Source organism: Carya illinoinensis, chromosome 7 (genome assembly GCF_018687715.1).
Source record: "Carya illinoinensis cultivar Pawnee chromosome 7, C.illinoinensisPawnee_v1, whole genome shotgun sequence".
In the NCBI taxonomy this organism is placed as follows: domain Eukaryota; kingdom Viridiplantae; phylum Streptophyta; class Magnoliopsida; order Fagales; family Juglandaceae; genus Carya; species Carya illinoinensis.
In genome coordinates, this window is record NC_056758.1 from 3751049 (window position 1) to 3893245 (window position 142197).

Here is a 142197-nt window from a genome sequence, read left to right on the forward strand (position 1 = left end):
ATTTGTTAATAATAGTAATATAGTTTGAGTTAAGTATTTATTAGATTTTGAAAAAGTAGAGAGAAAAAATTAAATAAAAAATATTATAAAGTTAAAATATTATTTTTATTTTAAAATTTAAAAAAGTTAAATTATTTTTGTTTAAAAATTTAAAAAAATTGTAATAATTAATTTTAAAATATTTATTTTTTAATGATATCTAGGAATGAAATGAGACGAGATAAAAATTATTTTCAAACATTCCCACGCGATAGTCCTCATTAATAACAGCACAATAACATTTCCCCGTTTGTTATTGACCATGATTAATTATTAACTGGTATAACTGTCTTTCATAGCATCTTATCACAGACCATTTATAACATATCTAATTTTAATTAAATGAATTAAAGTGTAGAGTCAGCAGACTTGCACTGATACTATGTTAAATCACACAAATACAAAGCTTAAGCTGATAGAGAGGAATATTTAATTATTTAACACTCCCCCATGTTTAATAATAACAATTGTCTAGAGAGATGACCACCAGATTTTCAAGGCTGAAGTTCTCATAAGTAATATAATAATTACAAATAATATTTCATTGAATTTGCTCTCCAGACTCCAAGTAGTTGAATATTGAAAACTTTCTTGAGTTATTGCGTTGAAATTATCTCTTGTTAGTTTCTTTTTTCCCTTAACTGCACTTTCTGTTTTGTATTTTTTTTTTTTTTCAAAGTTCAAGCTGTCCAGAGAAATTATTAATAGCTAGGTGTTGTAGCCCTGCAGGATGCACAAGTTTTGTAGTGCCCTTCGTTCCAAAAAGAAAAACGAGGAGGAGATATGAGCATGTGCTACCTGATAAGGATGAAAAAAAGAAGAATGCTACACATCATCCTACACCACACACTTTATATATTAAAATATTATTTTTTATTTTTTTATTTTTTATTTCATTTTATTCTTATTAAACTAATTGAATTATTTAATTTATCATCCACACACTACATATTTATTATAGAAAAAATAAAAAAAAAATTAAAATAAATATGATGTGTGAAGTGTGAGGATGACAAGAATAATTTTTCTGAAAAAAAATGCCTATCATGAGTGCTTGTGAGAAGTATTGGCCAGTTTTGAAGAAAGAAGCCAGATAAGGGGAAGGATTGGGTTTGTTGATGGACTTGGGCCAAGTCATTTCAGGCGTTAAAGATGTAAAGGATGTTAAGGGAAAGTTTGTTGGGCTATTGGGTAGCAAAGGAGATGGATTGAGCCAAGGCCCAGTAAACATTTCAGAACAATGGATGAAAGAGTCTCCTAACGGGCAATGTTCTTCGAAGGGCCCAGGTAGTATGGATGCCCAGGCCAAGGCTTTGGCAGCTCCTTTGATTGGTCAGAGTTCACACTTCACAGAGTGGGTCACCGATGGCGGCGTGGGGGTTCCGGCATCCAGTTTGTCAGCAAAATCTCGCCAAATTTCTCCTTCGAAAATCCCGATAATGGCGAATGGCTCGCCCAGCTCAAATGAGGCTCTAAGGGTTGGGTCTCTTGCACATAAAGGGTCGATAGTGGCAATAGTTTTTTGCGAGGGTATCCCGGCGACGACTCGAATTCCGGTGAAGGTAGTGAAGTCAATCTCCTTTGTTTCTAAGGCTTCTAAGGAGGATTCTCTTCAAGTTAATCCTCAAGAGGGTTCGATTCAGTTCCTAGCTTCTCTTAATTTTTGTCCTAAGGGTGCAATGGAGATGGGAGAGGGTAAGGAAGTGGAGGAAGTCGAAGGTAATGAGCAGGCCTTTTGAGTCTGTTGGGATCAATGACATTGGTGATTCTTGTACACCGCTATATTCTTCAGAGATGCTCATGGTTCTTGGTGGCAGGAATAGTTATGAGAACTATGTTTTTGAGGAGTTGGTTGAGACTGACAAGGAATTGGTTCTTAAACCGTTGTGTTCTATTCCTCCTGGAATAGAATGGGATTATAAAATTTCTGATTGGGGGATAAGGAAGGTGGATGATTTAAAGGAGTGTATAGGAATTATGTGATGGTTATGAGGAGCAATTCTGTGCTCTTCTTATAGATATCAAGGCCGAACAACCTGGTTTGGCTAAATCAGCTTCTAAAAAGGTGAGGGAAGTGAAGCGCTTCTCTTGTTCGATCGATTATAATGCAAGGGGAGGTAGTGCCTTTCGAGACAAAGGTAAGGAAAGGGCTTCCAACAGTTATTAATGAATCCAAAGATATTATCATGGAATGTACGGAGTCTTAGAGTTGTCATTATGTGGGATGGGTGGATTTAGTAGTGGAAGAGGCATCAGGTGGAATCGTTGTTCTGTAGGATAGAAGAGTTGTGGAGTTGATAGATCATTATGTGGGAGATTTTATGGTGGCGTGTCATTTTAAGAATATAGATGATGGTGTGGAATGGGCATTGCTGGTGTATATGGCCCAAACCAGTAACTAGGTAAGTCACAAAATCCTTATCCGAGAGGAGATTCCCAGTCGCAGCTAGTGTATCAACTAGTGATCTAACTTTTCCAAAATATTCAGAGATGGATTGTTCTCCACGATAAAGATTAACGAGCTGAAACTGAATTTGAAACTCTTTGGCTTGAGAGTGAGAGGTAAACATGGAGTTGAGGGAAAGCCATAGATCTCAAGCAGTTGCAGCATAAAGAACATGCCCACTAATGGATTCAGACAGAGAAGAAAAAAGAATACTAACGACAAGTTGATTTGTGCGTGTCCAAGAGAGAAAAGTAGGGTTTGGTTTGATGACAGTGTCAGAGGTGGTAGGGAGAAATTGAGAGGGAGCGGGAAGAGTTCCATCGACATAGCAATAGAGATCCCATCCTTTAAGGTATGCCGAAATATGAACTTTCCATAGTAATCTGTTGTTAACTTGGCAGTAACAACATGAGAAAAAGAGGAAATAACAGAAGAATTGGAAGGGGAGGGTACGAGCGAAGCCATGGATCAAGAGGACTACTAGTCTACCAGCTCTGATACCATGTCAGAGAGGCATTGTTGTAAAATCTGAATCGTATTTCTCATTGAGTGATTGTATCCTTTTATACACTTTACAAAGGAATATTTCTATTACAGCTTAACCAATAAGAGAATAGTAATAAAAATAATTCAAAGTCTAGAATATTGACGATTCTAAAGAGTCATGAGTAATAGAATTGTCTAGGCTAATGCAAATTATTTTACTATTATTAATAAATCATCTCATCTTATTATTCAAAACCAGCTTAACTCACATTTAAGTCAATAAATACATGTGAATGTGTGTGGTGTACCTTTGTTTGCTTTTTCTGTACCAAGCACGAAAGTTTGAGGATAACTATAGGCTAGTGGCTGCCTAAGAAAACCCCGATTGGATCCGCCCTATATATATACATAGCAAAATCTAGTTACAAGTATAACTGTATATTAATTTGTGCACCAATTTAATATGATTGATTAAAAAGTATATTTTATTAAAAATAATGTTAATTTAAATTTTGAGTATGAAGGAATTAGTATTTGTACGCAGATTAATATGTGACTTTACTTGTATGTAGCAAAATTCTATATACATATAGACAATACTGGGGTGCACATTTGTATGCACACCAGTGCATAAATGAAATTTTTTTCTTTTACTTTTTCTTTTAAACATTTCATGGCATTCTTAATTATTAAGAAAAAATAAAATATAAGTACAAATTTATTAATAATCACTTTTTTAACTATTAAGAAAAAATTAAAAAAATAAAATAAAATATATGAATGGACACATTTGATAAACATATTTTAAAGTCATACTATTCATTTTCCTTATATAAAAAGAGTAATGCTAAAGCTCCCGAATTTGGGAGCTTTGTTTTTTATCCAATGCATTCTTTTAAAAAAAATTTTAACTTAATGATTAAGTAATTTTTTTTAAGTGATGGTGTGAATTTTTTTTTTTAAAAAATATTTAAGAATATTAAAAAAATGAATGGAAAAAAAATTAAAAAAAAAATTGCATTCGGTGAGAATTTTTCAAGATCTTTATTTGGTACCTGTAGCATCACCCATATAAAAATATGTCTCATTGTCTTCTTACAATCTTGCGACTGATGATCATGTTTGAGTTACTTAGCCCAAACCTTTCTTGCAGCCTTTTGAGAGTTTGCAATATATATGTAGCTGTCAAAATCCGAAAAGGAACAATCTATGAAAAGAATTGTTATAACTATAAAAATATTTTATAAAAATAAATTTATAAATTAATGTAATTTTATATGATATATTAAATCTATTTTATAATAAAAATAATTTTACAATCTAATATATTATATCAAGTCATGCCTATAAATTTACTTTTGTCGGATTTCTTTGTTACTAAAACATTTCTCATTTGTGAAATATCTATACTTATATATAAAGTACGAATCCGTTTAGATCAGTGTTTTCGTCGAATGCTTGTTTTCCCATTTTAGCCTTGCTATTTCTACATTTTTGCCGAGTTGCCATTTTTGTCATCTCATTATTTGCTTAAGAAAAATTAGAGAGAAAGAAAGAGACAGAAACACGAGATGAGAGGGTTTGGGAGGCTAACGGTGGTGGCTGGCATGGAGGGCTTGGGAGGGGTACCCGGAAAAATGTTCTATAAGTTCTAAAACATATAGAACTTGATCAGAAGTTAGTATTATTAAAAGCTACAAGACTGGTTGAAAAATGTTCTACGATTTTTAGACTTTAAACTGTTTACATGGATTTTGAAAATGTTTAATTAGAGAGAATAGAAATTGACTTAACAGGACACTCACTTCTTGGGTTCTAGGGACTGTTTAGGAAACCACTGGATCGTGGGGTACCCAGAACCCCATATTTAGCGCATAGGTTCTTGTTTGCATCACAGTCCACCTACACCAGAAACCGCCGTGAGATGAAGTCAAATAACGTCAATTTATCACCATTAGGCATAAAAGTAGCAATATATCACTAAATAAGGCTTTTAGATCAATTTGAGACCCAGAATATAAATCATTAAACGCTCAATCAGAAAGTCGGCAATCATACGTTCAGAAACACTGCAATGTTAGAAACAAAAAAGCATAGAAGATTCAAGGAGCTCACCTTCCCAATCGAAACAGATTTTGCTTTCTTGAAACTTGTGCCAAGCTTCTCATGCTCCGGAGCAAGCTTTTTACAGTGTCCACACCTGCCATGGGAGACAAAATAGTTAACATTTTACAACTGAGATCCCTAAAAAGTTTTCACAAAACAGCATCACAACAATAAAATTTGGTCAGGAATTTCAAACATAGCAGAGCCCATTGAAGAACTTCTAAAGGAAATAATGCATATAACCCAGCAAGGACTGAAGCAAGCAAAATCAAAGGATGCCCAAACATCAAATTCCCTTTGACTACCAAAGTACCGCACTTCATCATTCAGTTTAATAAATTCAAGACATGAATACGTGACGAATGGTTGATCTAAGCAATTTGTGACCTGATTACCTTTCTTATACCAAAAACACAACCAACTTCATAACGAGCACAAGAAAATATTAACAGGTACGGATATATCGTTGATAAAATTAAGTTGATGTATGATTTGATCAGTTGCCTGCAGACGTATTGACAAGCAAGTAATAGGCAAGCTTAATTCCAAAACGGACCAATCAAACACAAAAGAGTGGTTGCGTTATATAGCAAAATCATGGTATCAACTATTTGAATTTTAAGATTAGTGTAAAACAAAGTCATGATTCATAAGAATTCCTCTACGTACGCCAATAGGTTTGAATGGAAAAATATAGTTACAAGCACAACTGTGTACTAATCTGTGTACCAATGTGATTTGATTGGTCAAAAATTAGATTTTATTGAAAACAGTGTTAATTTAAATTTTAAGTATGAATAAATCAATATTAATACACAAATTAGTGCACAACTGTGCTTGTATGTAGTCCAACTCGATTTGAATATACAAACAGCAATTCATCTATAGCAATATGGAGCTCCAAACCCACGTGTCTCCAATCACAGACCGTACATTATCAAGGTACAAGCTCATTAGATGCTGAGCTGATCGTACCACGCCAATGGCTGAAACGGACTTAAAAATAATAATAATAATAATAATAATAATAATATAATGCGTCACCAGCGCTATATGACTCTTGCTTGGTTCCCGAGAAAACTAAAACGAAAAAACAAAAAAAAAAATTAGAAACCGCAACTCCTAATCTAATATTTAATTTCTCAGTCGAGTGCAATTCATGATCAGAGAAAGCTTTATCGCTGTTTTGCTACGCTGCTTTCTAAGCAAGTACCTAAACAAAGAATCAGACAAGAAAAGCAAGAAGTGATTCATTAATTGTACCAGGGAGCGTGGAACTGGATGAGAGCGTCGCCATCTTGTCCAACCTCGTTGTGGAAACTTCGTCGTTGAGCACGACGACACGGTAAGCGAAAAGCGACGAGGCAAAGAAAATCGAAGCCAGGGTCAGAAAAGCAAACGAACTCCTTGAGCTCAACATTTTCGGTACTTACCGACTTTGATAATATCTGATTTTTAGAGCTAGCTTGTGACGAAAACGGAAACTGTTTAAGAGGAAGGCGAAGATGTGTATATATAGCTCTTTCTGTCGGTTTGTCGCAGCCGTGACTCCGGCGTCCTCGGGGGTTGTAAGCGGTGCCATGCCACCATCAAGACCATGTGAAATACATGGGATGTCATGAGCCAAAAGCCAAAAGCCAAAGTATTGCTTGATAATCGTGCTCGGAGATGGCAGCAAGCAGCCGACGCTGCCTCGATTCGAAGGTAGAACGGGGGACTGCGCTGTTACTGCATGTACGATTTGACAATGGTCTTGCTATTTGTATTTTGTCAAGTCTTAAGATTCAATAATTCTAGACGCCGCTTTTTGTTTTTTTTTTTTTTTTTTTTTGTATGGAAAACACTAGCTTGCCGCCCATGTTGTACCGCTTGACGGCTGTTCAAAATTTTTATTTTTTTAATGATTAAATAAATAAATTTTAGTGTATTAATATATTTTTTTAATTTTTTAAAAATATTTAAATATCATTAAAAATATAAAAAGGAAAAATAAAATTTTTAAAATAAAATTTCGGCTTGGGCGGCAAAGCAAGGCTCTTTTTTTTTTTTATTCTTCATTTATTAATTAATGGACATTATAATTTTAACCTGAAACAAACATTATAAGCTAATGATAATATTAAGAACTTCTTAGATACTGTTTGGCCATTTGAATTTTTTATCTCAAATATAAAATTTTCATTTTATCATTATAACTTTTCTAAATCTCTATACAAAATATAATAAACAATTCAATTTTTTCTTAATCTTTTCAAATTTCAAAATAATAATAATATTAAAATATAATATTTTAATATTTAATTTTAAAACTAAAAATTATCATCTAAAAATTTCCAGTGATCAAACAGAACCAACTTAATACATAATTGTGACTGATATGGTTTAATCTATGCTGCAAATTTTTAAAAACTACCGTTTAAGAGACAGCACAACTTTATTTAAAATAGAGTTAACAAACTCTATATTCTCTCTAAAACAGAATAGATGACATATTTTATAAATAAAAGTCCAAAAAATATACTCTTTGAATTTTTACAAAAATCCAAAAGATAATGTATTTTTTTTTGTCCTAGAACAGAAGGCAAATCAGAAATTAGACTTCTACGATTTGGTTATGGCAAGGGTGTTGTTCGTCGGAGAGAGAGGCAAACAAGTAAATTAAGCTTTATAACATTTATTAAATATTAAATATTAATTCAAAATTTAATTTTAAAATTTATAAAAATCGAATAATTCATTATATATATATTATCTTCCAATTTAAACAACAAAATTCGATTATACAACTCTCGTTTCAAAGTTTTATTTTCAAAAATATAAAATTTAAAATTTAAAATAATTTATAACATATGTTATTTAATACTTTTAAGCTTAATTTAAAATTCTTTTAATTTAAAACATGATTAAGTAAAATTTATTTAAAAAAAAGTTGTGCAGCAGAGAATTAATTACGACATCATTTTTTGAATTATCAGCTGACAACAATTATCATTTTATATTTGGAACTCTTTTATAATTATTTTTTATTTATTTTAAATTAATTAAAATATTATACAATTTTATTAAAAGATATTTTTTAATTTTACATAAATAAGATTTATTTAAATAAAATTTTAACATAGATATGCACTAGTTTATGAGTCATGATACCGTTATAATTTATTTACTACTATTTTACTACTCAATTAGTGGCGGAATTAGGAATTTTTTTGAGAGGGCCAGATTTTCTAATATGCAATATATTAAAATTTAAAAATCATAAATATATATATATATATAATTAGATTTTGATAATTTATAATATACACAGAAAAATAAAATTTTAAAAATAAAACATCTTAATATATGTTTAAGGTTTTTGACGATAATGTTTTATTAAATAATATTCATCTATTATTATTTTTATAATAAAATATTTAAAATTTATTTATTTTGTATAAATTATCAACTGATTTTTTAGAATATTATATTTCATTCTAATATATATGTAAGCTAGTTTATTAAGTTATATAAACTCTAGATATTTTCATGTCACATTAAGTATATAATATTATAATAGAAACATTAAATAAGATTTTTCTTGCTCAATAAAGTGTAGAAGATAAAACCTCTTAACTATTTTCTATATAAATCACCATTTACTAATCTTAAATAATTTTTTTTGTATTTTTACTTTAAATTTCAAATTAAAAAGCCTAATATTATATAATAAAAAATTTTGAAATCCATATTAATAAGTTTATTATTTCAGCCTAAACTTAATTTTACTTTTATTTTGATAAGACCACACTTTTGAAAATAATAATATATAGAAATTATATAAAATTTTGATACTATAGGAAAAAAATTAAAAAGACGTTTCAAAATTTATTAAAATTATATAGAATAGATAAAGATTATAAATTTTTTTGGGAGACTATTTTCTATATTTATAAAATTATGAATAAAAAATAAGGTATATTTTGATTTTTTAAAAAATATTGCTCTTTGAATTAGATTAAAAATATCAAAATATAACGTTCTTGCATAATTTAAAATAAAACAAATTGAATCAACCATCATAATCATATAATTTAATTAAAAATAAATGTGATTTTATAAAAATATCCATTATTTTGCTCATTGAGTTTAAAAACACTATAAAAAAAAAAGATTCGCCTTTTCGTAACACTTTAAGTGTGAATTATATATTGCAAATTATAAGGAGTATATCAAATTTATAATATTTTATAATATTATGTTAAAATAAGGAATATTTTTCTAAATTTGAATAAGGAATATTTTTATAAAATTAAATTTATTTTTAATTAAATTACATAATTAAGTTGATTGATTCAATTTATTTTCGTCTAAATTATATAAAAATCATGTTTTAAAGTTTTTAATACAAATTCGAAGACGAAAATGAAAAAGGTAAAACAGTAGTAAATAGGTTCAACGCCAGGAAATAAAAAGAGGGTTTAACGTTACGTTTATTATTTTTTCGCATTGTTTATACCTTCCCCACTTTCCTTCTACTTCGAGGTTCTAGAGCTCAGAATCAGAATTAGGGTTCTGCCCTGAATCAGAATTGTGCTAATCTGTGAATTACGTCAAGAATCTTCCTTCTATTTCAATGGCTCACACCAGTGATAATGTAAGTTTTAAGTCTCTTACCATTACTTTCTCAACCCTAAAAATTTCATCACATTTTTTCTTTTTATGTTGCTGACAGAATATTAGAACTTAGTAAAAATCCGAATCATACTTTTTATTTTCACGTTGTATTGTTTTCTCTGTGGCTGTTTTGGTGTTGACAATACTTTTTATGTTGCTGACAGAATAATTGCTTGTGTAGGTTGTTGGGGTTGATAACACCTTCAGAAGAAAATTTGATCGGGACGAATATTTGGAACGAGCTAGGGAACGTGAAAAACAGGTTTTTCTAAATCAAAGTTTCCAATTCTCCTCTTTTTGGTTAAGGTTGTTCTTCTTTTCTGATTAACGCCCCTTGGTTGATTCTGCTTATCTTGTGTCGTATGTAGGAGGCGGATTCGCGGGTTAAATCTAAATGTGAGTAATGTAATCCGAAAATCTTTTTTCTTTTTGTATTTGTTTCTTATTTGGTGGATTTATGTACATCTATGTTAACGTTAGAGAAATGGGTTGGCTGGTTTTGTTACAGCGAGAGGCCCTCCAGTGCAGAGGAAGCCCTTGAAACATAGGGATTATGAAGTGGACCTTGACTCTCGCTTGGGAAAAACTCAGGTGTGTCGCTGTTTTTATATCTTGGACCCTGCTACAGCTACCTAGGATCTCACCGAGAAGGCTCTTTTCTTCTTCTTCTTCTTCTTCTTCTTCTTTTTTTCTTTTTCTATTTTTTTTTCAAACGTTTTTTTAAACCCCTTAAACAATTTTTAAAAAATAAAATAAAAATCACAAATTCATTAAAAAACATTTCCTTAACCCATTAAGTAAAAGAAAAAAAAAAAAAATCGGTGAGATCCTCGGTGGTGCAAGCATTATTATTATATCTTTTCTAGATATGTATTGTCTTTCTGCCAGTACGTCTTTGGTTGTAAGTTGTACTTTTTGGTAGACCATTTCTTATACGAGCAGCTCAATATGATATTTATTACATTTTTCCACTTATTTACTGGAGTACTATCGATTCGATAAGCAATTGTTAAAGGGAGTTGTCCACTAGGTTCCTGGTTATGTATGCCATATAATCCATGGAACATGATAAACTTGTGGCTTTTTCTAGAGAAAAGAAAAAGACACAATAAATGGCAAGAGTATTACAATGAAACTAGTTATCATATCTTACAGAATTGGTTTTTAGAATTCATTAATTAAACTTGTGGCTTTTTCCAGAGAAAAGAAAAGAAAAGAAAAAACACAATAGATGGCAAGAGTATTACAATGAAACTGGTTATCGTATCATACAGAATAGGTTTTTAGACTTTGTTAATTAATTCTTGAGTGTTTGATTGGTGGGAATTTCAAAGGTCGTGGTTAATCTGTATAATGCTGGTAGATGTGCCACTTTTGAGAACCCAGAATAATTTTTAATAAGGTAATTGTGCAACTTGATGCAATTTTACGTGATAATTGATCATAACTTGCTGGATTTCTTATTTTTTATACCTATTGAGGTGTTGACTATTTGGTCTGCTCCAGTTTTGTAACATGCCCGTGATCTGTCAAGCCAGATTTCTCAAGAATGATTAAGATTTGGGATTGACACTGCTGGTACTTGCTGATTGGGACAATATTATAATATGCTAGGTGTCTCCTATGCTGCTTTTTACGCTGTTTTTACGAGGATAATGATAGGACTTATCCCTCTTGGAAGGGGATTCAGTCGGTGGAGTGACATCACCCTACCGATATAGAGGTGTCAAAACTTTGAAGCAAGCATGCTTTTAACAGTTGGCTATCTTGAAATCAGGGCTTCCAATGTTACTTTGGAGTAGAATATCAAATGTCTTTATGGTTAAAGAAACACATATTAACATCCTATATGAGAACTCTTCAGATACTAGAGGGATAAACATGTGGGCCTTAATCATGTTGACATGCAAGATATAATGGGCTTGGATATATACATATATATATAATGGCCTTAACCAATTCTTTATGGACTTTGGATTTTTATAAGAGGAGTGCTAGGTTCACAGAGAGATCTCACAAAATTATAGTTCACAAAGTGATGTGGCTAGATGTGATATGTTAGATCTTTTTTATAGTAAAAGCACTTTACATTTTGACATACGACAACAATCCACACTAGTTGCGAACTCTATTGTTGTGAGATATTTTTGCGAACTAAATATTTCTCTTTCTATAAATCTGCCAAGGCCATTAACCCTTTTCTTGGAGATTTACCATAAAAATTTGGATCCTGAGCTTGGCACATTCTAGATTTTGAATTTGTTCTATACAAATTTTCATGGGTTTATACCATCATAACCCTAATTGTTTGGGGGCATGTTTTGCTTCTTGCTTGCATTTATTTTTATTTGTTTCCCGCCTGATAAGTTTCCTGGCACAATAGCATGCCTTTCTGTTTCCCTTTAGTTTCAAAAGGATGAAACATCTTTCAGCATTTTATGTTTGAGTATTTTATGCACGGATCTTTGATTGGCAAAATTATTGACCTTATTATATCATTTTTATTTTTGCAGGTTGTTACTCCAGTGGCACCCTTAAGTCAGCAGGTATGTAACTACGTTTTTGTTTTCTTATAAGTAAAATAATAGCCAGTATGCAACCATGTTCTCATGTGTCCCTTGTCACCATATGGCTATTGCTGATATCTACCTTTTGAATGTACAATTTTATTTTTGTATGGCCTCCTGGCCAAAATTATAATTTTTTTTTAGTTTTGGGTGCTATTTCGATACTTGTTCAATGTTTGTTAGGATGAGTGTGGTGTAACAGGCTGTGGTTTTCAAGACAAATCTCTAGCAAGGGCCTGTTTAATTTTATTTTTTAAGTGATTCAATCTTAAAATTTGGTTAGATTATCAAATTAGTATTTGGTTGAACTAAGGATAAGACTAAAAATTTTAAACTAACAAATTGAATTCGACACAATTAAACAGGACAATCTGATTATGATGTAATGGATTATTCAATAAATGAAAATCAAGTTGAAGAATCCAAACCAAGGGGCCTAAATCTTGTCACTACTCGCCAATCCTGGTTGAGCTAGGTGAGTGCCATGATAATTATAAAAACCAAGATCGATCAAGCTGATCTAGGCCCTGTATCCCTGAGACCTTTATTTTAAGCAGTAAGCTCACTCACTTGGCTGTGTTGACTGTAAACGTCTATATCTATGCATCAAAAACTCACCTCCATTAGGATACTAGATTTGCTTTGCCGAAGGGAATACTTGAACTCATGAAGGTACAATCTGTTGTCTGTATCACTAGATCCAAACTATCGAAATGATACTCATATGTATCCCATTTGTCATCCTGGGTTTTCCTGTGGTACTTTTCAACAAGTGCTTGGTTGAGGAAGATGATATTGCTCATGGGGATTTCCGAAATGTCTTAAACCTTGTGGTTAATGTACATCTCATATGACTTAATTTTAATTACATTACTAAGAATGGAACACACTAACTATATTAAGCTCTTTAAGAGACTGGGATTTCAGGTGTGAGGACTGTCCATGGGAAGATTTAACTTCATAGTGATGATGGATTTGATGGGTGGTTCCCTTTTGGAACTGAACTTCATTGGCATAGTTTCTTTTTTTTTGTTGGGGGGGGTGGGGGGGGTGCGCAGTAAGAATTTTTTTTTAAAAAAGGCATAGCCCAACCACATAGGTTGTTTTTCTTTTATATATTGGTCTGAAGTAAGAAGAATAGTGGTATTATGAAGTGAGCCGAGTTGAGTTTGTAACTGAAACTCGTCATTTTTCAAAATTTTTGTTTATGCTGTCCTTTTGTGATTAAATCTGTTCTTTTGCAGGCCGGATACTACTGTTCTGTTTGTGAGTGTGTGGTAAAGGATTCTGCAAATTACTTGGATCATATAAATGGAAAAAAACGTATGTGGTTATCTATAGTTGATTTTGTTTCATCAATTAGTTTTGGCAACTATATTTTCCAATTTCTTCCATTTTCCTAATGGTTCGTTTGCTTTTTTTTCATAGATCAAAGAGCATTGGGTATGTCTATGCGGGTCGAACGGGCATCTGTCGAACAGGTACATTTTAGAAAGTACTTTGAAGTTTAATGAATGCACCAATAATTAAACATTGGTGAGAAATGATGCAACCTTTGTAAGACTTGCTCTCGAGCATAATTTTTTTACATGCAATAATGTACAGAGTAAATCACGCGGAATACAAGATAGAGGAGATTGTGTACATGGGTTTTTTAATAAAGATTCCATATCAAAAAACAAAAAAGAAAAAAAAAGAAAATAGAGGAGATTGCCACAATTCTTTTAAAGATAAAACTATTTGTCTGACCTAGGCATGTCATTCATCACAAGTACATATTTGTCTAGCAACAATGTATATGATGAGCTGCAAATTCTATGGTCTCAGGTCAAAGAGCGGTTTGAACTTCTTAAGAAACGGAGTGCTCCTGGCAGCTTCACAGAGCAAGGTAAAGAATTTTATGGCATAAACAGAAAATGCATATATTTTCTATAGACGTTTATCTAATTGGTGATGGAAAATTGATGTCTGCCTCTGTCACAGATCTTGATGAGCGGATCTTAAAGCAGCAGCAAGAAGAGGAGGAACGGAAGCGCCAACGTCGAGAAAAGAAGAAAGAAAAGAAGGTGTGCTCTATCACCATAGGTTGCTTATTGCTTATATTTGTGAACCATAAGTTTAGAGGGAAAAAAGAACGTGTTGTTTTTGCCAGTTGCTAGATTAGCATTTGTTGTGCCAAAGCTATGCAATTAACAGCATATTATCTTTTGAATGTGTGAGCATATCATGTTTCCCATAATATTTCCTGATAATTTTTGGTCTGAATGTGGGTTCAGAAAGAGAAGGCGGCAGAGGAGGAAGTTGACATGGATCCTGATGTTGCCGCTATGATGGGATTTGGGGGTTTCAGTTCATCCAAGAAGTGATAATGTTTAATCGTGGGAGTGTTGCTTTGAAGGAACAGCTTACTTTAGGTACCTTGACATTATAGATACAGTAATTAATAATGATCTTGTGATGTTCTATATTTATAGTGAAAATCAAAGTTTGCCGAAGCTCAACATTTACGACAGATTTCCCAGGTGATATCATCCATGTTCATTCTTTGTACATTTAAATCCTTGCGATACTTTATAAGATTCAAGGCTACTTTGTACCTTTCTCCTGACTCTGTTGTGGCGAAAGAAAGTCTACATTAGTTGGAGGAAGGCAATTAATTGCTAGACATATAAACCTTTTGCTTTTTGTGTAACAAGCTAAATAAGAAATCCAACGATTCTAATCTCACAACCCGAGTCAGAAGATGATGAAAATATGGCTACAGAGGAAAATATGTTCTTGTTCTCCCTCTCTTGGAAGCTGCCAATGTAATCACGAATTTCTAGTTTTCTTTATATTGATTTTAAAATTTTAGAGTTTTTATTGTTTTTTGACACTTAATTGAAACAAATATAGACAAATCCGATGACAGAACTGATAAAAACTAGAAACCAAGGGCGCAAAAAAGATGGATAATGTAAAAAATGAGGAGTAAGTGCTCAACGCCAAGAATATACGGCTCGTCGTTTACGAGACCACACCTCCCGCTACCGACCTACCATAAGGTCCACGACACTTCAAATTTCTGTTTTTCTGACCGTAACCCGTTTCTCTCGCACAATCGCTATTACTGGCAGTATCACATTGCCGTAGCTGGAACCATGAGCAAAGCCTACCGCGAGGCAGAACGGCGAGTCCTCCGCCTTCTCCACGGCCACAGAACCCGAACCCAGCTTCCCCAAATTCACGCCCACTTCCTCCGCCATGGTCTTGACCAATCCAATCAAGTCCTCGCCCACTTCGTCTCCGTTTGCGGGTCCCTTGACAAAATGGCTTATGCAAATCGCATCTTTCTCCAAACGTACAACCCAAATATTTTCCTCTTCAATTCCATGATCAAAGGCTATTCACTTTGTGGACCCTTTGAACAGTCTCTCCATCTGTTTTCTCTTTTGAAAAGTCGCAGCATTCGGCCTGATGAATACACGTTTGCGCCATTGCTTAAGTCGTGTTCTGGTCTTTGTGGTTTCAAAATTGGGAAATGTGTTCATGCAGATATTATTAGAGTCGGGTTTGAGTGTTTTAGTTCTATTCGAATTGGGATTATAGAGTTTTACGTGACTTGTGAGAGAATGGATGATGCTACGAAGGTGTTCGACGTAATGTCTTACGGGGATGTAGTGGTTTGGAATTTGATGATTCGGGGTTTCTGCAAGATGGGTAACACTGATATGGGGCTACATTTGTTTAGGCTGATGACTGAACGGAGCATTGTTTCTTGGAATTCAATGATTTCTTTCTTAGCACAGAGTGGACGAGATAATGAGGCTTTGGAACTTTTTGGTGAGATGTGGCAGCAGGGTCTTGAACCAGATGAGGCGACTGTGGTCATTGTTTTGCCTGTTTGTGCACGTTTGGGGGCTGTTGACGTTGGTCAATGGATACACTCTTACTCAGGTTCTAGAGGGCTTCTGCAAGATGTTATTTCTGTGGGAAATTCGCTTGTAGATTTTTATTGTAAATGTGGAAATTTAGAAATTGCATGGAATATTTTTAATGAAATGCCGGTAAAAAATGTCGTTTCATGGAATGCGATGATCTCGGGTCTGGCATTTAATGGGAAGGGTGAGACTGGGGTCAACTTGTTTGAGGAAATGATCAAGGAAGGTATGAGCCCTAATGGTGCAACGTTTGTAGGTGCTTTAGCTTGTTGTGCCCATACAGGCTTGGTGGAAAGAGGACGAGAGTTGTTTGCTTCTATGACAGCAAATCACCAAATCCATCCGAAACTTGAGCATTATGGGTGTATGGTTGATCTTCTTGGGCGTAGTGGGTGTGTGGGGGAGGCTCATGGCTTGATTAGAAGCATGGCAATGAAGCCAAACGCTGCTTTATGGGGTGCATTGCTCAGTGCTTGCCGTACTCATGGTGATTCAGAGCTTGCAGAACTCTCAGTAAAAGAGCTGATCAATCTTGAACCATGGAATTCTGGTAATTATGTGCTCTTGTCAAATATATATGCGGAAGAAGGGAGGTGGGATGAGGTCGAGAAGGTCCGGGTTTTAATGAAGGAAAATTGCGTCAAGAAAGCACCAGGGCAGAGTGTGATTAAATAGTTATGAAATGTCACTTTGTCCTTATTCTTGGATGGTAAGGTAATTGTACATGGTCGATGCTTAGGGAATGACTTTCAGCAAAGGCAAAGGAGGCTGAATGATTTGGGTATCTCCCTAGATCCCGGTCATATATATGAAGAGGATTATGAGACCACATGAAAATGGGAGCAGGAGGCAGAAAGGAAGCTAACCTGCGGATGGGGTAAGAAAACTTACAACTAGGTTTCTTATGGAGAGAGTATACCCTGAGAAATACATTTAGTGAAACGCGGTTAGAGTTCGAGATATCCTGCTAAGTACATATCTAAGCATCATAGTGTCCTTTCGGGGGAAATCTCTCTCTTTTTCTCCATCACAAATATAAAGAAAGAAAAAACTTGGTTACATTCTTCTAAATGAAGTACATCAAGACAGCCATCGGACATCGTATGTTATCATTTTCTCCAATGATACTTCAAACTGTCATATGAGATGGAAAAACAGCAAACAATAATAAGCATGAAAGTGTGGAAGCTGATCGAGTTTGGCAATCGGTGTGCATTGCTTGTTACTCCTTCAATATACTGTCCCACATTGAAATTCCCTATACAAACAGAAACTTTTGTTATTAATCGAATACTTGTTCGTCTTAAGCATGCCATTATATTCACGTAACATACCTAGCATATTGAGATTGAATTTTGTAAAGACAAGTCCACAGATGATGGAGATCATTACCAGAAAAAAAAATAAAAAATAAAAAATAAAAAAAAAATAAAGAAAGGGAAACAAAACTAAAAAGATATATGAAAGAGAGCAGTAGAAATATGCTACCTCTTTGGCTGGTGTAGCTGCAGCCAGCGTCTAGTGCATATCTCACTGAAGGTATGGTCGCCTTATTGTGGAACATGAAGTTTGAAAAGAGTTTATCAATGCAATTGAGAACTTCTTGTGTTTCGGCTAGGCAAGGTCCATTACAGAATAAGTCAGCAGCCACAGGAGGTACATCAATGTTCCCACTCGGGTTCAATCTATATGCCTCATTACATCCAATATAGATCTGTGCCACATACAAACTACAAAAATAAAAGAAGTGACACTACAAAATAGAAACATGAACTTCACTAAATAACGATATTACAGGGTTTTTAAATGAAATGCTCTGCTATAACAAGCTTGCTAGCTACAAGCCTACAAGGAATTAGGTTACACTAGAAAGGTTAAAGATGAACATAAGGTTCTCACTCACAAGCTTATTATTGAAACACAATAGGGCATTTGCTACCTCTTGCCCAGGGTTGTCCTGTGCATATCCTGTTCACAATTACATCCAACATCAATGAGGATATGAAAAAGGTATGATGAATAAGAAGAAGTTGTGAATGTCACAGGACTATGACCTGAGGAGCAGCAAAATATGGCAATGCAAATTAGACTGAGGATGAAGCATTTCTGCTTTGGAAAGACTGAGAATGCCATTGTGAGAGCTGCGAGGAAGATGAAGTGGGTATAAAGGGAAATATTTGAGCTGGATCGGCAATACAGTGTGCTATTTATTGTAAGACATGATTTAAGTCTTTAATATAGAAATATAAATTGCTGTGATAAAAGGCTAAAAGATTTGGCCACCTTTACTTGGGAAATATTTGAAGAAAGAAAATGAAGAGAGGTTAGCTGGTGATTGTTGGAGATAAATGGACTGAAAGGAAGAGTTGAAGTAGGTGTTTTGGCCACCAACTTGTACTTAGTCTTTTCAAAAAATGGAGCGTTGGAACTGAGAACTGATATCTTTTTGTCATCTTTTCAGTGGATTGAGTTCACATATCCATCAGAGTTCAACAAAATCCCTCTGCCTAAAAGTTGACACAAGTTGAAAAGCTTGTGGGGATGTAAGCACTTACCTTTTCAAGAGAAGGAAAGGTAGAAAAAGGACATGTTCTCTTTGCAACCACCAGGAAATCTGCAGCTGTGGAGAAATGAATTAAAAAGACTAGAAAATAAGAGAATTTAATGGAGATGCGGGATATCGATCCCCGTGCGCTAAGCGAGCGCTCTACCATCTGAGCTACATCCCCTTGTGGATAGAAGCGAAGTTTTCTAGATATTAATAGTAATTAAATTTGATCGATTTTTCCCACAGATAAAAAAGAACAGCGTGGTATTATTACAATAAACTTTAATGGGTGGGTACTGAGATGTAGTCCGAATATCCAATGAATAAGGCAAAGGTTTTTATTTTTTTATATTCTTAAATATTTTTTAAAAAATAAAAAAACTCACAGCATTACTAAAAAATACTCACTTAATTACTAAGTTTAAAAAAAATAAAAATAAAAACCTTCGGGACACACATTCGGAACCAAAGCATTTCCCTTAATGAGTTAAGTATAAAATAATAATGAGTTTTACTGCATACTGTCATTTTTATATACTTTTTGTATATTTTATTAATTGATTGGTCAAATTAATTATTTTATATTAAAAAAAAATGACACAACCAATCATATTAGTAAAATGCATAAAAATAACTACACATAATTTTTGAATAATAATTCAGTCTGATTATTTTACAACCTGCGAAATTATATTATGTTTTCTTTTTAATTTTTTACTTTTGCCTTCTTGAATTGAATTTCAAATATTTTTCAAAGAACCGTAAAAAAATATATGATTGAGCTAAGCCAAGTATTGAGTGTTCAAGCTTTATTTATTTAATTTTCGTTTGAACACTACTTAAAATTAATGACTAACAATAGTTGTAGAGCATTAGCTTAACAAAGCCGAACTCAAATTTCATTTTTATTCCAATATGAATCGAACTTAATTTTTTTTTAATTATTGAAATAATATATATTTTTATAAATTTGCAATGATAATGATTAACTAGTCTCTTACTTATGTCGAGATTATGCCATTTAATGACAACTCTTGTATATATATTGATTATTGAAACATATATGATTTTTTCCTTTTTTATCTTTAAGACAATTATTAATGTCATACGGCAGAATTTTGATCACCTACAAACCCTTTTTTTTTTTTTTTTTAAATTAAGCTTTTATAAAAATTTATATTCTTCGTAAAGTTAGAAAAAATACTGTAAAATTATATTCACAAGGATTCAAACATGTATCACATTAAAAACATAATTTCATTGTAAAGTTAGAAATTATATTATAAAATTAAAAATAAATATACATGAAATTATTCAATCTTATGTGAGTTAAAATGAATTTACAAGAGTGTGAGATATACAGACTTAATTCATTATTAAGTTAACCAAATCCAAATCGAGTTTGTCTAAAAGTTTGAGTTGTTCATGAACCGCTTGGTTTAGCAGATAAAAAATAGGATGCAGGGTAAATTCGTGGAAGCATATTATATGTTTCTTCCCAACAATCCTGGAAAAGAACTTCAAAAGCTAACCACTCCATTAATTCAAGGCAATCAGGAAACAAGTATCCATGGATCCCTTTCCTCTTCCGTCTCCTCGAACCATTTATCTACTGGCCTTTCTGATGGGTAATTTATAGCCAGGAAATAGCTAGCATGATTGTAATTAATGCATAACCGAGGTTGAGTAGAATTTGGAACTCATTCCTGAATTAGATAACAGAAAAATGGGGTTTCTTCGTCTCTAAAATGCCCTGCTCCCCCACTATCAGAGCACAAATCATCAATTACTTTTCATGTTGGGAGCTATCTTTGTGGATTCACCATAAACAAAGAAACACAAAAGGAAACATGTGGAATATCTCCAACAGTAATTTTTTAACTGACAAGAAGTCCAGCTCCATTTTATAGGAAACAACATATAGAAATAAGATGACAAATCTTCACTTGTAAGGACTACTACTTAATGTACTGGGAAAGCCATTTGAAACCATCTCCGTAACCCATTTTCCTAACAATACTACACATGAAAACCTCAAGAGGGCGGACATTCGAGTCTGCCAGGCTAACCTTACCCTTACCTGTGGTGAAGTTGGTTAGGCCCAGGTGGAAACGCAATTCCTCCTCTGAGGCAGCATATGGTATATCAATCTTATTGCCAAGGATAAGGAATGGAACATTTGCCAAGGCCTCATCAGAGAGGAGAGCATCCAGCTCTTTTTTCGACTCGGCAAATCTCTCCTTGTCATAAGCATCCACTAAGTAGACAACTGCATCCACCTTCGGAACAAAGATGAAATGTATTTAGCAAAAGAGCATTCACTTAACAATGAAGATAGATACAAGAATCCTGCAGCATGGTGGAACAACCTACAATTAGAGCATAACCTGAAACATATTCCCCTTGTTAGGCAATGAAACAGAAACTTGCCAACTTGCCAATCTAGAATCTCAGGATATTTATTTGTGTTTTGATATGTAACAATGAATCTCAAGATATTTATTTATTTCACTATCTGCCTAGTAATTTAGCTTTCCCACCTGGCAGGATCAGTGCTTCCTTACATATCCCGAATGCAGAGCATTTTAATCCTCAACAATTAGAGTCCTGTCTCTGTTGTTAAAAACAACTAACAATAACCAAGGGCTAGGTAAGAAAGAATAGTAACATGCAAGAAGGACTGAGTGCATGCCTCTTGCATCAAATTATAAAAATTTCGAAAATTCATGAGTATTCTTTTTTCCCTATTATTTGACTTCATCAAATTTGGTAAAATGGCAAAGACAATGAATAATGCACCGTGAGATACTATTAGCACACATCTTAAAGACAGAAGGTGCTATAAGCGAAAACTGCAGTCAATACATGCCTCCCATGAATCAGATAAACATTGCATAGGTTTGTATATTTGACCTATCAAATATATTGCAAATTTGATAAAATTGCACTGAGAATGAATTGTGTATGGTGAGATACCACTAACACACATTTTCTAGACCAAAAGGTGCTATCAGTGAAACTACAGCACTCAATTTATGCCTCCCATGAATCAGCTAAACATGGAAAAGGTCTCCCTGGGATTACAAAAGCAGAAGTATCATACGATGTAATAGCACAAGCCCATAAACAACAGAAGAGACCACAAGTGTTCAATTGGGATAGCAAAATAGAAGATCATATGGGATGATTATTGTGTACCTATGAAAATATAGAGAGAGATGAAGAGAAAAAACAGTGAATATGGGTGGATACATACGGTGATACAAGAACAAAATCCTCGTCTGATGAGTTTTTTAAAAAATGGGTTAAAAATGCTACCACGGGAGTAACTTTCCATGGTAAACAAAAATCAAGGAGAGTCTAAATCTGGCCACTAGAAACAAATAGTCACAACTGTCAATAGTTCAAATCATGTTTCCTATTGTTCAACCTTGAATCATAAAATTGACTCTATCGGAAAAAAATTAGTGAAAATTTCAACTATTCTTGAGGGTAAAAACAAAATGTCAAGCATAATCACTAACATTACATTACATGTATCATTAACTGAGCATATCTAAAAAAAAGAATGTATCATTAACTGAACATACTTATCAAGGATAATTGATATACTGAGCAATTTACCTTGGCATAGTAATCTTTCCAAACTCTACGAGCTATCTGGTGTCCTCCCAAATCAAAAGCCTTGAATTTGATTTTCCCAATACTCAATTCCTCTGACGTCGGATACTGTGTTGGCTGGTGTTGAACTAATCTCTGCAATATTTCATTACCAATACCCAGAAAAAATAATATCAAGTGGAAGTAATTTCGCTCAGAATTACTATGATTGAAAAAGAAATGCACTCTCAGCCTAGGTTTCATGTCGTTTTGACCTCCAAAAGTAAAAGTCTCAAATAAACTACTACTAGTAACTGTCTTGAGAAAGTCATCGAGGCAACAAGCAAAACTCCCTCTCTCCATTTATAAGAAAATTTTCCAATTCGCCATCTATTCCAGGCAACAAATAGAACTTTCAATGAAAAAAAAAAAAAAAAGACTTACAACATTTACAAACCAAAAAAAAAAAAAAAGTACAGGGCTTAGCTCAAATCAGCCTCAAGGCAAGTGGAGCACCTAGTACTTATCACATACTTGCAGAAGCTCGCTTATAAACTAATATCCAAATCAATTTCTTTTCATATCCCACATTTCTCATCAACCAAACCACCATTGAATTATAAGAAAATAACACAAAGAAAAACTCAATTTCAAAGCACAATACTCAAAATTTCCAACACCCGCTAAAACCAAATAAACCCAAGTCAAATCCTTTTCTTTTTCGTCATCCTGAAATTTTCTCCAATTTCATTTCATTTACTACATTCAGTTTTTTAAGAAGTCCAATTTTTAATCAAAGACCCAAAATAAACTCTTAATAAAGAATCACAACACCATCAACTGAGATATAAAGAAACAAAACCAAGACTTCTCTAACGTTTCCTCGACAACCAGACAGAACAATTTGAACAAATTAAAAATGAAGTTTCAAAACAATTAGAGAAATACTTATAAGAATCTTCTTTCGTTTTCTTTTTCTTTTTTTTTTTTTTTTTTGGGGGGGGTGGGGGGTGGAGTTGAAGAAAAAGTACCTCATCTTTGAGCATATGAAGCAACGTCGTTTTGCCGGCATTATCAAGACCCAAGAACAAGATCTTGGCCTCCTTTTGCCACAGCCCCAGCGACGCTAGAACTCCGTAGAACCAATCGAACAAAAACATGGCTTTACGAAGATGATACTCCGAACCCACCCAATATTTACCTCGACTGCCACCGGATCGAAACCACAGAGAGAGAGAGAGAGAGAGAGAGAGAGGAGTGGCTCTGTGTGGGAATGAATATAATGCTATGTTTATTTGGGATTGTTGGGAGTTGTGGTGGTCACTGGTGACTGGCTGGGCCAGTTTGAGTTGGATGGTAGGTGGGGGAGCATGTGTTGCTGTGGGGGGACCGGGTTACCGGGTAGATGTTGCTGGGACCGTTCTAGTGGGTTGGGTACAGACCACGAGGTCCACGATGCTCTGGATTTTTTGTTTTTTATTATTATTTATATATATATTTTTTGTAAATGCTAAATTATAAATTTATATGGCACATCTTAATCATGCTCTTCGTTTAATTTATTAATTTTAATTTATGAATTTATTTAAAATGAGTTAACTCATTTATTTATGAATTCATTAAAAATCTGATATATTAAATAATGTGATTAGAGTAATAAATTTAAGACAAAGAAAAAAAATTACTTTTTACTTTCAAGGCATACTATTTTTCTTCTTAATTTTATAGTGTAAAAGTATAATTTTAACTTCTAATAACCCTTTTACTATCCTGTTAAGCCTATAAACAAGTTTAGTCACTTATCACAAAGGTGGTAATCCAATTGGTATGAACTGATATTTTATGAGTTTAAGGTTAGGAGTTTGAATCTAGACATAAGTTGAAATTACTTGTATTAGTAAAACTTGATTTTTGGATTAGATGATTGGTTTTAGATTAATTGGATACTTTATGGATGCTATAGTGAAGGACTCACTCTTGAGGGAGTAGTTGGCTCAAATCGAATATTCCGTATTAAGAATGGGCTCTTATGATTATGTCTAATGAAGATTGCTACACTGGTCGCCTCCACCTCTATTTTTTATTTATTTATTATTTTTTTTTATAAGTTTGGTCACTTGTCTCATGGTTATTAGATAACAATGAAACCAATTTTAGTTTCAAAGAGATTATCCCATGAAACCAAATTCATCAATATTTATATTTATTTTTTAAAAATAATAAAAAATGATTTAAAAATGATAAAAGTGTCACATTTAGTGAGATAAAATTTAGAAATGAATATAGTTTATAGTTTATACCATCATTACATGCTCTTAACGGTTGCAAATCCCAAAAAACATACCATCAAATGAGAACAAACTTGAAGCTCATGACACTAATGTAAAGTGAATTTGTCCTTTTTTATTTATAAAAAATGGTTAAAGAAATGAAAAATTGGTTTAAGAATTGAGGTATTTCTAGGAATTTTATCTTCCAATTCAAACAATAATATTAGTAATAAATTTTAAAAATCAGGTTAATAAAATACAAGGAGTAATTATATATATATATATAAATTTCGAGCATAACAAATAGAAAAAAATGCATCTAAGAAATAAATGAAAAAAACAACCAATCAACGATTGTACTTTTTAAAAGAAAAAATACTAAATATACTTAAAAATATATTTCTTCACTTATCAATTATTGATGGATTAAAAATTATAAAATTTTAAATTAAAAATAAAAACTAACAAACTAAATCTTATAAATAAAATTGTAATTAAAAGTGTAATACATGCATTACTCTTAAAAAAAAAAAAAGAGAGATATTTATTAAGTGGAAATGAGATGAGTTTCTCTTAAAACGACAACACGTGTCCATGCCCATTACCATGTCCGACGTCGGTCCCGAAGTGTGTCGGTTACTGTACGATTTGTTTCCGCCTCCATCCATATATATAATATTCTTGGGGAACCCTAGAATTCCAGAACCCTAATAATCGAAGAATCGAAGAGCTGCCGACAGAGATAAGAGCGAAATGGCGAAATCAAAGAACCACACGGCCCACAACCAATCCTACAAGGCCCACAAGAATGGCATCAAGAAACCCAGAAAGCAGAGGCACACGTCCACCAAAGGGGTAACTCTCGGTTGTCTCATCTCTTGTGACTTATCCATTGTTTGGTTGCTTAAAAACCAAAGGGAAAGACGAGAAACGAGAAAACGGAATTCTGAACTCTGTTTTTTTTTTAAGGAAAAATTCTAAACATAAATTCACATATCACATTTTTTTTTAAAATTTTTTTTATCAAATATTTGATATATGGATAATAAGTAGTAGAAGTTTAAAAAGAATAAACCTAAACAAAAATTTTGAAATAAATTTAAAATAAAAAAATGAAAAAAGTATGGTGTGTGGTGTGTAGCTTATGTCATGTGTAGCAAAGTCTATTATTTTAATATTCGTCCCCTGAATCAACTAAAGTCTCAAAATTTATTTGTGTATAACACAGGAGCTGAAGTTTGATCTGATCTTCCTTGAAATGTCATGTTTCACTATGTGTCTGTCTTTTGTTGACTTGGGCACTCAGGTTTAAAAAAGATGCAAAAGAAGGAACCCCAACTCAATCAGACACATGCCATGTAGTTGAATTGGCCTCGTTTTATGGGAATTTTTTATTTTTACTTTTTGGGATGATGTATATGAAAATTAAACATTTAGTTGAATTCTACTTTTTATTGTATCAGATGCATCTAGCATATGGCTTTATTTTTTTTGCGAGAAGTTAATTAATGGCTTGTGAAGATTTATTGAGTTTTTATTTTTTTCTTGTAGATGGATCCGAAGTTTTTGAGAAACCAGAGGTATGCAAGAAAGCACAACAAGAAGAATGGTGGTTCTGCAACCGAGGAAGAGTAAATCAATGAGGGTTGGGATTCTTTAAAGTTTGGATATTGTTGAAATGGTTTTCAGATTTTAATGTTTTGGAAGTTTTTTTCGACCTTTTCAGTTAATATTGACTGTGGGTAAGTTTCTGTGTGCAAGACTAGCAATACGTCTTGTTGGAGGATTGATCCCCAGCGTGTTATTTACTTGAATTAGCAGCATTACCCTTAACAATTTTGATAGATTATATTATGTTGAAGTATTACGCATTTAAATTATAATCAGTTTCTTATGCTTCTGTTAGAATCTTGGGAGAATTAACATTGATGATTTCAGTTCATGTGAATAAATAACATTGATGATAACTTCTGAACGAGATATTGGTCTTACTTTTTCTGTTACTGGATTGAAGTAATATAAGGAAGCTAAGCAAGATCGTTTTACAATCTAAGAGTGGTGGAAAAGCCTGCAAACAAATATATGTTTTCTTCCTATCTTCTGTTTATACTTTTGCCAATTTAAGTAAGAAGCTTGCTGAACTGTGTAGGTAATTGAATTGTTTTGAATCACTTCGATCTAAAGTTTGTGTCCATGTCTCTTGTTATGGATGTGTTCCACCACCACTCACGTACAATCACCTACAACTAAAGAGTAGAGTGGCTTGGGAGTTCGTGAGAATGCCTCCGATACCTAAATCAATATTTACAACGGAAAACTCTCTTCAATACCAATGAATCAATTAGCTTCCACATACTTGGGTTTTCTGTATATGTAAAGCTTGTGAGATGTCTGTTATTATGTGATAGCGGACTTATCTACTATTCAAAATTTAAGTCCTAGGATGAAGGGCTTTTCCTGTATTCAAATGATAGCTATCCTCATCCGATGGGTGCTCAAGTGGTTAGCCTCTCGGTGGTTAGGATGGATTGGGCCCTAGAGATGGGCCAAGTTCCCATAGGACTGTGGGCTAGGCGCCCAATCAATGACCCAGATCCACACTGGTCAACTCCCATAAGCCTCGTAATGGTATCGAGATGGAGAGGGCTCGATACCTTTACGAGCCCTCTCCATCTTTGATCCTGTTTTCATACAACCATCACAGCCCTAGTTGGATAATATCCTTGTGTTTATATTAACTTTGCTTGCATTAAATCATCAAACAATCCCTAGGGGTTAATTTAAGTGGTGAAGGCCATGGTGTTAGAGAGGTATCTCACTATAGGTCTAAGGTTCAAATATTTGGATGCAAACGACATTTAGGGACTACACCCATTGATGAAAGCCTATGATTTATCTGATCAGTATCATGTGGAATCGTTACATAGATCTTGGGTTTAAGTGGGTAAAAGTGAAAAATTAATTTAGTAGATAACTGGCACTCAAGTTCTCATCTTCTTGTTCAGTAACATGGATACCAGGTACAGTGAACTGGATGGGGGCATCAGCTGCTTTTAGACAGGCAGTTGCATAGAAAATATATTTTTCAACAGTCTTCAATGGTTGTGTAGATATCCAATGTTTGTGATATCCAATATACAAACATCAGAAATCCAAAATAAAAGGAAGGAAAATGTTAAATATATTTAAGAAAAATTTACTTTTTCAAATATAAGTTATCGATAAATTGATTCACATATTAGTTATCGATAGCCTGAAAAAATTATGAAGTTTGAAATTCAAAATTTAAATTTAGAAAAAAAAAAAAAAACCAACGGAATCAGTTGCACTTAAAATAATTGTAAATACATATACCACTATCTATATATGTATATATGTATGGAGAAACAATAAAGTTTGTCATTCCGTTGAGACTCATGATCCGAAATAACAGAAAAATAATTCCTTTCAACTTTAGCCGTATATAAACTCTTTTTTTATCTTTTATTTTTATTTTTTTATTTTTATCTCCATCTAAAAGATGCTTTTGTTGTTCAATTTGGTGGCCACAGGAGCCTATGACCACTCTAGTTTCAAAATCTAGATTCCGTTCTTTTTGGAGTGTTCTTCCCTTATCATGTAGACTGTTATGCTTGTTCTACAACCCTTGATCTGATCATTTTGTCTGTCCCTGTCTTCTGGTGAACTTAAGGTTTTAAATATCAGATAATGTTTGAGCTTTATCTTCTTCTTTGGCGCAATATTCACAAGAATCCATCCACAGAAACTAGAAGATAGGGTTGTGGGTCTTGTCAATTTAACTGGAATACTAAGAAATGGTTTTTGTGAACCGTGTTCTGTTCTCCCAGAATCATGAATGCCAGCTAATATATTTAGGTCCCGTTTGTATGCGAAAACTATTTTATTTCGTAGCATCATTATAATTTTTTTTTTAATTTTTATATAAAATATAATAAAAATTTTAATTTTTTTAAATTTTAAAAAATAATAATAATATTTTATTTAACTTTTAACTTTTATCTCAACTCGTTAACTGTCTAAACTGTACGTTAATATGTCACATAAACACTTGAAATAGAGTCAGTTTAACTAACTAATAATTATTGTTACAATTGATCACATTAATTTAGGCATTTAAAATATCACTGAATTAATAGAAAAGATTGTGAATGTCATCCTGTATTGTTTGAATAGAAAATGTTATTTATAAATTAAGGTTTTGAGCAATGTTACATATAGTCGTAAAATGTATAAATGTCACGCAACGCTTTTTTGATTAAAAAGTTAATTTTTTTTCTATATAACTCTCGTATTAATTTACTTTTTTCAAAAAGACTGCACAACATTTATATAACCAAAACTATAAATATCATTTCTCTTATAATTTTACCCACATAACTAACATATCAATTTATTGAAATGGTGAAATTTTTAAAATTTTAAATTTAAATTAAAAAATAAAAAATTGATCAAACGTGGCTACTACTGAATACCTATAATGTGCACACGTGTACCATTACTCTTGTTTGAATTGAACAATTTGTTGTGATTTTCTTTATTGATTTCGAGAACTTTTTGTAATTGTTAAAAGGCATACCTTTAAATTTTGTGTTTAACAAAGAGTACTTTACCCCCCAAAAAAAACAAAAATCTTCATGTTAATCAATTTTTTTTTTCCCTCCATAATATATATTTTTTGAAGAGAAATACCATCATTAATTTATTTATCAAGAAAAACTTACCTCTATGACCGAATACATATGAGAATATTTTCATATCAACTATTTATAATTCCACCAGTATACTACTAGATTGGTCTAGATTTCCCTGATGATGATACTTTTTATAGATAAATATTTATAAGATAACACTCTGCTTAAATAGAGATTTAACTTCACCCTTCATTAAAATGAATGACTCAATCTCTACGGATAGACTGTGCAAGAGACAAAACTTATTTTTTATTTTTACTATACATTACTAAGCATAAGAATGTGAAAAAATAGATTACAGTTTAAATCAATTTTAATAAACTTTGATAGCGCGTGAGGGAAGAAACAAAGGGAACAAACTTGTCTCGTCTCCATAAATTGAATGATTAGTTTGTTTGTGGAAGATGATGCAATCATGCATCATCTATATAATAAATTATAAAAAGCCTTCGGATAATATCGGAGACAAAGGAAATAATAAATTCTCTTGATAGGTAAAGAGGCAATGATCCCAGACATTTCTTCAATTATTTTATTAAAAAATAAGGGAAACTGGCAAAGGCCCACAGTCTTTGAATAAAAAAGCCCAAACCCACGAACCGCCAACAGTTTTTAACAGACACTATAAATAAGCATAGCATGACGACACAACTCTCACTCAGAAACATCAACGACAAACTGATATATCAGTCTTTTTAGCAGTTGAAAATGGCGGACGTGGCAGCAAAGGAGCGGAGGATACTGGTGGCCGTCGATGAGGGAGAGCAGAGCATGCACGCACTCTCCTGGTGCCTCAGCAACGTCATCTCCGAGAATTCCAAAGATTCCGTTCTCCTCCTCTACGTCAAACCGCCCCCCGCCGTTTACACCACCCTCGACGGCACCGGTATTTATCTCATCTCTTCTCTTCTCTACTCTTCTCTTCTTAGGCTCAAAATCTTGAATGGCATTTTCTGTAATTGTTGGTTGTGTTTCAGGGTATTTGTTTTCGTCCGATATAATGGCGGCCATGGATAGGTACGGTTATGACGTGGCACAATCCGTTCTTGAGAAGGCCAAGCGGATGTGCAAAGACCTTCACGATGTATGTCATCATAATTATATAAATATATATTTATTTATTATTTCGTTTGTTTTTTTTATTTTCTTGATAAATCTATTTAAAACGTATTATTTATTCCAAATTTATAGTCTTTATTTGAGAAATTGAAGAATGATGTACATGATAGGTTAAGGTGGAGAGTATAGTAGAGCATGGTGATCCGAGAGATGTAATTTGCCAGATGACACAGAGATTGGGTGTTGATGTGTTGGTGATGGGTAGCCGTGGTTATGGCCTGATTAAGAGGTGAGTCCCCCCACACCCATTCTAAATTCTTATACTAAATTCTAAAAATGCAGGAATTTTGGGGTTTGGTTGTGGCAGGGCTTTTCTTGGAAGCGTGAGCAATCACTGTGTACAGAATGTGAAGTGCCCTGTTTTGATCGTGAAGAAGCCCAAATCTACCGTTGCAAACAACTGATGCATTTTTATTTTATTTTATTTTTCTGTGGCTAAGCTCTTGTACAAAAGTTTTCTTGCAGGCCCTTGTAATTTTTATTTTTATTTCTATTTTTGTTGTGGTTCCAGTTTAATGATTTGCCTTTGTTTATTTTTAATCGTGTACGGTTTTTTTTGGGGGGTGGGGGGGGGGGGGGTTTTGAATTATTTCTATATATAATATTAATTAAGTGGGGAATTTTGAAAAGTGAGTGAAAAGCTTAAGAAGAAGAAGCAGGAAGGGTAAAAAAAAAAAAATCCTTAATCCAAAGAATGAATGATCAGAGATTCAGATCAAGTTGAATATTTGTATTTTTTTTTTGTATTTTAATTTTTAAACAAAGGAAGTTACATAAAATTTGAAATTCAAATAAAAAACTAGAATATTTTAATTATATAGATTATAAAATAGTTTTATAAATCAAATTATTCTGAGTCGAAAAGAGATTGTTATGTTCATGTACCAGAAAATGGATCTGAAAGTTGTGGAAAAGCAGGAAATCAAGGCATAAAAAGTGTAATCTTTACCCATTTTAATTAATTATATTATTTTCCTTTTGCAATTGGGGGTAGACGCAACAGAATCAGCAGCATTCCAGCAACGTATGCGAGAGGGACTCTGTTTAAAGAAACCACTTGAATTAGCTTAAATCGGAACGTGATTGTTTGTTTACTAGGAAACTTCAAGAAAAAAATAAAAATACATGTATGTATGTATGTATAGACTTGAGCCTTTCTTAACATTAAACAAATAAATAAACAACCGATATTCCAGGTTAAAAGAACAAAAAACAAAACCAACGCACGAGGTTTCCGGCTCTTTCCTCATAGTACTAGGAATGGATTATATTTGACCCTCTGCATTAATCATTTTGGATCCTGCTTGGAGAGAATATCACGAGATCTAATTATCTTTCTCAACCTCCATATCTCCATCTTCCTAAACTGTGAACTTCACTCATTTCCACAGTTTCTTGATTGATTGGTGCTCAGCTAGCTGCTATTTTTCGAGTAAGTGATCTTCTCAATACTGTCGCCCGCCGCCAGTGATACATGCATTTGCCCTGTTTCTCAGGGATCATTCTTTCTTGATCATGAACGTCATTTCGATTTCTCCTATAATCATTCTACACACATGAAGTCATGACTTGTTGTCTTTTTGTTCCTAGTTTTTCACGATGGTGACACTGATCATCATGACCATGACTTTCTGTGATTCTCTTGATCATTATTCTTTTCCTACTTATTCTAAGGTTTCATTTCATTCATGTTGATATCGAGTAATATGCATGTGATTACATATTGGAAGACATGCATACATACATACGTACATATCTATGCATGGGTATTGTAATGCATGTGATATGATCGGTACCATATCATCATACAAATATTTGATATTCACAATTTTGGTTGCGCAATTCAATCTTCTTTTTATAAATAAAATTTGTTTAAATATTTTAATTTTAATAATTTTTACTTAATGATGTAAACGGAGTTTTAGGCATAAATACTAGATATTGCCCTCGTTTTCAATTATGTCATGTAGAGGGTGACATTACCAATGAAGTATTTAGACATGATTGTAACACATGTATTTAGACACGTTTGTTTTAGGCTACTACTCCAAATTTCAAGAGTAGCATAATCATTGAATAAATCGAAGTAACTATATTTTTCATTTGTACTTGAACATGCTTGCTGGGATACCAAAATTCAGTTAATTTGGACACATTTTGGTTTGGATTACTTGGGAGGTTGTTCCATGGTAGCATGATCCTTGAACAAATCGAAGTTATTCAACAGCTCATTGGTCTATGAAAACATTGTTGAGTACTTTAGTTCAAAATTAGTAGCAATGTCATTGTGTTTGATGGCAATTAACCAAAAACAGACAGAATATGCTATTCTCTTTGTAGCCGTGCCATCATCTAATAATACTTTTATTTTAAATGAAATGCAGATTCTAAAGCACCGAGGTTGATCAACCATGAGAGTCATGAAATACTACCCCATGAAAGCGGTCTGCTTGAGAGTAATTTCTTGGCCAATATGCTTGCTTGTGATTCTAGTAATTCCGGCCTTCACAAGTTTGCAAACCACATCTTTTGGAGTTCTTGAAGTGCATTGACTTTTTCTGGTTTTTGCTCAAGAAAGGGAATTAAGTATATTTTGTTGTACAATGTTCATATTTTTGTTTTTGTTTTAACTTGCACATTTTAATTACTAACGACTTTGCAGGGACTTTCTAGTTTCATGATCTGCGTTTGCTGACCAAACAAACTGAAGAAAGTGTTACCTGGGAATCACGTAAAATACAAGAAAGTTCTTCTCTAGAAGTTGAAATGACAGCAAAACTGATACCTCCGCTAAATTCATCAGCTATGAACTTGGAGAGTGCTTTAAGTTTGTCTCTGAATGAAACTGAACTATCATTTGCTACCATCAAAGAAAAGCTCGGTGCAAAAGTTAGTGTGTTTCTGTATTAATCCAGTGGTGAAACAGAAATTTACCAGCTTCATAGTAAGTTTTTGCTCAATTTTGTTAACCTTGCTTGTGTTCTTCAGGTTGCACCAGCATTGTTTTTAGCAGTTTCAACTATTCCCCATTTAGCACAGGCTACTTATATTGGAATAGATGGCTTGATGTTCTCATTTTACAGAGGGGAGACTGAAATGATTGCAGCGTATAGCAACATTTCATATTCTTCAATCTGCTATTGTCAGCAAGTGGACCGGGGCAGCGGGAATCTATATGGGGAGCCTATTTTTAGAAAATCTATTGCTGCTAGGAATGAAACTTGGTTTCTAAAGGCTTTAAATAGCTCAAGTGGCTATTCATGGTTTGGAAAAGCATGGAACAAAGCTCAAGATGGGTTATTTCTTAGTGCTGTGGCGATGGATGGCAGAGGTGTGATTTCCCTTGGCTTGCGAGCAAAGGCGGTTGCTGATCATTTTGCAGCTTTAGAATTCCATGGTGCTGATTTTCAGTTGGCTACACATGATGGGGAAGTGATTATACCCACGAGGCTTCCAAACACGCCGATAACTGCAAGCAATAACACAAAGCTGAAGCCAAATGGTGACCCTTGTATAGATCTTGTTGGTAACTTGTCGTGTTCTATGTTTCATGATGGAGGGTCAAAAAATTTTAATGGGATAGTTTCAGGAGTGACATACAAGTTTAATTGCTCTACCCTTGAGATTGTTGGGGTTCAAATGGTATTATTTTTGTTGCTTTCTTGCTACAATAGTACAGATTAATGTGAATTTTAAAATGAACTAAGGATATTATTAAATTCCAGTATCAGAAATTCGTTTTTATTTAATCAGGATATCCAAATCAAATGTCTTCGAGACATGAAATTCCTTGTTAATTTATATCTGATAATATTATTTGGCAACTTCTCTCAGGTATACGTACTAGCTTATCCCCCAGACAAATTAGTCAGCCTTGTCCGACATTACTGCAAGCTGTCGAATATACTTCTTTTGCTTCTGTTTATTCTGATGGTTACCTCGCTTTCTGTCTTCATATTCTCATTAGTCACAGCTGCAAAAAGAGAGATGTTCTTATATGCTGCTCTCGTTAAACAAATGGATGCAACTCAACAAGCAGAACGGAAGGGTATGAACAAAAGCCATGCCTTTGCTACTGCGAGTCATGATATAAGGGCTTCTTTGGCAGCTATCATTTGTTCGATAGAAATTTGTAATCAAGATTCCAATCCTAACTCAGTTGTAGCAGTAAACTTAGCACAGATGAGTACTCGTGCACAAGAGCTCATAGGTAAGGTGTTGTGCACGTTCTATTTCTTTTATCACACCTCCTTGAAACCAATTTGTGTAGATGATTCTGCCAACTGAGAAGTGCTATATTTCAGAACATGCTTCATTAGTACATATTCTGTTTAAATTTGGAGCCTTAGTGATGCATATAGCCTTTATATCATTTCAGATTGTCAAATGCTTGTGTATAAGGATGATTAAATTGTCTCTCAACTTAAAATATAAGCATGAGGAAGAAAATGTCTTTCTCAACAATTTACTAGCAAGTTAGCAATTCAAAACCATTTGGATTTTCTATCAGAACTAGTTATTCGTTATTTAGCCACAGAAGTGGAACTATTCGGGAAGGATAAATTGATGTTTGATTTACATAGATGGTTCAGGCTTATTGAATTCAGTTCTGGATACAAGTAAGATTGAAGCTGGAAAAATGCAACTTGAAGAAGAAGAATTCAACTTGGCTCATCTCCTCGAGGATGTAACGGATATGTTCTATCCTATGGCTATAAAGATAGGTGTTGAGATTGTGCTCGATCCTTGTGATGGCTCATGTTAATTGATGGGGCCGCCCACGTGGGCAGACCCACCTTTTTCCTGTTTCACCTAACGCATGGCTTTAAGCCATGCGTTAAATGACTTGCATGCGTTGCATGCAGAGGCTGGCCTTTGAGGCCAGCCATGTAGGGGGCTATAAAAAGCCCCCCCCCCCCCCCCCCCCCCCCCCCTCTGGTGATTCAAGCATCGATCAGAAGAAGAAAAAACTCTCTCTCTCTTTTATTCTCTCTTAAGGTAGTATTTAGGCTGTGAATTGTTAAAGCGTTACTCTGATTTTATACTACGTAGTACGCTTTACCACCAAGTCAAAACTCTTGTCAATCTGGAGAAACTTGTGGAGCAACTTTACAAGCTGGCCTTGAGGTACTTTCCGCTGTGCATTCTAACAATTGGTATCAGAGCCATTTAATTATTGCTTCCAGTTTCTTTGATGTAAACTGTGACTTTTTTTTTTTGCGCATATGTGATGCTGCAGTATTTTTTTTAATAATAATATATATATATATATAAATGGCCGAAGCCGCTGCAGTGGTGCAGCGCTCACCACCCACACACGGTGGTGCAGCGCGCACCACCTGAGCCTGGTAGTGCAGCGCGCACCGTAGGGTTCTGTGCGGCATCACTACAAACGGTGCTGTGTGCACCACGGTGCAGCAAACACCGGTGGGAGCCCACGGTGCACGGAGCATCGTGGGGGCACCACGACGGTGCTACAAGCACCGCCTCGGTGCTGCGCGCACCTGAGGGGTGCTGCCAGCACCAGAACCGCGACGGCTCGGTGCTGCGCTCACCAGAGCAGCGCCGGCTTGGTGCTGCACGCACCAGAGCAGCGCTGGCTCGGTGCTGCCAGCACCACCTGCGAGCACCGTGCGCACACCACGGTGCCGCGCGCACCAGCAGGTGCCCACGGTGCTCCGTGCACCGTGGGGGCACCATGCAGCACCACCTCGGTGCTGGGCGCACCAGAGGGGTGCTGCCAGCACCGGCTCGGTGCTGCGTGCACCGTGAGGTGCTGCGCCAGAGAAGCATCGGCTCGGTGCAGCGCGCACCACCTAGGTGCTGCGGCAGCACCCAGCTTCCTCTGGAAGCGATTTCCGGCGATCAAGGGCGCTGGTGATGTCCAAAAGCAGTAGCTGAAATTTTTTTTTCGGAGTTACTGTTCACGTGAACAGTAACTCGCGGAAGGTAGAAGATGACTTGAGTCATCTATCCTCTAATGGGCCGGGCTGGGCTTGGGCCCTTTGGGCCATTTTGTTTTGGGTTTAAGCAGAAAAAAAAAAAAAAAGAAGGGGCTGTTTTTTTTTAAGCCCAGTTTTGTTTTTTTTTAAACCCGAAAAAAAAAAGTAAAAAAAAATAAATAAATAAATAATTTTTTTTTTTTTTTTTGGCATGATTCAATATATGTTTAGATATATTGTTATATTACATGTGATCTTTTATTTAATTATGAGATTAAATGTGATAACATGTGAATATTTGTTTTCATGCTATTTTTTTTCCATAATGTTATATTACATGTGATCTTTTATTTAATTTTGAGATTAAATGTGATAACATGTATGTGTGTATTGAACATGTGGAAATATGATTATTTTATCATCTATGAAAGTTAGACTTGAATGTTTAGACATTAATCTTTATTTCTTTCAGTGATAAAATAGAAAATCCCATTAAGTAGTCTTAGTTAGAATTGTCACTGTAAATGCACTGAATAGCCAAAAGACCATGGTGACCCCAGTAAGAACTGTAAATGCACTGATGGAACAAGAAAAATGGACTGTAATGGTCTTATATGAACCATCTTTGTAGACTGGCCCAACAGATTGCCATGGTCTGGGTAGCTGTCCTTGTAGACTGGTCCAAAAGGTTACCGCAGGTTTTAGTAAGTTATGTCTTTACATGTGACTAGGTCTAGATGACTACTTAAGATAGTGGGAGTATGGTTGAGATTTATGATGATAAATTCTCCCATATTCAGTTTTTTAAAATTTGCGCAGGAATTGAGCTAGAAATCTAATAATTGGATATTGTGGCGCAAGAGATGATTCTGAAGCCTAGCGATTTTTCGATCTTGCGACATGTCTAAATTATTCTTTTTCTAACTTGAAAGGACGCGGCAGATTTCTTTGGTGTGTGAATAATATCCCGTCTTTGCGTATTGTAGTGAAATGGCATCCAAGAGTATTGTTGCGGACTTAAACAAAGGGGAGAAATTAGATGGGGAAAACTATGACATATGGCATCGCAAGATCCAATATGTCTTAGATGAGCAAGAGGTCTTGGAGGTCTTATCTCACACTCTTACTAAGCCCGGGGAAGGGAACTCGGAACAACACAAGATAGATTAACAAGCCTATACCCAATGGGCTAAGAAAAATCGGTGCGCGCACATAATTATGTTAAGCAGCATGCACAATGATCTAATGTGTGAGTTCGAGGTCTATGACACTGCCCAAAGCATGTGGGATGCTTTGAAGTTGAAGTTTGGTGGAACTTCAGCCATTAGGTTGCATGGATTAACCATGAGGTTTGACTCCTATAAGATGCGCTCTGACCACACGATGAAGCAGCATCTTAGGGCTATGTCAACTATGATCCGCGAACTTAGGTCGGCAGGAAACAACCTGACAGATGAACAGCAAGTACAGGCAGTGATAAGATCACTACCGAATTCTTGGGAGAATATTAGCCAGAACTTGACGCATAACGAGAATATCAAAGACTTTGATGATGTCTCGCGTCACTTGGAATTGGAGGCTGAGCGCTTAGATGCTGCTAAGCCCAATCATACGGCCTATGTGGCTAATGCTGGTTCGCGCAAAGCATCAAGGCCTAAGCGCAATAAGTCCAAAAATGGAGTAGTTGCTGGACATATTAAAAAAGTGTCAGGAACTTCTCAGCGCACCAAGAGGGGCAAGCGCGGGAAAAACAAGTCAAAATTAGAGTGCTACAACTGCGGAAAGATTGGCCACTTCGCTCGTGACTGCACTGAGCCGAAGAAGGTACACTCTGACTTTTCTCGCATTGTTTTTGTAACAAGCCATGTGAAGGTTGCTGACTCCTATCCTTTGTGGACTGTTGATTCAGGAGCGGCCGAGCACATAGCGCGAGATAGAGTCGGATTTGTGGAGTATCACCGGATTCCAATTGGGAGCCGTGATATCAAGGTGGGGAATGGAACTAGCGTGGAGGTACTGGGACTTGGTACCTACAAGCTAGACTTGCGGGGTGGCCGCACTCTTTTCCTCCATAATGTGCTATACGCTCCCGAGATCTGACGAAACTTGCTTTCAGTTGTTACTCTATTAAAACTTGGTTTTCGGATTGTTTTTGAAAACAATTATGTTTCCTTACATTTGGGCCATGTGTTTTATGGCAAATCTTTTCTTCAAGACGGTTTTATGATATTGGATTTGGTTTATTCTAATATAAATGAATCCATTGCTTTTCTTTCTTCATCAATTGATAATTTGGATTCATACACATGGCATGCTAGGCTTGGCCATATAGGGCAAGATAGAATGACTCGATTAGCTAGAGAAGGCCTGATAGGCAATCTCGCTAAAGTCATCTTGCCCACGTGTGAACATTGTCTAATGGGAAAAGCTAAGAGAAAACCGTTTGAAAAAGCCACGAGGGCATCTTTTCCACTGCAATTAGTCCACTCAGACATCTGTGGTCCAATGAGTGTGAGGGCAAGACACGGAGGTGTCTATTTCATCACCTTTATAGATGATTTTTCACGTTACGGTCATGTCTACTTAATCTCCCATAAGTCTGAAGCATTGGAATGTTTTAGGCAATATCTAAGAATGGTCGAGAATCAGTTAGATAAGAGTTTAAAGACTCTAAGAACTGACCGAGGACGAGAATATCTCTCTGAGCAATTTAAAAGGCTCTGTGATGAAAAAGGAATCAAAAGACAGTTAACGATGCCGAGTATGCCACAGCAAAATGGCGTGGCGGAAAGGAGAAATCGAACACTGCTTGAGATGGTTAGGTCAATGATGGCGCAAGCAAACCTACCAATTTCTTTTTGGGGGGATGCACTTTTGACTGCTGCCTACATTCTTAACCGAGTGCCCTCCAAATCAGTAACTTCCACACCATATGAACTATGGACCGGCGAGAAACCCAATTTGAGTAACTTGCGGCCATGGGGTTCAACGGGTTTTGTTCATGATCTTTCTCATAAGTATGGGAAATTAGGCCCTAGAGGGAAGAAGTGTATCTTTATAAGGTACTCGGAACACTCTAAAGGGTATGTGTTAATAGGTGAACAAACTGATGGAAGTGTAACTGAGATTGAATCACGAGATGTGGACTTCATTGAAAATGAATTTCCAAGTAGAGGTGAGGTTGATAGGAGTTTGGAACTTCATGAGATTGTGGAACAAGAGGAAAGTGCTCCAAGGAATTTAGTTGAGAATGAGGAAGAAATTCTTCGAGCTCCTACAAATGATAAAAGAAACTTAAATCCGAGTGGGAGCACACCGCTTGTCAATCAATCACAACAACCTCAGCCGCGTAGAAGCACACGTGAAAGTATTCCCCGTCGTCGTTTTGAGATTGAAGGGGAAGCTTTTATGGTAGCTCCGCATGATGATGATGAGCCTAGGACAATTCATGAGGCTCTCTCATCTTCTACTAAAGATGAGTGGATGAAAGCTCTTAATGATGAAATTGAGTCTATGAAGACAAACCAGGTCTGGGATCTGGTTGATCTACCGAGAGGGCGTAAGACTATTGGGAACAAATGGGTTCTAAAAGTCAAACGCAAGTCGGATGGATCAATAGATAAGTACAAAACTCGCTTAGTGGCGAAAGGATATACCCAGCAAGAGGGTATAGACTATGAGGAAACTTTTTCACCAGTGATGAGGTTTGCTTCAATTCGCCTGATTCTAGCTATAGTAGCAAACATGGATTTGAAACTCTACCAAATGGATATTAAGACAGCATTTCTCAATGGAAAACTAGATGAGAAGATCTATATGGATCAACCAACAGGTTTTGTGGTCAAAGGTCAAGAGCGCAAAGTGTGCAAGCTCAAACGATCAATATATGGCCTAAAACAATCATCTAGGCAATGGTACCTCAGATTCCATCGAGTCGTTCTTTCAAATGGGTTTACGATGATCACAGAGGACCATTGTGTCTATGTCAAAAGGTCCAAGAAGAGTTTCATTATGTTGTCATTATATGTTGACGACATATTACTAGCTGGAAATGATAAAGGGTTGATAGTCGCCACAAAAGAGTGGTTATCCTTCAATTTTGAGATGAAGGATATGGGTAAAGCAGAATACATTCTGGGAGTTAAGATCTATAGAGATCGCTCAAAGAGACTTTTGTGTTTATCCCAACAGACTTACATAAAGAAAGTCCTCGAGCGTTTCCTAATGAATGAATGTAAACCCATTGACACCCCTGTTGCAAAAAGCGAGAACTTATCTAAAGAGTTATGTCCTAAGACTCAAATAGAAAAGGAAAAGATGGCCCGTGTCCCTTATGCTAATGCTGTGGGTAGTCTGATGTACGCAATGATGTGTACTCGACCTAACATATGCTATGCAATTGGCTTAGTGAGTAGATTCCAATCTAACCCCGGACTGACTCACTGGAAAGCAGTCAAAAGGATTATGCGATATCTCAAGGGAACTGCAGACTATGTGCTGTGCTATCAAGGTTTAGATTTGCAGTTAAAAGGTTACAGCGATGCCGACTGGGGCAGTGACCTAGATGAGCGCAAATCAACCACTGGGTATGTCTTTCTGCTCAATAATGGCGCCATTACATGGAGCAGCAAGAAACAACCTTGTATAGCTTTATCCACCATGGAGGCAGAATACATAACTTGTTCTGCAGCAGTTCAAGAAGCTGTTTGGTTATGGAGATTCCTCAAACATTTAGACATTGGCACAGATTATTCGGATCCGGTGACAATATTCTGTGATAGCACGGCTGCTCTCGCATATGCTAAGGACTCTAAGTACCATGGAAGAACCAAACACATAGATATCATATATCACTACATCAGAGACATGGTAGCGCAAAAGGAAGTGGTTCTGAAACATCTCTCTACGAGTCGCATGGTTGCTGATCCCTTAACGAAGCCCATAGCAAGAGATGTCTTTGAGGCTCATGTTAGGGATCTAGGACTGCGTAGATTGTAAATGTTTTTTGTGTTTCAAATGCCATTGAGATGTAACCTTTCCTTTGGGATATTAATACAATATGATTCAGTAATTGTCTTTATCGTATTGTCTTTCTAATTCACACATAAGATATGTCAACAGGCTTAGATCGGCTCACTCACACGAGCGATCGCCTCTAGCGCTTGAGAAGCGAGTAGAGATGAGACATTGTGTTCTAAGATACTTGTCCAAATGGATAAGTTAGTTGACACAAAGATATGTCGTTTTAGTGGGAGCTAAAATAAGGTCCAATGAGAGGACTATGCATGGGTTACCCCACAACCTATGTAGCCTGTGGTTAGCCAGATGTGAGATCCTCTTTGACGCCTTGGAGGCGGGCAAATGGAGGAACTCAGGTTAGACGCTTGAGAAGCGACTAGACTAAGATCTGTACGATGTTGATATAGACATATGCTCTTTGAGAAAGAGAAATCCACCGTAGCATGTGTTTCATACTACATGTGCTTATGCGATCAAATGAGTAAGTGAGTAAATGGTTCCCCTCTTTCTCACTGTGTGAGTCTCATTTTTTTTTTGTGTCCTTTACTTTTGACTATGTCACAAGATGGAGGTTATGATGTCTGCTACTTTGGCATGTTGTCTATGGCCATGATCAATACGGTCTAAAGAGGCATTGCTGGGAAAGTGGTTTGACCAAAGTTGAATTATATGAGTGCAAAGGGAAGATTCTTTGATATCGCATCTTCAATAGTGTTTGCTGACGTCAACTATGACGCTACATATTGGTAGCGACTAAGGTTGTGAACATATTGAAATGATTTAGAGATAGTCGAGCATTGTTCAGAGTTTTTCTAAAACTCAAGAGGGTTTCGAAAATGCTTGAACTGATGCGATCAAATGAGTCTAGGACATAACCAAACATTTTAGGGATGTTGCTATGCTAGTCTTCTCTGGGAGAGATTTAGTGTATGTACTCCCACATTTCTATAGATATGCTTGGTGGTCGCACGGCCTATTTACTTGTATGAATAAGATTGAGAACATTAGAGAGATGCTGACCTGGGGTTATGCCCACTGTGTGCGAGTGGGAGATGTTAATTGATGGGGCCGCCCACGTGGGCAGACCCACCTTTTTCCTGTTTCACCTAACTAAAGCCATGCGTTAAATGACTTGCATGCAGAGGCTGGCCTTTGAGGCCAGCCATGTAGGGGGCTATAAAAAGCCCCCCCCTCTGGTGATTCAAGCATCGATCAGAAGAAGAAAAAACTCTCTCTCTCTTTTATTCTCTCTTAAGGTAGTATTTAGGCTGTGAATTGTTAAAGCGTTACTCTGGTTTTATACTACGTAGTACACTTTACCACCAAGTTAAAACTCTTGTCAATCTGGAGAAACTTGTGGAGCAACTTTACAAGCTGGGCTTGAGGTACTTTCCGCTGTGCATTCTAATAGCTCAATTGCTAAATTATGTCTTGTTAGGGGTGACCGAAGAAAGCTTAAACAGATCCTATGTAACTTACTGAGTAATGCGGTAAAGTTCACATCAGAAGGTCACATCACAGTTCGTGCCATGGCCGAGGAAACAAGTTTCGAAAATGCCATAATTGCTTCTAATCGTAATTTTTTGGTGGAGTGTTTATGCCGTTTGTGTTTCAAGAACAAGACAGGTTTACAGGATTTGGATGTCCTTCATACATCTCGGCAAGATCCCCATCTCACAGAATTTGTAATTGAGGTGGATGATACAGGCCTGGGAATTCCAAAAGACATGCAAAAGATTGTGTTTGAATACTATAATCAGGTTGCAGAAACCTCTTGTGGTCAAGAAGGAACTGGTTTGGGACTTGGTATTGTTCAATCTTTGGTAAGTACAATATGCAGTCAACGCACTGAGACTTTGTTTCCTATTGAGAGTTAATGTTGAATTGAGTTGCTGTTCTCCAGCCTTTGGTAGATGATCAAGATCGTTTTCATTCTATACCCTCTTTCCTTTTGAAAGAGAGAGCTTATTTGTGTAATTGTGAATTATATTGGAGCTTTAAGCGCGCGCGCGCACACACTTCTTTTTGTGCCTTTAACCAAATCATTTTGTGTTTGTACCTCAGGTGCGTCTAATGGGTGGAGATATAAGAATTGTTGATAAAGAGACTGGTGAAAGAGGTACTTGCTTCAACCTCAATATCAAACTTCCAACATGTGAACCAGAATCAACAGACATTGAAAAACAACTCCCTAGAATGCACAATGAACGCCCTTCAAATAGCTTTCAATCTCTTGCATTAATTCGAACCCCTTCACCTAAACAAGAAGAGTCTCATGTAGTACTTCTCATAGCAGCCGATCAACGGAGGAAAGTTTTGATGAACTATATTGAAAGCCTAAACATAAAGAGTGTCATGTGTAAAGCATGGGAAGAATCTACTCCCACATCTGGAGAAAATAAAGCAGAAGTTGGAGATTTCCTATTTCAGTATTTCCGAGAAAACCCAGATGGGTTCACTTGACCACCCGAGAATATCTGCATCATTCAATTCTGATTCGGGGCCAAGTGATTGGCCTCTCTACATCAAGGATGGAAATGATCAAGTTCCCCTGCCCTACAAAGAGACCAATTCCAAAAGGTTCACCAGGCATCATACTATTAGTGATCGATTCCAGTGCTGGTCCTTTCTCTGAACTATGTTCAGCTGTGGTTAACTTCAGGAAAGACATTCATAATTCACGGTGCAAGGTTGTCTGGTTGGACCATCCAGCAGTGAGTTATGATGCTCATTCAGGAGAGCCTCCATGCGATCTCATTGTATATAAGCCTTTTCATGGGTCACGCTTATTCCAAGTGCTAGGACTAATACCAGAACTGAAAAAAGGAAACTTACCAAAGTTAATAGACCACAATTCTTTGAACGAATTCAACAGCGAAGGTAAAGGTATGGAGTTGGGGATGCTTTTATCTCAACAAAGCTCAATCGAGCAGAAAAAAATGCACAAACATGATGAGAGAAGCAGTGGTAAACCTTTGAATGGGAAGTAAGTTCTGGTTGTTGATGATGATAGTGTACTACGCATGGTGAGTACAATTACTCTTTGTAAACTTGGAGCAAACGTTGAGGCCTGTGAGAATGAAAAAGAGGGACTTGATCAAATCTGCAAGGGCTTGAGTGATGGGAGAGAAGGACACGCCAATCTTCTCCCTTATGACTATATTCTCATGGATTGCCAGGTATCTTTACAATGCCAATCTCCTTTTCATTTTCACTTGGAAATAGAAATCAACTTCTTTATTCAGTTATGCTTATGGAGAATTTCTGAATACCAAGCTATAAAAACCTTGGATTTGTAGTGATCTTAAACAAGATAAATTTCTTCCCAAGGCTCACAAGTATTATATGCATCTGCAGTGACTGCTCTATAGTATTTCAAACTCAACCAAACAAGATTCATCTCTAATCACTCATATTATTTCTTTTTGGTGGTAATTTCAATGAGTATGTATTGTTATCATTTCAGATGCCGGTAATTGATGGAATCGAAGCAACTCGACTGATACGAAAAGAGGAGCTCAAATATGGCATCCATATGCCAATTATTGCATTGACTGCCCATGTGGAGTCAGAGGAAGTGAGAAAGCTGTTAGATGCAGGAATGGATTTCCATGTACCTAAGCCATTACAAGAGGAAAATTTTACAAGAGGAAAATTTGTTGGAAGCAATCCAATCTATTGACAAAAAAGGCTAAACATGGCAACAATTCTCAACATATTTTCAACCGGGGGGGGGGGGGGTGGGGTGGGGTGGGGGAAAGCGCCAGGCTTCCATGGAGGATTACACTGGCTTTTACACACCAGATATGCTCTGAGGCTTTAAGATAGATGTTTTTGGGTTCATTTTATATATGAAAAGAATCCCTTAAGAACATTATAAATAGGAAAAAATTTAGGTTGAAAAAATGCTAAATGTTCATAAGAAAAACTTACAAAAATCTTCTCCACATGTCAATTATTTCAGAATCATGAAATTTGAATTTTAAAAGAAAACTAACAAAATGAGTCTTATAAGTAAATGTGCAAGTAAAATTGTAAGTATATGTAGCACTACTCATTCAGGTTTTTTATACACTTAGATGAAAATGTCATTCAAGATTCTGGCATGCAAGATACAAGCTTGCGTGATCCTAGTACTATTATTAATGCAGAAGGCATTCCCACAACAATTAACAAGGAAATAGCTTAGCTAGCAAAATGTATTTTAGGAAAACCCAGCCGTGAATATATTCATGTCCTCCAAAATTGTTGCTTTGTTTAGGTGATAAGAGTTTGTACATACCCTCCAAAAAGGACTATACTCAGTTTGTCTTTCACTATGAGAAAATATATTTATAATTGTGAATTATGCAACCGCAGTGTTAATTATTTAAAAAATAAATAAATAAAACATGAAATCTAAATTAAAAAAAAAAAAATTTTTTAATAATCGACATTCATTTCCGTATTTTACAATTGTATATAGAATTTCTCTCAAACAAAGTCATTTAACAATGGAACTCTTTAATAATTAAACGCAGATTATTTAGTGATCTATAAAATTATCTTAATTTTTAAAACAAAAAGTTTGTTTATATATCCCAGGCTTGCATTAAATAACCATACTATCATGTCAATAAAGAGGATTTTAAAAGTAGTGGGAAGAAAAATGCACCATGAATGATTTTCGCCACATTCTAGGTGCCGAAATTTGCCGTAATCATGAGCACAGAGTTTCGACCCTCGTGGGCCCCTGGCAAAGTTTCACAAGGCTGCTTGCTTGATTCGTCTGAACAATAATAAATTAAACGCAAAAAAATTGAAAAAATAAATACACCAGTAAAACGAGCGCCAAAAATCCAGGACATTTTTTTGCCTTCGAATGCAGCCTCAAATGTCCAAACTACATCGAAATTGTGATGATACAAAATAGAGAATATCATCCTCTTCGGTGGAATGCCTCAAATAGTTAGAAAAGACATTAATTAAAGCAATTAATTAAGCCACTCAGTTTTTTGCATTATACTTTCGACCGTTCCTAATAAAAACCCCTACTACACAAATTAAAAATTAAAAAAAAAAAAGGAAAAAAATCTTGGACCACCTCATGCCCAGGCTTATCTCTAGAATCACAAAGTTTTCTCCCTTACAGTTCATCCTGCAAGCATTGTAGAGCAGAAGGTAAGACAAAAAGATCAATAAAAATTAAATAATACAGTCCAATTAAGTGGGGAAATAAAATCCTACATGTTTCTCCTCTTCCTCGGCTTCAGCACTGTCTGTACTTTCGTCGAGTTTGGCTTCGGCATCAGAATCTTCTCCTGCATCATCATCCTCATCCTCTGCCTGCAAAACGGGTTACCAAAATATAAGGGACCACAGTAAACATTGTAAAATCTTAATTTCCATAAATAAGTTTTTAGGCTTACATCAGAATCAATATGGTCATCCTTTTCTTCCTGGTGAAAGAATCAAATTTGACAGTTAGAAGCAAAGAGACGAGTACCGATATCTCAATAAAAGCAATTTGGAGAACTACTATTCAGCTTCCAGAACTGCCACAAATAAATACATCTTTATTTTGCAAGCTTTCTTATAAATACCTCTTCCTCTGTCTTTTTCTCTGCCTCATCAAATGCCGCTTTCTCAGCCTGCAAAATTGATTGATTAATCAGATATCACTGTATCAGCTCCCAGCTAGTAAGAAATTAAAACTCCCTAATAAAAGACAAAATTGCATTGATTCAAAGATACGAGAAAAGGTGCTACTTACATCCTTGTGCTTGCCCCATGTTTCTTCTGCCAGCTGCTTGGCATATTCCGGATCATCAGTAATCAAAACATTGTCAAACAAGGTTCCGGATTTCACCTGAAAAATTACACATCGTGATTATCAGAATTCAAGTTGCATAGAAGCATAAAGTACCCCACAATAGTTGAAGCATACTAACCTGCCACAGTTCAATGCCGACATACTTCAAACTAGGGTAGACATAGATATATGGATCATCCTTGAACTCTGTTTAATATCAAAACTACCAAGTGTTACTGAATACCATAAACAACTCAACCAACTCCAATCATAACTAATGTAGCGTCACCACACATCATACAACGAATTGTTAATGTTATAGTTTACACTAATGTACGATTTTCGATAAATGCATTGTGCTAATGTATGTGACAAGCAACAAACCTGGGTTGTCGATCATTGGTGCCTTCCACTTTCCCTGGTAGTTGGGGTTCTTAATTTTCTGCAAGAAGGTGGAGAAACGTTATGAAAAGTGGAAATTGTAAATCGCAGTATGCTCCTAACTTGTACTCGTTAATATACAAACCTTTGGGTTCCATGGGCCCTTGTATTCAGGGTTTGCAATAGTTGGGGGTGTCCATTCACCATCCTCTTCATCATCCCAGTCTTCAGGCTGAGACCACAAACCAACTAATCAGTAACTAAACCATTATTCTTTGCCAAGGAAAACACAGTCACGGCGTCATCAGAGAGGTGTAATATTTTCAAGCCCAGGAAGTTCAGCAACTACCTTTTTGGCATCAGAGTCAGGAATTTCTTTTGGGATGTCATCATAGCCCTAAATACACAACAAAAGAGTCAGATTCCCAGTACTTTAAATATGTATATATATTACACAGAGAGAGAGAGAGAGAGAGAGAGAGAGAGAGAGAGAGCAAAGTTACAAAAGGGTTATAAGAATTGAGGATCCACCCAAGGTGGGCGACTGGAAGTTTAAATAACCAAAAGTAACATTAAAACACCTCATTTATTTATTAAAAAAAAAAAAAAAAAGAATTCAGGAGCCACTACCTCTGGCTTCTTGTCCTCAGGATCAGGAATGTACTCTTTGTCATCCCAGTCTTCTGGCTGTCCAATATTAATAAAGTTGAGACATCAGTATCTGAAACCAAATAAGATAAGCTAAAATAAAACTCATAAGGCTGTGAATGGATAAGTAATTACTTTCTTGGCCTCAGGATCCTTGATTTTCTTTGGAGGAAGGATACTCCAGTCGCTGTAGAGACTCCCAGATTGCTTTTCCACATTGTCAATTAGAATGCTGTAGGTGGCATCTGGCTTGAGTATAAAAGTATAAACATGACTGAGTTGGTCAGTCTCACACGGGACATCCTTCTTGATCAAGTGATTTGTTTCCTTATAGTGGAGGATAGCATGGACTTTCTTGGTGCTGTAGCCACAGATATCTGGCCCAAACATGATACTGCATTGTTCGACACAAGATCAGCAATTTTCAACAAGAAATAAATTCAATGCAAATTGAAAATTTTCAAGTGTAGGGAACATGGTATTGACCTGTAAGGAGTATCCCCACCGAATTTCTTCTGATCAATTTCACCACTAAGCAATTTCATGTAACCACCACCGCAGTCAAGCTTCTGTTCATGCTTCACAGAAAATTGGAAGACTAGGGTCGTATCCTTGTTGCTGAATTCAGGGAACTCAGCAGAAATAGCATAAAACCGGTAGTCTTCGCTAGTCTGGATACCTGTTGGGAAGTCAAGAGTCAACATTAAAAGAAGCTTCAGACTCTTCAGAAATCTGAGAAGGCAGCATTATATTGAAAATGATGAAATCAACTTATACATATACGCAGATTATACAGTTTGGAAGGGTACCTTTGTCATTAGGGTCTCCATGCCATTTACCCGCGGTGAAGTTCCATTCCCCAGCCACATTTTCATCTTTCTTCCAATCAGATTTAACCCACCGACTTTCCCATCCATCTTTAGTTATAGCCCAATGATAAATGCACAAAAACCCAAGGAAATCATCAGCAAACTAATATCCGGTGCTATTGGGGGGGGGGGGGGGGGGGGTAAGAGCAAGCCACGTACAGCAATAAACCATCCATAAGAAAACTGGCTTATTTACATTAGTCATCCTAATAGAGAACATCGGGCATGGTTTCCAAGAAATGAAAAATATGCCAAAAAGTTGCACGTGGACCATCCATGGGCCCCACACGTGCATGAATGGGCATGTTATACACGCACACAATATGTCCTCATTCGACGGTTCTTTTTTTCTTTTTTAGGCTGGTTCAACGGGAGTTATTGCCTCTAATGTCATAAAATGAGAAAAACAAGATTCAACGGTTCAATTACTCTCTCTCTCTCTTTTTTTTTTCTTTTTTTTTTCCCGCTTATCAATAAAGAACTATTACTTATAAAAGAAATACTATTCTTTTCTATCCTCTACCTAACTTTGGGATTTCTCGAGATGCAATTCGATTATAAAGAACGGCTGCAAATCCATCACCATAAAAAAGGATACACCTAGAGGAAATTTGACCAATATTAAATGCTAAACTTTATGCCTTTCTTATTCATTCACAAGCACAAGCACTGCTGCACAAGCCCACATATTTCCAAAATCAAAATACATTACTGCACAAGCTACACACCCACAAGCAATAGACTTCAGTAGGTATCCATTACAAATATACATGACCTAAGAATTTAGAACCACCTGTATCTTGGTTTCAGTCTTTACGGAAAAAACCCCAAGCGGAATCCTAACACATTTGCAATCCCGTTTCATTTCATCGTAACTAATTATTTTTCACCTGCACCAGGTCACCACCCATATAATTTTTTTTTTAACGGTTCAGTACTCATACTGTCATACATCGAAATAATTGCAAACTGCAATATCAGAGAAGCTCAGCACACAAAATGATACAATTTTAAAACAATATTAGTTAAATCCAGTCCCACACGTTTAACATGATCTTGATCGTGAACGAAACTATGATTTGCTATTTCCACGATGAAAAAAACGCGAAACAAACATGAAATGTTAAGTTCTTCGCAGATCTAATCAAAATATGTACAAATTTCCAAAACTAACAGATCGAACCGCAAACTCACACAAAACTCGGATCCTTCGAGGATCGTACGGCATTCTACATCAATTTAAGCATAAAGAACCTCAGAAAACCCATAGGTTAAAATGCGAGCCAATTGCAACACTATAAACCGCGATCCAAAGCGCACACTCACGCACTAACACACACATATAGAGAGAGAGAGAGAGAGAGAGACCGTTGAAGCGTTCTTCGAAGTAAACTTTTGCGGAGGCGATCGCGAGGAGAGAGAGAAGGAGAAGAGAGAGAATGTTAGGGTTACGAGCCCTAAATGCCATGGCTATGAGATGGAAAGAAAGAGACTGCGAGAGAGACGAACTACAGATCGAGAAAGAAGGCAGCCTCCTTCCGGGTACTATATAGTGGCTGTAATCTGTCTTGGTTTTGACGGTGAGGTTAAAAATGGTAATTGCTCAGATTATTAAAAGTATTATTGACGTGGACGAATAGTGGATCGGGGCGTAACTTCAAGTATCATTTCTATGACGTGGCATATTGTGATTGATTCGTTTCAGCTTCGGCTGTTCTAATTGGACGTGACGCGTGGGGAGAGCTGTTTTGGTTCAAAAGTTTACGGAACTGCCCTTACGATTTAGGTTATATTTAGGTAGGGAGGAGATCTCCCACACTATGTAAATAAAAAGATATTAAATTAAAATAGTAATATAAAATAATATAAAGTAAATAAAAAATAATAATAAAATAATAATCAATAGTAATGTGAAAATATTTTATCACCCAAACCAATACTTACAGTTCTTTGAATTTAAAAAGTATTTCATCTTATTTTATTATTATAATTTTTGAAATTTTTATATAAAATATAATAAATAATTTAATTTTTTAAAATTTTAAAATAATAATATTATTAAAAATAATATTTTTATAATATTTTATTTAACTCTTAATTTTTATCTAAAATTATCTAATTTCATCATTAAATCTAGCAAAATTCTAGAACTAATGAATTGGTTCCGAATCGACGATACTTTTTTAAAAAAAAAAAATTATTTTAGAAAATGTAATAGTTAAAAGAAGTGTTTATTAGGGAAAGATGTTTAAAAACAATTAAAAAAAAAATTACTCTCATCGGTATAGCGACCTTTTATCGGTATAGGATCTTTAGGAAAAAGAATAATGAAACGTGGCAAGTGGATACTGGTTATAGGACTGAAAGATGGGCATATAGTTTTGCTAATTGCAAGTAATTTTTGTGTACCAATTCGTATATTAATAATTTTTTATTTAAAAAAAATTTTGAGAGAAAAAGAAAATCTTTTATTTATAAAAATTATTTTCATCTTTAATTTACATTATTTTGTTAAATATATACTTTATATATTAATATCAGTGTGCAAATTGGTGCACTAAACTTATATGCAAGAAACATTTTCCTACTGTAATATAAGAATTGGACACCAGAATCAGGATAGTTGGTTGGAATTGTGCAGCATACGCGTACATGAGCCATGAGTGTTACTAAACTGAGAAAGTTTGATTTTTTTTTTATAAAAAAAAAAAGTCTCGGAAAAATCCACAGAAAATATTTTTGAACATAGAGATATTTTATTTTCAAAATTGACGAATAAAACACATCATTTACCTTAAAATTTTAAATGATAAGATTTGATTTTTAAATTTTATTTTTTAAATTAAATTTTATTATATAAACATGTGTTTTCTACACACAAATCTGAAAATAAGATTTTTATTTTTTATAAATATTTTGTGAAATAGTAGAATCTATTAAAAATTATTTTTATTTAAATATGAAAAAATAACTAATATGGGGGTAAGGGGCATGGACAGAGAGTTGAGAATGATAGAAAACGAAAGCCCGAATGTATGACTTTTTAATGGAGAAAACGACAAATCACTTCACATGTCTCCAACTGTTGATCGCTGCATACAACGGAATCAGTGTCGTTGAATTTGTTGGGTTGGTTGCAATGAAGTGCGCTGAAAGGGTGAGAAATTAGTAACTCAGCAGCGTCCATGGAAGAGAAAAAGGGATCATTGGCCAATAGCTAATTGGTAAAATTCTAAAAGAAAATGTTGGAGAAATTGTTTGGGCCTCTCTGCAATTCTTTATGAGCTAGTCGAAGAATGGGAACTCTCCACCCGTGGTCATTTCTCGCCAAGCACCAATGTCTAGGTCGCTGATTTACCAAGCTCAAGAAGCAGCGCATCTTTAATATTGGCTCGTGAACTTCACACGTCACTTATTTCTGGTGCGATAAAATGCACCCTCTGACAGGATCGTCGACTGTAGATCTTCTCTCCCCGCCCTTTGCGCGCGCACACACCAAGCACCTGTCCAGGTCGTTGATTTACTAGCTCAAGAAGCAGCGCACCTTTACGATGGGCTCGTGAACTCCATACGCCGTATATTTTAGGTGCGATAATATGTGCCCTCTAGCAAGATCGTCAATCATAGATCTGCAAGATTTGCTACCTCACCCTTTGCATTGGCTGGTGCGTGATGTGCACATACTTTTAAAATTATTAAAAATTACTTTACCAAACAACCTAATTTTATTGTTGAAGTAATTTTAAGACTATTTAAATAATTTTTAAAAATTCTAACATAGTCTAAAATAGGCCTTATATGGATCAATTTAAATATGACATGCGTCAGAATTAAATTTTTAAGACGACCCATATAAATAACATATGATATGATATAATCTACAAAACCTGTTTAATAATTAACTTTTATTGGATTAATATGGACACAACATGTTTAATTCGTTCATATAAATGGATTGATCTGATCCCTGTATTTATTTTTTAATTAAATTAATATAATTTCATATATAATATAATTATAATAGGATCCATGATAAAATGTTTTATAATCAATATCCAAACTAATAATATGTATATAAAAAATTAATATTCTCATAAAATAAAATTACGTGTTAATAAAAAAAGTTTAATAATTTGACATATTAAATAGCCATATACTAGTGTTAATATTATATCCCAATAACAATAAAGGCACATAAAATAAATATTTACAGAATGTGAAAATATGATTTACTCGTATTATAACTGTTGATTAGATTTTGCAGGTTGATTTATAATTGACTTGCTTATTAATCGTATCTTATCATGTCCAACCAGTTTGACCCAAATATGTTTATATTAAATTCAAATTTTTTTATTTCGTATCGTGTTTATATTAAACTCACATCTCATATCAAATATTATCATTTACCACCTTCTAAGTGCACATTTCTTTTTTTTCCCCTGCTCCTTTATATTTTTCCTTTTTTATTTCTATTAGTATTGTATTATGGCTATTTGTCACTTGTCAGGGATCTCCCCCACCTTTGCTAGTTATTAATATAAAGAGAAGATTAAGTGACTATTTGGATAATGAATTGAGATGAAAATTAAAAATTAAATAAAATATTGTTAAAATATTATTATTATTTTAAAATTTAAAAAAGTTAAATTGTGTATTATATTTTATATAAGAACTTGAAAAAATTGTAAGAATGGGATGAGATGAAACATTTATTGTATCTAAACCGGGCCTAAATGGAGTGCATGTTTTAGTGATCGAGAGGTAATAATTTAGTCATCTCATTCTTCCTGTCATTGTCCTATCTTAATTTCCATTTAAACAAGAAGGCAGCATGAAAAAGAAATTAAAAGGTTGTAAGAGAAGACTAGATGCATGGAGCTGCAAGAGCTCAATCAAACCAGATATTGCAGCAGAATTCAATATTATATATATGTAGAAAAGATTACAAGGCTAAATATAAAATAGGACGGCTATTTAATTGGGGCTTTTCCTATTTATTACGATGTTGATGACAATATGTCACAATAATTTATATGTAGCTTTGTATTGTATTGGGGGAATTCATCATAATAATTACAATAATTTATAGAATGTTGCTTGCACTCAGACCAAAGGATAAGATAAACTTAGGAGGCTATCCAAAATCATTCAAGTGGGGCGGTGCTCAATTTTATTTTAATTTCTTTTTGGATGTTTAGATTGGAAGCTACTCCTAATCTCTTTAAAAAAGATAGGCAATTGGAGATGACCCTTTTACACGTTTGCCATTGTTTTTGGTGCACGCTTCTTTAAACAAAAATTATATTATCAATTCAGTGTGTAAAATATATATAATAAAGTATTTATGTGACATGATTTGATATGAAAGATATTTAAAATTTGATTAATGATTTAAGTGATGTATATGATGTGTTCTTTACATTGACTTGCAAATATAATAACTCTTCTGTAAATTATCGACATGGATAATGGCTAAAATCTAACGATTATGATCATTTTATAGGCAAAATAGAATATTTATTGTATAAATAATAAATTGGAGAGTGCGTGATTAAATATTGATTATTTAAATATCATACGCAAAATAGTAATGTGAAGTTTGGATAGTGAGTTGAGTTGAGATGTGATTTGAAAATTGAATAAAATATTGTTAGAATATAATTTTTTAAATATTATTTTTGTTTTGAGATTTGAAAAAGTTGAATTGTTTAGTATATTTTGTTTGAAAGTTTCGGAAAGTTGTAATGATTAGATGAGTTGAGTTGATATCAACTTTGAATCCAAACAACCTCTACTCATGCTGAAGTGAGTATGACAGACGTGCATTTTAGGACAATAACAGCTTTAGAAAGCTAAACAAAGTTTAGTACAAAGATGCACAAAATCCAGTAAACTTCTGATCAAAGTAAAGCCACATATATAGCTTGTTCTCTTTAGATCTTGCAGTTTCAGATTAGATGAGATCAGCTCCAACTCCATCCACTTAAATTTACTGTTCCACAAGTTAAGACATGTACCAGAGTAAAACTGATCATATGGCAGCTCCAATATTTTTCAAAACAGTTTGAAAATCAAGCCCCCATGAGTTGCAAAGAATGGAGCAAACACCAAGGACTCGACAGCCATGAGCTTGATGAGGATGTTGAGTGATGGACCAGATGTGTCCTTGAGAGGATCTCCGATTGTGTCGCCTATGACAGCCGCCTTGTGAGCGTCTGAACCCTTAGGACCTAGTGATTTAGCATGTTCATTCACACCAGCCTGCCACTACCAACATCAGAGTTCCTCCCAAAATTTGAGTGCAAAATGTAATCTTATCATGATAGCATGGTAGAGCAGAGAGAAATATCAGAACAAAAGTTGAAAGAGGAAAGAACATACCTCTATGTATTTCTTTGCATTATCCCATGCACCACCTGTGTTGGAAGCTGAGATGGCAACCTACAAAGAAAAACACGGTAGAATATTCGTCAAATACAAGCATTCATCAGTCAATTGTGGCTATGGATTCTGATTCTTAGGCAGTGGTTTACTGTTTGCTTGGTAATGATTGTATAAAGATGCATTAATAAATGCCTGAAAGCAATTCTTTTTGCATAAGGGTAGTGATAAGGAAGGTGGACTAAGACAAACAAATTCCAATATAGTAGGAGAATCTGATTTTATAGCTTACCTGTACACCAGAAACAAGTGAACCGGCAAGAACCCCAGCAAGAGTCTCCACTCCAAAGATGGTGCCGGCAATAAGTGGTGTGAGCATGACTAAAGCACCAGGTGGGATCATTTCCCTTAGTGAAGCATCGGTAGAGATCTTGACACAGGTTGCATAGTCTGGTTTTGCCAGTCCTTCCATAAGGCCAGGAATAGAATTGAATTGCCGGCGAACCTCTTCAACCATTTTGAGAGCTGCACTTCCAACACTCTTCATTGTCATGGCTGAAAACCAGTATGGAAGCATGGCTCCCACAATCAACCCAATGAAGACCTTTGGAGTCAACACATCAACGGTCTTGATACCTGCCCTGCTCACATAGGCACCAAACAAAGCTAGGGAAACAAGAGCAGCCGATCCAATAGCAAAACCCTGATACAGAAAGGCATACCATGTAAAAATTCTCATAGAGCTTAAGATATGAAAATGGAGTCAGGTCCTATGGAAATCCCAAGAGTTGAAGTTATGAGATAACACTCTGTAAGCAAGAGCATACGGACATATAAGATCATGATCATCAATTAAAAGCGGTGGAAATATAACATATATTAGTTTCTTGTCATCCCTTTTTGTTTAAAAGTGGTACCAGCATGTGTACTTTTTTTCTTTAGAAGGACAGCAACGACTCCAAAATGAGTTCAATAACTAAACATGTATACCAACATCTTAAGCATTGTGCTAATGCTGTACTTATAACATGCTACTCCTACTTAATCAGAAAGTACAGAACCTGGAAAGAAAATACCTTGCCAATAGCAGCAGTAGTATTTCCGGCAGCATCTAAAGCATCTGTTCTTTCCCGTATCTTATGGCTCATACCAGCCATTTCTGCAATTCCCCCAGCATTGTCACTTATGGGGCCATAAGCATCTATTGCTAGACCAGTGGCAATGGTGCTGAGCATTCCTAAAGCAGCCACAGAAATTCCATACATAGCAGCAAAGCTAAAGCTCACATAAATGGCAATGGCAATGGAAAATATGGGAATGATGACAGATTTGTATCCCAGTGCCAAACCAAAAATCACATTTGTAGCAGCACCCGTCCTGCAAGAATCTGCCACATCCTGCACCGGACTGCAATATTTGGACATGGTAATAAGCATCACATTTGTAAGTTGTTGGTACGATACAATCAAATATAATCAGAGGCATTCATGTTTTGTGCAACACACCCAAGGAAAGTGCATAGTGGTAAAATCCCTCAGATTGGACGAGGTCATTTAAACTCATTAGATGGTTAGTGATCTCTTTTACAGTTTTAAATAGAAGGAACGGATCACAAAGTGATGTAGGGATCACAGAGTTACCAACTTGTCATAAAATTATTTTCTAATAGAAAGCTTCCTTAGAAACTTAAACAGTTTTGACATTTCATTTTGATTCCTTGCCACTATGGGTGAACCTACAGCCAATTACAGATTCTATGGACTGTGATGATAATTTCATTATGTCTAAAGAAAATTGGGAATATTTGACTCAAAATTTTTGATATATTTTATGGATCCAAATCTGAAATGGTCATGCAATATAAAAGTTGGAATGCCACGTTTCTGCAGCAGAGGCCGGAAAAAGATCCAATTATCACTACATGGATAGGTATTAATGTTAATATTATAAGCAGCTCTGCAGCAGTGCAGAAGACCAGAAGAAACTAAGCACTAAATTTTAAATCTGAAAAAGATCACTCACCTGTAAGCATTGCTGGTATAATATTCTGTAGTGTACCCAATAGCAAGTCCAGCCCACAAGCCAATGGCAACACAGAAGAAAATGTGCCTGAATCAATTTAATTTAATAAATCAGTCAAAACCTCTTGAGAAACAAACCGATTATGCCAAAGGACAGAAGAAGGGGGGAGGCCTACCAATTCTTTACAGCCTTCTCAGCCCCAAAATCATAAAGAGTAAATTCTGATGGCAAAGCAAAGAAGTTGACCACGGCAATACCAGCAGTCATCAAGACAGTTGATATAAGAAGTTGTCTCTTCAAGGATGGTTCAATCTCACTCACATTCTTGATCTCAAAAAGATCAGTTGCAAAAACTGTTGTTGCTAAGCAAACAACAATCCCCATTGAGCTTATAATTAGAGGATAAGACATTGCGGTGTAGTCAAGAGAGACACCAAAAGATGATATTGATGCAACAAAGAGTGCTGCACAGGATGACTCAGCATAAGACCCGAACAGGTCAGAACCCATTCCAGCAATGTCTCCTACATTATCACCCACGTTGTCCGCAATAACCTAGAAGAAGTAACATAAGATATATTTAAACCAACCAATATGTACTGTACTGAGTTTGATGTACAGGTAAGGAATCTGGACCTACATGCCTCTGGAATCATGCATGTAACAATCACATAATATGGATTCAGAAATAAGTGAAGACACATAGAGATGTGGAGGCTTGGCCATAATCAGTAAAACAAAAAGAAGATAAAAAAGGAAATTACAGCTGGGTTTCTAGGATCATCTTCGGGGATATTCTTCTCAACTTTTCCTACAAGGTCAGCACCAACATCAGCAGCTTTTGTATATATACCTCCTCCAACTCTTCCAAAAAGTGCCATTGAAGAACCTCCAAGTCCATAACCTGTAATAGATTCATAAAGCCCTTCCCAGTCATCTTCATAATACTGCTTGAATAGATTGATGGTGACCCACAGCACCAAAAGGCCATTGGCAGCAAGAAGGAACCCCATTACAGCACCAGAGCGAAAAGCTGTAATGAAAGCCTTACCAACACCTTTCCTTGCCTCTAGAGTGGTTCTAGCATTGGCATAGGTAGCAATCTTCATCCCAAGAAAACCAGAAAGAACTGAGGTAAGAGCCCCAAGCAAGAATGCAACAGTGGTAAAGAAGGCATTGGCCAAAGCTGGTTTACAATAATTCCCTGTATTGTAAGTGCAAGGTTCACTTTCGGTGCTGAAGCCCTTGACTGAACCCAGGAAGAGGAAAATGATGACACCAAATACTCCCATGAAGATACCAAGATATCTATACTCAGTAAACAGAAACGAGGTGGCCCCTGGAAACAAGACAGATCAAAATGATGTTAAATAGTATGTAGATAAGGTGACAAGCATCATCCTGTCCACCAAAATTCAGAACTCTTACAATGACTAAAAATTGAAGATCAGTACCGGATTCTACCTGCATCGATTATACTGGCATGTTACTGGAGTGGATTAACAGAAAAAGCGTCCAAACTCCAGAGTATAGTATTATGTTTGAGAGAAGATTACAATAGCGAATCAACATATCTCATATATATCAGAAAATTACAGAACTTCTACGAGTGCTTTTCTCTTTTTAGGTTTACTCAAACAAGGTTCCCATTTGCATCAAGCTCCATGCATGACTCTCGGATACATCTAGAGGTGTTCCTAATTGTGCCTACTCGAGTATTTATGACCCAGAAAATTTCAAAACTTGGTGTAGAACAAAGACACTGGACCATTATCATCAACATAAAAATGAAGACAAATTAGGAAATTTCCTCCCGAAAGGAATGTATATGTACCGTTTTTTAAGAATTTTTTGGGAGCCATCTCGTATATATCAACCAAATGAAAGTGTACGTAATTGCCCTATGTCTGACCTGCTCCTATGGTACCTAATATTATGGTATTTGAGCTAATTTTATAGTTTCACTTCGGGGAAAAAAAATTTTTTAACTTCGAGTTTCTTGTTTGAATTTCAAGTTTCCTATAAATTTCTTTCATTTTACGTAAAATTGTAAACAAAATTGTAGAAAAGACAACCTATGAGATTCACGACATCAGATAGTAATGCTGAATAAAATGATATGGAAGGACCAACTATATATTCAGTTAGCCCGTAAAAGCACCGACAAATATTAGAAGACCATGGGACTGCTTCCGAAGTAGACCCCATGCCATCTAGCAGTTCTTAATAAAGAAGATAAAAAACATGATTAACCCAAACTTGTCCGTCTTCTATCTGTTAAATCTACAGGTCAAAAACATCAAACGACGGATTTCATTCCCGGATCAAGATCCTCTCAAATTCTTCCGAATTAAATGTTTAAATGAAGAGGAATTCTACATACAGTCGTGGAATTGCAAATGTTGTGCAATCGCTTTGAAAAAGAGTGAGTCCACGTTTAAAAAGTTAGTTTTTTTTTCATGTGGGTTCCATATTAATTCATTTTTTTTAAAATGACTGTACGTCGCTTGCACAACCACGACTGTAAATATCATTTCTCTTAAATGAATAATATTTAATATTGTAAGGCCAACTTCACTTGTCTATCTCAGTGAATCTGCCTACTGGTTGCAGACTAATAGAAAAAAAGCAATTTAGAAGTTAATATGTCAATTACATAGGTCAAGAATAAATTAAATAAAAAAAAAGAGTGCAAATAATTAAATCATGAGATCGGCTAAAAGCTCGAAGGAGTTATAACAAACAAGAGGAGATAGGATAAAGATCTTGGTGCTTTAAACATAGGAGTAGAATAAACAACTTTTAAGGATTTAAAAAACAGGAGTTTACAGATACAACTACGTACGAACCTTTCTCTTTATTTTTTTCCTCAGTACTATAACATGATGAAACTCATCATCATCCTCAATTAAATAACAAAATGACCACCCAGAAAAAAGCATTCGATATCTTTGGCCAATTGAATACAGCAAAAAGAATAACAAGCACCAAAAACAAAACACATTGCCTCAACCTTCAAGCTGAGCTAAACCATAACATGAACCAATCATGTGTGTGTGTGTGTGTGTGTGTGTGTGTGAGAGAGAGAGAGAGAGAGAGAGAGAGAGAGAGAGAGAGAGAGAGAGAGCTCACCGACAGAAATGGCATTCTGAATTTCAGCACACTTGATGGAAGCCTCGAGACCGTCTACACCCTCCTCAAACTCTGCTTCATCAATAAGGCTGCCCTTATATTCATGATCATAATCATCAGAATCACCAGACACCCTGACCTTGGAGACCAAGAACCACTGAAGCAAAGCAAACCCAATCCCAATGAAAGCAGCCGCAGGTATCACAACCTGCGTAACTTCCTCACACATCACACCCATAGCCCAAAAACCAACAGCACTACTTGCTAATGTCTGAATACTTTTCTTGACCAATGTAGCAAAAACCAGTGCTGGTTCTTGAAGTACTACAGCCTCTCTCTGACTCTGATCTGAGAGATCCAAACCTATTGATCCAGAAAGTACATTATCCGTCTAGCTACAATTATCCCAGCGGCCTGTTTTTTTTTTTTTTTTTTTGTCCTGACCATATCCGAGTGGCCTCGCATGGCGAATGAATGAACAGTATGACTTTGAATGACTGTTGGGTGTAGCAAACTGGTTGTTTTGATTAACGGGTAGGAGTTCAGTCTCTCAGTGCAGTCTTTATCCAGTGAGATTATTTAATTTATTTGTCTGATCTGACGGATCGGTACTAATTAAGCAATCTTCCATGATAAAAGAGATACATACATACATATATATATATATTTGTATATATATATATATCAACAAACTGCTGCATGTCTTCTATGATTTATTTGATGCATAAAAAAGAAGTCCAATGAATTACAAAACCAGCTACGTACGTCAAAGTCCGATCGATCGCTTTCTTTGTAAAATGATGAAGATAGGCTGCTGCATGCATGCCACGACGGCATGCATTCTTTGCCATTGACAGGATCGACCTACCTAACAATTTCCCGGGCCGGGAGTAGTTGATCAACTACTACCATACCTAACAGTTAATTAATAAGAAAACTCATGAACACTACACTGAATTACAAGTCTAGTTGACTGATATGTCTTATCCCACCGGGCTATATATATTAGTATTAATAATTTAATATATCCTAAAAAAACTAATTATAATTTAAATTCATTATAATGATTTATATATAGCCTAGTTTTGCCTAATAAAGAATCCATATTGACAACGGCTGGCCTACTTTTTCTCGCCCCGGTCCAGTTTTTCTGATGTGGTTTCCATATGGTTTTCGGTCCGGGCAAAACCACATTATCTACTCGGCCCTACCCCGCTTGGGTGAGCCGTCCCCCCACCATTGGGCCCAGAATTTATTTCTACCATTTTTTTAATAGTTTTTGAGCCTATTTTTGGTACAAAATCTGCTTTTTCACTTCAAAGTTACATATATATATATATATATATTAATATAAAATTTGAAAGTCTAAAATATCTAAAATTAAATGTTATCTCTAAATATAAGAAAACCTAAAAAATTTGCTAACTAATAATTCTAACATATTATAAAGTAGTATAAACTATCATACATGAATATAAAACTATTATAAATTTATTATAAATTAATCTAAAAATATTATAAATGTTCAAATAGTTTGAATGAATAACAATGTTACAACAATTGACATACATTGAAAAAAGGTAATAAAGGTAACAACATAATTGTTATCATAAGTATAACCTACAAAAAATTAATTAACAAACTAATGGTGTATTGAAGTTAAACTATCAATGTCTGCCTGATGTAGATTGAGATTCGGTTTGGTTTGGCCTATCAAATTTTTCATCTCAAACTTAAAATTTTCATCTCATTATTATAACTTTTCCAAATCTCTATAAAAAATATAATAAATAATTTAAAATTTTCTTAACTTTTTTAAATTTCAAAACAATAATAATATTAAAATATAATATTTTAATATTTTATCTTAAAAATCAAAATTCTCATCTTACTACAAAACCATACTGAAGGCTCTTTTTTTGAAGCTATCCCTACAATAATTGAATTTAAAATTAGAATTTTCAAAGAAATATAACATAATTTATTATAAGCAAAAACAAACAATGATTTAAGAGCCATTACCAATTCTAGGAATCAGTGTAGGGGTGGGTATAGGGGTAGATGTAGGGGTTGGTGCAAGAGTTGGTGTAGGAGTTAGGGTAGGTCTAGGGGAGATAGCACTAAAACTAGTGCTCAAAGTTGATGCACAATCACCATTATCCATGACTTTGACAACAGTCAAGTACATGATTTTTAAAATCACATAAAAATTAAAAATCTTACAAAATTTACGCGATCAAATTTAAAGTTTCAAATTTAGTTTAGATTGAGATCTCAATACAGATTGGAGTTTTGATTTTTGAAACCCTATAATAGATTAGATTAGGGTTTTGAATTGAACCTTTGACCAATCTAAAATCCTAACATAAATTGAGGTTTCAAATTGAAACCATAAACTAATTTAGGGAAATTCTTCCTCACAATCAAACACTAAGATCTAACCTAATCATAGAATCCAACTCCACAACATCCAATAACACAATCCAATTCTCCATTGAAGACAATCCAATCCTCCATTGAAAATATAAGACAATTTGGATTTCAGAATTTCAAAAAACTTAGGGCTTTGAGACACTTACAACGTGAGTTGGAGAGAAAATAAATTTAGCGACAATAATGGTGTGACTGAGTGAGAGAGTTGAGAGATTGAGAGTTTGAGAGTGAAAGAGGCTTGAGAGAGAGGTAGAGGTGCAGGGAGGGGATGATTAAATCTATAATAAAATGATGCCTAAGTTTATTATAAAACTTAATTTTTTTAATATATATATGGGTTGGGCGATGCCCTATTCAGCACCATTCCCCCGCCTTATAGAATGGGTAGTTGCTCACCCGTTCACTTGGGGTCAAGTACTCGGCCTACTAAAAGCGACGAGTGAGACGAAGGCAAAGATTGTTGAGCTTAACACTCAGTTGGAGGTGAACAACCCAATGCCTACGCCAACCGAGGCATTGACTTTGCTTAATGAAAAATGGATTCTTGCATAAGTTCTCTATTTTGTTTCCTGACAATATGTTAGGATACACAAAAAATTAGAATCAAAATTCCTAATTTTATTCACTTAACCTCATGTTTGTATGAGTTGGTCTTTTGAATAAACTAGTGAAGTCTCTTGATGAAATTATCCACAATATTACAGCTGCTTGCCTATAATCTTCTTGCAGTTGGAGTTTCACGTGTGATGAAATCTCACGTCCACTAATAAATTATAATAAGAAATAAGTTCATTATACACAATCATTTTTGCATATTTATTACACACTTTATTGATGTGATTGAATACTGCATATAGAGATTTTAATAAGAAATTTTAATTTTAAATTTGTAACTTTTTTATCTAATCGTTACCTAATTATTACAACTTTCTCAAATATCCAAATCAAACATAAAAATAATTTAATTTTTTCAAATCTCAAAATAAAAATTACATTAAATATTTTAACTTTATAATATTTATATTAAAACTTTTATCTTTTATTAATTAAAATTCAATAAAACATCTTAACTAAAATTACTTCATTACTATTCATATATTTCTTATCTTACCTTATCTTACTTATCTCGACATCTAAACGAAGAGTGTTCATCAAGCTAATTTCTCTTTGGCAGGCCACTAATTATGTTGCCTAGTTCAAATGCAGCCCAAAAGTTTTGACATTTTAAATTGATAGCGAGAGCCCGAACCGTCAAACCCGTACTTACTCGACTTGAACCTCAGGTATCTACTCTAATAGACATGAACCTCAGGCGTCTCAAACATTTCCTGTTTATACTTCATCCCATCTTTACGAGTCTGTATGGCGCTCCTGCAAGCAATATTCACCGATATTGAATAAACCACAAAAGATGGACTTGTTATATTTTCTGTAGGCTTCACCAATATATATCAGCCCTGACCTACCTCGGGTTTCCAATGAATCTGTCAAAGTAGTCCCTGATTACTTGCAGAATGCAGATGAATCAGTGCCCTTTTTCACTTTACAGAATATTGAGTGAGAAAATCTTTGTTCATCTAAGACAAAGCAAAACTATCATACAATTGTCCCAAACACTTCTTGTCAGCTGATCCATATGCCAATTATACAATATCTAACCATAACATACGATTGTCCAAGTAGACAGATATTTAACAACAGAAAAAGAAGCTCAGCAAATACATTTGACAAAAATGTGCACAAAAGTGGCAGAGTAACAAACTCTGCATTTCCTAGGTAATTGGTAACTGAGACTTCATGCCCCAAAATGTCGGAAAGAAGAGAAAATTATATTGATATAGGAAACTGATCAGATGGTTTTCTCATGAATTAAACTTTCAAATCAGAAAAGAGAGCTCATGATGTCGATAATCTCAGCATAACCTCTTTATGCATATGAATTCCTAAGACACTTGCCACAACCTCTTCAAAAGTCGCTTTGGGAAAAGTGATGCCCAAATGACGAGGTTTCGAATCTTTTTTGTGACGGCTGACAGAGGGGAGTGATGGCAAGGCAAACACAGCAATTGCAACAGACGGGATTCCACTTGAAGTCCTCAACTTTTGCTTTTAGCAATGGACCTTTTAGGTATAACACAGTCTGGCGATAGAAAGGGGGAGACGCTAACCCCATAAGCATTAACTGGCTATACATGACACCAACCAGAAAGCATTAGCATCATATCCACCTAAAAAGCTTCCATTTGCAACTCAGAAAACCAAAATGTCTAATATAATATTTTCTCACCTGAATGTTGTGAGAATCTTCCTAAGCCGTAGAAGGCCATGCCAAAGACATCAACTTCATTTTAATATTATTGCTGCAATGCCTGGCTGGGCCATAGAGGTAGAGGTGCTTGAAACATGATAGGAATACCAGTAACAGGGTGCTCAAATGATAAGCTCTCCGCATGAAGTTCATGGCCATCATAAGTTCTCCCTTTCCACTCATAGACACCTTCATATTTCACGTCCCCTCTGATGGAAATTCCAAGATATTGACAATGTAAGCGAATTTGATGTGTTCTTCCACTTCGAGGATAAGCTCTTACCAATATCTCATCCTTCTTTATATCGCTGTCTATTACAGCTCTCTCTTCAACCACAATAGTGTTTTCTTCATCTTTCCTAAATTCAGATGGCTCTTTGAAGCTCCCTTGTCCATTTATTGATAATACTTCAAATGATGTTTCCATGTCTCTGACTACTGATCCACCCGGTAGCATCCGACCAACATCTGATGCAGCATAAACACGCCAGGCCCCAAACTTTGACCTGCCATGACCTGATTTAATGGTTATTTTTTCCCATTTTGGAGCTGGACCAACACAGTGAGCAATGTATGTTTTGGTAACCTTGTGATTAGTGAATGCCTGGACAAGCTTAGAAGCTACTTTGTGGGACTTTGTTATCAGCATAACCCCAGTGGTGTCACGATCAAGTCGGTTAGCAAGATGAAGCTCTGGAGACTTGATGATCTTGGTCCCTGACATTGAAACATTTTAATTTGGTTCCATATTCAAGAAATGGCTGACTTAAGCTATCAGAAAGCAATATTAATCTTCCATCTTTATTATAGAATTTTCAGAATTTGCACATCCAATCAACTTTATGGCTTGCAGCTTACAGAATATCATAGATATTAAATGGCATGCCTAGCGACTTGAAACGTCTAATATTCAGAATGGTCCCATTTACAGTAAGCTCTGTACAGGTTAGATTGCCTCGTGACTTGAAACATCAAATATTCCTAATAATCTCATTTACGACATTGGTATAAGTTCTATTAATTGAAACCCTATGTGAATGAAGAGATCTCTAGATAACCCATACAGCTTTCCCAAAAAGCACACATGAAAGAGTTCATTTTTTGTCCGGCTAATTCACAATTGGCCATTTATGGGATTTACTTCAAATCAATCTCCAACTTTTTTTTTGCAGAAGGACTCAAGTCATTTCCAAATATATTAAGGAAGCTCATTTTATCCAGAAGCAAACTCGAAATGCAGCCTAGCATTTAGAAGAAACTGTCCAAGTCAATCGAATTCTATCAAGCATCCAGTTACTCTGTAATGTCAACTTCTTGTATTTGATAATGGGCAATGGCCTTACATAGACAGACAAAAAGATAGTGGTTTTGTTTCTCAACAATCAGATACACTTCGATAAAAGAATTTTCAGTGTGGAAAATTAAAAAGCCACACCTACGGTTCATCAATCGGTAGACTTCGCTTGAATTTAGTGAACCTCTAAAACCAAACGTCAATTTTCTGGAATGTGTACTTTATAGAAATCAATCAAGAAATAAAAGAAGTTTCAAAACCAGCCACAAAGGAGGGGGGAAAAAAAAGAGAAAAGAGGGAGAAGAGAATCTGAGCAGACCTTCACTGAGTCGTCCATCAGACTCGGCCGCGTCACAGAGAAGTTGAGGGACGGAGGCCAACACGCTCTCACAGTAGACCCCCTGGGGCTTGTTCACTGCAATGAGCCATTCGTCCTCATACACCACATGGGTTCTAGAGAGAGCAAAGAGACTGGACTTAGAGGAGGCAGACTCGGCTCTGTTGAGCTCTACGCTCTTGGAGATGGGAGGCAGTGGGGGAGAGAGTGGCACGGGGTAATTTTGTGGGGTTTGGAGGGTGTTTTCAGAAGTGGGTTTTGTTGGGCCGGGTTGGTTAGACATGGCGGGGGAGGCGGTTGTCAGGCAGCTGAGAGGGAAGAGGGGCTTGGGGAACCTCGAGAGGAAGTTCGTGGTGGGTAAGGGTTGAAGACAGGAAGGGAGTGGCATTTGGAAATTTTACTTCTTCGAAGTGTTAATTGTAGTGGCGACTTTTCGGAGTTCTTAAAGCGAAGCGACGATTTGTTTTTTAATTCTGTTTCCGAGGACTCAAATAGTCAAATATATGGAAAACTAAACACGTCGTCGTTTCATGGGCAGTCTAAACCCTGAGGCTGAGAGCCCTAAACCTCTTCATACCTCCAACATAAACCCTAATACTTCAATCCATCAAAATATAAAAAAGAGAAATTCAATTGTGTTCCCCAATTGGTCTTCCTAATCCAAAAAAAAGAGAAAAAAAATGTCGTTTCTTGCTTGCAGAAAATCATTTGGAATATACATAAATTCCATCTATAATCGTAGAACTTCCTTCCTATTCTCGTCTGGGTCTCCTATTTCACACACAACCACAGAAACCCCATCTGGGCCTATCCGATTCTCGCATTCAGTATCAGAAAACCATATGTCACCATCTAGGTCTCCCATTAACAGGCATGGGTCTCACCAAATTCCCCTCCCTTCAACACCTTCGGTGTCTGAGAAGCCTATTTCAACTTCCGGATCTCCCATTTTCCGGCGCGAATTTTCTGGGTTTTGTTCTCGTGCAATTCCAAGCAGCAAAAACCCTTGTCAATTTCACCAAAATCCATCGATTTTGACGCCATTTCAATATTTTTGTACTGAAGCTGCTGTGCAGCACTCAACTGCTGACGGGCTCACAGTGGAGGGAATTGTAACTAGTAATTGGCCAATTCTCGATGAGACTGAGAGTGATTGGAAAAGTCATGCTGCTGCCATTGCTCAATCCATTCATCTAATCAAGAAGCGGTTGAAGGTATGATAAACTTAAGCTGATGGCAATTATTGAATCTAATCCTTAATTTATATTTTAACAGTCCACTCATTCTCAACATGTAAGTTTGTAATCGAGATGGGGTAAAGTATCAGGTTCAAACACACTACTCTTGTACCATTTAAAATCACTATCTATCTCAAAACTTAAGTGGACTACCGGAAATGAATTCAATCATTTCATCTATATTCTAACGATGTTAGAAGTTCAATAATTCTTGGGTTCGCTATATTGAGGTCTGCCACACTCTTGAATTGTTATTTGAGTGATTTTTCTTTTAGTTTGAAATAGTCTTTCTGATCGTAAGAGGTTTTTCAAGAACGACTTTGATGTACCTTTTGACTGTGTTTCATTTTCAGAAAAAAATTCTTAATTGACTTCTGTTATTCGTCCAAAGCAAACTATAAGAAAATTTTAAGCTTAATTTTGTATATACATTGAGATTCTCACTAGGTAATTTGTACTTGTTCTGGACTGTTTTTCAGTTGATTCTAGACTGTGATGTATAATTTTGCTTTACTTCTCTGATTATAAGAGTTGAAACAAGTTTTGATATTGGATTTGTATGACCTATTTCATGGCAACGTGATTTCTTTTCCTATGTATGGTGGCAGTGGAAAAAATTGGTGGTCAGGTTGGATTTGTTATCAATGCAGCTGAATAAGCCAGATATTTGGGATGATCCTGTGCATGCAGGGAAGATAAGTCGCGAACATGGTTCACTCATGGGTAAAATGAAAGCGGTGAGGGCATTTGAGCGAGAATTGCTAGAGCATATTGATATGATTAACCTTGCTCGTGAAGAGAATGATCCAGAGATGGAATCGGTGGGCACTTCCTTTATCTAGGCATGTGTGTTCATTCTATTTTATGATTTTGAACTATTTTGCAAAACTTGATCCTTTCTTTCTGATGGTTTTACATAAGTATATGGTAAGTATAGAGTAGTTTATTTATTTATTTTTATTTTATGGAAGTAAAAGTTAAACGTTATTAATAGAAATAGGCGTAGCCGCCATCCACATGGAGTATACACAGTATAATGCCTAAATACCACTAACACTGGTGAGAACCTGATTCAGTGCACAATGTGAATAATTTCGTGGAAATCGGCCTTGTTTTAGTTGTCTTGAAGAGTAACTAAGATTGATAGGTGTGGGGGTGTGTGTGTGTCTATGGACAAGACAATAAGATTATCATAAATTTAGCTTTCTTGGAGCAAACTAAATGGCCATTGTCAGGTTTTTGGATGTTGAATCCTGTGTGTACTTGGGCTTTGCCTTCTCTTATGAATTTTTTATTCGTAATCAAGAAGTTTTATTCATTAAAAGTGGGCAAAGCTCACTAGACAGGGAGTATACATGAGAAGTACCTAACTAGAGTTTACAATTGAAAGTAGAAAATCATGGACATTTATCCCATTACAAACATTGGTCCCTACCCATAAGAACAATGATTTAAAAAAGAAAAATTTAATCTCCTCCATTGTTCTCTCGCAATCTTTGAAGCTTCTATCATTTCTTTCCACCAAATACACTAACACATACATATAGGAACCATTCTCCAGATTGTTGCCACTTGCAAATTACCTTGGAGGCCTCTCCCGCTTGCTAGGAAATCCACCAGTCAAAGAGGCATGACCGATGATAGTCCAATTCCCGCAAAGAAAGCATTCCACATGGTCCTTGTCACCTTGCAATGTAAAAGTAGATAATCTACAGATTCACCATTCTTCTTACACATGCAACACCAGTCCAACACCATTACCTGATGTTTCCTTAAATTTTCTGTGGTGAGAATCTTGTCCAATGATGTTGTTTAGATGAAGAATGCTGCTTTTGAAGGAGCTTTCGTTTGTCATATACTCTTACATGGGAACATGGTCTTTCCATGGCTCGTTAGAACTTGGTAAAATAATCTGACAGTGAATCTACCTTTCTTGGAGGGGCTCTAGTTCATCTTATCTATGATACTCTCGGTCATGCTTACGGAATACAGTGTCGCATAGAACTTTGAGATAGCCTCCAACTCCCAATCTTGGGCTGCCCTAGTGAAATCTACATTCCATTAAGGGGAGCCACTAGAAAAAATCAAGAGATCAGCTATCACTACATCCTTTGCTTGCGTGAGCTCAAATTGGCAGGGAAGGTGTCTTGGAGACTTCGTTGACCACACCATTTGTTATACCAAATTCTAACACGAGAGCCGTTGCCCATCACAATATGTTCATGTCTTATGAAGATGTCCCAATGTCTCCTAATGTCTTGCCTTCTTTTATGAATAAAACTTATTGATTACCTATTAAAAAAAAAAATGTTTTTTGGATGTTGAATCCTATTGTTAATGTTCAACCTTTTCTTTTAAAGCACAATGTACGCTTGGAGATTTTTTCTTATAATCTAGATACTAACTTTATACGTGTTGCTTGCCTTCTCTTTGCAGGAATCATTGAAAGCTTTGCTTAGGATGAGGAGGAATTCAAAAGAGAAAGAGCTTCAAGCTATGTTATCTGGGGAGCAGGATTCCTGCTCTTGTTACATAGAGGTTTTTTATTTAGTGTAACAATAGCCTTTTAAGTTCATTTCATGTTTCTGTACCAAATTTCCATGTGTCTTCAAGTCCCCTATCTGAATCTTGATATCATGAGATTTCACCTCAGTTTATATCTATATATTTTTTTCTTCTCCTTGTTTACTGGTAACAATACTGTGCTTGTATGTCCACCACATAGGTTCAAGCTGGAGCTGGTGGTACCGAGAGCATGGATTGGGCAGCAATGGTCATGCAGATGTATAAAATGTGGGCTCAGCGACGTGGATATAAAGTCACCGTGGTGGATGAAATGTCTGGTGAGATTGCCGGAATCAAGGTTCATCTACTTACCAGTTTTTTCTCACCCTTATTTTCAATTATATTTATTTTTCATTATGTATTACTTACCCTATAAAGAAGGAAATCAGTACAAAACTATTCGAAGCAACCTAACTGCTCTATTATTCAACAGTTGATAATGCTGCCGTATGCTTGTTTGTGAATTTAAATGTCTGTCAAGCCTGTTTGGTGGTCTGCTTGTTAGTCTTTGCTAGGAGCTATTGTTTAAACTCAAGTATTATTCTGATTTTAAATTTATCTGCACTTTCAGCGAGCAACAATCAAGGTGGATGGTGAATATGCTTTTGGATATGCCAAAGCAGAAGTAGGAGTGCACAGGTTGGTACGAATCTCACCCTTTGACAGTAATAAGCGTCGACATACTTCATTTGCTGCTGTTGCTGTAATTCCAATCTCGGGTGATGGATCTACCCATGTACAAATTAGTGACTCTGATCTCCGTATTGAGCGATTTCGTGCTGGGGGAGCTGGTGGCCAGCATGTTAATACGACTGAGAGTGCTGTGAGGATAGTTCACATTCCTACAGGAATTTCTGCCACTTGTCAAAATGAAAGGTAAGAAATTTTCCTGTGAAGAAGGGTTTTTTTTAAAGGGAAAAAAAAAAAAACTATACCTTCCTGCTTTAGTTTTTTGTTGGGTGGATTTCGAAGTCTCAATTCCAAAAGATACAATTTTGTTCTGAACACAGATCACAACATCAAAACAAGGCTTCAGCAATGGCCGTGCTTCAGTCTCGAGTGGACCAGCTTGAGATGGCTCGCCAGGCTCAGATGAATGCGCAACATACACAATCACTCACTGACATTACTTGGGGCAGCCAGATACGTAGTTATGTGCTTCATGTATGCAATAAGACTTTCTTTCATTAACTACCTATCAAAAAAAGAAAAAAGAAAAAAAGACTTTCTTTCATTAACTAGTTTGGTACCATTGACCATGTAAGCATCACTTAACTTCCATTAAGATTTGCAATGCAGCCTTACCGCATGGTTAAAGATCTCCGAACCAGCTATGAAGTTTCGGATCCTGATTCTGTCCTTGAAGGAGATCTGGATGGATTCATCCTGAGCTATTTATCAGCTTCCTTGGATAAAGATGAAGATGGTCGGTGAATTTAGTTGCTGGATTTCTTTGGCATCGTGCATATTGTCAGCAGAGCTAAGTCCGTGCATGCTTGGGCATCCGATAATTAGAGGCCAGATCTTGACTAGCAAGACAATCAGCTACAACGACATCCGGGAGGTTCAGGCGTGGGATTTTGATTGTCGTGGAGAAAGAATACAATTGATTCTCTGTAATATCTAAAGGATTTTCTTCAACAGATATGCCTGTCTTCACATACAAATATGACATGATGTAAGATTATACATTGTTGTTAAAGCAGGCCTTGTCATAGAGTGCATACATATTGATAAAATTTGAAGGTGAGATGATGAGCAGAATCAGCATTGGATAATGATTCTCCATTTTTTTTTTTTTAATTACTGATAATTCTCCATTTGGGATGTTTTTTTTGAATGAAAGATTAATGGCACTAAATTTTGGCAATGGGAACCGATATGGATATAGTCGGATTAAAATGTCTTCATTTAGTTATCTATTTATTTAATAGTAATGTTGTGAATCGACATCAAATCATTTGAATAATTGAAAAATTATTTATTATCTATTATTTATTATTTAATTATTTGATGTCAAGATAATAATGTTTAACAAGAGGGAAAACAAAATATTTTGTTATTTGAAAATATTTATTGATAAATTATTTTATTTTAAATTAATCTTACGCTTTAAGCTTCAGAAACTGATATTATTTGTGGATAAAAATTTTCTACCACATAATTTGGGCGAAAGATAAGAAGTAAAAAAGAAATACGACGTCGTATAACTTACAAGTAACCACTAGTCCGTTTAAAAACTAGGAAGTAGATATTGAACGGACCGTCTATTGACTCTATTCATCTCCGTTTACTCTTATCTCTTTAATCAGCTTGTCGACTGGCTCCCCAAGGGAGGAGTGGATCAGCTCAGCTCCATCGAACACCCATCAGGCATCACTCGTGATCGATTACGTTGATTCCGAAGTCGTCGATTACGTTGATTCCGAAGTCGTCACGCTGATCTCGAATGTTGATTGTTGGCCAAGCACAGTGATGTCTTTGCAAAGGTGAGAAAGCAATATAAGGGGAGGAAATAATCTACCGGTGACACAATAATGTCTTCGACCCCGCTTTTCACCACCCCACGGCCGCCGCCGCCACTACCACTGTCCACCTCTACTACTCACCAATCCCCAACAGTAGACAGACTCACTTTCCTTATCGACAAGTCTAAATCCATCAACCACCTTCTCCAAGTCCACGCCGTCCTCCTCCGCCATGGCCTCCACCATCACCCCGTCTTGAATTTCAAGCTCCAGCGTGCTTACTCCTCTATTGGTCGCCTCGACTATTCTCTAGCCCTTTTCGAACGTACCCGTAACCGGAATGTGTTCTTCTGGACCTCCATTGTTCATGGCCACGCACAACGCGGTCTGCACGACCAAGCACTCTTCTACTACGCACAAATGCTGATTCATGATGTCGAACCCAATTGCTTCACCTTCTCTTCGCTCTTGAAATCCTGCCCTATCGAACCTGGAAAGGCTCTTCATTCCCAAACGATCAGACTTGGGTTTGATTCGGATTCGTATGTTAGGACCGGCCTTGTTGACGTTTATGCTAGAGGGGGGGATCTGGTGTCCGCGCAACAGCTGTTTGATACTATGCCTGAGAAGAGTTTGGTTTCTTTGACGGCTATGATTACATGTTATGCAAAGCATGGGGAGCTTGACAAGGCCCGACTATTGTTCGAAGACATGGAGGACAGGGATGTGGTTTGTTGGAATGCGATCATTGATGGGTATGCTCAGAATGGGATGCCAAATGAGGCTTTGTTATTGTTTAGACAGATGTTGGCAGCGAGAGTTAAGCCTAACGAAGTGACTGTACTGGCTTCACTCTCTGCTTGTGGGCAGCTCGGAGCTTTGGAGTCTGGTAGATGGCTTCATTCTTATATTGAGAATAATAGGATTGACATCAATGTTCGTGTGGGTACCGCGTTGGTTGATATGTATAGCAAGTGTGGTAGTTTGGAAGATGGGCGTTTAGTTTTTGATAGGATCAAAGACAAGGATGTCGTGGCTTGGAACTCAATGATTGTGGGGTATGCAATGCATGGATTTAGCCGAGATGCTTTGCGGTTGTTTCGTGAAATGTGTGCAGTTGGACACCACCCTTCTGATATAACTTTCATCGCCTTGTTGAGCGCTTGTAGCCATGCAGGTTTGATCAGCGAGGGATGGAGATTCTTCTATTCAATGAAAGATGAATATGGGATTGAACCTAAGATTGAGCACTATGGGTGTATGGTAAATCTTCTTGGCCGTGCTGGCCATTTAAAAGAAGCATATTTGCTTGTCAAAGGCATGAAGATTGAGCCGGATCCTGTCTTATGGGGCACTTTACTAGGGGCTTGCAGGCTCCATGGTAACATTGCTTTGGGAGAGGAAATTGCCGAGTATCTGGTTGGCAAGAATCTTGCAAATTCAGGAACATATGTTCTGCTTTCAAACATATATGCAGCCACCGGCAACTGGGAGGGGGTGGCAAGGGTGAGGACCTTAATGAAACTTGGTGGGGTTGAGAAGGAGCCTGGATGCAGCTCAATTGAAGTGAATAATATGGTGCACGAGTTTCTTGCCGGAGATAGGAGACACCCAAAAAGCAAGGAAATCTACATGATGTTAGAGGAGATAAATAATTGGCTCAGAGCGCACGGTCACACCCCACACACAGAAATAGTGTTACATGATCTTGGGGAGAGAGAAAAAGAGCAATCCCTTGAAGTTCACAGTGAGAAGCTAGCTATTGCTTTTGGGCTCATCAGCACTCAACCAGGAAGTACAATCAAGATTGTAAAGAACCTTCGGGTATGTCTGGACTGTCATGCTGTGACCAAGTTGATTTCAAAAATCACCGGACGTAAGATTGTAATGAGGGATCGAAACCGATTTCACCACTTTGTGAACGGTTCGTGTTCTTGTGGTGATTACTGGTGAAGTGTAATATATCGATCTCAACAGCTCGTTTAGAAGACTGTCTCTGCAGTATTCTAATGAGTTCTGCCATTTACAAGTAGGTGCGTAAATGCACCACTTATTGCAGGACCTAAAACAATTGTACAAAAATTTAAAACAAGCATTTTATATTAGCCGATGTAATTGACTTCCACGTTCGTGATAATATTTTATGTGCCAATATGCAGATTTTCAACTGGATTTTTTAAAAAAATCAATAAATAAATTCAAACAGATAGTTTTTTGAAATCCAAAACACAAACTATGTTATTGGCAAAACATGCAGCAACCTTGTCACTGTTCTAGTTGTTCCAGCAAACTTCAAATACGCCCCCATTCCCAGTGTACGTTTTAACAATCTTGCCTTCCTTCAATGACCAGATGTGCATTGATCTATCAAGGGATTCATTGGCCAAATACTAGGGGTGGGCAGCCGGGCTCCGGAACCCGCTGCTCTGTCCCGTTCGCCCCGCCCCCGCATATGCGGGGCGGGGGACGGATACAGCCTCCCCCCGGTCTGTTTTTCCCCATCCCGCCCCGTTTACTTATATATATAATATATATTGTATTATATATATGTATATAATAAATATAGTTTATATATGAAACGACGTCGTTTTGTACATGACAACACGGCGCCGTTTTATCTATAAACTGGTTTATTCATTAACCCACTAAATGAAATAGCACCGTTTTGTCCATTACAAAACGGCGTCGTTTCATATATAAACTGTATTTATTATATACATAAGGTACTACTCTTAGACTAGTTTCTGTACAGTGCATCATTTGACTCAACAGTGAATTTTAGTCATAAAATTAATTACCATTCATAACATTTTTTTTTAATCTGGTTTTTAATTTTTTTTTCCTTTTACTTATAATTTTATGAGCTGAAAATGGCCTACAAGTTTTTTTTGGGCAAAAAATATAAGCTTGTGGGCTATTTTTAACCAATTGCTGAGGTTTCTGGGCAATTTTCGGTCCAGACATTGCTTCTGGGCCATTTTTAGCCCAGAAGGGAGTGCCGGACGGATTGCCCCTCACACTGTATCCCGTCATGCGAGACGGGATATCCCGCCCCGCACACCGAAAACAGAGAAAAATTTTTCCATCCACCCCATGCCGCCGGGGGAACGGGGGAGGGGGGGGGGGGGGGGGTTCTACCATACGGGTAGCACCCCTACCAAATACTCATCATTTGGGCTAAATGCAACGGAGTATACAGGATATCTGGATTTCCAATTTAAAGCATTAGTAAATTCAAAAGTATCTAAGGCGCAGTTATCATTTCCTTCTTAGAACATCAACGACGGACCTGTGTCTTTCAAGCTGTGGATAAGTTTCCCAAGTTCCACATCCCATAAATTCACTGTTGAGTCAAATGATGCACTGTACAGAAACATAATCAACAACATATATTAGATTATCAAACTTTTTTTTTTTTTTTTCCGGTAAATATGAATTTTATTGAAAAAGACAAAGCCAAGTACACGGGACTTACTAAATAAATAAATAAATAAGTAAAAACATGAATGAATACATAGTATATTTCGGTTTTCATATTTCTGTGTCTGATACTTGGCATTGCCTACTTTTATGAATAAGACTTCTTGATTACCTAAAAAAAATCTGTATCTGTTGCAGTTCTGCATGTAATATCATGCACATTAAACGAATCTGGGCATGGAAATATATTATCATTTACTCCAGAAGCAGTTTCCACAAACAATCGTCAACAACAGCCAAAAAATGAAGAGGGAAAAAGAAAAATGATGTCTGGTACAATGTGTCTACATTCTTAGAGTAAACCCGATAATCACTGAAGCTGGCAATGTGCAATTACAGACACAGTGGTGGCTTCAACTAACAACTTCCAGTGCACTCTACTCTTAGTTGTATCCTATAAAACTTCAGTTAAGATGTCAAATATCAATTTCTTTAACAATTCAAGAAGAGTAAATATTTAAAAGCACATCAAACAGGGTCATTTTTAATGCATTCACCTGGTTTCTTGCTATCTTTTTTAAGTAATGCTGTTTTCTTCTTCTCTAGGTAACACATATCGCAGCTTCAATGGAAATAAATTCAAGATTATTGCCAATTTTGAGACACGGAGACGGTATTCAAGATTAATGTTGGTTTCTTCCCTCACAGAATCAATTACTAGTGAAATCAAGTGGGTTTTCCAGATCTAATGCCACAGATAGCATGACTCTGAAATTCTGAAAATTTGCAAGCATCTCCATGCCATGAGCCCCAAAATTGTATTACCCATCTCACAAAATCAATAACACAAACAAACTCATCTCCCTTCACCTCTCTCACGTACCAAAGCATAAACCATAATACAGAAGGAGAATGGTGCTGGAAACCATAATACAGACGGAAAAATTTACCTAGGAAGCTGTGCAGAGGTGAGAGACGAACTCAGGGCGCCGGGAAGAGGGAAAGGCGCTGGGCAGAGGAGTGGAGGGGTGAACGTTGGGTGGGCACTGCGGAGAGGGAGATGCGTACGCGGGAGTGAATCTGAGATGGTTCTACATTCAAAACGCGCGTTTCAGGTAAAGGACAAAAAAAAAGCCACACGTGTATAATGAACAGTTGTTGATGTATAGTAAAACCGGAAAAGGAAGTCTTGCTGTATAGAAAAACAAAACTAGAGCATTTTTAGGAGTCGATGGCAAATTACGAACGAGAGAGAAATCCACAAACGGTATTTGTCGCAGCGATTCAGGTATCTCTCTCTCTCTCTCTCTCTCTCTCTCTCTCTCTCTCTCTCTCTCTCATTTTATTTAATTTTGGTAGAGAAACAAAGATTTGGAAACAAAAAGATTTTTTATTTATTTATTTATTTTTTAGCATTTTTAGGAGTCGACGGCAAATTACGAACGAGAGAGAAATCCACAAACGGTATTTGTCGCAGCGATTCAGGTACGAGATTCTCTCTCTCTCTCTCTCTCTCTCTCTCATTTTATTTCATTTTGGTAGAAAAACAAAGATTTGGAAACAAAAAGATTTTTATTTATTTATTTTTATTTTATAATTTGCAGGTGATTTTCGGATTTGATGGAGTCTTCTTCCTCGGTGATAAGTCCAGAGGATGTGTTGGAATCGCTAATGAATGATGGTACAATCGACGCGCTCAGATTGAAGATTATCAACCAGCTCAAAGCCAACGTAAGTAATGTCTCTCCCCGTCTATTTTTATTTTCTTTCCTGGTCCACTTTTGTTTATTGGCTCGGTAATCTAAATTTTGGGTTTTTAATTTTATTTTTATTCTTTTTATAAGTAATAAAATTGTATTGAGCGTAGGATAGCCCAAGGAAAATAACAAAGTATTGGGTTTTTAATTTTATACCCTGAGAGTTATTGGGATTTGAGCAGTGAAGTCTTCCAGCTTAGGGTTTTTTTTTTCTTTGTTAATCTTCAGTGTTCATTGTCTATTTATGTTTGTGTAGCTGTACTCATTCTCTTCTGAGTGACACATGCATGTGGATTTGTATATATGTGAGTATAGAGCAGTACTGTGAATAAGACTGAGTTATACAAGAACTTATAAAAAAAAAAAACTGAGTTATACAAGAAGTCCGTGCAGTGATATGGTAAACATACCAAATGCATTTGATGGGGGTAAGAAAAGAATTTCCTGGCGTGTGCGTGCTTTGTCCTTTATGAGTTGTTACATAGATTTGTATTTTTATATATATATAATGATATGAGCTATATGTTGGTTCAAGTTCTGGTGTTAGTACCATTGTTTTAAATTCGAGAACTAATTTGCAGTTTGTGTGGTTGGATATTAGAATTAGTGGGGTTGTGTTGTTTTCTTCTGTAGATCTTTGCAAATTATCAAACCTATCGATAGGCTAACATGGGCTACTGGTTCAGAAGTTTAAACCAGCCAAGTCTAGAGATTTATTGGTGACTTTTGAAATCTTTTGAGTTTGAGGGCAATCGAGTTTGTTGCTCATATTGATTTTCAATTGAAGCTGGCTAGTTATCACTAGTTGTCTAATTTTTGGATCTCAATGACATTATTATTTCATAATTAGGATGCCACATATGTAATCTTGGTTTGGATTCGGAGATGAGATGAGATGGTTTTAGATGAAAGATGAAGGTTGAATAAAATATTGTTAGAATGTTATTTTTTTAATATTATTATTGTTTTGGGATTTGAAAAAGTTGAATTGTTTATTATATTTTGTGTGGGAATTTGGGAAAGTTGTAATAATGAGATGAGATGAGATGCTTTCTAAATCCAACGGGTAATTTAGTCACAATTTCTGTACTCTACATAAGGGTCTGTTTTCAGTTAGGCCAGGTAGTTATCAGCAGTTATCCAATGCTGGTAACGGAGTGACATTTTCAATCTGGAATTTTCAAACATATCCCTGGCTGAGTAAGTACTGGTGTGGTTGCTTTTAAATAGAATAGATACTTAAGTTCATGCTCCTTGTTGCAGGAGGAGCTTAAGAATACCACTATTAAAATGGCAGAACAAAGTAAAGTTCTTAACACTCCTGGGGCAGAGAAACAGACAAAAAGAGAGCTGTTTGATGCACTGAGACAGGAACTTGAGTAAGTGTTTGTGTGCCTTAACTGTCCTCACTTGTCTTTTAAGATAGGAATAGCCTCCCTGGTTTGGGCTAAATGCATTTGCTTACTTTTTGTTATCATCCATTTGAAATTTTTTTGTTATCTTGGAGCATTTTGGCTGTATGATGGAGTTTTAAGTTTTGTGAAATTCTTGTGTCAAAAGTTAATAAGATGGTCATGCAGTGTATATAGAGTATTAGAGTTGTGATGATTGCTTGGGATGGCTAAATTATGTTGTGAGTGGAAGTTCTAAATGGGTGTGAGGACTTCTTTGGGGTAGATGCCCTGCATGTGGGCTGAATCCATGGCTAAATGGTCTCATCTATATTAACTGCTGCTTAGGAGTTGCAAAGTTACCTACATTGTGTCAAATATTACTGATTCAGAAGGGGATGTATCTTTCTTGGTCCTTTCCACATTTGTTCTCTCTAAAACTGACACCTTACCATAATTTGTTACACATATCTCTATTTGAATCTCAAAGAATGTCGCCATGGCCAGCATTGGTATGGTTAGAAGAGGCTTCTCTTTATGTGATAATACTAATTTTTTCGTCAGTACTGCAGCTTCTGTGTCTTACAATTTGTATATTGTTTGAATGCAGAGCTCCTGTGCTTGAAAAGGCTTCTAAATCAGTTTGGGAGCTAATTTTAGACAATAATGGGCTTGGGAAGGAAATTAACGAGATGGTTGAAAGAGTATTTTGTCGATTGAGTGGCCGTGAGTCTCCATTGTTTCCTTTGCAAGATGTTGGCACTTGGCCTAATAAAAAAAATCAGAATGAAACAGGAAAAGAATTGGCTAATGAAAGCAAGGAAAAGGAGAATTCTCCCTCTGCATCAAAGAAAAGGAATTTTAGTGAAATGAATGCAGAAGGTGCATATGAAGCTGCAAGCAGGTCTGGTGATCCTCCAACCATACCAGAAGAGTCCACTAAGTCACCTCAAGTAAGCTTGAAGACATGAGTTACCATGTCAAATGAGATGACATAAGTGACTGCTGCAAATATGATTTGTTAGTCTAGATTTTGATTTATCACCAGATTTTGATTCCTGTTTATGGAATAAAATTGAAAATATTAGGACCTAACTTGAACAGAAATGAATTTGGCAACTGATGTGTTAAGTGTTTACTTAAGCAGCTTGTTGAATGCTGTAAACTTGATTTGTGTAGTTAATAACTGTGGCAAGTATTGTGAATGTTTGTTGAAAGAACAGCTGTATTTACTGCCTGAATTAGTTATAATACAAGGTAGATAGACGGTTGTTAATTTTGTTTATGCCACAAGCTTGTACTTGAGCATATGTTCTGGTCAATTGCTGGCTCACTTTGACTATGCTAATGAAAAGTCATTAATGCTATCTGGGCTACAATGTTGAAGTAGAAAATACCATGCTAAGATGTATTATTTTTGGATTTTGCAAAGGAAAATTTTCTGACCATTAAGGCATTAACCAAAACTTATGGCACAAAAAAACTGAAAGAGACCTAGGTATCCTAAACCAATTCAGATAGTTTTTTATTTTTAACCTTCTAGGCAATCTATTGAGATAGTTTGATTAGCATAGCTTTGCTTTTTTCCTGAAGATTTGAGATTCAATCTGTAAGCCCAAGGTTGTTGGAGCTCAGGGATTTGTACATGTCTCTTTTGTGAGTAATGCAATGATCTCCAAAGTGGCGTCAGCAAATATCTCAGGATATCATAATTATCAAGTGGAGATACAGATCCCTTGTGGTATGGCAGAAACACGTTCTCCATGATCATGGAACCTGTTTCTCATTCTTTTATTATTTTTGTCCTTTTTACAGCTTATAAAATGTAGCAGGTTAGAACATTCTAGGTAAAGGGGCATACTTTATTGCAAGAGATGGTAGTTCTGTTATCCTTTGGAAGAAGAATTGAGCTGATATCACGGTTTGTTCTACCAAGGAGGTTGCATGTTTTCCTCAGTCCTGATAAACTAGTTGACCTAATTGTTCGAGTTCCTGCAGTTTTGGGGGATGGTGTAGCTGTGGTACTGGAAATTTCAAGTTTATTTTCCTCGTTGATAAATCGCATCAGCTACATTTTTGGCTGGGACCCTGCATTTTCTTTTCTATTTCCTTTTTTTTTGGCACTGTCAAATCTACTTTTATTGTGAATTTGTGACCTAGCAATTAGCCTTTCTGCTTGATTGCTTTATCATTGAGTAGAATTGGATCTTCTCGAGGATTCATTTAGTGCACATATCCATGAGCAAAACATTTCACTTCTATTTTCAGGCATGAAGAGCAGCTGAGGTTGTCTAGTGCTCCTTAGTTGCATTGAAGATGTGTAGGACTTTGACATGTACACGCAGTCCATGAGCAGTATGTGTGGTGGCGCGTGTAGCCAACGCCCCCCCATCTTAACGGCAGTATACAGTTTTTGGCTTCTCTTTTTTGACTAATGTTCTTACTTCCCTAATTAGAATACAGAGAATGGGTATGGAAAGTTCCATCTAATTTTTCGGAGTAGTCAAAGTCCAATGCATGCATTTGACATATTGCAGCTTTCAACTGTAGATTGCGTTAGAAATCACTGTTTATTGCTGTACTTTCCTCGACTCAAAGAAACATGGGTGGGTTAGGGTCAAATCTTCAGCTTCATTGTCCATTTATTAATTTTATTTCCATTCACCGTAAATATTAAAATTTTTGAGTTACTATGCCAAGAGATTGCAACAACGATATACGAAGAATGACAAATTGCTCTTACAGTCTAAATACAAATTGCATCAACAAAGTCCAAACCTTTGATGTTTTACAAGATTATTGTAACGGGATAAGGGACTTTATGATGAATTTTGATGTCTTATCCTGCTTGTATTGAGGTTTTTGAGGCTTGCTTGCAGTCTTAATGGGGTATCAATGTCTCATTCATCATTTCTCCTGCACTATCTTCACTACCTATATCCTCAGAGGTATTCCAACACGCTGCTTGTTCATCATTCTTCTGCTATTCTATGATCCACATCCTCAAAATCATCTGTTGTATCCTTCTCTTAAAAATGACTTTTCCATTGCTATGTACCCTTTCTGATCAATGCATTGAAGCTCTAGGTCACCAGTATTGCGTTGGAGCTCTGGGTCACCAGCATGGAATTTGTTTATAAGATTATTCAATGAATCAATATCTGAGAAAAGACTCCCTACTTGCTCAGCATAAGGAGCTGGCATATTGTAGTTTTGATAAGATATGGTTGGATTCACTTGGGCTGGCATAGCAATAGTAAATGGCTCTTGAATCTGATTGCTCATGTGGTTTTCTATAGCTATTGAAAATGGGTCTTGAATCTGATCTCTAACTTGGTTTCTTATAGCTATGGCAAATGGGTCTTGATCAATCTGATCTCTAACTTGGTTTTCTATAGCCATTGAAAATGGGTCTTGAATCTGATCTCTGCCTTGGTTTTCTATAGCTATAGAAAATGGCTCTTGAATCTGCTCTCTCACTTGGTTTTCTATAGCTCTAGAAAATGGCTCTAGTATCCGATCTCTTCCTAGAAGATCTTTAGAATGGATCATCACTTGGTTCCAGGTTGCCATCCTTGAATTTTCTTGTACTAAGTTGCTAACATTCTCATCTAGTTGAGGAGTGAAATCCACAATCATCCCTTCACACAACATTTGAAGAGAATAAAAGAAAGTTAAGAGTACTGTTTTTAGTTGCCAAGACCTTAAACATAATTAAGAATAGGAAGAAACGCAACTCATTACCTGTTGAATCATTTGCAGGAAAGTATGGTTGATTGGTTTGTTCATACGCCTGAACTTGTTGCACGAGAGCCAATGGAGAAGGGGTACTCGCGTAATAAGGCAACTGATAGCTGAAGTTCATGTTTAACCTATCTCCATTGTAATCCATGGAAAGCTGTCTTGTCTCATTGTTGAAAGCTGAGTGGAAGTAAGGAGAAGGTAGACTTGGGAATGGTCTTGTGCTCAGCATCGACATCCGGCTGTCGCATTGCAGGAGCTTATCTAAGTGTTTGTCAAGGTTTCCAGGAGGAAATTCAATATAGTGCCTCCTGAGGATAGCATGTCAACAACAAAGTTCATTAATTCTAGTACCCATAAGATTCATATGTGAGTTATATAAATAGAAAAGAATGAGATATTCACGGCTATAAAATTAAAAAAACTGTGACAAATAACTAAAACTTGGTAGTTAGACACATTCAAAAGCAAGAAAGAAGGAAAATGTAGAAACCTGTGAATTAGAGCTTGACCATCAGTGAAATCTGAAGTAGTTTTCCAAATTGTATGCTTTCTTGGCATTGGATCAATCTCTTGGTAGAACATAGGTGGAGTATTAAGCTGAAAAAAAAAGTTGATAATACTCGAACAAGAAAGAATTTAAACATCATACTTTAATAAATCTCAATCTCGTTGAAAACGAATGATAGAACTAACCTCGATTTCAAGAATTCCCGGCTGACCTTGCGTGATCGAAGCTCTGATTGCTAGAATATCAGACCATTGTATTTCAATCTTGCTCTTCAAACCATCCTTCATGATTTCCCAAACAAGTTTTCTCTTTGCATAGTAAAACTTTGCCACCAAAGCACCCTCACGTTTAGAAACTTCCTGCACATATTTACAGCCAACATGCATTAATTAGAAACAGTTTGTTCTTTTATTTATTGCAGCTTTCAGATTTTGGGGTATCACCTCCCATGAGCCAATTCTAAGAAATGATGCACAGAAGTTTGAAGCCTTCAACTTCTCAGCATCATTTCTAGCCTTGGCTTCAACCCAACCGGCCTGAACTGCACCACATCTAGAACTGTTGTTTGCATGTAAAATCTTCCTCCCCACTAAGTCCAAGAAAGAATCTGTCTTCGTGAATGTCAAACCGATGGGAGGTAACTTCAGAAGAGTTTCTCTCAATTCAATATCCTACATGTTATGTCGAGGTATCGGCATAAGGGGGAAAAAAAAAATTAATGAAATAATAATTAATAACACAAAAATGAAAATAATCATTAATGTACGTTAAATCAGTGCATGCATCATCAAAACCATAGAAGATCGAAAAGAAATTTGATTGATGCAAGTTGGGGATGGAGACAAGGATCGGATTAGAGTGCGAAGATCTATCCCCAAAGAGAGGAAAAGTATTTATTTATATTAATCGCTGTAAAATTTTTGGTTTTCCATTTTCTTTAATATTTCAAAAAGAAATCAACTTTAACCCCAACCTATTTAAACCTAAAAGAAATTTCTATATATTTATAAGAAAAAGAAACAAACTTTTCATCTAATCATTTATATTGATTTCAAAAAATCTAAAATAATTTTATAAAAACTAAACTTAATAAAACCACACAAAAATTTTATACCAACCTTCTGAATAGGCTTTTGCCTAATACTCTTATGATCAATAAAAATTGAGTAATGATACATACAGTTGTAGAGTGTACAAATATCATACAGTCGCTTTGAAAAAAAGTGATGTCTTATTAAAAAATTAATATTTTTTTATGTAAGTTCCGTATTTATTCACTTTTTTAAAATGATTATGCGGTACTTGTACACTCACGATTACAACTATCATTTTTCATAAAAATTTGTGTAACAATTAAAAAAAAAAAAACTTTTGAAACTAATTAGCAACTACTCACTTTTGCAAACCTCAATAGAAGGAAAACAAATCTCAAAAAACTTTGGAGCGGGCTATTCTGCCGCTTGAGTAGCACTGCTCTTTTTAACAACGGCCTTTTTTTGGTATTTTTATTTTCATATTTTTTTAATATATTTAAATATTTTTAAAAAATAAAAAATATATACCAATACACTTAAAACCACTTCTTTAATTATTAAGTAAAATTATATAATTTTTTTTATCAGCGATCAACTAGGGCGGTCAAGTTGGGGCGGCATACAAGCTTTTCTAAAAAACTTTTTATTCAAACTTCTCATTTCAAAGGTTTTTTTCTAAAAATTCTCTAAATTTTCACTAATCATACATACATACCCGAAAATACCAAAAACATGTTCAGTCACGCAACTACGGCCAGTTGCTTTGATCCCCACTCAGTACTCCTTTTCTATTTGATTTTAATAGTTTGACCTATCTCCATTTTTCAGTTTCAGTAAAAATAATGGGGGAAAAAACATGTATTCTGAGAGAGAGAGAGAGAGAGAGAGAGAGAGAGAGAGAGAGAGAGAGAGAGAGAGAGAGAGAGAGAGAGAGTTTTTTAAAAGGAAAAGAAAAAAAAACCTCTACATTAATGATGCAACTACCAAAACCACCAAAGCCCCATGCACATACGAAAGCAACATGCATAAAACGACCAAAACCCTCAAACCTAAAAACAACTGTACCGGCAATGCTACCACAGATATGACAATCTGAACTCATACAGAAACCCAATAAACTCATCATCAAGACGCCCTAAAATCATCCATAATAAGCAACGTTGAAGGGGGAAAAAAAGAAAAAGAAAAAAAAGAACAAAATATATTGCAGAAAATGAGAGAGAGAATGAAAAAGAGCTTCAAGACACCTCTTTTTCGGTGTGTTCTGCTGGTGTTTGTCTCAGCCTCTCGTTTGCGGTTTCTGAAATTTGAACCTCCGAAGCTTTGCTTCCATCGTTATTCACAGATTGCAGCCCCGCCTTCTGAAAGTACTGCTCAGAAGTAGATACCCCACAATGCATCTGATCATTCCTCGAGAAAGTACGCCCGCTATTAGCCATGGCTTTGTTTTGGTCTGTTTCTTTTATCTGTTTTGTTTTTATGTTCTAATGAAAAACAAAACATGTTTGGATTTAAGTTGTTTCTTTTTTTCTTTTTCTTTTTCTTTTTTATTTTTAAATTTTTGAATTTTTTTTTTTTTCAAAATATATGACAGTAAACCGAAACGGACAGATCTTTGATCCCGCTTTATATTTCTTTTCCATTTGCTTCCAAAGTTTGACATATTTACATTTATCACTTTCAAAAATAGTGAAAGGGATGACAAATGGAAAAAATTTCTTTTGAGCAGAAAGAAATTGAAGAGATGAAGAGAGTAAAAGCCTCTACAATGATGCAGAGTACGTAAATAAATCCTTCCAAAACCTCAAACACAGGAAATTAACAAGACCAGCAATGCAGCAACAGACATGGCTATTCGGACCCCATGCAGAAACTCAATAAACGACACAAAAAGAAAGAAGAGAACGTAGGAAAGAAAAGAGAGAACAAAACAAATCAGTCAGGCTGGAGATACAAACAAATCTTAGAAAATGAAAAGGAGCTTGGAGACACCTTATTCTCTGTGTCTGTTGGTGTTTGTCTCAGCCTCTCGTTTGTGGGTTCTGAGATTTGAACCTCCCAAGCTGATATGCTTCTATTGTCATTCACAGGCTGAAACTGCTGATCAGAAGCAGAGAACTCACAATGCATCTGTTCATTCAACGAGGAACGCCCACCATGAGCCATGACTGTGTTTTGATTTCTTATGTTTTGTTTTGTTTTGTTTTTCAAGTGAACTATCTCAGAGAATAACCAAAACGCAAATTCCCTTCTTTTGGGTTGCTTCAGTTTCGGGATATGTATACATAAAAATATAGATTGACTCTTGGAACAGCTAGCCCGCCCGTGAGAAGTTAAAAAACAGAGCGAAACTGAGTCGGATGTTAAAGAAAGAACTTGCACACGATAAAAATATAAAAAATATTAAAAATAAATAAAGAATTTATTCCGTATTCATGAGTCGCATCTTGGAAAGGGACTCGGATCGGTGACCTCATGAACATTAGGGTCCAATTGTTGAGTTTCTTTAATCTTGCCGAAATTAATTAGGGTTACGTTGTTAGATTTGTCCTATGAGAGAGAAAATAAGATAGATTTGTTGGTTGGAAAAGAAAATGAGATGATGAATTTGTTTGTTTAAAGTTTATTATTTTTTTGTCATAAAAAATAAAATTTGTTTAAAATAGTTTGTTAGATTTTAATTTTTGGATAAAGATGCAATATTGTTCCATTCTAACCTTTGTTTTTGAATTTTTACTATTAAAAATTACTTTTTAACGTACTTTTTACAGCTAATTAGTTATAATGTTTTACATTATTTTGATGATGAAAGATGAAAACATATTAGATTAGATCTAGAAAATTAGAGAAATGATTTATGCAGTCTTAGAGTGTGCGAGGTTTGTACACCACTGGACCGATTACAGGTTTGGTAAAAACATCTCAACTCAAAATTCTCATCTCAACTCAAAATTTTCATCTCATCATTACAATTTTTCTAAATTTCCACACAACATATAATAAATAATTTAATTTTTTTAAATCTCAAAACAATAATAATACAAAAAAATAATATTTTAAACTTTCATTTCAACTCAAAATTAAATCTTACTTACCAATCCTGCCCTAAGCATACATGATTTTCTAAAACCCCCGTCCATAACCTCAATTTCTATCAAATATTATGGTGATCGGATGGAATATCTATATTTTAAAAAAATTAATAATTTCTTCATGGATTCCTGTAATTGGCATGAGATAGCTATTTGGTGAACATTGGAATTTAATTGCAAAGCTACAAGTAATAAAATGTTAGAGCTCGTAAAAGTATTGATCAATAATATTGTGTCTGTAGCAGTTCTCATAAATATTCATTAAACAATTTCTTAGATATACAAATTAATTAAGTGATTGGGGTATGGAAATTTTTCATAAATAATAGATCATCATATCATATATTAGCGATTGGTGATATCATCGACATGCTACAAGAAAAATAGATTTTTGTGATTAATTTATTACAATGAAAAGATTATTCGCAATTAAAATAAAGTGCTCCGGGTGAAACAAACGTCATAGATCTTAAAACTTTTAATTCTAATTGTTTAATCCATACTTCAGACATGAGATTAAAATGCGCAAACACATGAGTTGGAGGCTGCTTTCAAATCGTATAACTTTTCATTATGAGAAACGTAAAAATTTAAATAATTTAAAAATATTATTATATCATATATATATATATATATATATATATATATTTGTAACGTGGAAGTGTAAAGTACTACAGATCGTGCTTGTTAATTATTTGTTGAAGAGGCTGATATTCGTACGTCCCGCGCGGACCATATATATCCAGATTTGGATTAAGGATAAGATCATTAATGTATAAGATGATGATTTTGACGAGTAGGAATATTTTAGCAATATTAGTGTTCTCTCTCTCTCTCTCTCTCTCTCTCTCTCTCTCTCTCTCTCTCTCTCTCTCTCTCTCTCTCTCTCTAAATATATATATATATATATTTTAATTAGGGTCTTTGACAATTATAATATATATATATCTAGATCTTCAATATCTTCAATATCTTCATAGTGATAGGTGATATCATCTATTGATCGACACTGATCTTTAGTACTGTAACGTCATCAAATATTTTCTCCAAGTCATATATATACATTAGGAGGAGAGTGTTAATTTGTAACGTGGAGATGATAAAGTGATTGTTGTTATTAGTCGATGCATGGGAGTAATTTTATTTAATAGAAATAATTAATTATACATGTATATATAATTCCATAACATGAATGAGAAATATTTTAGCCACAAAAAGATATTATAAAAAGAAATTTATAAATAGACGTAAGTTGTTGCGGTACATTAGATTGTAAATATACTTTTAATGTAAAGTACATCTACTAGAAGTTATATATATCAGTTTGCGAGTTTACTTTTGTGTCACTTCTTTATGATTATGGCACTTCTCAATATGATCAATAACTCAAAAAAAAGGACTGTCGGTATAAATGGTTGAAACAACCCTCTACTCTACATGACAAAATAAGATTAGTGTTAGATATAATCAAGTTTAGATCAATTTATGTGATTCAAATTTAACCAGATTGTTGTAAATTATACTTGACTTAACACGATTTGTTTTACCATATAATATTAACTGGCCAATAAATACGATCATTGGACACATGATTTTAATTTTTACTATCTTAGATAGTTGCATGTCAAATTAAAAAAACAATATTACTAAATGCAATACTATTCAAAATGCACATTTTTATCTAGTTGAATAAAAATGACTAAATTTGAGTGAATTTTCACTTCTTTTTTTTGTTACTTTTATTTTGTAAGGGAGATATATTAATTATCATATAGATAGATATATATAATCTCGATCTTATTGTTTGAGGTGAAGATCAATATTAATTAATTAAGCTAGCTAGCTAGAAAGAAAAGATACCTCTAACTAATTAATAAATAAATAAATTAAGGTATGTACGTAGCAAATAACTGAAATAATTTGAAATGAAACAGATAACTTGCAATTAGAAGAAAAGCTCCTACAAAGCCAGATCAAGTTAATAAAAAGCAAATTAATTAATTCTACGTCTATCCAAAGTAACGGCTGCCATTATACATATATATATATATATATATATATATATATATATATATGCAGGCTTCGATCTGGATCTATCGATTAAGCATTGAAATATTTTTTTATAAAAATAATAATAATGATAATAATTAGTTTTGGCTGCCGGCAAAATTTATAATTAAACATCCCAAGTTCGATCATGGTTATAATTAATTATATATATTAATTTAAGATTACAGCTTCTACGTACCTACGTACATTCTGCATGCGCAGTTCTGGACGATCGATCAGAATATGTACGTATGCATGCATGTGATGAGTCATGTATGTGTTTGTGGATATATAGGGATCATATAATATATGTGTGTGTGTGTGTGTGTGTGTGTGTGTGTGTGGTATTTGATCATCTTGATCACAATCATGCATGAATATTGTAAACCTAAGAAATAAGGGAAGATATTCACCTAATATTTTATTCCTGATCCATAGATGAAAGCCTCCAGATAATCAAGTGCATCAACTTAAAATATTATGATCGGTTTATATATATTCTATATTTTTTATTTAATATTATAATAAACTTAATTGGAAAATGAGTTCATATATATAAGTTATAAATGCATTGTACTAATTGGTTAATCCGAGTGGTACAATATATATATATATATATAATCCCAATATATATATATATATATCAAAATATTTATGGTTACGTTCTTAGATTTGTCATATGAGAAAGAGAAAATAAGATAGATTTGTTAGTTGAGGAAGAGAAAATGAGATGATGGATTTGTTTGTTTAAAGCTGATTTTTTTTTCTCACAAAAAAATAAAATTTGTTTAAAATAGTTTGTTAGATTTTAATTTTTGGATAAAGATGCAATATTGTTTCTAACCTTTGTTTTTGAATTTTTAATATTAAAAATTACTTTTTACGTCCTTTTTGTTGTTATATTTTGATTTTAAATACATTATTTTGACATTGAAATTAGATGGAAACATTTTATATTAGATAGAGAAAATTAGAGAAATAATTTTTGCAGTTTTAGAGTGTGCGAGGTTTGTACACCATAGGACCGCAATTAAGCATACAGGATTTTCTAAAACCTCAATTTCTATCAAATATTATGGTACTATTAATTAAGTGATTAGGGTATGGAAATTTTTCATAAATAATAGATCATGTCATATATTATTAATAGTGATTGGTGATATCATCGACACTGAAGTACTCTGGGCGTGAAATAAACGTCATAGATCTTAAAAACTTTTTATTCTAATTGTTTAATCCATAATTCATACATGAGATTAGTTGAAGCTGCTTTCAAATCGTATAACTTTACATTATGGGAAACGCAAAAATTTAAATAATTTAATAAATATATTATTATATCATCTATATATATATATATATTTGTAACGTGGAAGTGTAAAGTACTACAGATCGTACGGCCAATAGAAACAGTTGAAACAACCGTCTACTTTACAAAGATGGCTGGCAGGAATAAATGGCTTACATATTATAAAATAGGTTAGTGTTAGATATAATCAGGTTTAGATCAATTTATATGATTCAAATTTATTCTCATTTTTATAATCAGATGGTGAACCCACTTAACCAGATTTGTTTTACCATGTAATATTAACCAGCCGATAAATACAATCATTGGACACATGGTTTTATTATATATCTAGTTGCATGTCAAATTAAAACAAATTAAAAAAAAAAACAATATTACAAAATGCAAGACTATTAAAAATGCACATTTTTATCTAGTTGAATAAAAATGACTAAATTTGAGTGAATTTTCTCTTCTTCTTTTTTGTTACTTTTATTTTGTAAGGCATATATATTAATTATCGTATAGATAGATATATATAATCTCGATCTTGTCATTTGAGGTGAAGATCAATATTAATCAATTAAGCTAGCTAGCTAAGAAGAAAATGTACCTCAAATTAATTAATTAATTTATTAATTAAGGTAAATAGCGGATAATTGAAATAATTTGAAATAAAATAGATAGCTAGCAATTAGAAATAAAAAGCTCCTACAAAGCTCGATCGAGTTAATGAAAAGCAATTTAATTAATTCCATATTTATCCAAAGTAACGGCTGCAATTATATACATAGATATATGGCGTCAATCTGGTTCTATCAATTAAGCATGCATTGAAATAGTTTTTTTTATTAAAAAAAAGGAAAAAATATTTATTTGTGGTCGTCGGCAAAACTTATAATTAAATGTCCCAAATTGGATCATGGTAATTATATGCATATACACACAGACACACTAGTGGAGGGGCAAACGTGCGATGCATGTTTGCTTAGTTGGGTTTCTTGATTATTTTACAGAAATTTGTTCAAAGCAAACTTAGATAAAGTTAAACAAAGACATAAGTTGTAGATTTGTTTTTTTTTCCCCATTATAATTGTAGTTATGGGTCATATTGGACAGAACCAATTATGACAACATTGAAGTTTTTGTGTTGTTGCTAACTGAATATGTCTGGGTTTGCAGCAAGTTAAATCATCTACTGTTTTTCTGAAGCTTCTAATGTTATATTCTCTAGAAATGGTAAATGCTCATGTATATTAAATATTTAGTGGGATTAGATGGTTAATAAATATATAAATAATTTATATACAAGACAATTGATAACTGAAAAATAACATAGTTTTTGGTAAGCGGTATAATTAGATTATTAGAATTTTTAGCTTTAAGAATTGAAGTTTTTATTAATGGTTAATATGTTTTAATGCTATGATGTAAAGATGAATTAAAGACAATGTTTTGTAGAATTCAATTTAAGAGCCTTTTTGTTGTTATAATGTACAATTGAATTGTTTTTTATACATAGTGTAGGAAATATCTGAAAGTATAGTTAAGTGTTTTTTGTTTCAAAGGAAAAAACAATAAAAATGAAGAAACTTATGGCCTCTCCAGTATGATTCATGAAATCAATTGTTGAATAGCTCAATATATGCCTCCTCTGCAATTTCGCCAAACATAACAGCAGCTAATTTTCCTGTGTCATCGTCAAGTTCAACTTATGTCTGGCAACTACAAATGATGAGAGTATTATTTTTTGTTAGGATTGGTAAAAATTACATATGAGAAATTTTTGGAATGAATTATAAAGTGGTAAAATTTGAAGAATACATATCGTGGTTGAAAAACACTTTGATGTTTAGAGTGGTAACAAAGAAAGCTTTCATTATGATCATGCCTAGTTCCCTTGTTACAATCGATGTACGACATGTAAAAGAATATTTGAAGCAAGTTAATGATGTTTATCTTTGCCTTGATCTAGAATTTTTCCTTCTACATTATGTTAGGAACAATGTTTTAGACAATGTGAATGGACAAGAATTTGAATATGGCATTAAGAAAAGTATTTTATCTTTATTGGTTGTAAACTTTTCAGCAATGCAATAACATCACAATTGTTAATTATTTCTCGAATACCAACTTATGATAAAGACGTAGTGGATATCTCAAGGATTTTGTAATAATACTTTCAAGTATTGAGTTGTTAATTATTGACCTTAAAAATTAAAAAGAAAATGAAATTTAATAAGGAAAAAAATAGATATTGAATGTATGCAGAAGAAATTTAAGATTAATAAATATCAATATGATCATGTTGTTCTCAACTATTGATAAAAGGGAAATATATATTTGAAGTTTTAATAGAAATATACTAATGAAAAATTATTTAAATATGGATTACCATTTTTGCAACAACTCTGTCTCAGGAAGAGGAGGATTGATCGTAAATACACTTGCAGGTCATGATGAAAGGGACAATCCTATATTATAAATATAGATAATTATTATTCGGAAAATATATGATTTAAAAGAAGATTTAAGAATGTTAATTATTAAAAGTACCATTTTAAGAACAAACTCTTAGCTTTGTTACAAGTATAATTGGTTTTGATTCAATTATTTCTGAAATTTTTTAGCATTCATCTTAGACTAATCAGCCCCACATAGTTAAACAGATGGGATTTAAGCTATGACATTTAAAGCAAAAGAATCAATAGAAAATTTAATAAATATTGGAAAATAATTTTAAAAGAGTAAAGACAAGGAATTGTTTTACCTATGATCTTTCACATAGATTTCTTGAATAGTAGTTAGTCCACTTGTTAATGTTATCTCTTTAGTTGGCTTCATATGAATGACAACTATTAAGATGTCTGGTTAATAACATTTAAATTGTTAGTTTGTTGTTAATAAAAAAATTTAAATAAATAATATATTACCTATTTCTACAATCGAATCTTTGTAAGGATCTAACTCGTCGATAGGGATGAGGTTGTACTTTGATAGTTCTAATTGTCCTTTATTATCTGGTTCTTCTTCAATAATTGTCTTAGAATTTAAGATCCATTGATATTCAATCCTATGTTTAGGATTTAGTGGCCTAACATATGCATTTGTAATATAATATGATTAGAAAATGTACAAAGAGTCCTCTCGTGAATCAATATATTTACCAAACATGTTGCTTGCGCACGATTTTCCTATATCATATGACAAAATGTATGTGATGACCCGCTTTTACGTGTATTTTTACTGAATTGTTGTTTTTATTTTAATTAATATATTGGTTTATTTATTTTAAATTAATGCATTTTAAATTGGTTTTAATTTATTTGATGTTGTGTTTAATTTATTTTAGTCGTTTTACGGTTTTTAATATCGTTTTCGGCGGATCGATTTTTGATCTCCAGAGTGAGGATTGGACCTCATTTCTTTTCTTTCCTCTTTTTCTTTTTCCCTTTTTCCTTTTCTTTTTCTTCTTTTCTTTCTTTTCTTTCTTTTTCTTCTTCTTTTTCTTCCCGTTTTCTCTCTCCCCTCGCAGCCCCCTTCTCCTACCCCTTCCCGTCGCCGCCCCTTTGACCGCCCAGTTCTCCGCCGTCTGGCCACCGTTTAGTTCATCGCCATCACCATTCTCTTCCCCTTCCACCAGAGATCATCCCCACCAATTTTCAGAGCCATTAGACCAGCCGTTAGCCTTCGAGAGCCGCCGGAAGTCGCTACACCTGTTCTGTTTTTGCCCCTGTCGCCCGTTGCTTTCGCAGCCCAGAACTGCCGCTCGCCGGCGGCGTGGCCTACACCACCCACCCAGTTTTCTTCCCCTCTCACCGGTGAACATCCCCACCAAGTTTCACCTCCATCCGAGCCACCGTTAGCCACCATGAGCTCCTCCAAGCCATACAGTTTTTCACCGTTTCCGGCGCCGTCGCACCACCTCCGGCCACCATCTTTTCACAGCTTCTTCCCCTACCTCTTGCCGACCTAAACCACCCATTTCCAGTCTCGATCCATTGCCGGAGCAGCTCCCACGAGCTCAACTCCGTTCAGCCCCTTTTTGGCCTTCGACCTCCATTTCCACCACCACCCACGGCCAAAACTCGTTTCTTTAACTTCATAAATATCTCAAGACCATTCCCTATCAATTTCGTGCCTTGGTTTGTCCCCATTCGAAAATGGATAATTTATTACCCACAACAACAGTGTAAATTACACTATTACGTTGCTCTTCCTCCGCCGTTTGCAACGCCGCGAGCTTTCTAAAAATACCATATAGCGCTGTAAGTATTTTCTAAACTCTACTTTTAGATTTAAATATATTTTGCTCATTCAATAAATATTTATCTGTTGGTTGGCTGATTCTGGACTGAGTCCGAGGAGTTCGGGGGTCGGATGGGTTGTGGACGAAGTGCTTGGTTTTGTTGATTTATAGATGGTTGATTATTTTGTGCATTAATATCACATTTACATGGTGCATGCACATGCATTTTTATTTAATTGAGAAAAGCCTGTTTTATTGGCGTAAGTGGATTTTCGGGTGCGTGTGTATCACAACCCCAAGCTGGGATGGGGTATTATTTCAGTGGAGCTCCTTTGGTCACTCGGGAGTGGAATAAACTGAGTGACGTCCCCTGAGTTGTCGCTGGGCGACGACGAGAGCGGGGGCTAGGGGATGCTTGGCTACGAACGAGCCGGGCGCGAAACCGGGCATCGCTCTACGCACCAACTCCGTGGCCCTTCGCTGGCGAGGGCTAGAGGATGCTTGGCTACAAACGCGCGGGGCGCGGAACTGGGCATCGCTCGTTAGGTGTCACATGCGTGGTGGTACTCTGCGGTGTGGCACTGGAGCCAGGGTGTGCGGATGACCCATAGGGGAGGTCATGGTGCGTACGGATTAATTGGATAATGGTTTGAGATGGATATGGGCCAAATGTGACTTTTGGCGTGATATTTGGGAAGGATATATTTTTGGGCCAAATGGAATTTTTGGCGTGCGTGGTAAAAATATGATTTTATGGGTTTTGCGCATTGGCATCACTTCATGCATATTGTTTGAGTTCTATATGTTTTTATCTGGTGGTGTTTGGATTTTACTTATCTGCGGTACCATTTTTGGTTCCGTAGATTTTGGTGCAGGATTCGAAGAGGAGGAGGAGGCTGAGCCCGAGGATGCGGCTCCGCCGGAGTTTTGAGTTGAAGTAATGTTTTGTAGCTGTTTTTAAAACTATATTTGTGTTATGTAATATTTTATTTATGTATGTTTTGAACAGCTTGTATTATATTAAGAAAAATTCTGGTACTTAGTTATATGACTTTCGTTATCCGCTGCGTTTCCTTTGCACATTTGTTGCTTTTACACATACTTGGCACTCGTCGTTAGGGTGGTGACCCGGGTTATCATCATCCGGACGTCTCGATTTCCCCGTGTCCGGGCGTGGGGATTTGGGGGCATCACAATGTAAGTGGTAACTTTTTATAATAATTTTGTTACATGATTTCAAAAAATAAAAATAAAAAATTTGTTTTTAGAAAGAAAGCAATTTTGAGAATTATATTTTAAAAAATAATAAGTTATTTCTTCATGATAAAATATAATGATATATAAGGTAAAAGATATATAATAGAAAAAATATATATATATTTTTTAGAAAAAGAATAACCACATATATAAATGTTGTACCTCTTGATCGATCAATGTCAAATTTTGATATTTCACTGGTGAGTGTTGCCCAATTCATTTGAGAGATTTTGCAACCACAATCATTTTAATTTTTCAGTTCTTTGTGCTTGGAGAAATATTTTTTATTGTTGTATAAATCGTTCACATCCTGAAAAGTGATAACCTAGAAACAAATTAGACGTATAACATTTGGAAAATTATATGTAAGAAATGCAGTTAATTAAAGTGCAAAATAAAAACTAAGAAAAAAATAATTTCTTTTGATTGATTGACAAAAATTAAATAATAAAATATTCAAAATACAAAAAATGAAATTGTAGTGAACACGTAATTTGCTTGTAGTAGTTAAAATGGAGTTTTAGAATTTTATTTGATTACTTGTATAATATCAATCAGAAGATGCCAATTTAATAATTCTATATATATAATATTTTTTGTGCAATTGTTTTCTGATTCTTCAATTGTGACTGACCGTATTTAAATTTTGATTACAAAAATAGTCTTAGCTCTTGATAAAACCACAAATAATTGTCCATGCTAGAAAACTAGTTGAGGTAAATATATCCCAATAAAATCCAATGTCTATTCTTGTGATTTGTTTATACTCATTGCAAAGATTAATTTAATAGAAAATTGAGTTCGCTTGAATGGAAAACCATTATTTTCATCAGGGTTTGGTAAGAATTGGATTCTTGGAATAAAAACAATTTTTCCACTGTAATGACCAACTATGATCTCTACATGAATAACGTTACATCAAAATTGCGACAAATCAGTCGTGTTCCATTGCATAGTCCTTTTGAAATATTAATGTTCATAAGCAACATGATTGGACAATTTTATTTCAGTAATAACTCATGGGGAGGAAGTCTATTTGGGGTTAGAGTGTTTAAAAAATCTACCATAAATGCTTGTTTAGATACGTCAACCGACTCATCAAAGTTATAATATCGTTTAAGCTCTTTAGGAAATCTTTGAATTAACAAAATATTTATTTCATCAATATAACTGTTCTTTGGTGTCAATATAGCTCGATTCATTATAGTTAAAATATTTACTGAATAATCACAAATATCATGAAAAACAACATCCATCAAATGATCCAAAACAATAGCATCATTTTTATATGGCATTAACATGGCTGTAGGGATTTTAACATGTACATCAATTGTAATTTGTGGCATCCCATTGCTTAATTCCAATATATATTTTGAAAAGTTTGGATCTAATATTGCATGCATATTTTCAGTCAAATAAATCTTTGTTAATGTGGGTCATAGGTAAGAAGAGACCAAGCTAGCATCAATTTATTGTTATCCTGTGCCTTTATAAACCACAGGTAGAATTTAACGAAAATCTCCACCAAACACAACAACCTTGCCACTAAAAGATAGTTATGAATCGTTAATGTCTTTGAGCATTTTATCCAATACTTCTATGACTTATTTTCTTAATATAGGAGTTTCATCCTATATAATCACCTTTGTTATATGTAGTAGTCTTGTAAGCACACTTTGTTTACTAATACCACACATGACATTTTTGTTAATATGTAAAGGTAAATCGTGAGTGTGCAGTTCAGCCTCCAGGTAAGATTGATGTAGCAATATTAGATGAATTAGTTGCAAGTGCTACTAATTATTTTGACCTTACTGTGGCAAGAAATGGCTTTTATAAAAATGTTTTCCTTGTTCTGCCAAGCCCATTGATAAAGAATGCAGCAGTTTCATTTGACACAATTTTTTCCAGGATAGAATTGTAAACATTTTGTTGTTCGTTATTAAGCAGCATTGACGCAATAATATCTTTTTCCAAGATTAAAACAGTCAATTCATCATCAATTTCTCTAGATAGAAATTCATCTTCATCAAAATGATTGTTTTGGTCAAGAATGTTGAATGAATTAATATCTCTACCCATTGATTCAAGTGTTGTGGAGATAGAGCAAAAAATTTCTGCTCTTTAACATTTAATGAAGAATGTTCAATTAATTAAAAATTAGCTACATATCTTGTTCAAAAAGTTCCCAAAGATCTCTTTGATTAGTAGGATTACAATAAACCAAAATTGTTACAAATAGTCTTCTCAAATTAAAGGGCATTTGATAGAGAGATGCTCCATACAAGCATTCTTCTAAACTATTATCTCTTGTAACAAACCATGCATGGTAATTGTTTCATGAAATGTAGAAAATTGATTATTTTCAAATCATCAAACAATAAAGGACCTCTTATATGATTTAGCAATATCCGCAGATAATATCTTTCCCTTTTGAAAATATTTGTTGTAATAATTTGTCCTGTCAATTTCTTTCAAACAGTCTACATTTTGTACTGTCAGCTCCAAACATAGAACTTTGAGAATTTTTTATACAACAATTTTCTAGCATTTTCATCGACTTGATTTATTGCAAAGAATTCCGTTAACATTGATTTTGCAGAAAAATCAGAGTTGATCACATTGGTTAAGTTCTCATGCTCTTGAAAAGTCACTTGGTATTGATTTTCAAGATTTAAATGCAAGTTATAAACTACTGAATATACCTCATTGACAATAAATTCATATATTCTCCACATGGCCTTTGGTGGAACAATATATCAAGCTGATTGAATCGTTCAATTTCATCAACTTGTTGATTGGCTTGTTTATAAACTAAACTAAAGGCAACACGGTCATGACCTTTGTAAATATATTTATAAAGATACTTAACTGCCTTTATTGTATAACATATCTCGACGTTAATATGGCAGTCAAACATTGCAAATAAATATTGGGAAGCAATAATTTTCAATAACTGTGTTTGGCACAAAATTTTTTGGGTAATTATTTTTGTAGTAACCATTTCTTTTCATGCATACATTTGTTGGATTTAGTATTCCACATGGCCCATGTATCATATGTTTAACAATAGCTGTATGTAGATGCAGATTTTTGTCTTTATCAGGTAATTCTACAAAGACAATCTCATCAAAAGATTCAGGTGTATATAACTTCCAATCTCGACGCAATATAATTAAGAAATGTATATGTGGAAGTCCTTTTTTTAGTGTTCAATAACATAAACATGTGCTAAAATTTTTCCAAATATCTCTTGCTTGAATAGTTTACTTTAGTTCCTCTAATTTTGCTCTAAAGATTCGAGCAATTAAGTCAGACCTATTTTGAATCTCTTCTTGTTGTTTCAATTCACTTGAGATTTTTTTCCAATTTGGGTTACATATGATTGTCCAAAAAAGTCAAGTTTGTCATACCGTTAAACTAAAATCATTGCTTTCATGTATCTTTTCTACATGTCCTTTAGACCCCCAATAAAAGATGAAGGTAGAATCACATGCTTTCCAATCCTAGAAACATTTATTTTTCCAAGATTGACACTATCAACAATGCCTTGATATAATTTAGATCAAATGTATTGTTGATTACTACGGAAATAATCAAATATTTAATCAAAATTTTCCCCCAAAATCAAATCCACAAACAACATATAGACAGAATAACAATCCATATACTTCTCTCCACAAAGACGAAGCCTATAACTTTCATAAAAACTTCTCCAAAAAAAGAAAGTCAACAAACACTACACAAACGAAATAGAAATCAATATACTCCTTTTCAGCAAAACGAAATGCATTGTCTACATGGGATCAAAATAAAATAAAAATAAAAACAAAAGCCAAAAATACAAACTTTAAACCAAGATCAAAATGCACCAACCAAAACTAAAACAAATTTGCAATACCACACAAACGAAACATGAATCCATATATTTCTATTCACAAAAAAAGTGTGCATCACCGACCGCGGGATGAGAAAAAAAAAATGTAACCTTTAAACTAAGATCAAAACTTTCGCTCATTAAAAACAAGCAAACCAAATCCGAAAAAGTGACATAGACGAAATACTAATCCATATACTTCTCTCTACAAAGACAAAGCTCATAACTTTCATAAAGACTTCCCCTAAAAAACAATGTCCACAAACACTATAAAGATAAAATAGAAATCTATATACTCCTTTTCAGAAAATGAAGTGCATCATCGACCATGGGATCAAAATGAAAATAACAAAAAATACAAACTTTAAACTAAGATCAAAATGTACCCCCAAAAACTAAAACTTCCATAAACCACCACCACATTACTGGGAAAAAAATATAGCAACAACATGGAAAGGCAACCCAAATTTCATTCCTTAAACTAACAAAAAGAATGAGACATTCCATCACATAAAATGACATATACAGGGTGCAAAACAACCCCACACCAACAACCACTGCACCAAGAATCAAAATATGGCTCCATCAAACCCCCCCCCCCCCCCCCCAAAAGAACAAAAAAGCCCTACAACATTCAAACAATAACATCATCACAATGCCAAAGAAAATAAATAGAAAGCCCACAAAACAAAACGCAGCAAACCAAATGCGCTTCCTTTTCGAATGCTCCCAAACTGAAAGACCCAAACAGAAATAACCAAACTGCGACTCCTTCAAACCCTTGCAAAACGAGTAAAAAAACTTCAATTTTCAATCCACAACAACATCTCAAAGCAAAACAAAACTATCGGAAAGACCCACAAAAAACTCACAAAACAGAACGCAACGAACCAAAGGCCCTTGCTCTTCGACAAGCACCACTGAAAACAATATATATGTAGAGAAGTAGAAGTAAAGATCGAGAGCCAACATGGAAGGCAATAAACACAAAGAACAAAAGAGAAAAGGAAAAGTCGAAAACCTAGAGAAACCAAGAGACAAGACCAAAGAGAATGGACAGGCGAAATGGAAGGGAAGGCCGAAAGGCAAACAAACAAATCCACCTAAAATATCTAACCCATGCGAAAAGACAAAGAAAAATCCAACTGCACAGACACAAACATATAGGAAACCAAGGATAAAAAAGACAGAACAAAAGACACGGAATAAAAAAAAATGGAATGAGAAATTTACTATAGAAACACTGTAGAGTTTACTTTTATGTGATCTCTTTATAATTATAGCACTTCTCAATATAATCAATAACTTGAAAAAGAGGACAGCCAGTATAAATGGTTGAAACAACCCTCTACTTTACAAGGATGGACGGCCGAAATAAATGGCTTACATATCACAAAATAGGATTAGTGTTAGGTATAATCAAGTTTAAATCAATTTATGTGATTCAAATTTATTCTGATTAGTATATTCAAGTGGTGAACCCACTTAACCTGATTTGTTTTACCGTGTAATATTAACCGGCCTATAAATACGATAATTAGACACATGATTTTACTATATATCTAGTTGAATGTCAAATTAAAAAAAAAAATATATTACAAAATGCAAGACTATTAAAAATGTACATTTTTATCTAGTTGAATAAAAATGACTAAATTTGAGTGAATTTTCTTCTCTTTTTTGTTACTTTTATTTTGTAAGGCATATATATTAATTATCATATAGATGGATATATATAATCTCAATTTTGTCGTTTGAGGTGAATATCAAAATTAATCAATTAAGCTAGCTAGCTAGGAAGACAAGGTACCTCAAATTAATTAATTAAGGTACATAGCGGATAATTGAAATAATTTGAAATGAAATAGATAGCTAGCAATTAGAAGAAAAGCTATATTGAGTTAATGAAAAGCAATTTAATTAATTTTATAGTTGTTCAAAGTAACGACTACCATTAAATATATATATATATATATATATATATATGGCTTCGATCTAGATCTATCAATTAAGTATTGAAATAGTTTGTTTATAAAAAAAAAATGGAAAAAATAATTATTTTTAGCCGCCGGCGGAACTTATAATTAATCGTCCCAAATTGGATCATAATAATTATATGCCTATATATATACACACTAGTGGAGGGGCAACATGCGATGCACGTTTGCCTAGTTGAGTTTCTTGATTATTTTACATAAATTTGTTTAGAGCAAGCTTAGATAAAGTTAAACAAAAACATAAGTTGTAAATTTGTTTCTTTTTCCATTATCATTGTAGTTCTAGGCCATATTGGACAGAACCGATTGAGACAACATTTAAGTTTTTGTGTTATTGCTGATTGAATATGCCTGGGTCTGCAGTAAGTTGAATCATCCACTATATTTCCGAAGCTTCTAATGCTATATTCTCTATAAATGATAAATGTTCTTGTATATTAAATATTTAGTGGGATTAGATGATCAATAAATATATAAATAATTTATATACAGGAAAATTGAGAACTGAAAAATAACATAGTTTTTGGTAAGCAGTATAATTAGATTATTAGAATTTTTAGCTTTAAGAATTGAAGTTTTTATTTATGGTTAGTATGTTTTAATGTTATGATGTAAAGATGAATTAAAGAATATGTTTTATAGAATTCAGTTTAAGAACCTTTTTGTTTGTTATAATGTACAATTGAATTGTTTTATACATGGTGTAGGAAATATTTGAAAGTATAGTTTAAGTGTTTTTTGTTTCAAAGGAAAAAATAGTAAAAATGAAGAAACTTACAATAGCTAATTTGCCCGTGCCATGAAATCAATTGCTGAACAACCCAATGCCTCCTCTGCAATTTCATCGAACATAACAATAGCTAATTTTCTTGTGCCATCGTCAAGTTCAATATATGTCCGGCAACTATAAATGATGAGAGTATTGTTTTTTGTTAGGATTGATAAAAATTACATATGAAAAATTTTTGGAATGAATTATTAAGTGGTGAAATTTGAAGAATAAATATCATGGTTGAGAAACACTTTGATATTTGCAATGGTAACAAAGAAAGCTTTCATATGCGAAATGGAAGGGAAGCTGGCCGAAAGGCAAACAAATAAATCTACCTAAAATATCTAACCCACACGAAAAGACAAATAAAACTCCAACTGCACGGACACAAACATATAGGAAATCAAGGGCAAAAAAGATAGAACAAAAGACACCGAATAAAAAAATGGAATGGAAAATTTACTGTAGAAATGATGTAGCTCGTTGATTCCCACTTACATAATAGGTATAGATATTAATTAATTTAAGATATTAATTAGCTCGTTGATTCCCACCTACCTACTGCATGCATTTCTGGATGGTCGACCATTATATGTACGTATGCATGCATGTGAGTGTATGTGTTTGTGGCCGGATATATAGAGATCATATGTATATATATGTATGTATGTATGTATGTATGTATGTATGTTAATTTTTTGATCATCTTGATCACAATCATGCGTGATTGTAAACCAAAGAAATTAGTAAGGGAAGACATTCACCTAATATTTTATTTCTTATCCCTACATGAAAGCCTCCAAATAATCAAGTGCATCAACTTAAAATATTATGATCGGTTTATATATATTCTATATTTTTTATTTAATTTAATAAACTTAATTCGAAAATGAGTGCATATATATAATCCCAATATTTTTTCTCAGCATATATAATCCCAATATTGTTATAAACTATCTTGAATTGTATGACCACATTTAGTTAGCCGTCAAATGCATAGTGCATAGTGCTAGCATAGTGAGCTAGCCATCAAATGTATAGTGCTAGTCGTCAATAGCATAGTTTCTTTTGTAACCCTATATATATGGGTATATTGGTGTTATATGATATAGAGATCAATAAGAGAATCTCCTCTCTCGTTCTCTCTCAATCTCTTGAAACTCTTTCCTTTTTCATTGAGTTCATAACACGTTATCAACATGAGCTTGAACACGCTGCCTGCCATTTCATTTTTTCTAGAAATCAGATACCCACCATCGACGATGAAAAAGACCATTCACGGGCTGATCGTCTCCGAAGACAAGCCGCTCATACCCATATTCATCAAATACCTCTCTTTCCATATGCAGCTCCTTTACCCGCTTTTCATATCTGTTCCGATCCACGATCGGGTATATGTAACCCGGAAAGGCATGGCCCTCAATCCCGGCGTCCTGCCGCAGGAGCACCATGTTTCTCTGACCTTATTGTTACTTCTCTGCACAACGCTCATCGAAGAAGCGTGGTATTCATCCTCCTGAAACTCCTTCAGAGTCCTTCGGTCTACGGCGCTGGTGGTTGACTTAAAGAGGCAATCGAGGTGTGAAAACACCAGTGGTTAGATCGAATCGAGGACGGTGGGTATCACCGACGGCGTCTCCTTCCCTGTCGTTTTTCTTTGACGGCGAAGAAGAGATGAGCATCTGCCACATCGTCGTTCATCCATTGTTGGAATTCAAAAACTTACAATCAACCTTGAGCCGCAAGATCGGAATCTCTCTGCATCAGTTCTCGGTCTACCTCGCAGTGAAGTACCAGTCGGAGATGCTCCAGAAGATCCCCATCACCGGGAAGGTGAATTTCGCGGTGATCTCTCACGAGAAGGACTGCTTCTTTATAGTCTGTACCCGATGAAGCCAGAAGCCCCTGTGATGTAAACGATTTTGAAAACAAAATCTAGTATAAATTGCAAGGCCGATGGATCTATCAACAACAACCCAGAAAAATCCGGAATAGATCTCTGAGGATCTGAAGTAAGATCCAGAAGAAGAAGATTTGGAAGGCAGCCATTCGTACATGCGAGTGAAAATCTGAAACATTCCGGTGATCTAACGTCGCACAAGCTTGTCCACGACCACGTACCCAGTTGATGTTCGGCCATGATGTCGCCGATTGGCAGAAACTTCTCGACCTCACTGTCAAATATTACAGCTCTTGAAAAGTCTATATTTGCTGCAAATGAGAATTTCAGATTTATGCAAAAGCTTAGTAATTTTGTTTCTGTCATATGTGACTTTTTGCAGGTTTCTAGCGAGACGTGATGATGATGATGATGGTGGCTGCTCTTGATTTGTCAACGTAGAACCAGTTGTTTCAAACACAACTTAGTGGCAAACACGAGCTTCAAAGTTGTGACCAGATTCATTAATTAAATATGGTAGAAAAGGAACTTGGCATAAAAGCCAAAAATGGGTTGCTAGAATAAGCCACTCATTATGACTTCTATTCTCTTATATTATTATATTTTTCTATCTTATATTTTTATATCTTGAAAAAAAAAAGTGCAGGGTATAAAAGAAAATATGTGCATTAGAGGGCCACGCATGCAACTTGGTATTGCGATTGAGAGAGTGGATTGAGATCCACAACTTTAAAAATAAAAAGAGAAGCTTAGTTTTATTTGGTGATGGTGGAGACCCACACATGCAAATTGGTGTTGCGATTGAGAAAGTGGGTGGATTTTGCCGTAAAGCTTTTCTACTCATTTTTGCAAGTTGCTAGCAAAAGATAGAAAATTATTATTATAACTACTGCAATTATTTCTCCATCAAAATGACGCTGGACATTAAGTAAGTTTTTAATATAGTATTTACAATTGCTGAGGTGAATATTAATGATCATATTCATTATTATTACTTGATAAATTCTATATTTATTCACATAGTTTATATACAAGTTTTATTTGTTTATACTTGTTATGAATTATTGATGATAAGATTCATCTTGAAATGAGAATGGAGCATCCCTGAAGGATCGCCCTAAATCAATAATAGCTTTTGAGTATCTCATAGTTTAAATGAGTGATACTTGTACCAAAAACTCATTATGATTTATGCACCTGAAGTTGCATAATTGAAATTGTGTAAATGAGTGATACGTAAAGCTCATTATGATTTATGCACTTGAAGTTACATAATTGAAATTGTAGAAAGAATATATATTTGAATGAACGTCTCGAATGTGCTCCTGAAGTAGCAATATGAAATGTAAACATTTACAATATATTCTAAATTTATATCTGGTCTTTTAGTAACTGAGCAAAATAATGAGTTTTTGATAAGAATCATTAGTCACGTCTTACTAGATCTACATCATTCCCTGAAGTGAATGATAATGAATTTATATCATTCTATTCACTGAAATGAAAAGAATGATGTGTTTCATTCGAAGAAACTAAGAGATTGGACGTGATAATGAATATCTTTTCGGGCCAGAAGCTCGTATTGGAAAAGCTGTAAGCTTTCTCTTTGAGATGATATTATACAAATTATTGAATCAAATATTATGATGCATCAAAAAGTGATATGATTTAAAATATTTGTATCTTTTCATGGTTATTTTGATCATCCAAAATCAATTACGATAAGTCGAATGATTTTCATATGGACGTCCATAAAAGAACCAGAAGATTCTTTTAGTATAAAGTCTTACCACCATAAGTGGAAAGAAAAATTTGCTTGAAGCAAAAAAGATAAAATTATTCGACGTTATCTTGATTATCATATGTGAACCAGAAGTTCAGATGATAATTAAATTTTGGATGCAATAAGATAAAAATGTCTCATATTCTAACTGCTAAAATCCCAGTGAGGATTGAAGTCCCTGTAGGACAATTAAGAAATTCAGCAGTCTGAAAGCATGTGAGACCTATTGATACAAAAGGTACTGCATCTCAAAAGAGAAAGGCACAAATAATTTGGTGCTCCTGAAGAGGCCATACCCACAAAAACAAGCAATAAAGTCCATCCAAATTCTCTGTATAAAATTCTCCTATATAAACTCTTGAAGAGTGCCTCCTGAAGAGATTTTTCATGAAAATGTCTTCCCTTGAAGAGGGACAGGTACCTGAAAATAATGAGATCTCGTTACATTTCATGAATAATAGAGAAATTATGGATAGAAATAAAATTGTTGTCGACAACGTATTTCCATATGAGATGGCAATTGACATTACCAGAAGTAATGATAAAAGTGAATCAAGAATCGTCGAAGAATACGACGTAAAATATTGGCCAAATTTAAAAGAAACAATTCCTGCAAAATTGATTCACTAGTAAAATATAATGCATCGAGACTTATAGTCCAAACACCTAAAGAGGTGATGCTTGTTGAATGTCAGTGGGTATTTATGAAAAGGAAATAAAAATGTGATATATAAATCACGAGTCAGTTTCTCAATTCCTGCAGAATTGATATCACTAATTAAAATGTGATAAATATGGACTTGAAGTCCAAACACCGAAAGAGGTGATTTTTGTTAAATATCAGTGGATATTTATATACATGATATAAAAAGCCTGAAACATTTAATATGAAAATGTGACATAGAAATCACAAGTTAGTTTCTTGAAGAAACAATATTGATATGATTTTAAAGTGGTTGAAATTATATTGAGATTTTTGTTAGCTTAAAAGTTATTGAGAGTTTGGATATGTATGATTAACAGCATATTTATATGGATCATTGGATCATGATATATATATGAAAATCTCTGAATGATAGAAAATGTCTGAAGCTTCTAATATGAATACATCAAGAAATATGTATTCTATCAAGTTTAAAGATCCTTATATAATCTAAAGCAATCCAAACGCAAATGAAAACAAGCTATTATTGCAGTTTATATATATGATTTAAATGTCATTGAGACTCCAGAAGAGCTCATGAAAACTGCACATATTTGAAATATAAATATGAAACCCTTGCGGCTTCAAGGGGAAGATGGATGATGTTATTAGTCATGAAATACCATCTTTTAATACAATAAGTATTTCAGATTCATATTATGGGTTCGATATGAAGTGTGCATTATTAAAGAAGAAATAAAAGTGAACACGCAGAACATCTACCAAAAGATAGAAACACAAATATGAATATTTGTGAAATATTATTTTATTATCTTGAAGCAAGAATTACAGAAATTTGAGGCACTTTGCCTCATTCTTCAAACGCTCTTGTTTTTCAAAAATCTGCATGGCATCCCTATCTAAAGGGGTAGGCAATCGAAAAGAAGATTTAAGCAAGGATTTTAAATTCCTATTCTCTTGCTTTATTGATTCTATTTTCTTGTTGGACTCCAGAAGAAGTCGCTGAAGTATAGCAATATTCTCGTGGAGTTTGTCAACTCCACAAGTTCTGGATTGCAGTCGCTGAGAAAATGCGACAATGGATGATGAGTATCGAGTACCGAGACTCACAAGCTCATAGATAGCTTCATTATCTGACCTATGAGTCAGATCATTATATTGCATGATAGCACCTGTGGTAGAAGCAGGAACAGCTGATGAACGAGGTGCAGAGTACCTCATATATTGGCCATGAGAAAATCGCTGAGCCATTGTAGGATAAGAATGCAGAAAGAGATTGCAGAGTAAAAATGCAGTATGATTATAGAAAAGTGAAGAAGATGAGATGCGAATGAAGATGAGCTGAATATCTCTTTTATAGAGAAAATTATGATACAACATCTCTCGTGAAGTAAGAAAAAAGAGACGAAATATATCTTCATAGCTCTGCGGCGCCTGACAGCTGCGGCGCCTGACACCTACAGAGGAGTTGAAAATCCACGGTACTTGTCTGATCTTAAAAGGCTGGCCACCGTTTTTATGAGATTAGCGGTTTAATGTTGATGAATTATCCACTAACTGTGTTATTTACAAGAACTCTATAAGAGTACAATTCTAAAAGAGTAATGATGAGCAGAAAGATCCAGTTGTGATTATTTTATCAACATGGATCAAGTCCACAGTTAGTTGGATGTACAGATGCGAGTTATCTTTCAGATACAAACAAGAAGATCATTGCAATTCATGAGAAGAAAGTTGAAATTGATATAAAAAAGGTACGATCAAGTAAAAATCTAGCAAATTTATTCACTAAAGCATTACCAACTGCAACATTTAAGAAGATTATGCAGAACATTGGAATGCGGAGGTTTGAAGACCTGTTATCATACACTTTTCAATGGAAGTAATATCTTGAAGACTTGTGCTGATTGTACTCTTTTTCCTTCGCTAAGGTTTTATCCCACTGGGTTTTCCTTTGCAAGGTTTTAATGAGGCAATCCTAAAGCACTCAATGATACACATGAATATTGTACTCTTTTTCCTTCGCCATTGGTTTTTTCCCACAGGATTTTTCCTTGGCAAGGTTTTAACGAGACATCTTCTTTAAATATGGTCATCCAAAAGGGAAGTGTTATAAACTATCTTGAATTGTATGACCATATTTAGTTAGCCGTCAAATGCATAGTGCATAGTACTAGCATAGTGAGCTAACCTTCAAATATATAGTGCTAGTCGTCAAAAGCATAGTCTCTTTTGTAACCCTATATATATGGTATATTGATGTTATATGATATAGAGATCAATAAGAGAATCTCCTCTCTCATTCTCTCTCAATCTCTTAAAACTCTCTCCTTTTTCATTGAATTCATAACAAATATATATATATTGAACATTTTCATGTGGTATATTAATATATTAAAAGAATTGTTGCCTTTCAACTCTCTTTTGTAATAAAAAGCCCACGTGGGATTTCTCTCTCTCTAGTTCTCTCTCTCTCCTGAAAAGATCTTTATGTTAGGTATTTTCTTTGATCATCTTTAATATTGTTTAATCATGGGGATCGTATCAAAAAAAAAAAAAAGAGTGCAAAAGGAGACTTCTGATCATGGTCTTAATTACTAACCATGGTGACAATGATTCCACCATGACGAATCTTATCCAAATACCATAATCATGCCACGGCCTTTTTGTCCTACATACCGATGATCTTCACCCCTCACATTCATGACACCAAAAAATTGTTTACAGCTATGGTAATGTTCTATATATATATATAGTAAGATTTATTATTAAAAAATTAATTTTTTTTTTCATATAAATCTCGTACGTACTTACTTTTTTCAAAGGAATTACACAGCACTTACACACTCTATAACTGCAAATATCATATTTCAAATAATAATATTTCTCTATTTGTTATCAATAATTGAATTGCATACATTAATACATAGGTTAATAAAATGAGGGAGCAAATTTAATTGTTAGCTTTCAAAATCATAGAGAACTTCAATGATTAAATATGGGGAAAAAATGACAACCATGCATCAAACTCAAATGCAAGTTAGCTAGGCGCTTTTGAAGTGAGAGGTCATTTTTATGACAACTTCCGCCCCTGAGGTTCAAACTCCATTAATCTCTATTATTAGGCATGTGTCATGGGCTGAAGTTGTGAGAGATGACTGAAGATTACAGTGATGGTTTCTGCAGCAACATGAAGTCTGAGAAAGGCATGATAGTTAAATTCGTTAATGAAGAAACGTAGCATTTAAATAAGTGGGTGTTGGTGCTAGCAGAGTCGTTTGGTTAAGTAGCACGCCGTCGTTTCATTATTCTGTGTTGTAATAGTTTTAGTTAGTTGATAAAATGCAACGTTTTGTAATTCATTTCTTGCTAAACTTGTAAGAATCCATTACTGAGGAAGTCTATAAAAATGAGGGGAAATGATGGAAAAGTATCATAAAGTTTATACGGAATTCAGTTTCCTCTTCTTTCACTTCTCTTCTTCTTCACCATTTCTAGAAATTGACTATCTCGAAATAGTCTGTGAATTGAGTTCGTGAAATTTTGGTATCTAGAGCCATGGCTGAAGGAACTCAATCCTATGCTCAGGTAGTGGATTCCTTAAACCACATTAGGCAATAGTAAGATCTTCAGCAGAAGCAACTAGAAAACACCATTGCTGTAACAGCCCGCTAGAAATTCAATTGTGAAATTTCTATTAACTTTAGGAATCTCGTGAAAAACCCATAAGTTTTCACGAATCCATTAATCGTATAGGTTTTTGTCTAACTACATAGTTAGTGTTATTATTTACTATGGTATCAGAAGTGTATTTTTGATTATTGGAGATAGTTAGAAGTGTCAAAATGTATTATGATTTGTGCCATTAGACTCGGAGGGTTATTTAAAGTCTTATGGCGCAATAACATTTTTTCATATTTTCGGACAAAACGTCTGTTCAAAACTGTAGATATTATTGGATAAAAAGAAATATCTTGAGGTGATTTTCGTGAATATTATTGGGTAAAAATATTTTGAGTTGATTTTTATAGATATTATTAGATAAAAATATCTTAAGTTGATTTTTGTAGATATTATTGGATAGAATATTATGAGATAATCTTTTATAGATATTTTGGGTAGGAGAAAACCACACTCAACTCTCAACTCCAGCCTTATCACCTCCCTTATCTCATCCATAAATGTGTCCAGCCAGCACCCATGAACTTATCTTTAATTACTCCTTCTAATAAAAGATTATCAAACACTCTCTCTCGGACAGATTTTAGGAGATCTTTTGCACGCCCATTTCTAAGTTGTTGTAAGTGTTTTATCATAAAGTCTCCTTCATATAAGTTGTTCATTTTTTAGTCTAGTTTACATGGATATCTTATTTGCCCCATTTGAAGATCATTTGCTCAGTCAAATATTGTGTAAACTATAGAAAAGTCATTCTGAGAGATAAACTGGAGAATATGTTATAGTTTGGAGTTTTTGACCAAGCTAATAGATAGATATTGGTCCGAAATTTTTATGGAGTATTGTTAACATGTATATGTGACTATTGGTTGAGGATTTGTGCATGATTAAAGGTTTTGATGAAAGATGTTCTTAGATTTAGAAACTTAGAAACTGGAAGAGGAAAAACAGTTTCTGTTTTGAGAAAGTTTAACTCTTTGGTGGTCTAAACCTATTCTAATGACTTTGATAATTTTATTGGAGGATCCTAAACATCTTATATTATTATTTTGAAGATATTTGATGTTAGTTTCAAAGATATGAAATTTTATGCAAAGAGATATTCAGATAAGCCAAAGTGTGGATATTCTTGGCTAAATTTATGTTTTGGTTAATTTCTAACCATGTGATCTTGAATTAGAAGCTTGTATATGTTTTAGGACATCTTTTTAAACCATGTAATGGTTTGGTTTGAAGATCATATATTTATAAGTCATAGATCAAGAGATTTATCAAAACTAGTTGAGGAAAAAGTTCCTATTTTTGGACTAAGTGTAAAACCAAAAACTCCAAATGTTATTTTGTGATTTTGGTGACTTTAGTTTGATAATTTAAAGCATGGTTGATGTTAGGATGATATTATGAATATGTTAGAAGTAAGATTTGATTTTTGAAATTCTTGGAGATGTTTTGATTTAAGGTCAAAACTTGTGATTCAAGTGCTTGGATCTTTTTACAAAAAAGCTTGGTGTTGATTATTAGCTTTTTCTAAATGGATGTTTTAAGTATGGTTTTGAACTTAGGATTGAAAGATGTTTGTTGCAAAATTTTGGTTTAAGCATGAGTTTTAAAGTTGGAAGGAATTGCAACAAAAATAAAGGGAAATGGCCTATGGATGTTTCGACCATAGTGTGTTCTTCATAGTTGTGTTTTATTTTAAATTTTTCTGAGTTGATATTTAAGTTTAGGACAAAATTTACATGAGGAATGTAAATTTTGGAACCTTTTGGAATTAGTATGCAAAATCCTTAAGTTATGGGTAAAACGGTCATTTTCCCACATGTAGAGAGTAAAATGAAAATTTTACTCTTTAAGTTAGTATTTTCCATATTTCAAATTATTAGTGATTTAATTCTAACTTTTAGAATCACTAATTACAGTTCATCGTGATCGCACTTGAAGTTTTATAAGAAACGCGGAGATCGAGGTAAGTTAGCTTTTAACTTACTAGCAGTCTACTGTGTATGTGTGCTAAGTAAAGGAACTACAATGTATGTATGTATGTTATCATATATGTCATGCCATGCCAAATTATCACGTAATTGTCTATTATACAGAATTTATTCTGTCATCAATTTTTATCTGTTACATAATATATTCTGTCATGTATTATTGTACATTACAAGTATGTCATGTTAAATATGTTGTCTATTATATGTTATGCCATGTTACGAAATGTTTCTATCTCAAGTTGGTCATGTATTTCAAGTTATGTTCAAATCAAGTTATGTTACGTCAGGGCTCCACTCCTTTAGTTTTCTAGTCACGTTTCATCTTGAGTACATTCAGTTTGTGTAGAATACATGGGGCCACAACAACTGTGGAGTATGTATTTAACAGCATTGTGATGTGTAGAATACATGGGGCCACAACAACTGTGGAGTATGTATTTACACGTAGAATACATGGGGCCACAACAACTGTGAAGTATGTATTTTTCATGTTAAGTCAAGTTTGCGTAGAATACATGGGGCCACAACAACTGTGGAGTATGTATTTACACGTAGAATACATGGGGTCACAACAACTGTGGAGTATGTATTTTTCATGTTAATTCAAGTTTCAGAGTAAGTTCATACTAAGTCAAGTTTCAGATCAAGTTCATGTCAAGTCAAGTTCAGTTCATGTTTCAATTTAAGTTATGTCAATTATGCTATGTTGTACGCTAAATTATGCTTTAATTATTTATGAATTTGATTATACATTTATGCTTTTACTGTCATCCATGCATCATTAGCATGTGTGGAAGTTTTTTGTTAACTTGCTGAGATTTGAAATCAAATCTCATTGTGGTAGTCCCAACTACCATTCCCCTCGAATGGTAGATCTTGTTACAGGACCTGAAGGAGGATCAGGAGCTGACCAACTAGTCACAGTCGATTGAACGACGGTGCGTCGTTAATGTTAATATAGTAGTTAAATTACTACTTGTACGATGGAGTTGCATCTCCAGTACTTTTGGATCATAACTATTTTGGACTAGTGTTGTGATTTTAGTTGTTCAATAGGTTTTTATGTATGGAGTATGTTTTAAGCATTTGAGATATTTTCAATTTGGTGCATAGTATTGCTAAAAAAAAAAAAAAAAAAAATTTATCCGCTGCGAATATTGCATATTGTTATATGCATGTTAGGAACATTGCATCTTATATGTCATGAACGGGGGCAGGTAACCTTGTGTTGCATGTCTCGACGCTTCAAATTTCCGTTTGATCCCAAATGGAATTTGGGGGCGTCACAATTGCAGTCTTGGTACATCAACAAGAATCTGCAAGATTGGATAGAGATAATCAATAAAAGAAGTTTAATGATCTATTTCAACAGATTTCAAGAATCTCAATCAATATAACAACAGGTATTGAGGGGCAAGATGTACATGAGGGAATGGGAGAGGTAAATCATTGTGAGAATCAAAGGGAGAATTTTGGTAGAGGTCTTACTAAAGGAATAAAGCTTGAATTTCCAAGGTTTAATGGCAAGAATCCATCTGCATGAATTTACAGAACCAATCAATACTTTTTGTACCATCAAGTTCCTCCTGGTCATAGGATATTTTTTGCTTCTTTCTATATGGATGATGAAGCATTGGTGTGGCTTCAAGATGCTGGTGAGGTTGGCATATTTTGTAGTTGGGAGGAATTTGTGCAAGCAATACATACAAGATTTGGGTTATCTGTATATGATGACCCAATGGAGGCCCTTACAAGATTGAAGCAAGTGGGGACAATCACTGCTTACAAAGCAGAATTTGAGGTTCTTTCCAATAGAATTCGTGGTATTTTAGAAAGAAACAAACTAAGTTGCTTTTTGAGTGGATTGCGTGATGAGATAAGGCCGCCAGTAAGGATGCTTAGTCCTACCAACCTTAATGATGCATTTGGGTTGGTCGAGATTCAAGAACGGTATATTTGGAGCACTAGAAGGCAATGGACAGATAGCAATGGGGTTATTAGGTGCGAGTAGCACTTTCAAGCAGGGTCAATCTGGTTCAATCTTAGGTGTTCCTAAGTCTCGGCCCTTACCCAAGATTCAAGTGCAGAAGATGATTGAATCACAAATGCAAGAACGTAGAAAGAAAGGTTTGTGCTCTTTCTGTAATGAGAAATACCACCAAGGCCATAGGTGTGTTAAGCCTAAACTTTACTTGTTGGAAAGCATGGATTGGCCTAGCAGTCTTGATGATGATTCAAGGACAGAAGAATAGCAACAGCCTGAGTTGGTAGAAACTGTACTGCAAGAAGAGCCACAGGTTGCTTCAATTTCTTTTCATGCAATGGTTGGCTCGCCAAGCCCTAGAACTATGAGGGTTGTTGGAAAAATTTTCAAGAAATGGGTTGTGATCCTAATTGATACTAGTAGTACCCACAACTTTGTGGATACTTCAGTGATTTCTAAGTGTAGTTTAAAGATGCAATAATCTCATTCAATGCCAGTGAAAGTGGCAAATGGAGATGTTTTGATAAGTAAAGGGAAATGTTCTGAAGTTGAGGTACAAATTTTATTTTGGATCTTTTCACTCTTTCCTTGGAATATGTGATGTTGTTTAAGGAGTGCAATGGCTCCTTATATTGGGTCCAGTTCTTTGGGATGTTATCGAGGTGAAGATGGAATTTACCTATAGAGGGGTATCTACTTGCCTCAAAGGGTTGCCCTTTAACAAATCTTCAGTGATTGATGATAATAAAGTGTGTAAATTGTTTGCTATGGAGACCAAAGGAGTATTTAGTATTCTTGCAGATGATTTCTGTAGATCAAGAGAAGGAGCATAAAGCACTGAGGTATCTAAGTTGTTGGCTCAGTTTGAGGGGGTATTTGAGGAGCCTAATGGGCTGCCTCACAGAATACAATTAAAAGAGCGGTCAGTGCCTATAAGTGTTGAACCAAACAGGTATCCTTTTTATCAAAAAACTAAAATAGAGAAAATTGTTTCTGAATTGATGCAATCAGGGGTTATAAGGCCTAGCCAATCCCCTTTCTCTTCTCCTATACTTTTGGTAAGGAAGGCTTATGGCACTTGGAGAATGTGCATGGATTACAGAATCCTTAATTGGGCTATAGTTAAAGATAAATATCCAATATACCAGTTGTAGATGAGTTGTTGAATGAACGTTTTGGTTCAACAATCTTTTCTAAATTGGATTTAAGGAGTGGTTATCATCATATTCGAATGAGAGAAGAAGATATTGAAAAAACTGCATTTAAAAATCATGAAGTTCATTATGAGTTCCTTATGACGCCATTACTAATGCACCTTCTACCTTTCAAGGTCTTATGAATGATGTCTTTAGGCCTTTCTTCAGACACTTTGTCATTGTGTTTTTTGATGATATATTGGTGTATAGTAAAGATCTTGTTTCCCATTTGCAACATCTTAGAACTATGTTGCAAACATTGGAGAATCACCAAATGTTTGCAAAGAAAAGTAAATGCAAGTTTTCTTACTCTGAAATAGAGTATTTAGGCCATTTAATTTCTGAAGAGGGTGTGAGAGCTTACCCTAAGAAATTGGAGTCCATGATCAAATGGCCTATCCCAAAGCATGTGAAGTCCTTGAGGGGTCTCTTGGGATTGACTGGGTACTACAGGAAGTTTATAAGGAATTATGGCCAAATAGCATCTCCGTTGACTAACCTATTGAAAAAATACAATTTTATCTGGTTTGAGAAGGCTACTGAGGCATTTGCAGAGTTGAAACTGGCTGTTACAAGTCCTCCTATACTAAGTCTACCAGATTTTACTCAGATTTTTATAATTGAGTGTGATGCATGTGATAATAGAGTTGGGGCTGTGCTAGTGCAAAATCAAAAAACCTTTAGCATTTTTAAATCAGGCATTCAAGGGTAGAAATCTTCTATTATCTATATATGAAAAAAAAAACTTTTAGCTTTGGTGATTGCAGTAAAAAAATGGAGGTCTTATTTGCTTGGGGGATCATTTGTGGTGCGTACTGACCATCATAGCGTTAAGTTCTTACTTGAATAGAAAGTTGGGACTCCTGCACAACAAAAGTGGATCGTAAAGCTAATGGGATATGACTTTTCAATAGAGTATAAAAGGAGTGTGGAGAACAAGGTTGCTGATGCCTTGTCAAGAAAATAATATAATGAAGAGAATTTGTCTTTGTCTGTTGTCCTAACCCTTCTTGGATGCAGGAATTAAAAAATGCTTATGATTCTGATCAAGTGGTGTGGCAGGTTCTTGTTGGCTTAAAGGAGGATAATTCTCAATATTCTTCCATTAGCCTCAAGCATGAAGTTCTGTTTAGAAAGAACAGAATCTGTGTTCCTAATTCTTCTGAGTTGAAGTTGAAAATTTTGAAATTCTTGCATGCCAGTTCAAGTGCTGGCCATTGTGGGTTCCATAACCCAGATCTCAGTTCTATTGGCTAGGCCTGAAAGGTGACATGAAGAAATTTATAAGAGAGTGTGAGATATGCCAAAGGAATAAGGTGGAGAACACACAACCTACTGGAATGCTGCAACCTCTTCCAATACCAAATGCAGTGTGGATAGAGTTGTCTATGGACTTTGTGGAGGGTTTGCCTAATTCGAAATGGTATTCTATGATTATAGTGGTGGTAGATAGACTTTCAAAGTATGCTCACTTCATAGGTTTGAAACACCCTTTTACAGCTGCCAAGGTTGCCTCTTTATCTGTAGCAAATGTATTCAAACTACATGACATGCCCAAGAGTATTATTTCTGATAGGGGCTCTACCTTTCTTAGTTCCTTTTGGAAAAAAATTTTCAAACTACAAGGAGTTGTCCTTTCCTATTCTTCTGCTTACCATCCACAACATGATTTCCCAATGGGCAAACAAAAGCTATTAACAAAGTTTTAGAATAGTATCTCAGATATTTTTTAGGTGACAGGCCTTGAGGCTAGGCTAATTGGCTACCACTTGCTGAATGGTGGTATAATACCACAACTCATTCCTCTACCAAGATGACTCCTTATGAGGTCATGTATGGGATACCTCCTACCAAGCTACAAGCTTATGTTCTAGAATTGACTAATAACCAAGAGGTGGAGGAGAATCTAAAGACAAGAGAGCAAATTTTACAATTGTTGAAAGCTAATTTGGTGGCTGCCCAAGAGAGAATGAAGATGTTTTATGACAGACACAGAACTAAGAGTGAGTTTCAAGGGGAGATTAGGTTTATTTGAGATTGCAGCCCTATAAACAACACTTAGTAGCATTGAGAAAGAATTTCAAACTATCCCCAAGGTTCTATGGCCTATTCTTAGTCACTCAAAGAATTGGGAAGTTAGCATACAGACTTGATTTGCCATCATCTACCCATATTCATCATGTATTTCATGTTTCATGCCTGAAGAAAAAATTGGGCCAGAATGTGTCACCCTTGACTACTCTACCTTCCATTGACTTGTATGGAGACCTGAGACCTGAGCCTAAACAGATTTTACTGCATTGTAGCAGACAAGTTAATAATCGAGCACTTGTGGAAGTTTTGGTTAAACGGCAGGGCCTGGATGAAGAGGCAACTACATGGGAGTCATATTGGAAGTTGAGTGATGAATTTCCTCACCTTGTGGGCAAGGTGCTGTGAAGGCGAGGGGTATGTCATGGGCTGAAGTCATGAGAGATGACTGAAGATTGCAATGAAGGTTTGTGCAGCAGCATAAAGTCTGAGAAGGGAATGACAGTTAAATTCGTTGATGAAGGAACGCAGCATTTGAATAAGTGGTTGTTGGTGCAAGCAGCGTCGTTTGGTTAACTAGCACGCCGTCGTTTCATCATTCTGTGTTGTAATAGTTTTAGTTACTTGATAAAACACAATGTTTTGTAATTCATTTCTTGATAAACTTGTAAGAATCCATTATTGAGGAAGTCTATAAAAAGGAGGGAAAATGATGGAAAAGTATCAGAAAGTTTATACAAAATTCACTTTCCTCTTCTTTCACTTCTCTTCTTCTTCACCATTTATGGAGATTGACTATCTCGAAGTAGTATGTGAATTGGGTCCACGACAGCATGGCACTGTCACATGCAAGTACAGTTTGCATGCATCCAAACCCTAGCAAGATTTTCTTTCAGGAAAGAGTAGTCAACGTACACTCAAAAGAAAGTGACCAATCCGTCCACTGCTCGATCTCTTGTATATTTAGTTTAGTGAAGGCCCCAGAAATCGATCGAATGAGTGGCATGCATTAATATCTGGACGGCAAGCTTAAGGTACTACTGCTTGCACTACTTCTCAAGTTGCACAACTCATCATGCATGGCTTTAATGCTAATCAGTAACCCTGACCCACTTTGTTCTACCAACTTCCTCGACGTAGATTTTCAAAACGTACCGATAGATAGTATATATGGCAATATTTAGGTCAGAAACTTCTCTTGCAATCGAATTATTTCATTGAGATTACTCAAAATGTATTGTTTTTCCCCCTTCTAAACTAATTTACATACAATCCTTATTAGAAAAGATGGAACCAAAAATTTTCTTTAAGTAACATTAATATACTTATATGTATAATATAATTGAAGTACTAATGCTCTTTTTCATCGTAGATTATTTCATTCTCGTTCACACTTCTTAAATAGCTACCATTCAAGTGGTTAATGGAAACAATCACTTAAAATGTGTGTCACATCAATATTTGTGACTGAGGATAACAAGATATAAAATGAAGGGTACCAACATTCCTCATAATATATGTAAGTTTAGAAGTAGTAGATTATGTGATAAAGGCAATTATGAACTGATCTCACGTTATAAACGAGGGATTGTTACATATAATTCAAATAATTAACATGCAAAGGATGAAATAATAAGGAACATGTATCTATTTTGAGAAGCTACCTACACATGGAAAAGCCTACTACTTTTCTTCAAGTTCAGAGGATGAAAGATGGGCCATTGATAAAGAATCAGTTCCAGACTGAGAGATTTAAGTAGAGATTGTTCCCAAAGCAGAGCCCAGACAGGCTTAAAATTGCTACAACATACACATTAATCCTGATGACATGATCGACCATATGTCTTGGGAATTCCCAGGGTCGAAAGATAAGAATTCTGGACAGAACGACGAATACAAACATTGTGGTAAATAAGACAACAATTCTTGGATATGATCAACGAAAGGGGTTTTATTCCCCCCCTAATGCAGGCATATGGGTATTTCAGCTGTTTCAACATCAGTTTTGTTCTGTAATGTTATTCACTCAATGCTATAATCCCATTTCCCCAAGAAACGAGTCCTGAAGCTTACAAGATAAAGTATTCAGGAAAAATTAGGGTAGATCGATCTGTCATTAACCTACTTTTTCTGCCGCCACCAAATAACACCTCAGATAATATTTACTTCTGAGTAATCTTGAAGGAAATTAAGTAAATAATGGTGCATCATGTCACACCAAGCGATGAATAAATCGATGGACTAAAAAGGTTATAGTACAAATCTGGGGTAGGCTCTTAGCTTGGGTCACAAAAAATAACTTGCTCGGCATCCCAGAAAAATGGAGTTGCATTTCAAGAAATGGGGGGTGAACAGCTTATTTTCCTGCATCGTCGTCATAACCAAGAGCCAAATCAAATATCTGACTGTATTCATCGACAAAGTGAACCTCAAGACCTTCTTTCACATTATCTGCAAGCTCATCAAAATCCCTTCTGTTAGCTGAAGGGAATATGATGGTCCTTACTTCGCTCCTTCTTGCTGCTATAGTTTTCTCTTTTACCTGATTTCTCGACAAGAATGATAGTTTTGTGAGCTCAGATGAACAAAAATGTGTAAACCACAATACATTACAAAATATAGACACCGCAGCTTGACAATCCAGGATAAATCATGGAACAATGAAAAATCAAGCTGGGAAAGAACCTGTAAGTTTAGACTTTTACAATTTAATGTTACAATTATTTTCATTTGATTAAATGTTCAGCAATCTATGGAAATGTTGTAAAATATAATCCAAAGGAAAAAAAATTGTGACTCGAAAACTAATTTAGGATGGCATAATGTCAAAGACAGAAGACATCCTATAGATATGGAGGTTTCTTTCTCTTACCCCACCAATTGGAAGAATCTTCCCCGTTAGAGTAACTTCGCCAGTCATTGCTAGATCCTTCTTGACTGGCTTCTTCATTGCAAGAGACATGAAGGATGTGATCATGGTGCAGCCAGCACTAGGCCCATCCTTGGGGGTGGCCCCTGAAGGAACATGAAGATGAAGCTTGGAATTTGCAAAAAATGGGTTCTCTGGCTCTTTCTCAAGCAATATTGCTCTGGCAACGGTGAGGGCAATTTGGGCACTTTCTTTCATAACATCCCCAAGTTGGCCGGTGATGTGGATGGCCCCTTTCCCCTCTCCTTGCTCAACCTGAGTGGTCTCTATATAAAGAGTGGAGCCTCCCATGGCAGTCCAAGCAAGACCCATCACAACTCCAACTGGAGTCCGATCATAGATACGCTCAGCATGGAAAACAGGTTTCCCAACAAAATCAGTCAGGTTTGATGAATCAACCAAAACTTTCTCACTAGTTATAGTTGCTTCACGTTCCTCCATCTTCTTTGTTTCTGTCACCTCCTATGAAGAGATTGTCAAAAAAGAAAAAACAATGATCAAACATCTTTGACCAAAAGAAAAATTGGTTGGACATGGTGAATCCAAGATGAAGCTAGCTTAATAGGTATTGAACCATAGAAGAAGAGTGCAAATGAATTTAAACAATGAAGCCAACAACGACATGGCTGCTATCATTTTTATTTATTTATTAAAACCTTTCACAGTTGGGGTTGAAGAAGGTCCCGAGGATTCGGTTGTTCACCAATTCAAGTTGTACAGGACTTAACTCACTGCTTTCACATGCTTCTGGTGATAACTCCTGCTCTCTTATTAATGGGAGGGTAGGGGAGGTCTGTAAAGTTTTCTAGACATGAACTCCATAAATAATTAAGCTCATAATTAAAACATAGGTTAAATATTATGAGCTATCTCATCTCATCTCATTTAATCATTACAACTTTCACAAATTTTCACACAAAATATAATAAACAATTCAACTTTTTCAAATCCCAAAACAAAACTAATATTAAAAAAATTATATTATAACAATATTTTATTCAACTTTCAACAAAATATCTCATCTCATCTCATCTCATCTTAACTGTGTAACGAAAAATAGTTTAAGTGACTTTAAACTAAATTTTTTTTACTTTTAATTTTGATCATTTAGTCTTTTCATTAGTAAACTGTTAACAATTCGTTAAAATGCCAAATTAACACATCCTTTCACATGTGACATGCCACAAGTAAAAAAATTTTAAAAACAAAAAAAAAAAAAAATAGAAAAAAACGCTAGGTCGACCTAGTCAATGCTAGGGTGACGCCCAGGGGTCACTCCAGGGTTTTTTTTCCTTTTCTAGTTTCTTTTTTCAAAATTCTCGTTTTTTAAATGTTTTTTTGTTTTTTACACAAGGACACATGGCACCCAATCATTGGTGGTGACATGACATTTCAAATAGATTATTAACAATTTGCCAACTGAAGTACTAAAATGATCTAAGTTGAAAGCAGAACAGGCTCAAAATTAGAACATAGGAACCAATTCTCCAAAAGGCAAACCACATGGACTACACAAGTATTTAATCCTAAAAACAAATTCAGGTAGCAATACAGCTTTTCATCAAACGAGACTTTTTTTCTGCTTTTAGATCACAATCTACTTAAAATGCAACTCCTATTGATACCTTTTGATTGGTAACTCCTATTGATACCTGTTTCCCAAAGTTTATAATTTCTTTGATACCTTTGAATCTGAAGGTCGATCAGCAGGGCACTGAGTTTGATCATCTAGGACATCCACTGGCACTGTTCCGGCTTCTACAAAGGTTTCAGTAGCTTGTTCATGGCTGTTATCCTTTACAGGGTCAGATCTAGTCTCGTTTCCAACCACTTCACTTGATCCCTCAGCCCGTTCCACTTGAGCTTCCTCAGATTCCACATCCTGAACTCCAGCAACTGCCGGCTCATTCAACTCTCCCTGTCTAACAAGTCGGAGAGCTATCTGCCAATCCAAAGAGAAAATTATATGCTTCAGACAAGCTCAGTAGAATTTGAGGCCACGTACCCCTACTCTATGCAGTAGGTTCCCTTGTATTATTAGCATGAGCTATTACACAACATATGCCATTAGAGTTCATTATTGCTGAAATAGTCATCTCATTTTGAACTTTGAGAAAATTATTGAAAATTGATGTTTAAATCATGAATCCAGTGCTATTATGGGCCATCATCACTATTTTGGTCATTGCGCTATCATACAATTCCCCAGCTTAACAAACCTTGCGGTAAATCTTTTCTATGTGCTTCTGCAGATTTCGAACTCCTGCTTCTCGGCAGTAATTTTCTATCAGGGCAAGAAGAGCTGCATCGGTCACTTCAACCTGGAAAAAATTAAGACATTCTCCTTTACAATTAAAAAAATGTCACGCATACATCCCCCATTTTGTTTAACAATAATAACACATGCAGGCAGTACAGAGGGAAACAATGATCAACACCTGCTCAGGTTTGATTCCACACGCTTCACGTGTAGTCTTCTCCAAATAGTCTCTTGCAATGTGCATTTTCTCATCAGTAATATATCCAGCAATAGCAATGACCTCCATCCTATCCAAGAGAGGATTAGGTATCATTTCCACAACATTTGCCGTGCAGACAAACAGAACCTGCAACATGAGGCATCGTTGTAAGATTGTCAGAAACCCTATTTATCATGTAGCAAGTAAACTCGAGCTACGCCTAGAGGAACATATTCCAACATGTCACAAATTTACCACATGTTCCCTCATCTATCCTCAGCTCATTTGTTGCATGCATAATAACAAAGTGTGGACTCTCTCTCTCTCTCTCTCTCTCTCTCTCTCTCTCTCTCTCTCTCTCTCTCTCAAGCGTGTTTACATATCAAGAAAATAATAATGCAAAAGTTTGTAAAAGCACCTATGCGTGCATTCTGTATGACACCACATTCCATAGGTACAGAATAACAACAATGGACACTACAATAATACAGCCACCCCAGACCCTTCCACCAAGTCCATTTAACAACCATTTGATAGAATAACACAGAACATGCTGTAATCTACAAATTTCTCCATATCACCACAATTACTAACCTTGGATAGGTCAATTGGAACATCAAGATAGTGGTCTAGAAAATTAGCATTTTGCTCAGGATCAAGAAGCTCCAACATTGCACTTGCTGGATCACCAGAATGTCCCCTTCCCAACTGCCATAAAACGCATCATCTATGAGATTAAACTCATTCTGTTATCACAGAAAAAATGAATACATATATATATATTAACATGTATAAGCATATATTAAAAATTATTTATGTAAAAATCTACTGTTGCAAATAAGCTTTTCATACAAAACAATATGGTTGTAATCAGAATAAAGCATCCATGTACTAACAAAAAGGTCAAAAACTCATTCTGTAGTATATAAGAAAACCAGAAAACAAAAAAACTACTTTTAATCCACTTTAAGGTCAATCAAAGCAACTGGTGATAAATTTACCTTGTCAATTTCATCAATCAGAACAAGAGGGTTAGCTGTTCCTACATGTTTTAGGCACTGAACCATCTTTCCTGGCATAGCACCAATATAGGTTCGACGATGCCCCTGAAAATAAGTTTTCAAGTCAATGATGTTACAAGTATTCACGTAATTTCTCTGTATAACTGCATATTTATTTTCGTTTCAATATTAATAATTGTAACGCTACCTTGATTTCAGCAACATCAGATAATCCTCCAACAGAAAACCGGAAGAACTTACGGTTCAACGCACGGGCAATTGAACGACCTATGCTGGTTTTTCCCACCCCAGGCGGCCCAGAGAGACAGATTATTTTTCCTATGATGCATTGGGGAAAAAATCAAGAATGATGTGCTACTGTTGTTTCACAGAAATATGCAACAAATAGACACAAAATTAAAAGGAGTACAATGCGAATTAATGCAGAGATCAGCATCTGAAAATAAAGGAAGATACAGCCAGCCTGTAGAATCTAGTGTTCTTGATGCTTAAGCAATGGAGCAGGACTGACAAATTAAGGAACCTCAACAAAATAATTGCCTTGTGCCCAAGACTGACCTCACAAATTAACATAGATTTATTCATGCTCTTTTTTATTTGCTTCATCCAAATATGATCTAAATAAATCACCAACCTCCCAAATGATAGTTATCTGGCCGATAAAATCAAGTTATCATGCCACTGATGTTTCGTTATTTTGAACATGCCAATTTCATAGTGAGAAGCATCATATGGCAATGTTTTGTGGGGCTCAAAAAGCTCAGGAAATATGGCAACGGTAGACATGTAAAACATTTAATTTATCATAAATCATAAAAGAACCGAATTTTTTTTTATAGGTAATCAATCATAAAAGAAGCAAACTATATCAACCTTGTGAGGTTCCCCTGAGTTTTCCAACAGCTATGAATTCCAATATCCTTTCCTTCACATCAGCTAATCCATAATGATCTTCATCAAGAATTTTATGTGCCCGAAGGACATCAAAGTTCTCATCACTGCATTTTGCAAGGGCAAAATAAAATGATTATTCTAGTACTCTGCATAGATTGTGTTATAAAATCAGGGATAAAACAAAATATCTCAATGGGTTGAAACTAATGACAAGAAGCTACTGAATTCTCACATCAGCCGTGGCATAGATATGAGCATGAGAACTTTGGCACCAAAACATTTTTCATAAAAGTTAATGATGACTTTGTTGCAAGAGTAAACAGACCTATAATTTCCCCATGGAAGAGCAGTCAACCAATCCAGATAGTTACGCGTTACATTAAATTCACTTGAACTGGCTTCTAACAGCTGCAGCTTTGTAAGCTCTTCTTCTATAACTTGCAAAACATGAGGGGGACATTTCTCCCTGTTTGGTTCAAGCCTTTCTCTAAACTTTGCTGCAATACAGTTTCAGAGTGATGCCAAAATCAATTGATGAAATTAATAGTTACATAATGGACCACAATATCACTTCTCTTTTTCAGTCAAAGATAGCTTAGATGTTCAATCAGACTTATAGGATATACATTTCAATATTCATGGAGTATATATATCATCCACTACCAATTCCTATATAATAGAAGTGGCACTTCCAACAGCAACAAAACATCTTGCTACACACTGGATGTTCAAGATGAGTTTACTTAAAGTAGGGATGAGCTACATCTTGCTATGGATGCCCCTTGATTCAATATATAGTTCATAACAAGTAGAATCATACAATTAGGTGAAAAGGATTGCTTGAGAGCCAATAAAAACACAGCTTTCAGTTACCAATGAACCTTCTGTGCAAAATACCAAGTGAGAATTTTTGTTAGGTAAGCATCTTACTACTGTTTCTAAGCAAAGAAGAAACAGAACTAACCAGAAAGTGCTGTTTTGTCATCTGTCTCCAAGCCCAATTCCTACATTCATGTAAATTAAAGATACGATATAGACACACTTTAAAAATACAGGAATGAAAGGATAACACGAATAACAAATAAGATTCATACTATGTGCGTGTATACATAAATGGCAGCAAGGACAAATACCTTTTTTATGGCCTTAAGCTGTTCATTCAACAAGTAGCGGCGCTGCTCACCACTTATCTTTTCTTCAATTGCTTTCGCAATTGATTCCTAACCACAGCCCAAGAGAGGAAAAGATTCAATTAGAATCGAACAATGATTAAAAATTTAAATATAGATGAGTAACACATAAAAAATGGCATTAAGTACCTGGATCTTGCTTATTTCCATTTCTTTCTTCACCAATTCGAGCGTAAGTTTTAAACGTTTATACACCTGAGCAGCAGATAAGTCGGTTTTAAAAACAATTTATATGTAGCAATTTGAAATATATATATGTGTGTCTATTTCAGATGCTAGATGGCTGATGGCTGATGGTATGAAGGCTCACATCTTTTGCAATATAAAAAAGGTTACTTTTTTGGGATCATTTCTAAATATATACGCTTCTAAAGATCATTCAACGAAACAAAGATGTGTCAATTTTTACATACATCTAGCTCTTCAAGCACTTGCTGGCACTGTAATTTGTTCGCACCAGATATAGCAGCTCCAAAATCAGCTAACCTTGGGAAATTAAAATCACCTATATGCTGCAGATTTCAAGAATAAAAAGGGAAAAGTTAATTCCACCATATGTCAAAAGTAATACAATTAAACTGATCACAATGCAATGATAGAGTATATCAGTAAATGACCGCATTTGCATAAGACAATTTCTGACCACATTGGTCATTGCTGTAAAAATACCAGTTGGAAAACCATTATTGGCAAAAGCAAACAAAAAGAGGCAGAACAAACACAATCTTTCCCCATCACTCAGGTGCTAGCTTATATGGATCAATTTTAATAAGTAAACAAAAATTTTATTGATAGTAAAAAATAGGCAAAAGGCCAAGCACCAATTGCATGGGAAGTGTACAACAGATGGCACCTAGTTAAGAAATAGTAGTAGATACAAGGAAATTTTGAAAGCTTAATCCATTAAATTTTTTTATAACCAAAAGGAACAAAGTGTTGAAAATGAGGCGTGTAAGTTCATAGATTATCCTTCTCGATCTTCAAAACACCAAAAATTCCTTTCCTTCCAAATGCAACACAAGACATATGGGAGCCATCTTCCACACAAGTGTAATTTGCGGATTGCCATGTCAACAACTCCAACTTACAAAAAGGTCTGCCACCCTCCTGGGCATTGCCCACCCTAACCCCATTATGCCAAAAAAGACATTCCACAGGTTACTGGCAACCTTACAATGAAGAAGCAAATGGTCAACCAATTCCCTGATCTTCTTGCAAATGTAGCACCGATCTATCACAATGATTTGGTGTCAATGGTAATAATCTTCCCTAAGGAAGCCGTCCAGACAAAGAAAGTTGCCCTTTTTTTTTTTGATCGGTGACAAAGAAAGTTGCTTTTAGCAGCACCTTCTCTATATATTTCTCCAAGGAAATGGAGGATATTCACCTGAGAAGCGAGGACCTTGTACAATGAGCAAAGGGAAGGGCTCCTAAGTATCTTGTCAGTACCTCCAACTCCAAGATCAATAGAGGACAATTAGTTGAAGAAATCAGTGAGGGCACCTAGCTCCCCAGCATAAACCACTCTTAAGGAAGCTTAAATTCCACTAAGGAGAGCCATCAACAACTTCCAAAGACTCAGCCACAGAAGCCTCCAGTTCACTGGAAATCTAGTAAGTTCTAGGGAAAGCATCCCTAAGAGCCCGGTACCAAACCAAATCATGCAAGAACTTAGGAGTGTCAAATCGTATTAACGAGTCGTGTTCGTGTCGTGTCAAAGCATATATATTATACTATATAGTTCAACCCTAACCCGACCCGTTAAGCTTATCGTGTCAAAATCTCAAACCCTAACACGACCCATTAACATAACGGGTCGTGTCGTGTCAACCCGTTTTGACCCATTAGTGAATATTATGAAATATGTTAACACGATACAATACGACCGGTTTCAAACTGTTTATGTAAATGGGTTGAATAGGCCCGAAATTAACTAGTTTAACCTGATTAAATTTAGCATAATTTTATATAAATTTTAAAATCACAATATGTATAAAAATTATAAAACTATCTACAAGTCTAAAATTACAATCCAAATAATAAAAATATCGAAATTGAAATTTTAACAATTTTACTTTCAGGTATAAGGGTATAATTGTAATTTTAACTTTCTTAACGTGTCATAACGGGTCGACCCGTTATCAACCCGTTAAGAAATCGTGTCTTAACGGGCCAACCCGTTTTGACCCGAACTCATTAAGACTAAACCCTAACCCGCTATTATCGTGTCGTGTTCGTATTGGGTTAACGGGTCGTGTAACATATTGCCACCCCTACAAGAACTTGATCCAAAAACCATCACCCATCTCCAATTTAGTGTCTAGAGAAACTCCCCAACCCCCTGCGCCCCCCAAAAAAAAAAAAAAAATTCAAGCACCACCGCCCGCCCCTCAAATCTATACCTCATGCTACCATTCCTTCCCTCACTGCCCATTCATGTTTATTTTCTCCTACGTTTTTCCCATGCTTTTGTGTAGGTGCTTGGAGGTATAATCAACTGTCAATCTTGGCGCACCTACTTGTAGCTCCACTTTCTAAGAGTCTAATGGTGCTTTCTTTTGCCACCCTACTTGTAGCTCCACTTTCTAAGAGTCTAATGGTGCTTTCTTTTGCCACGAAGTGGCTTTTGTCCACCCACCCCTATCCAAGAATGCAAAGGGAGCACGACAGGAGCTCTTCGATCATCACCCCAGCACAATTAGACTCAACACACATCTCCCTATGGCGAGATTGTCTCACAATAAATGATTCAAAGCAAAAGCTAATCAATGGATTGCTTCAACAACTGCTTTTACAGCAGCCAATTATGGGACCAGATCAATCACTTGGTACCATTTCCCAAAATGTATTCATTTTATGCACTATATCTACTGTTTTGCGATGATTGTCGGGAATCCCACCCCCTTTGATATATTTCTCTTTTGTAATGTATTCAATTTGCACTTTCAAAAAAAAAAGCACCATCCCACTTAAAAAAAACCTACCATACTTGGAATCAATTATCTATTTTATTTTATTTTTCCCCGTCAAGAATTCAAACAAGATTTTGTATCGATCCAATAAGATACGAATACAATATTCTCAAAATTCCCCGTTACATGAAATGCGCCAAACCCAAAACAAGCCAATCTTGAAAGAAATAAATGAATAGGTAGTGTAAGGAGTTTGATCCAGACTGGAAAAACCAACCGGACCGAACTCCAGACCAGTCAGTCTTGGTCCCAAAATATGTGGACCGATGATATTCAGTCCAAACCGGAACGAATTGGACCGAACCCCTATATATATATTTTTTAAAATATTTTTAATAATTTAATATATTATTTTTATATAATAATTATATAAGTTAATGTAATTTTCATCTAATTTATCATCATTGACCATATAAAATAATATATGCTATCACTTAATAATAAATCATAAATCATATGATAATTTATGTCATTATATGTAAATAGTTAATACATCATACATTCATACATACTCTACTATCTACACTTAATTAAAATAATTAGGTATTTTTTTTTAAAATACCTAAGTTGCAAGCAACTATGAATAATCTATATACAATGAAATTATTTGATATTCATTAACCATATATAAAATGTATGACATTATTAATAATTATGCACATTAAAGAGTAAAGTCTAAGTTAGTAAGTAACAACTATCATCATAAATATAATTATAGTAAAAAAAATCTTTTTAATAAGTTAGTTACATAATCCACATTAATAATTCACTTAATTTTAATTTAGTAATTTAAATAATTTTTTTATTGATTTATTTTTTTTTTAAATAAGAAGAAATAAAAAAGAAAAAACAATTGGGTCGGACCGAACAAACTGACTAGACCAATAGCTACCAGTCTCGTCACTATGGATGTTCGGTCCAGTCCAGTCCTAGGAAAATGGACTAAAAATCGGTCCATCACCCCCCTAGACCGAACCAATTTACACCCATATAAATGAATTCCAAAAATCTTTGGTAAATCTCAAGAAAGTTTTCCTGTGCGTTCATCACACAATATTTCTAGATTCCAATAAGCCTAAATACCACTAAGCACTAATAATGGATACAAGCAAAAAGATCATAATGGAATCAATTATCTTTTTCCACAAAGCCTCCCTCTCCTATTGATAACACCACAACCCCTTCCCTTGTAAGGCCCAATTAAATCTGAGCAAGTTTTGAACTCCCAAACCTCCCCCAGAAATCAGCAAGCATACCTTATCCCAATTAATCAAGTGGAACTTGAACTCATCACCTATTCCTTCCCACAAGAAATCATGTTGCCATATCAAATAGCCCATATTTGGACCCATATAAAACAAGAGCTATTTATTTGAGTTCATTATTAAAAAACGTTACCCAGTTAAGTTCGGAAATGATTGATTTGAAACTGGAAAGCTAAGTAGTCATACTCTGCATACAGCCATATAGGCTATATTGCAAGCTAATTGGATGACCATGTGAATGATCCTCCAATCTCTCACCTGGGACAAAGACGTGCCTCCCCCCCCCCCCCCCCCCCCCCCCATCTTTCACTTGGGGAACCGGGTAATGTTGAAGCCACCAATCCAGATTTGGTCCATAAACTCCAGCAAAGGCCCACTTGAAATCATCCACCACTTTTTTTAAAAAAAGCAAGCCATTGTAAATTCCCCAACACACTCCTCAACTCTCTCCACCGCCCTTGTACCCCACAAACTCCAAACAATCCTACAAGAAATATATCTTGGTCCCTGGACATTCCAAGTTATAATATTGGGCTTCATAATACAACTGGTTATACCCTTCCTCTAGTCCTCCCTTGACTTGGACTGCCTCGCTAAGCGTCACAATTGATTGCCCAAGTAAGATGCTCTAACTCCCTGCTCTTGTTAGATCTTGATTTTGTTCCAAGTGGCCTGCCTCAAATGCAGTGAGCATTGGTGTGAATTGGTCCTCAAATTCTCCACATATAACAACCTCCACACATTGTTGTATCTCATTAACCTTTTGTAAAACCCAATCCAACGATTGGTGGAAGAGATATCAGGGGAACAACATGTTCCGCAAACTCAACCCCAAACTGGTATGCCCTAAATATTCCTCCTCGCAAAGCACCACCGACAACCCAATTATGTCCTCCACACCACCTTCTGCATACAAATCCCACATCTCCTTAACAACACCATTGTTGCTATCACTACCTTGTCTGAAGTTGTGTAATCCCACAAGGTGCCTTACGAGGTACCGAGAAACTAGTTCTCTCCATCATGGGTGGTGAGGCCATGCTCACCATTTGAAATTCTGGGTTGGTGCCAAACCAAAGAAAAACTCCCCCAAGTCTCGGCAGTACCTCAAGCTCCTTCACCTCCAATGTGGGTGCCATCATTTCGTCAGAGAGAGAATATTGATCGAAGGTAAGCCACTCACCGGCAATTCTTTCTGTGCCACTCCGAGAAACCCTACTACACCTCCCCCAAGTCTCAACGTTACACTATTTCTATGCCATCGTTTTGTAGGAGAGAACACTGACCAGGGATGTAGCACTCATCAGTGAACTTTACTGCATCACCTGTGGTGGAAGGCAGTCTGTTTCAGCCGTCTCTAGGCCGTTACCTGACATAAAACCCACTTTGAATATAAATAACCCAATTTTCCTTTTGACCTGCCACACTCCTGGATCTTAATATAGAAACTTGTCCAAACCCAACTGTCTTTTTTCCTTTATCTGGTTTTATAGAATTCAGCCCATCACACCCAGCCCACTCTTGTGTAAATGACTTGTAATTCAGGCCTATCTTGGGCTCCCCCTTATTGGGACTTACAGTCCCATTACCACCTCCCGAAAGTAAGTCGAGTTTTGCAAACAACAAGGCAACTGCTGCCTTCAACTCGACAAGCTGGTTTTGCATCCCTTTTAGTGTACCGTGCATCTCTCTTTCAACCATCCTGTCATTGGGAAGACCAAAACCATCCCTCGTTGCATAGGAAACAATTCTTAAGCTTTCAAAGGAGTCAAACCCCTTCTGCCTTGGGTTTCTTCCAAGTGTGATCTGCAAAGGCTTCAGACCACTTTCACGGTTCCTCTTCATGCCCCTAGAATCAAACTGAGTCACCGAAGCATGTGCTCGGGTCTTTTTGCTCCAGCTCCATATTGTTGTTCTCATGACCAGATGTGTTCTTCAGGTTTTCCCCCAATGACCCATCAGCAACCTGCGTTGCGCGACAACAAATTTCTCCCAACCCAGACCTTCATACCCTGCCGAAGGATAATCGTTGGAGCCACAAAGGCTCTGTTTCCTTTGCGCATGTGTTCTATGAATTCTGATTGTCTCTCTGCCTGGAACACTACTTCCACCGTAGCCAGCAGCCACCCTATACCACTACGACTCAAAACTACAAACCGCCAAACCATTTTGCTCTTCTCCACAATTTTTATTGAGGACCTCCATGCTTTTGTTGAAAACTTGAAAGCCTTTGATTCGCCCAAAAGCACACAAACTGACCCATAATAACCTGTGATCTAAAGTAAGAAGAAAAGGGAATGGAACAGAGAACTACTTCCAGCCATCATCACCTGAAATAGCCATCAGTGCACTCATTCCATACGAGAGAGTATGTTGGCAGCAAATATTGGTAAAGGAATAGATGCAAAGAGTGCATCAATATTAGAGAAGAGGATCATGAAAGCAGTTGAAATCTGCACCACCCTTCCGCTCCCTATGTGAGTAAGTCCTTGTTCCAATTAAACGAAAAGAAGTTACTTCAACACATATATTATTAAGAAGGTCACATTAAACGAACTTGATACGTGATACACCCACCCCCACATTTTCCTTTTGTATTCTCAGCCAAATAAGGAAAAGGTACATTGAACCCAAGCACTCATTTGTCATGTTAAGCCTTTAATTACAATGTTCCTTGATAGACATAATTTCAATACATAGTCATATACTACATTCTGCGGCATACAGCACGTTACACCATGTCATGCAACTCTAACTTTATAACAGCCACCCTTGCCAGAAGGTACCATTCAATATCAATGATCATTACTTTTCCCCCTTTTGATAGGCAAACATAACTTAAGCATAAAGGATTTAAATAGTGACCTCAATCTCCACCTCATGTTATTAGGGCAAAAGACCATTGATCCTAGAAAGAACTTAATTTGGCAGGTCATAATATAAGGAAGAATTCAACCAAAATATTGTTCAAGGAAGTGATGACTTGAAGGAGGATAACTAACACTGCAGGCAGAACTATTCAGTTGTTTTTTCTTTTTTATAGGTAAACGGTAGTATTAATACAAATAGGCAAAGCACAAGTATACAAAATGTAATACAAGAGATAAGACCTATCTAATTCGCTAAAGAAGAACCTATCAAAAAAAAAATTCACTAAAGAAGAAAAAAGAAAATCGTGTACATTTGGGCCATTAAAGTCTAATGACTTCCAAAGTTAGTTTCAAACCAAGTATCCATTTGAATTGGCAATGAACAAACAGGCTTTTAATGTAGGAGACATGGTTCCTTGGTTTATGTTATTAGCGACATTTTTATGCATGCTAATCAAAGTAAATTTGAACTATGAGCCTTTAAAGATTATTTACTGGTAATAGAGTCTCAAGTACGCCACATTAGGGACTGGATGATCCATAACATGGCCAAGTTAAAGACAGTCAAGAAGTTTTACAAGTGTTTTTTTCTTTATGCAATGACGTGGAATCTCACTAAGGCAAGGCCCTTCAGACCCACTGTTGGGGAGGCAACCACTTTTTCTCAACAATAGAATGGCAACTTCTAAAATAGTTGTGGCATTAGAGAAATAAAATATTAGCAATTATAAGTTTAATTATCATAAAGAGATTATTTTCACCTTTTAGATCAAATCCATGACTAGTGATGCATTTTTTATTTCAATTTTTATGTGTAAGAAAAATGGAGAATCGGTAGACCATCTTTTACTCCTTGTGAGGTGGCAAGAATGCTATGGGCGGAGATCTTTTATAGAGCGGGCATTGCTTGGGTAATGCCCAAGAGGGTAGTTGATTTATTTGCATGTTGGCAAAGATGCAGGGACAACTCAAATATTGAGGATGTATGGAGGATTATTCCTTTATGTATCATGTGAGGCTTATGGATTGAAAGGAATAATCGCAGTTTTGAAAACAAGAAGCGTTCTCCAAATGAGTTAAGAAATTTCTTCGTCCATGGATTATTTCTTTGGGCATCCTTGTGTGTACTTGAAGGAGCTTGCTTTAATGAATTTCTTGTATCCCTTTCCAGCTCCATTGTTATGTAACTAGGTGAATGCTATTTGTATTTGGGCTATGCCTATTTACTTATATGAATAAAATGTCTGTCTTAGTTATCAAAGAAAAAAAAAGATCATCAAGCTACCACATAACTTACACATACATTTCCTAAGTTTTTCCCTTTCTCATCTCTCCTCTTCAATTTCTTCCTTCTTTCTCTATGAGTACACTAGAGTAGATTTATTATAGACTGGATTGAACATAAGTGGTGGAATTTAGGAAGCCACAAAAAGCCAAAGCAAAAACGCATAATAACCTAGGCATTAAACATAGGAGCATTTATATAGAAAAGATTAGGATAAGTATAGGTAGTATCCCCCATAGATGTAAGAAATGACATAATGTAATGAATGAGGTGCTGGGCAGAATCGACTTAGCTTGGGTTATGCCTGAGAAGGTGGCAGGAGTAGTGGCTAGCTTGACAAATATGAGAGGCAATCAACAGATAAGAGAGGTGTGGAAGATGATACCCATATGCATCATGTGGTGTTTATGGCAAGAATGCAATGCAAGGACCTTTGAAGACAAAGAGAGATCGATGGAGGAATTGAAAGTTTTCTTTTTTAGAACTCTTTGTATTTGGACCATAGCGGTTGACTTTAATGGCCTAGAGCTACATGATTTTCTGATGTCCATCGCCCATACGTAGCGTTGGAAACTATACTTTGTACCGGGCAATTGCCTATTCTTTTGATAATATAATTTATTTACTTATCAAAAAATAGAAATGACATAATGTAACTCCAAGCAAAACTCCAACTACATTTGGGCTTGCACTCCAATAGGACTACTCAATCCAAGTCACTATAATATCTACTTTTAAGGGCCTGTTTGAGGTTACGTTAGGGTTCTTTAAAAAGTGCTTAAATAGCCTTGAATGATAAAATGAGGTTGTTTGGGTGTTACATGTTAAACTATTTTTTAATCTCAAATAAGCTAAAAAGTATGTTTAAGAAAAAAAAATATCAATGGACAAAAATATTCATACAACTTTCAGATAATTACAACTTTTAAACTATCAAGGATATGGTCATAATCTTTTAAAAATTCAAATGATCTTTTATATCATTTCTACTTCAAAAAGAACTTTTTTAATTTGTTTCAAAACAAATACAACATGTTTGAAAGTGCTTTAGACATGGTTACCAAACAGTAAATAAATTTTTAATGGTAGAACTTTTTTTTATATAAGGATAGTAGAACTTATTACTTAAGATATAAGCTATAAGCCTTAAAGCTAAAAGCTATATCACCCACCGTAATCCCAAACATGCATTAAATCTCTAACATCCTCGTTAGGCCATTCTGTTGTAGGTCTTATGGCTCGTCACACACTTCTAGATAAGGAATGGCTCAAATGCCATTTGTAATAATCCAAGGAAAACCGAAGTCACATATGGGCTTTTACTCCAGGAGTAGTAAATGTTACAACTAGAGTACCTTAGAATCATTATAAAGCACGAGCTTCTCCTATAAAAACAATGTGGGATTTCATTCACTACTCTACAATAACAAACCCGGGGTACTGCAGACAACCTTTGCTAGAGTGAAGGAAAACATTTATGATTAAGGTTCCAAGCATACAACATAATGAAGAGCCTATGGAGGCCAAAAATATATTAGCAAAGAAGAAAAAGGTATACACCTGAGTGTAAGTTTGAACATGATCTCTCCAAAGGGAACTAGTCTTCAAAACATCTCTTAGGGTTGATATAACCTCAAATGAGGTTGCTTTTATGACATCATCATCCTTGTTATATGGTTTATCCTGTAGTATAAAGTAGAACCATAAAAATAATATATTATATAATGCGTGGAACTGTTGACTCAGTAAATAAATTGATCAACGAATTGAGAAAATGTTTAGAACATGGATAACATGCCTTGAGATGGTCAACTTTTACAGTAAGTGGATCCTCATTAACCTGCATACATGCCATAAATTATTTAGTCCAGAATTATGTTCTTACTTATAAAAAAAATATTTAGTCCAGATGTATTGCATTTCAAAAAAATAAAAAAACAAAAATAAGATTATTAAGGATTTTTTTTTTTTTTATCGGTGAAAAGAAGATATTAAGGATGAAAGATATCTAAGACTACTTTTGGGTAGTGAGGTGGTTTCAAATAATCTGTGAATAGTAGTGAAAAAGTAATGATAAAATATTGAATAGAAGTGAATAGTAGTAAAAAGTAGGTAAAAAGTAATGATAAAATACTGAATAGTAGTCTACCCAAACACAGCCTAAGGAAGGAAAAAAAAAAAAAAAGGAGCAAGAAATAAAGTTTAAGCTTATTATAGGGTGACTTCATCCAAGAAATATTGTGGTGCTTCTGGTGCTTTCATACTCACCAATTCTGTGATTCGAAGTCGTCTATGACCAATAAGGATAACTTGGTCTCCTTGGATACTCGAAATCTGGTACATTAAGATAAAAATTAAAACTACATTATAGTTATAGACTTTTCTAATTGATACATTTCAGATTGATCTGAACTCTTCTCAGGGAATTATACAAAATTTGTAACAAAAAAGGTACCTGTGCAAGTGTACCAACTTCATGAAGACGATCCAACAAATCTTTTCCCTTCAAACCAGATATGTTTTTCTCTGATTCAGAACCAGATACCAAACTAGGATCAGTCCCTGGCTCATCCTTAAGAAGGAAAGCACCAGCATATGGGGCTTGTCGTTTTCGGCTTTCTTGTAAAGCTGCTAATAACTTACGATCCTGCATGCAAGGGATTAAGTTTGTTAGAGAACCAACAACTCTGATTTCTGAATCCCTTTTCTACTGACAAATATATACTGGTCAGAGAAAAAAGATCTTGCATGCTTCAAAAAATCCAATTAAGCTTGATGAACATTGCAACAGCAACATCTTAGAAAATTTAATAAGTAGCCTATCAAAAAAAATTTAATAAGTAGAATATGAGACATTCTAGCACCCAAAGAAAAAGGAGTCATGGATAAATGTGGTTTTCATTTATCGGGAGCCTGCCATACCTTAATAGAAATTGGCATGTAGAATCCTGGAAAGAGTGGTCTATGTGGCAATGGTAAGGCCAAAACCTGCAGGAAAAATTTTGTTATATTGTAGAAGGAATAACAACCCAAGTGACATAATTGACAGATTGAAACCAAGATATTAACTGGTCAGTTACATTTTTTATAAGTAAAGAAACAAATGGTCAATTATCTCAAAGTTTTTGAGTAATTGTAAAGAAAGAATCTAATTAGATAGGACACAATTAAGTTGCATAGAAACCAAAGACATACTTAAATGGAAATAAAATCTCTTAACAACAATTTCCGTCAAAGTTGAAAGTGTTGCAGAAGAATGATCAAACTCAAAAACAATAAAACAATCATACAGACAGGACTGCACCAGAATGCAATTGGTGTCTAGATGGCTTCGTGGATATCAGATAGAACATTACTATTGTGGTTAATTGTCCACATGTTACCTGTCTTGACACTTTGACCTAAGTTGGCTAAATAATGTGCAACAAACCCTCCTATATGGTATAGATGTGGTTCTAATTAGCATTTGAAAGTTCTTTTCATAAAAAACAAAAGCATTATAAGGGGCTTCTATTCAGGCAGCCCATAATCCTCCGAAACAGCCCATATTTCAGGGATTCTTACACCACGCTACTTAAAGAAACAGATCCATAACCAAATTCAACTCCTGTCTACTTGGACACACCCCATTTGCTGCAGCATGCTTGACCAAAACCATTCCTAAGAGCCAAAAATTTAATATCAAACTAAGAAATAACCAACCTTGACCGCAATTGAGCCGCTTTGATTTAAACTGGAAAAAAGCTATGATTAATGAAATGAGCTTGAGTCACCAGCTTCAACACCAACACCCCAAATTACAACTGTAATTGAAACTCGCCATATTAATGTGCAATGGATTCAGCATCTATTTCCTCACTTATACTAAATATGCAAACTTGTCGCCAAAACGTTAAACGACTTTTTTTGCTTACCTATGATAGATTCCCACACCATCACTTTTGTTACTGATTGCTTATCAATAAAATGAATTCGCTAGCCCAGAAAGAAGATGATATGATTAATTCCCTAACAAAACCTACCCACAAAAGAATAAATGAATAAAACCAATATAAAATTACATTCTAAGACTAGCCTATTCAACCATTTGGCATAGTTCAGTTACAATTCCCCCTTTGTCGGAACCAAAAAACAATAAAAAGACAGATTTTTTCTATTACTTCACATTCCCATAAACCAGACAAAAACTTAAAAAACTGAACTTTTCAAAGAAACCAACCGTGAGGTAATCCTCGGGCCTCGGATTCGTGGGCACGATAGCCGAGGACGACTTGGACTCGAACTCCTCGGCGTCGGAGTCCGACGCCTTGACCTCAACTTGCACCACCTGGTCTGGCCCATCACCCGAAGAATCCGAACAGAAAAAGGCTCTCGGACCCAAATTAGGGCTTCTCCGAGTCAATCCCCGGAGCGAACTCAGAGCCTTGAGTAGCGGACTCGTAAACTCGGTAGGCCCGGAACGGAGAGCAGGCAGGGTGTGGAGCTTGGTGTAGAGGCATGAAGAGGAGGACGAGGAGAGAAGCTTCAGCATTGGAGTTGATGGGGTTGGCTGAGATAAATAGAATAGGATATACGGGCAAAAATGGGAGTTTATGGGGGTTTCGTGCCCTAGTTTGAGTAGTGAAGAAACGCCATTGATGAAAGTTGAATAAAGATTGAGGAAGAGAGTAGAGGATCAGGGTACGGATTTTGTTAAAACCCTACGTAAACCCTTGTGGAGGTAAAAATTGACCAAAAAGACCTTACTATTTGTAGGTTTTTATCCTCTTCTGCACCAGTTTCCAAAGGTTAATTGTGGAAGAAGGAATTGTGGACCCTGCTCACCACTTGGAACTACGAATGTCAAAACTTGCACATTCTGGAACGAAAGAAATTGATCTGAAACCATTATTAATAGAACCTTCGGCTTTCTTGATTCACAAGCAAGCAAATACTTACTTCCTTTTGTAAAATGTCTTTCGTAGAAATCTTTGTTATTTTTAGTGTGAATTAAATAATTAAAAATTTATTTTTTTATTAATTTATTTATTATTTAATGTCGAATTAAAAAATAATAATGAGATTTTAATACTTGATAAGATAATAAACGATATATTTTAACAAAAAATAGCAATTTTGGCTATTAAATGTTTGTTCAAAACAGATTTGAGTATAAAATTATAAAAGAACTGATTAGATACCAATTAAAAAAAAATTTACAAATTCATTACAAAAATATTTCCTTAATTATTGAGTAAAAATAAGAAAATAAAAAAAGAACTTGATACGAAATATGGGTAGACATCCTCGACGAAAATAGTATTTCTCATGTATAGAATTCCCATAGATGAAGATCAAAATTATTTTTATTCATTACCATTCACATTTTCGTATCCAAACTCATGTATTGAAACTAGAAGTTTTGCTACTAACAAAATCAAAGAAGAATTATTTTTAAAAAAAGACTTATATTACTTGGTATCAAAGTTTTGAATTATGCTTGTGTCATCATTCCAGTTTAGGTATTGAAACGAAATATGTCAATATCAGTGTGTATCTGTATACAATTTCGAGATATATATCTATATATTTTATCATCTATAAAAAAATATTTTTATATATATAATTTATACTAAATATGATTAAACCTGTAATTAATCATCAAATAAATATCAATATGAACCATTTATCTTTTACTGCCTTTCATTTAGAAGTTTTTTTGTTCTAAGCAAGCAAATTTATACTGGGTAAACTAAATGGTTACATGATAATAGATTCAATGGAGTGGAAATCCCCAACAATCATCTCAAAACAACAAATACAAGACCAGTGAAATAAAATAAAATAAAAAAGAAGGATCAGAAATCAAAAAATTGACTCCAACCCATTTCCCGAGTGGAAGCTACTTGAAACGATTTTTGTATAGTATGATAAAAATCCTATTAGACTGCGACTAAAATCCAATATGAACCATTTCCCATTATGTGTTGCATTTTGTTTGTCTGGATTGATTGCAAGAGTCTTTCACGACCACTTTGTCTTGATAACCAGTTAGGACAAGTAGAAATACAGGAATGCAGCAACCAGAAGAAGCGTTGATACACCGCATACGACCTTCACTGTTTGTGGTGACGTGTATGGTTAGGTGGTGGTCGGATCTAAGAGATCCGAAGTTACAAATCCCAGTGGTGCCGCCCGTGACAGCAGCAAGACTCATGCACCGCTCTTTTGAATAGTTTTCTTTAACCGTCCGATAAATCGGCAGTTGGAGAGTCAGCCGGTGAGGTGTGTGGTGGTCTTAAGAGGTCAGTAGGCTATAGATCGGCGCTTCTTTGTACTACACAGAAAATAACGAAAAAATTAAAAAAAA

The 142197-nt window shown here is 35.2% G+C and overlaps 14 protein-coding genes, 1 long non-coding RNA gene, 1 other non-coding gene and 1 pseudogene across 24 annotated transcripts; 8 read left to right on the plus strand and 9 right to left on the minus strand.

Annotated features, from left to right (window-relative positions):
- Positions 1-4676: 4676 nt before the first annotated feature.
- On the minus strand, positions 4677-6885 carry LOC122317465. Its single transcript, XM_043134574.1, has 3 exons — positions 6341-6885; positions 5087-5171; positions 4677-4873 (listed from the first exon to the last, which is right to left on the minus strand). The coding sequence occupies exons 1-3, from the start codon at positions 6495-6497 to the stop codon at positions 4798-4800; spliced, it is 318 nt and encodes a 105-aa protein (XP_042990508.1). The 5' UTR covers positions 6498-6885; the 3' UTR covers positions 4677-4797.
- Positions 6886-9545: 2660 nt separating this feature from the next.
- On the plus strand, positions 9546-14898 carry LOC122315950 (zinc finger matrin-type protein 2). Its single transcript, XM_043132321.1, has 10 exons — positions 9546-9713; positions 9915-9995; positions 10102-10129; positions 10242-10324; positions 12247-12279; positions 13545-13623; positions 13729-13781; positions 14128-14188; positions 14284-14366; positions 14577-14898. Exons 1-10 carry the CDS (start codon positions 9693-9695, stop codon positions 14664-14666), a joined length of 612 nt encoding a protein of 203 aa, XP_042988255.1. The 5' UTR covers positions 9546-9692; the 3' UTR covers positions 14667-14898.
- Positions 14899-15235: 337 nt separating this feature from the next.
- LOC122315944 (pentatricopeptide repeat-containing protein At1g09190) lies at positions 15236-17527 on the plus strand. Its single transcript, XM_043132312.1, has one exon. The coding sequence runs from the start codon at positions 15264-15266 to the stop codon at positions 16893-16895; it is 1632 nt and encodes a 543-aa protein (XP_042988246.1). The 5' UTR covers positions 15236-15263; the 3' UTR covers positions 16896-17527.
- LOC122315952 lies at positions 17257-18962 on the minus strand. The gene is made up of 5 exons (XM_043132323.1): positions 18776-18962; positions 18275-18361; positions 18124-18188; positions 17709-17934; positions 17257-17478 (listed from the first exon to the last, which is right to left on the minus strand). Exons 2-5 carry the CDS (start codon positions 18351-18353, stop codon positions 17330-17332), a joined length of 519 nt encoding a protein of 172 aa, XP_042988257.1. The 5' UTR covers positions 18354-18361; positions 18776-18962; the 3' UTR covers positions 17257-17329.
- Positions 18963-20626: 1664 nt separating this feature from the next.
- On the minus strand, positions 20627-23646 carry LOC122315951 (GTP-binding protein SAR1B). The gene is made up of 3 exons (XM_043132322.1): positions 23400-23646; positions 22393-22524; positions 20627-21047 (listed from the first exon to the last, which is right to left on the minus strand). Exons 1-3 carry the CDS (start codon positions 23526-23528, stop codon positions 20727-20729), a joined length of 582 nt encoding a protein of 193 aa, XP_042988256.1. The 5' UTR covers positions 23529-23646; the 3' UTR covers positions 20627-20726.
- LOC122317662 lies at positions 21727-21849 on the minus strand. The gene has a single exon (XR_006244583.1). It is a non-coding gene; the product is annotated as a small nucleolar RNA snoR83 (small nucleolar RNA).
- A 1641-nt stretch (positions 23647-25287) lies between the features above and the next one.
- On the plus strand, positions 25288-26616 carry LOC122315954 (60S ribosomal protein L29-1-like). The gene is made up of 2 exons (XM_043132324.1): positions 25288-25493; positions 26190-26616. Exons 1-2 carry the CDS (start codon positions 25392-25394, stop codon positions 26271-26273), a joined length of 186 nt encoding a protein of 61 aa, XP_042988258.1. The 5' UTR covers positions 25288-25391; the 3' UTR covers positions 26274-26616.
- Positions 26617-30058: 3442 nt separating this feature from the next.
- LOC122315525 (universal stress protein A-like protein) lies at positions 30059-30873 on the plus strand. Its single transcript, XM_043131474.1, has 4 exons — positions 30059-30236; positions 30328-30434; positions 30580-30698; positions 30777-30873. The coding sequence occupies exons 1-4, from the start codon at positions 30059-30061 to the stop codon at positions 30871-30873; spliced, it is 501 nt and encodes a 166-aa protein (XP_042987408.1).
- On the plus strand, positions 30404-45138 carry LOC122315955 (annotated as a pseudogene).
- A 1118-nt stretch (positions 45139-46256) lies between these two features.
- LOC122315946 (calreticulin) lies at positions 46257-50650 on the minus strand. The gene is made up of 14 exons (XM_043132315.1): positions 50488-50650; positions 49060-49167; positions 48737-48929; positions 48386-48644; positions 48233-48289; positions 47952-47999; positions 47748-47834; positions 47606-47663; positions 47361-47428; positions 47183-47278; positions 47013-47060; positions 46839-46868; positions 46657-46755; positions 46257-46567 (listed from the first exon to the last, which is right to left on the minus strand). The coding sequence occupies exons 1-14, from the start codon at positions 50585-50587 to the stop codon at positions 46556-46558; spliced, it is 1263 nt and encodes a 420-aa protein (XP_042988249.1). The 5' UTR covers positions 50588-50650; the 3' UTR covers positions 46257-46555.
- A 4297-nt stretch (positions 50651-54947) lies between these two features.
- On the minus strand, positions 54948-61077 carry LOC122315942 (pyrophosphate-energized vacuolar membrane proton pump 1-like). 3 transcript variants are annotated; one of them, XM_043132307.1, is made up of 8 exons: positions 60658-61077; positions 58290-58864; positions 57701-58080; positions 57526-57612; positions 56580-56910; positions 55796-56206; positions 55504-55563; positions 54948-55389 (listed from the first exon to the last, which is right to left on the minus strand). In XM_043132307.1, exons 1-8 carry the CDS (start codon positions 60893-60895, stop codon positions 55177-55179), a joined length of 2295 nt encoding a protein of 764 aa, XP_042988241.1. In that variant the 5' UTR covers positions 60896-61077; the 3' UTR covers positions 54948-55176. The 3 variants fall into 3 exon arrangements, with proteins under 3 accessions (XP_042988241.1, XP_042988242.1, XP_042988244.1); XM_043132308.1 differs by having other exon boundaries at positions 54948-55383; positions 60658-61075; XM_043132310.1 differs by lacking the exon at positions 60658-61077 and adding an exon at positions 58990-59155.
- Positions 61078-64694: 3617 nt separating this feature from the next.
- On the minus strand, positions 64695-67492 carry LOC122315947 (RNA pseudouridine synthase 1). Of its 3 annotated transcripts, none has more exons than XR_006244202.1 (3): positions 67012-67492; positions 65378-66115; positions 64695-65272 (listed from the first exon to the last, which is right to left on the minus strand). XR_006244202.1 is itself a non-coding variant. In XM_043132316.1 (2 exons), the coding sequence occupies exons 1-2, from the start codon at positions 67415-67417 to the stop codon at positions 65445-65447; spliced, it is 1077 nt and encodes a 358-aa protein (XP_042988250.1). In that variant the 5' UTR covers positions 67418-67492; the 3' UTR covers positions 64695-65444. The 3 variants fall into 3 exon arrangements, 1 of the variants encoding a protein (XP_042988250.1); XR_006244201.1 differs by having other exon boundaries at positions 64695-65276; positions 67012-67491; XM_043132316.1 differs by having other exon boundaries at positions 64695-66115.
- Positions 67493-67572: 80 nt separating this feature from the next.
- Positions 67573-72610, plus strand: LOC122315945 (peptide chain release factor PrfB2, chloroplastic). Of its 2 annotated transcripts, XM_043132314.1 has the most exons (8): positions 67573-68243; positions 68876-69088; positions 70704-70805; positions 70993-71130; positions 71404-71471; positions 71580-71708; positions 71843-71996; positions 72132-72610. In XM_043132314.1, exons 1-8 carry the CDS (start codon positions 67710-67712, stop codon positions 72264-72266), a joined length of 1473 nt encoding a protein of 490 aa, XP_042988248.1. In that variant the 5' UTR covers positions 67573-67709; the 3' UTR covers positions 72267-72610. The 2 variants fall into 2 exon arrangements, with proteins under 2 accessions (XP_042988248.1, XP_042988247.1); XM_043132313.1 differs by having other exon boundaries at positions 71404-71708.
- On the minus strand, positions 71532-77805 carry LOC122315956. Its single transcript, XR_006244204.1, has 5 exons — positions 77671-77805; positions 76590-76663; positions 72138-72482; positions 71768-72027; positions 71532-71674 (listed from the first exon to the last, which is right to left on the minus strand). It is a non-coding gene; the product is annotated as an uncharacterized LOC122315956 (long non-coding RNA).
- Positions 73092-75410, plus strand: LOC122315943 (pentatricopeptide repeat-containing protein ELI1, chloroplastic-like). The gene has a single exon (XM_043132311.1). The coding sequence runs from the start codon at positions 73370-73372 to the stop codon at positions 75251-75253; it is 1884 nt and encodes a 627-aa protein (XP_042988245.1). The 5' UTR covers positions 73092-73369; the 3' UTR covers positions 75254-75410.
- Positions 77806-77870: 65 nt separating the features above from the next.
- On the plus strand, positions 77871-83975 carry LOC122315949. 4 transcript variants are annotated; one of them, XM_043132317.1, is made up of 6 exons: positions 77871-78008; positions 78134-78205; positions 78325-78451; positions 79741-79856; positions 80479-80821; positions 83631-83975. In XM_043132317.1, exons 3-6 carry the CDS (start codon positions 78341-78343, stop codon positions 83724-83726), a joined length of 666 nt encoding a protein of 221 aa, XP_042988251.1. In that variant the 5' UTR covers positions 77871-78008; positions 78134-78205; positions 78325-78340; the 3' UTR covers positions 83727-83975. The 4 variants fall into 4 exon arrangements, with proteins under 4 accessions (XP_042988251.1, XP_042988254.1, XP_042988252.1 ...); XM_043132320.1 differs by lacking the exon at positions 83631-83975 and adding an exon at positions 82137-82490; XM_043132318.1 differs by having other exon boundaries at positions 77914-78008; positions 78143-78205.
- A 36750-nt stretch (positions 83976-120725) lies between these two features.
- On the minus strand, positions 120726-140691 carry LOC122315884 (lon protease homolog 1, mitochondrial). Its single transcript, XM_043132170.1, has 20 exons — positions 140068-140691; positions 138771-138836; positions 138304-138495; positions 138117-138182; positions 137647-137688; positions 137409-137531; positions 127870-127968; positions 127586-127651; positions 127400-127486; positions 127231-127270; positions 126592-126763; positions 126246-126370; positions 125560-125690; positions 125352-125456; positions 124945-125058; positions 124330-124497; positions 124111-124212; positions 123576-123833; positions 121835-122353; positions 120726-121504 (listed from the first exon to the last, which is right to left on the minus strand). The coding sequence occupies exons 1-20, from the start codon at positions 140377-140379 to the stop codon at positions 121319-121321; spliced, it is 2973 nt and encodes a 990-aa protein (XP_042988104.1). The 5' UTR covers positions 140380-140691; the 3' UTR covers positions 120726-121318.
- Positions 140692-142197: the final 1506 nt, after the last annotated feature.

Excerpts from the sequence above, each read along its gene's own strand:
- LOC122315942 (XM_043132307.1), bottom strand. The coding sequence starts at position 60,895 with ATGGGTGTGATGTGTGAGGAAGTTACGCAGGTTGTGATACCTGCGGCT. Across the intron at positions 58,081-58,289 it reads ATGATCCTAGAAACCCAGCT|GTTATTGCGGACAACGTGGG; the intron begins GTAATTTCCTTT and ends TACTTCTTCTAG. Across the intron at positions 55,390-55,503 it reads ATGCAAAGAAATACATAGAG|TGGCAGGCTGGTGTGAATGA; the intron begins GTATGTTCTTTC and ends TGATGTTGGTAG.
- LOC122315952 (XM_043132323.1), bottom strand. The coding sequence starts at position 18,353 with ATGGCATTCTCAGTCTTTCCAAAGCAGAAATGCTTCATCCTCAGTCTA. Across the intron at positions 18,189-18,274 it reads CATATTTTGCTGCTCCTCAG|GATATGCACAGGACAACCCT; the intron begins GTCATAGTCCTG and ends AATTGTGAACAG. Across the intron at positions 17,479-17,708 it reads CAGCTACACCAGCCAAAGAG|GGAATTTCAATGTGGGACAG; the intron begins GTAGCATATTTC and ends CTGTTTGTATAG.
- LOC122315884 (XM_043132170.1), bottom strand. The coding sequence starts at position 140,379 with ATGCTGAAGCTTCTCTCCTCGTCCTCCTCTTCATGCCTCTACACCAAG. Across the intron at positions 125,691-126,245 it reads ACTCAGGGGAACCTCACAAG|GAAAAATAATCTGTCTCTCT; the intron begins GTTGATATAGTT and ends AATGCATCATAG. Across the intron at positions 121,505-121,834 it reads AGATTCTTCCAATTGGTGGG|GTAAAAGAGAAAACTATAGC; the intron begins GTAAGAGAAAGA and ends TCGAGAAATCAG.
- LOC122315954 (XM_043132324.1), top strand. The coding sequence starts at position 25,392 with ATGGCGAAATCAAAGAACCACACGGCCCACAACCAATCCTACAAGGCC. Across the intron at positions 25,494-26,189 it reads GGCACACGTCCACCAAAGGG|ATGGATCCGAAGTTTTTGAG; the intron begins GTAACTCTCGGT and ends TTTTTCTTGTAG.
- LOC122315944 (XM_043132312.1), top strand. The coding sequence starts at position 15,264 with ATGAGGAGTAAGTGCTCAACGCCAAGAATATACGGCTCGTCGTTTACG.
- LOC122315943 (XM_043132311.1), top strand. The coding sequence starts at position 73,370 with ATGTCTTCGACCCCGCTTTTCACCACCCCACGGCCGCCGCCGCCACTA.
- LOC122315945 (XM_043132313.1), top strand. The coding sequence starts at position 67,710 with ATGTCGTTTCTTGCTTGCAGAAAATCATTTGGAATATACATAAATTCC. Across the intron at positions 70,806-70,992 it reads CCTGCTCTTGTTACATAGAG|GTTCAAGCTGGAGCTGGTGG; the intron begins GTTTTTTATTTA and ends TCCACCACATAG. Across the intron at positions 71,997-72,131 it reads TACGTAGTTATGTGCTTCAT|CCTTACCGCATGGTTAAAGA; the intron begins GTATGCAATAAG and ends TTTGCAATGCAG.
- LOC122315525 (XM_043131474.1), top strand. The coding sequence starts at position 30,059 with ATGGCGGACGTGGCAGCAAAGGAGCGGAGGATACTGGTGGCCGTCGAT. Across the intron at positions 30,435-30,579 it reads TGTGCAAAGACCTTCACGAT|GTTAAGGTGGAGAGTATAGT; the intron begins GTATGTCATCAT and ends TGTACATGATAG. Across the intron at positions 30,699-30,776 it reads GGTTATGGCCTGATTAAGAG|GGCTTTTCTTGGAAGCGTGA; the intron begins GTGAGTCCCCCC and ends TGGTTGTGGCAG.
- LOC122315951 (XM_043132322.1), bottom strand. The coding sequence starts at position 23,528 with ATGTTTTTGTTCGATTGGTTCTACGGAGTTCTAGCGTCGCTGGGGCTG. Across the intron at positions 22,525-23,399 it reads TTCATATGCTCAAAGATGAG|AGATTAGTTCAACACCAGCC; the intron begins GTACTTTTTCTT and ends GAAATATTGCAG. Across the intron at positions 21,048-22,392 it reads GGAAAGATTACTATGCCAAG|GTGGATGCAGTTGTCTACTT; the intron begins GTAAATTGCTCA and ends TTTGTTCCGAAG.
- LOC122317465 (XM_043134574.1), bottom strand. The coding sequence starts at position 6,497 with ATGTTGAGCTCAAGGAGTTCGTTTGCTTTTCTGACCCTGGCTTCGATT. Across the intron at positions 5,172-6,340 it reads ATCCAGTTCCACGCTCCCTG|GTGTGGACACTGTAAAAAGC; the intron begins GTACAATTAATG and ends CTCCCATGGCAG. Across the intron at positions 4,874-5,086 it reads AATCTGTTTCGATTGGGAAG|GTGGACTGTGATGCAAACAA; the intron begins GTGAGCTCCTTG and ends TTTCTGGTGTAG.
- LOC122315949 (XM_043132317.1), top strand. The coding sequence starts at position 78,341 with ATGGAGTCTTCTTCCTCGGTGATAAGTCCAGAGGATGTGTTGGAATCG. Across the intron at positions 79,857-80,478 it reads GCACTGAGACAGGAACTTGA|AGCTCCTGTGCTTGAAAAGG; the intron begins GTAAGTGTTTGT and ends GTTTGAATGCAG. Across the intron at positions 80,822-83,630 it reads AGTCCACTAAGTCACCTCAA|GAAAGTATGGTTGATTGGTT; the intron begins GTAAGCTTGAAG and ends AATCATTTGCAG.
- LOC122315946 (XM_043132315.1), bottom strand. The coding sequence starts at position 50,587 with ATGGCATTTAGGGCTCGTAACCCTAACATTCTCTCTCTTCTCCTTCTC. Across the intron at positions 48,930-49,059 it reads TGGAGACCCTAATGACAAAG|GTATCCAGACTAGCGAAGAC; the intron begins GTACCCTTCCAA and ends ACTTCCCAACAG. Across the intron at positions 47,279-47,360 it reads TCGGCATTGAACTGTGGCAG|GTGAAATCCGGAACCTTGTT; the intron begins GTTAGTATGCTT and ends GTAATTTTTCAG.
- LOC122315947 (XM_043132316.1), bottom strand. The coding sequence starts at position 67,417 with ATGCCACTCCCTTCCTGTCTTCAACCCTTACCCACCACGAACTTCCTC. Across the intron at positions 66,116-67,011 it reads TGATGGACGACTCAGTGAAG|GGACCAAGATCATCAAGTCT; the intron begins GTCTGCTCAGAT and ends TTTCAATGTCAG.
- LOC122315950 (XM_043132321.1), top strand. The coding sequence starts at position 9,693 with ATGGCTCACACCAGTGATAAT. Across the intron at positions 9,714-9,914 it reads TGGCTCACACCAGTGATAAT|GTTGTTGGGGTTGATAACAC; the intron begins GTAAGTTTTAAG and ends TTGCTTGTGTAG. Across the intron at positions 13,782-14,127 it reads AACGGGCATCTGTCGAACAG|GTCAAAGAGCGGTTTGAACT; the intron begins GTACATTTTAGA and ends CTATGGTCTCAG.